This window comes from Mustela erminea, chromosome 21 (genome assembly GCF_009829155.1).
Source record: "Mustela erminea isolate mMusErm1 chromosome 21, mMusErm1.Pri, whole genome shotgun sequence".
Taxonomy (NCBI): Eukaryota; Metazoa; Chordata; class Mammalia; order Carnivora; family Mustelidae; genus Mustela; species Mustela erminea.
Window position 1 is genome coordinate 12326479 of NC_045634.1, and position 144179 is coordinate 12470657.

Below are 144179 nucleotides of genomic sequence, written 5' to 3' on the forward strand. Positions count from 1 at the left end.
TTTTTCCTTTTGTTTCCCTTGCCTGAGGAGTTATATCTAGTAAGAAGCTGCTACAGCCAATATCAAACAGGTTACTGCCTGTGTTCTCCTCAAAGCTTTTAATGGTTTTCTGTCTCACATTTAGGTCTTCAATCCATTTTGAATTTATTTTTGTGTATGATTTAAGAAAGTGGCACAGTTTCATTCTTTTGCATCTTGCTGTCCAGTTTTCCCAACACCATAACAATGAAGAGACCATCTTTTCTCCATTGGATAGTCTCTCCTGCTTTGTCAGAGATTAACTGACCATACAGTTGTGGGTTCATTTCTGGGTTTTCTAGTCTGTTCCACTAATCTGTGTCTGTTTTTATACCAGTACACACTGTCTTGAAGGTGGTATTATTTTTTAAATTATGGTTCCTAATTGACTTTGGCCAGTGTAGAGAAATACAGCTAGTTTTTATATGTTGACATTGCATCCTGCAATTTTTATAAACTTTTTAGTTCAGAACCTTTTTGCAAATTCCTTGAGATTTTATTTTTTATTTTTTTTTAATTTTTTTTTTTTATAAACATATGTTTTTATCCCCAGGGGTACAGGTCTGTGAATCACCAGGTTTACACACTTCACAGCACTCACCAAAGCACATACCCTCCCCAGAGTCCATAATCCCACCCCCTTCTCCCAAACCCCCTCCCCCCAGCAGCCCTCAGTTTGTTTTGTGAGATTAAGAGTCACTTATGGTTTGTCTCCCTCCCAATCCCATCTTGTTTCTTCTCCTACCCACTTAAGCCCCCATGTTGCATCACTCCTTGAGATTTTATAAATAAGCATATTATCTGCAAATAGGGACAAGATTTCTTTCTTCCTTCAATCTGTATAACTTTTACTTCTTTTTATTGCTTTATTATACTGGCTAGGATATCTAGTACCATAAATTATAGGAGTGGTAAGAATGACATTCTTGCTTTGTTATTGATTTTGCACGGCAAGAATTCAGTCTTTCATCATTAAGAGTAATGTTAGCAACAGGGTTTTTATACATGCACTTTTACTAGCTTGCTGAGACTTTTTATCCAGAACAGATGATGAATTTTGTCAAATATTTTTTCTGCATCTAGTGATATAATTATGTGGGGTTTTTTAAAACCATTAATATGGTGAGTTACATAGATTGATTCTTTTTTTAGTATTGACCAGTACTGCACGCTCAGAATAAAATTCAGTTGATTACGCAATATCGTTTATTTAACCGTTGCTAGTTCAATTTGCTAATATTTTTTTGAGGGTAATTATGTCTATATTCATGAGGGATTTAGTATAAGGTTCTTCTTTTCTCATAATATCTTTGATATTAAGGTAATGAAGGACCCATAAAATGAGTCTCAAGGGATTTTTGAAATGGCTGGATTCAAATCTACCATCTTGCAAACAGTTTTATATTTGTCCCATCTGTTCTTTAGTTTCTATCTCCTTTTCAGCTTTATCCTTTATTAATTGAGTTTATTATTCCATTTATCTCCATTAATTTTGAGGGGCTGTCCTAGGTTTTAAAATAAGCATCTTTTTTAAAAGATCTTTTATTTTAGAGAGAGAGAGAGAGAGAGCTCATGGGCAGGGTGGGGGGCAAAGTGTGAGCAGGAGACAGAATCTCAGGCAGACTCTGGCTAAGCAGGAACTCCGAGGCAGGGCTCCATCTCACAACACTGAGATCATGACCTGAGCTGAAACCAAGAGTCTGACACTCAACTGCCCCAGCCACCAATGTGCCCTTAAAATACACATCTTTAATTACCAAGTTTCTGCCCTGAAATTCCTGTATAGTAAAAGGACACTATAATACTATAGTCCCATTTCCTCTCATTTTTTGTGCTAGTATTATTGTACCTTCTACACTTACATATGCTATAATCGCATAGTACGTTGTTACTTTTTTTGCCTTAGACAGTTATCTTTCAGATACATCAGCAACATTACATTTTAGACTGGATAACTGTTGTGTGAGGTTTCATGTGCACTGTAGGATGTATAACAGCACTCCTGACCTCTACCCATTAGACAGAAGTAGCACCAGCCCAGTGTCACAACCAAAATTGTCACCAGATACTGCCAGCGTTCCTGAGGGAAGAGAAAGGAAGGAGATTCTGCCCAGTTGAAAACCACTGCTTTAGAGCAATTTTAAGACTTTTAAATAAACTTAAGTTTACCATCATTGCTTCCATTTTCAGTGTTCATTTCTTTGCATAAGTCCAAGCTGCCATCCGCTCTCATAGTCTCTCTCCATAAAGAATAACTCTTACTATTTCCTAGAGAGTAGGTCTTCTGAAAATGAAGTCCTTCTTAGCTGAAGGAAAATAACAAAACAAAACAAAACAAAACAATCTTCATTTTCCCTTTATTGTTTGAAACACATTTTCAGGCGTACAGAATTAACAGATATTTTTCTTTCATCACTTTAAAGAAGTTCCTCTATTACTTTCTGGCTTGCATAGTTTCTGACAAAGTATGCACTGTAGTTCACTGTAGTTCTTTGTTCTTCATATCCGTGCTCCTCTGTGTGTGATGTTCCTTTTTTGCTCAGACCTTAAAAATTGACTTTTGTCTTTTCATAATGAAACTTCAGTAGTTTCATTATGAAACTTCAATGAAACTACTGAAGTTTCATTATGATATACGTGGGTATGTATATTTGGAAAAAGTGGTGTTATTTTGTCTGTGTGTGTGTGTGTGTGTGTGTGTGCACACATGTGTGTGTTTTCTCTGAGACTCTTGGATTTATGGTTTCATTTCTGTCATTCATTTTGGAAAAGTCTCAGCCATTATTTCTTCAGACATTTTTTTCTGGATTCATCTCTATTCCTAGATTCTAATTCCACATTTGTTAAAATACATGGTATTGTCCAACAGCTCTTAGATGCAATAGGAAATTGTTGATGTGCAGGATAGAATTACACACCCCTCACCCCAACACACACATATTTCCTTAGGAAATTCTTCCACATTATAATCAATATTACTATTTTAGAAATGCAAAGTAAGATTGATTTCTGAGGAAGGAAGGAAGGACTTCTCTCTTTATGTCACTGGATTAGAGCTAGAAAATATTAAAAGGAAAGAGTTTAGGTGGAGCCCAGGATGAGCAATCTTGAAGGCAGTCAATATTTTAATCTTAATCCTTTAGAAAGTAGAAACTAAAAGAAGAATTGAAAGGTTGATTCTTTAGTTGGGAAAATGAAAAAACAGAACAGTGAGAGCAAGAGGAAAAAAAGTAGCACAATGGCCAGGCAGCAGCCATATTTGCCCAACACAGAGGACTTCTCAAGAAAGTCATCCTGTAGCAGGCCTTGGAGGGAAGGAGGCAGAGAAGACTCCTACATCCCTTTCTTTTGGTCCACGTTTACATGCAGGAAGCTGACTAACCTCTTCCACACACACTTCGGGGTTGTGTCATCTAAATACCCTGGAGCCTTTTGAAAAACCAGGTCCTACACTCCAGAAAGGGTCCCTCCATTTACATCTGGAGGTAGACACGCTACATAGCACAGGTGTGACACCAAGCCATAAAGAGAAAGGAGGGTGGGAGGCAATCTGAAAGGTGTACAAGGTTTATACTTAACAGGGTGAACCTGTTTGATATTTGCGTTTGGCTCCATTTTGATGAAGTCCAGCCCCTAGCTTCACTGACCTGTGGGGTTACTACTGTATTCTCCTTACCCATCAATATGAGCAGGCCCTTCCGAATAATATCCCTCCCCCAGCCCCTACCATTCAGTTGCCTTGTGCCAAACTGCAGTTATAAACAACATATCATCGGTTACTTTCTTCTTCAAGTCACTAGTTTTTTCTTCTAGCCAACCAAATTTTCTAGGAGTAAAAGCTCCTGTGTTCAGGCAAGACAAAGAACCCAAGTTCTTATCCCGAATCAGGTTATATACTTAATTTGACAAACATTTATTGAGCATCTACTCTATGCCAGGAGCTACTCTGCATTCTAAAGAATGCAAAAGAAGCAGATTTCTTTTATCTCCCCTTCTTTCTCATTTCTGCTGTTTCCATTTGGTCTGTTTCATTCCATTCACTGTTTCATTCAAAAGGGGAAATGAAAGCAATTTCATTTCAAAACAATAAGGCAGCTTTTAAGATAGTTCTGAAAAAAAAGGTTGCAACTTGTAGTTAAAATGGGTATCTACATTATTGCTGTTTCTTTGACCCTATCTCCCTTCACCAATGGGTAATTGAAAGTAGACTTCTATACACTAAGAGGAAATTATTTGCGTTAATGATCTAAAGAGACTTCATCTTTATTTAGTGTGGAATGACTTCAGATCCAGGACTGAAGAAGAAAGTAATCTCTTGGATTAAAATACAGCTGGTTAGTATTTGTTCATTCACATTACTTGCCCTGATGGAGTAGTCATCAAACTAAGAATGAGTTATATAGTTATTGTCTAGATTCCCTAGTTACGGAAAATATAACCCAATGCTGAAGAGTTGTTTATTTGATTTTGACCAAGTCACATGTACAAAGCATGTCTTGGTTGTTTTAAGCCTGGTTGTCTAAATTCCTTTCCATCAAAGACCCAAATAACAACAGTGATTCACTTGTAAAAGTGCTTTGAAGTATAGGAGCTTGAAAGCAGTGAGACCAGATGTCAAATTAAGACTAGCAGGTGGCTCACAGGTTCCTGACTTTCTCGCTTACAAGTTGCTTAAGAAGGTTTAAAAAAATAAAAGGCACTAAATCACAACAGCACTGGAAACTAAGAATATCAAACAATATTCTGGGAAAGAATTATGTGCAGATTTCTAAGTGAGCAGAGACCAGCAAAACAAATAGTCATCTTGGTGACTGATGTATAAATAGTTGAAAACTAAGAGACTATAAAATCTACTAGGTGAACACATAATGCTTTTACTATGAGCAGGTCAAAATTCCACACAGACTCACGGGGGACAAGGAACTATCAATTGAGATTCTACAATTATAGAACTGAAAAGGATTCTGTTATCAGCTCTCTGGTCAATGGATATAACTGAAAAGCACTGTCTGTGACTCACCTGCCCCATGCTACTAGCAACCAAGGAGGCCAGTTGCATGGCCTACAGGTCACCTCCTCATGGGGTAAGTGGGGGCCAGTCGTATGAAACTAGTTAGGCTTGCATATCAGAGTCTGGACTTTGGATGAACACATTTTTTACTTGATAACATCTGGCATGGGTGGGTTGTCAATATTCTAAATCCTCTCTTCCTCTGTAATCTGTTTCTCAGATGCAGCAAAGAGCATGCCATATTATCCAAAAGTAGCAAGGACTAGACCCTTCTGGAAATAAGAAGGAGGACAGTTCCTGCTCCATCAGAGTAGAACCTTTTCCAGGGTCTGGGGACTTCAGGAACAGTCAAGTTCTGAAAGTGGCAAAAGATATATCACCTCTTCCACGCCCCAGAGGGATGCTCTTTGAGACACACAGAGAGAATAAATCAGTGATAAGAACATGTTGCAAGTTTGCCAGTCTGAAGACATACAGAAGGAGAAGAAAGTCCTGCAGCAAGGAAATGCCAGGTCACAAGCAAATGTGGGGTACCTTACCACCCACAAGAAAGTTAAAATCTGTATCCGTGGAAAGAGCCCACAATTACTTGAAGACTGGAGATCTGAGAACACAGGAGTAAAGAGAATTGGGGCAAAAGTTAGTTGGGGCGGGGCGCCTGGGTGGCTCAGTGGGTTAAAGCCTCTGCCTCTGGCTCAGGTCACGATCCCAGGGTCCTGGGATCGAGCCCCACATCGGGCTCTCTGCTCAGCAGGGAGCCTGCTTTCTCCTCTCTCTCTGCCTACCTCTCTGTCTACTTGTGATCTCTGTCTGTCAAATAAATCCATAAAATCTTTAAAAAAAAAAAAAAGTTAGTTGGGGAGTGGTAATTAAATGAGGTGTTCAATAACAGAAGGAAAACTCCTCAGAAAAGTCCTTGTGCTTGTAGTTCTCTACCATGAATTCCAAGAGAGAAGGCAATTGCCATGGTAGGTGAATAAATGGTTTCCCAAAACACAGATATTTGATATGTTTTAGTGTCACAGTTAAACCTATTGATGGGAGAGTTCTCTCTGTGGAAGTTTAAAGGATGGAGAACCAGACAACCAACATGGGTGGTAGTAAAACCGAATTAATTTTTTCTGCTCTTTTGGTTGACCATCTCTTCTGCCCATCATGGGCTCTGACTGGTAACAGTAGAAAGGTTCCAAATCAGTAGTTCTCAAACTTTGCTATTTTTGCGGCACATTTCTGGAATTCCATAGCTTTGGGTATTCAAAAGAAAACACCAACACTAAACAAGCCAAGAATAATTACAACATAAATACTAGCAGAGAATAACAGCTCGTGCTTTCTGAAGCATCTAGTTACTGCACTGTTCACAGGGTCACACCTCAATACTATGTTAAAAAATAATCCTCTTTACAGCCAGGACCACACTGTCAGAAGGCAAAGTCCTCACATGTTTCCTCTAAATGCCTAACCCTTCTCTGGGACCAGTGTGACAAGGGGCTAACATTCATGCCCCTAATTTCCAGTATGTAGCCCTATTCTACAGCCCATATAGGATCTGCTTGGCTCAGTGATTCACCCAATGAACATCAGCCTCAAGATGTTATCCACAGTTGTGGCCAAAATAACTCAAAGGCTCAAATGCAACAGTTAAGGCAAAACATGACTTGGGAATCTCCGTCCAAATTCATGTATCTTGCTTAAGCAGAAACAAGTAAAGGACCAAACAGGGGAAACAAAAAAATGAGATGTTTGACAGAGATCAAGAGCCCTAGGCATTAGGGAGAAATGTTTGTTCACTTGATGCACCTCTTAAAGGATTCATCTTTCTATGGTGTTATTTGGCCTGGAATCAGGACCATACTCCAGACATGACCATAAGATGGAGCCAAATAGGGCACCAGCTCCATGTGGTCTAGTCTAGGGCCAAGATTCTCCACAGGTATTAGACTCTACAGCTTTAAAGTAATAAGAGGGAGAGTTTCCCATGAGAACTTGCAAGAGCATTGGGGACTGATTGAGGATGATGGGATCCAGGATCCAAGCCAATCCTCTGTATTTCTACCTTGTGGAAACAATTAGTATAATGTGGAAAAATTGCCAATTTAAATCTTCTGTGACAAAATGCATGGTTTACATGCTTAATAACTTCCTATGTCCATATATCCATTTTTAAACAATAATCACAGCATCTAAAAGTCCTCAAAACCAAGGCTTTGTCATGAAGTGGTAGTGAAAAGAAGGATGTACTGAATTCATCTCACGTAGGTAGAACAAAAACACAGTATTTCTTTCTTGATTTGGGAACTAGAAAAATGTTTTTGATGCATTTAAAAATTAGAAGTTAAAAACTGAAAAGATTAAAAGTAAATACGTATCTCCCAAATAATATAATACATAAATGCAGATAAGACATGATGTAGGTCAAAAACATTAAACAGTGAGAAAGCAAAAAATATTTTTTTAAGAGGAGAAAGACAATTTAAAGTAAAAAATTAGGATAAAAAAACTATGGTATGACTCAAAGTTTGTTCTTAAAAATGTTACTTATGGATATATATATATATATATGCATATGTTTACACATACATATGTGTTCAGAAGAAAATAAACCAGTTATTAGTCTCTAGTTGGTGGGATTGTTAAGTTTTATTTCTTTCATTTTTCCTATTTGTCTAATACATGTATGCATCACATTTGTAATTCAAAAAATTATCATGGAATTTTTTTAAATGATAAAGGCTACAGTTAGGAGTGTTCCCAGGATTAGGTGAGGGTATATTCAGCTATGTGGTAGAGGAGAATGAAGACTGACCTGGTGCTGTAGACTGAGTATTGGATCCCCCCCATCGGTACGGTGAAGTCTTCACCCTAGTATGACAGTTTGTCTAGGCAGGGCCTTTGTCAGGTAATTAGGTTTAGATAAAGTCACGAGGGCGGAGCGCCCATGATGGGATTAGGATGCTTCTCCTGGAGGAGGAGACCAGGGCCTTCCCCTTCTCTCTGCCCCATGAGAACCCAGCAAGGAGACTACGAGCCAGGGGACCCTCAAGAGAACCCGACTGCGCTGGCACCCTGATCTCAGACTTCCCAGCCTCCAGAACCGTGAGAAATAAACCTCTTTGCTTGCACCACTCGGTCTGCGGAATTTTGGTAGAACAGCCTGAGCTAAAACACTTGGCACTGGACAATCTGATAGGGAGCTCAAATCGTCGCTAACTAGCTGTGTGACCTTCAGATTTCACTTCCTCTGGAAAATGCAGCGGTGGACCCTGCAGTCTCTAAGCCCAGCCTGTGTGAACAGCTGAACTTTAAATTATCCTGAAGCAAATGTGGTAAATGGTGTCCAGGGCCCCACTGTGAAGTAGATGGAATTGGTCGGCCAGAATGACATCTGCCAGAACTGTGGTTAAGCTACAAGCATCTCACTTGAGGAGTGCTAGTCCTCCCCTCTTTGCCACTCGGCCTGCAGTTAGGTTGAGCTCCTGATAGGAGCACCCAGAGGCGCCCACAGATGTCATCATGGGGAGTGGGATCTTCGTTCTTCTCCGATGAAGACAGGGCACAATTTTAACAAGAGTAAAGCTGTGTCCTTTAAACTTAAAGAAAATTTACTATAAAATGGCAAGTCATAGATGAAACAAAGTGTCCTGCTATATGATTACAATGCAATGAAACAGTTTTTGAGTAATTCAGCCCTTGGACCTGAAGAGAGCTGCCCGTGGTGGGGCCTTCCCCTGGGGCCCTCTGCTTTACAGGCTGCCACAGTGCACAAATTCCAGCACACTGGGTGGCTGTTGTATGCTTTGTTTGGTTTGGTGTGGTCTTCTAACAAAACTTTTTTGGACGTTTGGTCATTGGCTGAGCAAAAGGACTTAGAGGAGCGGGACAAGGTACGAGCTGAAGGAGGTCTGGTGGGCTGACGGAGGGGGGACTGACAGCCGATGCCCATGGGCTGGGGGAAGGGGGCACAAGGGAGCAAAAAAAAAAGGCAGCCCGTACCCCCAGAAAAATAAGAGAATGCGGCGCTCTGAATCACCCTGAGGTGGGTGGCTGGGCAGTTGTGTTTCCAACAGAAGACATCTGCTCCCTTCCATTTGCTCAAAGTATGTTATCTGAAAGCTGCCTAGAACTATCTGGAAGCCCTTAATCAGAAAAGTGACAGGTGGAGGCAGGGAGCTGCACCTGGATCGTTGAGGCGCTTGACTAAGTCCGTCCATCCCAGACTGAGGATCTGGTCACCTCCATGGATTCCAGGCTAGGCCCAGCTCCCCGCTGCTCTGACCCAGCAGGTCTGGGACCACTTAGACTCTAAGGCAGCAGGGAGCAAAGCTGCTCTCACTACAGATCTCCAAGAAGCATCCCATCTGGCCCACGTGGTATACCAGGTTTCAGGCTCTGGGCCAATCTCGTTTTGTGACTTTGGAATATTTAGACATAGGGGGAATGTGACTGCACTTAGAGTCTTGCCCCAGCTCCTACAAATCAGTGGGCCTGATTTCATGTACAGCTTATAGAAACAAGTCTAATGTCTTTATAATTGCATTACAAGGGCTCTGCAGTATGGTGATAAGAGTTTATGCTTTATAAACCTAAAAGCTCCATCTTAAATCACACCCCTGGGAAAGGGTCTGCTTCCAACAATGACAAGACCTGAGTGCTGGGGTGACGCACCTCAGTGCCCACTCTGGGACATCGTACTTCCAAGATATACGTCACTGACGAAGAGCAGCCTGGGGGAACTGCTTTCCCCCATTTTTTTCTCCATCCTGTGACAAAGTATTCCCTATCTGTCAACCTATCTTCATATTTATGTCATGGGTACTTAGTTCCTTTGGAAAAGGAGCCTTTAAAAGTCCCCATAGAAGATCACTTGCTAGAGTTGCTTGGTTATTTCTTTGATGGGGAAATTTACAACAACTCAAACAGTGACAACAGAAACGACTGTTCTGTGTTCCAACGGCTTAAGAAGTGGCTTTACACCAAATTATGCATTATCTGGGCTTCTACATTAGGATCCATATGAGGGTCCCCATGCTGGGAAGCAGATGCCCTAGAGCCAGTATTGGCTATGTGACCTTGTACTGGCTGGGTTGTCTTTACTGCTAGCTGCTCAAACTTACTGGGCCTCAGTTTTCTCTTGAAATAATATTATACTCGCAAACTAAACCAAAAGGAAGAAATGGAAGTTAAATAATGTAATTAAAGTGAGAACGTATTGAAAATTAATACAAAGTACTTAAAGATTTACACAGGTTTATTACCATTACTATATACACCAGTACTGTCCAAAAGGACTTTGTCTATATATGTGCTGTCCAAAAGAAGCCACTAGCCACAAGTTATTGGAACATTTGAAATGTGTCTAGTACAAAGGAGGAGTTGAATTTTTAATTTCCTTTACTTTTAGTTGATTTTAACTTAAATTTAAATAGCCACATATAGCTATAGGGTAGTGCAGACATTGACTGTAGTGGACAGCTATGGTCTGGACCCGCTCAGCTTCTATCTGATATTTCTCTACTGACAGTACCATAGTGGTACTATGTAGCAACCTGACTGGATTAAGGGATGTCCAGATAGCTGATAAAACAGTATTACTGAGTGTATCTGTGAAGGATGTTTCTAGAAGAGATGTGAACTGTTGATCTGAAGAGATGTGAACCAGTTTGAACTGGTGAACTGAGTGAGCAGAGGGCCCATGCTAGTGTAGGTGGGCGCCCTCTAATCCGATGAGGGCCCAAACAGAACAAAAAGGCAAAGGAAGGGTGAATTTGCTCTCTCTGCTTCAGCTGAGACATCCGTCTTCTCCTGCCTCCAGACATCATCGTTCTTGGTTCTGGTGCCTTCAGATAAGACAAGGACCCATAGTATCAACCCCCTAATTCATGTGCTGTCCTTGTTTTAGCTTTCAGATAACAGATTGTGGGACTTCTTGACCTCCCAACCACATGAACCAATTCATAGAGTAAATCTCCTCATCTCTCTTCTCTGCGGGCAACCACACATCGTGTCAGTTCAGTCAGGCTCCGTGGCCTATAACCTAACCAATATGAATGACAGCATCATTTCCAAGTATTGATTTCTAGGCAAAGATCAGGTGAATTCAAAGAGCATGTTTCACAGCTCTCCCAAGAGTATTGGAAGGTGAGAAATCTCTGGATTTATGTCACTGTGTCCAAATAACCACTGAACATGTTTGTCTTTGAATATGAAAAATGGCTCTTAAAGGGAAAATGTTGAGAGAAGCCGGTGGCAGAAATCCATGCCCAGGTATCTCTGGGTCTTCCATCCAGGCAGGAAGTGGGTTTGCTTCAAGCCCAGTGTACAATGTTCGCTCAAGGAGACTGGTGTCAAGGCCAGACAGGAGGTGCTAACAAATGCTATCAGGTCCCCATCGTCAGTTGTTATTTCCCTGTGAGGGCCAATGATTTCTGCCCTTCCCCCCTTTTTTCTTCTTTAATCTCAACACATCTTTGTTCAAAACCTCCCAATGGCATCCCATTTTACTCAGAGTAAAAATGCAAAATTTTTAAAAAGGCATAGGAGGCCCTGTAAGTTTGCCCTGGCTTACCATATCTATTCTGAGATTTCCTCTCTGACTCCAGCCCCTTTTCTTTTGACTCTTGCTCTGCTGCTTCAACCACATGGGCCTCCTTTGCTACCAACCTGCCAGAAGGGTTGCAGCCCCCCCCAACAAAACAAAACATGACATGATATGCTAGCCCATAATATACTGCATTGGTATATTGAGCTGTAGGCACCTGAAAAACAGTGAATGCAGGAAGAGGCTTTCTCTGAACTTGCCTTATGTGCCTAGAGACAGGTCTTTCAAAAGGAGCTCACTTATCAAAAATCCCCTCCTGGGGAGATTCATCACAGGTGTGGAGACTACAGGTCAACACCATACCCAGAGAAGCTTTGTCACACACTCTCATACCTCCCACCTATTTTCTTCCAAGACCCCATTCACCTTTCCTCAAAATCAGTGACTCTGCCCTAAGAAGTCTATGTTCCCCCTTTCCTTCCTTATTAAGATGGTGTTTAAGTCACCTCTATGGGTTAGTCATCTTTCCTGGGTTCTGCTCGTTTTTTTCTTGTTAATCTGCTTTATTATAGATGTTTTAACCAAGAACTTAGAAGGGTAGAGAGAAAATTATTTCTCCTGCCCGTAGGCATGTTCCTGCCTCACAGACTTGTATCTGCTCCTCCTCTGCCTGGAATGTTTCCCCCTTCGTAACTTCAGGGCTCCCTCGCCCACCTCAGTTACCTTCTCAGTGAGCCCACCTTGCCCAGCCTTTTCAAAACTGGAAACTTTCCCCAGCCCCACACCTCCTAGTCCCCCTCTCTGCCATATCGTTCTCCTGAGCATTCACGATCATCACCCACACTGTAAACTTATGCATCCTAGGAACAATCTCCCTGCCATTTGAACAGAAACTTCGTGAGGGCATAGAAGTTAGTGATGTTTCCGCACTATAACTCGGAGTAGAGCCTGGAACATAATAGGCACTCAATAAATATATTCAGAACAAACAAATCTTTTCAACCTATAGAAATGCACTTTCTGTTCTTATTTTCCTCTTTCTCTGAGCCCTTCTCTGTTTTTTCTCTTCAACAACTTCTGCCCAATCAACTGATCACTCAGTTTTAAATTGCAGTAGTCTAGATTATAATAAAATATCTTTATGCTGTTTAACATAATAAATATTTCTAGAGTCCCTGATTATTTAGGGAATAGTACTAGGCCCTTTCCTAGGTGCAAGGCTATAGTGGCTACTTAGGCCTCAGCCCATACCCTTTGACTCAGCTGAGTCCAGCAGCAGGAGTGGGCAGACAATTCGTCACCTGCTGACAGCTTCTGAACTCTCTTTAGCTCGTGGGTCTCCTCAGCCAAAGGGCTTTCTCTGACATCGAAAGAACTTGCCCTGATCCACTCAGTTACAACCAAAAGTGTGGGGTCACGCCTGCCGGAGGCACCCTTCACCCAAGGGGGGGCAGAAATGAGAAGATCAATGTCGCAGCCTCCAATTCATAGGACACACAATTGGAGGGCTCCAGAGGGATTGAGCCTCCCCTGCCTACGGTAGTAATCAACCCGTTACTATGACCTTCACGAACTTTCTGTCTTTTCTATCTCACACTCTCAATTCCTCACTTGTGTTTTTTAGGTTCATCTTTGAACTCAGCTACCTGCACGAAAACATCTGGTCTCCGGTCCTCAGGAGGAGAGAAGGAAGAAGGTAAAACCTGGTCGTTCACTGCTCTTCAGGTAAACTGGAAGATCCGTGGGTCCTAAGAAGCACCCAGGCCCCTTTTGCTGAGCAGGGCACTCATATTTCCTGCGCTGGAAAGCAGCTTGGGACCCAAAAAGCAGCTGAACATCAGTACTAGGGAGGTTTCCTGGCAGCAAATCTGCCAGATACTTAGTGCATTTATCCTTCTAGCAGAATGGGAAATTCTGGGCCAGAGAGAAGGCTCCCAAATGCCTATCTGTAGCTGTCTTTAGCAAATGCTGTGGCTCCAGACATGCCCAGTAGCGCACCATGGCCTTCTCTCCCTCCTGCCCCACACTGTCAGTCTCTCCTTTGCTCATTCTCACACTTTCATTCTTCCCTTAGAAAGGCAGGATCAGAAAGGATGAACAAACTGAAAATATTCCTTAACTTCTCATGGCTGTTGAGGATGATCCCCACAAGGGTCGTGATCATGATTCGTGCTTGAGGTGGACCACACATCTGCTTAGCAAAGGGAAGAACAGCGAAATCATTCAAAGCACATCCAAGTGGACTTTGCCAGAAATGACGTAACACTGGGTGATGTCAAGCCAGCACCCATACGTGCAGTGGCTACCATCTAAAAATGCAGTTAAGACTGATCGAGCATCCTGGGGTGCCTGGGTGGCTCAGTGGGTTAAGCCTCTGCCTTTGGCTCAGGTCACGATCCCAGAGTCCTGGAGCCTGCTTCCCTGCCTCTCTGCCAGCATCTCTGCCTACTTGTGATCTCTTTCTCTGTGTCAAAAAAATAAATAAAATCTTTAAAAAAAAAAAAAAAAGATCATAAACCCAAATTGTAATTAACATGCAAAAGAGAAGAAGCTATTTTACTTGTAATCTCAACAGAAAATCGCTTTTACCTAGGGTTTATTCTTTTATCTTTTTCAGTGCACTGCCATTCTGAATAGACAGAAACACAGGTTTGAGTTGTGCTTTTTGATTTGTTTCAGGTTCCCTGACATTTGCTCTTTTCTCTTTATTGTCTAGCTTCATCCAGCACAAGTTGGATGTTAAAAGGCTCAGGGCATCAGAAATCCAAGCTCTGACTCAAAAAAGTCCTTCTGATGAGTAGTTCTCAAACAGTGATCCAGGAGTCCTGGGGCTCTGACCAGGCAACTCATGGCCACTGGAAACCAGGAAGGAAAGACTCTGGAACCCCTGCCTGCTTCATCAGGCCATTTGTATCTGATGCATCAGAGCTCTGAAAAGTATTCTGTTTGAGAAAAAAAAAAAAATCCCACTGCTAACATTAAATTTGAAATACAGTTATATTTTCATACCACCCTTATATGTTCATTGGTGATCGTGAAGGAAGAACTGCTTCCCCCATTTGCTTTATCAGGGAGTCTAAGCTTGTCACATGTATCCTCGTTTGCTAAGAAAAGTTGACATTTATTGGCAGTTTTTACTGTTTGCTGGTTAGTCGGCCTTATGAAGACATCTCCTCCTTCCTCCCATTTTCAGGCAATTCTCCCACTCCGTGGTGTGCACCACTGGTGGAATAGAGTGCCCTGCTTTCCTCTATGAAAGATAAAGGAAGGAATGCTTTTTTCTCCCCCACCCTTGGTGACCGAATGTGAGGTGGGTTCCCCCAAAGGTACAGAGATGGTTTGGGTTGCTCACAATCAAGAACCAAGCTAAAGCACCCTCGGTATAAAAATAAATACACTCATGTTTGATTTTCCCTATTACAAAAACTTGATTTAGATAACAATATTGTATAGCATTTATAACATATAATCAATGAGTGGCTGTATGTCTTATGCTTGTTAAATTTAAGTAAATTATAAATACTAAACCTGTGAGTCATGCTTCATAGTCAAGAGGCTTTGTTTCTGAAATGCACAAAAGACAAAAATTTTCTTTTGTAGAATTCATAGAAACAAACTTTGGATGGGAAGTTGACAGCTGCTTAATATCTTCAGTACAATAACCTTTCACTTGGAATTCTGAATTTGTGCAACTCTCCTGAGGCTTCTAAAATATACTTATAACATGATTGTAAAATTTCTCCAAACACACTTATCTTGACAAAAGCACAATGAATGAAAATGTTTTTTGACTAGAAACAATGTGGCCATGGCATCTCCAGTGATTAGCTTGTGAGAAAAATCATAGCAGAGATATGAGTGATACGTGTTAGTCAGGATAGGTTCTACCACACTAATGTAACAAACAAAACCCAAAACCTCAGTGGCCAACACAACACACATTTCTTTCTTTCTCATGCTGTTCTGATGTAGGCTGGGTAACTCTCCAAAACGGCTGTCTCTGTCTTTCTGTCTGACCTTCAGGAAACACCCCTCTCATGACTACTTACTTGTCAAGTCCTTGGGGCCAAGTGGCACCACGTGATCCAAAATTCTTACAGGTCTCCTCAGTTATTTTTTTTTTTTTTAATTTTTAAATACGAGGCTGAGCAGCATGAATCCCAGCTGCTGCAGTGCTATTGTTTTCTATTATTTATGACTGCTATTATTATTATGAAAATTTATAGCAATCATTAGCCAACAGCCACTCTGACACTCTCAGCCGGCAATCTGTCACTCTTCTCCTTGGTTGAAGGGAGTGGAAAGGACATGAGTGGTTACAGAATATCCAAAGCTCTGGGTAGTCTTCTGGTAAGGATGATGCAATCCTCTTCCCAGAGAGCTGATGAGACCTTGATAATGGAGAGAGCGCGCGTGTGCGCCAATGCGTGCGAGCATGCAAACAGGGAGAAACAAGAACTAATGAAGGGGATCTGGCACCCTGTCAGAACTCGAGAAGCCAAAACAGCAAAGATGAAAGGGAGCGGGGTACAGCAGAGCCAGGGTCGGCGGGGAGGTTGGCTGCCCCCGCCCGACCAGCCATAAAGGGTGTCTTCATTCACAATAAAAATCAAAAAATAGGTATGCCAGAAAGGTGGTGGGTGTTTTGTTGTTGTTGTTGTTGTTTTTTCCCAAGGCCAGAAGCAACTCCAGCTCCTTGATCCTGATTTAGCATTCACAGTACAGCCCCCATGCTTGCCCTGTGACTCATAAACTAATAAAAGGAAGACCTCATCTGGTCAAGAACATAACTGCATAAAGCTGAAAGCCATCCATGTCAGACACTGTAATTAACTTCGCAGGTTAATTTTAATGACTGTCAATTTATGGGAAACATTCTTTAGGAATACAAATGCTCCAATCTTACCTGAATCACTTACATCTTCCTCTTAGCCCAAATGCCAATGAATAAAAAATTCAGAAGTTAATTGCCATCCCAGGGTTGTGACAACAGTGATATCGATATTAGTACAACCCCTTACATTTGAAAAGTGATTTTTCATCTCCTTCAAAGCGCGTCTAATCCATTATCTCATTTGATCTTTATGAGAACTCTCTACAACAGGACGTTACGTTTCATTTTCAGGACCATGAGCTAGCTCCCTGAGGAGAAGGAAAATGTCTTACATAGGCTACAAACCTCCAGCCTTAGCCCACTGGCGGGCACAGAGTAAACACCCAAAAAATGTTGACAGAAAGACTTAATAAATAAATAAGTGAAAGTTACCTCTATATGAATAATGAGAAAACTGAAGCCCATAGGTAGTGTTATTTGCTTAGGATCATGATGCTATTTGGTGGCAGAACCCAGGTATTGTGCCTCCTGGCTTTGTGTTCTTTTCATTATTGCAAAATCGAACTATAGAAATAGTGCATTTTATATATAACTTCCAATAAGAAAACCTGATCCAAAGTACATACAGCAGAGACGAACTAATCTAATGCAAATCATCATTCTATTTTGTTAGCCCTATTTCCCATCAGCTGATAGGAGATAAGCTAACTACAAGCCAACTCTACTCTTCATGGTCGAAACCAACATTTTAATATCCCCATAGAAAACTGAGGAACAAACTGCTACCACCAGACTCACAGAACTGTTCTTAGCCTTCTGAAGAGTACAGAGGGGTCAGGCTAAAAGAAAGAGGAGAGATGGGATGGGGTGGGAGGTGGATGGATGGATGGATGGGTGGGTGGATGGATGGGTGGGTGGAAGAGAAGAAGGAAGGAAGCCAACAGGTTCTTGTGGGCTTGCACCTCTAGCATGCAGTGGCCACAAACACATGGAACCCCCAGTGGTATTTAAGCCCTGCAAGTTTCAGTGGGACCTCTCCATGAACACCTCTCCCTCATGAACTAGAGGGCCACTTCCCAGTGCACCACTCCCCTGGGCAGGTTTCCAGCAGGTTCCAGAGTACAGAACCTCCCTGGGTATGTCTTCCCCAGGTATACTGGAGGGTGGTTTCTCAGCAAATGGTACCAGTACAGCATCTCCCCACAAAGGACTTTCCCAGTGCCATACAGGGCAGCTTCCCAGGAACATCTGCCACTATGGCATCTGAGAAAGTTTTTCTGCCACTCAGTGGGCCATACTCACACCTTCTCCAATGATCTCAGCCTGGGGGAGGGCATTTGTTTCAAAGGTCTGTCTTTCCTCAGATGCTCTACCTCAGCCCTGGGGGTAGTAACTGTCCCCCACATGCATTATTCCTATATTCCTTATTGTAACTTTTTATCCCTTTGTAGGTAATCTCTTGTTGTAATTAATAATCCCTTATATTTAACTTTCCCTGTGTTTTCTAATGGGACAATGACAGACATAGTCCCAGGAGACAGATTTTTTTTTTAATTATTTGTATTAACATATAATGTATCATTTGCCCCAGGGGTACAGGTCTGTGAATCATCAGGCTTACACATTTCACAGCATTCACCACAGCACATACCCTCCCCCTGTCCATAACCCAACTACCCTCCCCCTACTCTCCACCTCCAGCAACCCTCAGTTTGTTTTGTGAGATTAAGTCTCTTATGGTTTAGGAGACAGACTTTTAAAGTGGGTATCATGTGGTTTCACTTACTTGTGGAACATAAGGAATAACATGGAGGAAGAGAAGGAAGGGAAAAGTGAAGGGGGGAGATCAGAGGAGGAGACAAACCATGAAATACTGTGGACTCTGAGGAAAAAACTAAGAGTTTTAGAGGGGAGGGGGGTGGGGGTAAGCCTGGTGGTGGGTATCAAGGAGGGCACAGACTGCATGGAACACTGGGTGTTATACCAGTAACAACGAATCGTGAAACACTATATCAAAAACTAATGATATATTATATGGTGACTAACATAACACAATAAAAAAATAAATAAAAAATAAAGTTGGGATCTGGGTATTGGTTTGGGCCTGTCCTTGAGCTTATGCAAAGTGCTCAGCAGCCTGCCAAAGGGAAATGAGAAACTAGCGATCCATGGCACATAGTAGCATCACAATTAGTCATGCTATCACCTGTGGTTGGCTGTGATGGAGTGTCCACTGAAACAGGGACACGGAAGCCCAAATGTGGCACTTGACTGTTATTGGCTGCTGCAGTCACATGACTGCCATATCTGTGGTGTGGGATGGACTGTTAACTTCTGAGTGGACCACAGTGATCATATAAATCACCTGGCCAGAAAAATGGCCCGGAAGTCCCTTTAAAACTGTCACTAGTATCTGTTGGCAAAGACACAGCATCATCTGCATCCTTTCCGCTAGTCCCTTCACTTTCTCTTGCAACTCCTCCCCAGTGGCTGTGACTATGCAGTTCCAAAAAGATAACATATTAAAAAAGTTTTTTTTCTTTGCAAATCTTTCACAAATGTACTGTATCTCTCTCTTTTTATCAAAGTTAACTGACAAAGGAATTATTTACTCCTGGATGACTGACACAGACCTTATAAAAAAGGAAATAACTATCACCATGCATTAAATACCTTTAAGTTCAAATACTAAGCTGTCACATAAAATATCTCATAGGGCTGAAGGAAACATAGAGATTGTAAAGTCCAAACTCTTGCTAAGGACTAAAAGGCTGTGCTTTTCTTATAGCAAGAGTTATTCCACAATTTTGAGATGCTTTAGACTCTTGAAGAATGCTTAAACTGAAACTGCTTTATCTTTAAACTTGCCTCTTGCTTTTACCCAGTACAAATCCCATTAGTCTAATACTTTATAATCATACAGATGGGAAGGGTGAATATCCAAGCAGGTCATCTAACTAGTGAGTGTCGTTCTGGATATTTCCTTTGCCCTCCAAATCCATTCTCCCCACTTCTCCACCTTGCTGTGCTGATATCAGGAGCAACTGACCTCCGTGGACCATATAAACAGATTTTCTTTGTCCTCTGGCCTCCAGTTTTATTGAGTCAATGGGAGATATAAAAGTTCAGGAGAAGTAGGTCATTCCCTGGCTTTCTTACTGCCATACCACAGGTCAATGATAGCAGCTATTTTCCTCTACTGAAGTTCAGAAGGAAAGGTCCCAGCTTCCTGTCATGAAGCGCTCTCCTATGGTCACAGCTAGCACCACAGCTTTTTCTGGTTTCTCATAACCATTCCTTTCCCTTGCCTCTTCATATGTAGTTGTGGTAATGACTCTATGCTACTGCTCGCCTCAGGATTCTTTACCTCCTCTAACTAGGATACTCCAGTCATCCCCATAATTGCCACAGCCCTCAGAGATAAAGCGGTAGAACAGGATTTGAATCCAGGAGGTTTAACAGTACTTAGACCAGTGCTCTTTCTACTAAACCACAGTATTTCCACTGTTTCCATGCATGCTGTGTTCTAGCAGAACTGTAAGTAAGTGCCATACGCTCCTGTTACATTGCCTTTATTCATAGTAATTCCCTTTTGAATTCTCTATTCACTGCTCCTACCTAAACAAATTCTATTCAATCTCAAAGACCATACTCAATTTTCATCTTTACCATGAGGTTTTCTTCAACCTTTCATCCTTTATGGGTCTATCTTTACTGATAATCACAGTTTACAATAGTTAGCTTGACATTTAGTTATTATTATCTTGTAGAGTTTCTATTCATTCATATATGTCATTCTCATACCCAGCTATTTTATATGCTACATGAACATGTATTTTAAATGAATTAGCTATTACCCTCAAATTGCCTAGCAAAATCAAAAACATATACGATGTAGTTAAAAAAAAAAAAAGAAAGAAAGTTATTGAGAGATCACTTCTGGAGTGGTGACATAAGGAGTCCATAGGCTGACTTCCCAGTGAAACAAACATATCTGGTACCCCCCAAAATCTTTAAAAACAACAATAAACATTTAAAATCTTTTGAAATTGCTCTAAGGCATACGGCAACATTGATTTTTTTAAAAAAATCTACTTCAAAAATCTACTAAGTGTTGGAAAGAACAAGAAGAATCCCACGTACTTGCTCTGCTCCCTCTGTCCATGGCAGTTCAGCTTGACAGTTTAATGATGGGTAAGTATGGCCAAAAAGACAAATTCCTTCTCCCTCAGTCTCCAATAAACAGACATAGTATCTCATTAGGAGATTACCTTGTCAGTGCAGACAAGAGAGCAAGGGCTCCCTTCTTCCATCCAGCCCTTACCCACACGCACAAACTAGAAAGGTCAAAAATACCGTGTCCCTAGTCACCATTAGCCCAACTCACCCATAGAGCAAAGGCCAGCAAAGAAGACCACCGGCTAACGTCCCAGCCAGCAGCCTGCTCATATGTGGGCCTCACACCACTGCGCCTACCCCCTGTGCTGGAGCAGTGACTTAGCGATTCTTCCCAAGGACAAAGGCAGTCAACAAGAACAGTGAACTCCAAAGCTGTCCCCAAAGTAACTGATATCACCGGAAGCAGAGTGGGGAGTTCAACCCTAAGGGTCTCAAAAACTATGGATATTTTGGTTATAAGCAATTAAAAGAAGGCTTGCAGCTCTATGTGAGCAAAAAACTAAGCTGCAAGTCCAGCTAGTTTACCAGTGAGAACCAGAAAAAGAAACAGCTACGAAGAGCCACCATGGGAAGAGACCAAACCTCAAATCTGGCCTCAAAAAATACCCCAACCCATATTTAATTGGATCACATCATAGAGCAATTTATGTCCCAGAGCACTGACTAAAACAATAAAGAAACCAGCCATAAGTCAATGGAAACTAACAGCTGCTTGTGATACCAACCGAGACAAATACATTAACAGAGAAATCAGAAGAGAAAGTCAAAGAGAGTCCTAATAAAACCACTGTCATCCCAGGATGACTGTGCTCATGCCAAAACTATACCTCTCTGCAGGGCAATATCAAAGGCTTCATACTACATGGGAAATAAATGCCATTAAGAAAGCCTAGCCAAGACACAAAACAAATGAACAAACAACAGTGAAAAGAAGCCCCACAAATGGAAAGGAAATCAGCGTCCAGATGTTACATGCTACTTAAAATGTCCAGTTTTCAACAAAAAATTATGAGACCTGCACAGAAACAGAAAAGTGTGACCCATCGAATAGGAAAGAGACAGACAACAGAAATTGCCTGTCAGGATCCTAGATGTCAGATTTAATAGATTTCAAAGCAATCATTATAAATATGTCCAAAGAACTAACGGATACCATGCTTGAAGTAATGGAAGCTGTGATAACAATATATTATTAAATAAAAACTACTGATAAGTAAAAGTAAATTATTTTAAAGAGAAGAACGAAAAAGAAATTCTAGATTTAAAAAAATACAGTAATTGGGATTTAAAAAAAAAAACAATAGAGTGCAACAATATATTTGAACTGGCACAAGGAAGAATCTGCAAACTTAAAGATAGGTCAATAGAAATAATCAATCCCCCCAAGTAAAGAAAGGAAAAAAGAATAAAGACAAACAGAGATGCAAAGAAATGTAAAGCACCATTAAACATAATAACATACACCTAGTGGGAGTACAAGAAAGGAAAGAGAGAGGAGGAGAAAAAAATAATAAAGAAAAAATGGTTGAAAATATCCTAAATTCTATGAAAAACATTAATCTATATATCCAAGAAGAACAACAAACTCCAAGTAGCATAATCACAAAAACAGTCATTATTAGAAAAATATCAATTTCAATACACATACACACACACACACACACACACACACACATACACACACACATCATCTTCATCCCTTCATCTGTGTATGGATACTTGGGTTGTTTCCATGTCTTGGCTATTATAAACACTGCTGCAGTAAACATACAGGTGTATGTATCTTTTCAAAATAGTATTTTGGCTTTCTTTGGGTAAATACCCAGTACTGGAATTCCTGGATCATATGGTAATTCTATTTTTAATTGTTTGGGGAACCTCCATACAGTTTCCCACAGTGGCAGCACCAATCTGCATTCCTCCAACAGTGCATGAGATGGATAAAGAAGATGTGGTATGTATAGTTATACATACATATATAATGAAATATTACTCAGCCAAAATAGAAAATGAGATCTTGCCATTTGCAATAACATGGATAGATCTGGAGGGTGTAATGCTAAATGAAATCAGTCATCAGAAAAAAACAAATACATATGATTTCAGTAACATGTGTAATTTAAGAAATAGAACAAATAAAAAAAAAAAAAAAAGAGAGAGACAAACAACAACAAAAACAGACTCTGGTTGCCAGAGGTGAGGGGGGTGGGAGGGTGGCTAAAATAAAAGAGGATTAAGAATATACTTATAATGAGCATAGTTATGTACAGAATTACTGAGTCATTACAGTGTACCACTGAAACTAATTTAACACTGTATGTTAATTGTACTTCAACAAAACAAAAAGAAAACTGAAAGACAATGAGAATGTTTTGAAAGCAAGAGGAAAATGACTCATCGCATAATTACATACAAAGGAGTCCTCGAAATATGAACAGCTGACTTAACATCAGGAGAAACAGAGGCCAGAGGAAGTGGAATAACATAATCAAAGTGCTCAAAGAAAAAGAAGAATCTTATATCCAGCAAAAGTATTTTTCAAAAATGAAAGTGACTTTTGAAAGTTTATTGTTGGGGTAATGAAAATGTTCTACAATTGATTGTGGTGAGGTTTATACAACTCTGCATATACTAAAAACCATTAAATATAATACGGGGGGCATACCAGAGGTAAGTGAAATGGTATCTCAATAAAACTGCATAAAAATACTGAATGATCTATTAGCTTAGATACCTGATAGTGTCTATGATGCAATCTTTCAGATAAAGGCCTACTTAAAACACAGTAGAGGAGTCTGGGCTTCATTGTAAAAAACCACTACCACTTAAACCTTCTGATAATTACAACTAAAAATTCTTGACAAAATATGAACAACTACTTAGAGACTTAAAAGGTAACAGAAGTAAAAATAAGAAAATTGTGGAGGGGAGTCAAAAACTTGAGGAAAGGACCTTCAAGTGAGTAAGTTTCCTTATTTTATTTTATTTATTTATTTATTTACTTACTTATTTATTTATTGCTTGTTTGTTCTAATAACTTTGCCTTGAAAAGTACTTTCATGTCACAGAGTGGCACAGTGACAATAGTGGCAGCAGCATGGCTAGCTGATACTCTAAGAGAGAGTATCTTCTTTCTAGCAAGAAGAACCAAAAAAAGGAAGCACCCAAAGGCCAGATACTATGGAGAGGATTCCAGAAAGTAGAGCTAGAATAAAGGATCCCCTAATTCTGTGTATGTACTCACACAAGTCAGGGCCTAACATGTGAAATATACATATGAAACCAAGATACAAATTAAAATGTAATCCTAAAAATGAAAATAATAAAGGGAAAGCATAATAAAAGAAACACAAGAATAAGAACAAAGAAAAAACAATAAAATCAAACAAATGATTATATTAAAAGTTAATGGTCTAAGCAAACCCAAATAAAAGATTGATAAATGGATTAGAAAAATCAATACCTAGCTTATAAGTGTTCCTATAAGACATAATTTTTAAATATTAAGAAATAGATCAATTAAACATAAATTGATTTTTGACAAAAATACTAAGAACACAGCATAAGAAGAGTGGTATGGCTATTTTAATAATGTCTCAGGTATATAAACATTTCATAATGATAGGAAGGTAGACTTTATAAAAAAAGACATAACAATTCTCAATGTGTATTCAACTAATAAAAGTGTCTCAAAATAACATGAAGCAAAATTTGGCAGCATTAGGGGGAAAAAATTTCCAAAATCATAGCATTAAATTTTGACATTCCTTATTCAGCAATTAATACAAGAACTATTCCCCCCCCCCAAAATCATAGGAATAGATCTAAACAATATGATCAGCCACCATGATATAATGGGCAGTTATAAAAATACTATATCTAATAATTACAGAAATGCATATTATCCAAAAGTAGATTTACATTTGTATAATAGACACATCCTGAGCCATAAACTAATTCTTGATAAATTTTAAAAGATCAAAGTAATACAAAGTGTATTTTGTGACTAAAGTGGGTTGAAATTAGAAAAGAATACCAATGATGAATAGGTATCCTATATAGAATATAGCTATATATACCTACAGGTATATAGGTATCCTTCATATCTATAAATTAAGTAACACTTCTAAATAATTAATGAATTAAAGATAAAATCCTAAAGAAATTAGTGAATTTTTAAACTCAGTGAATTAAAACATATCAAAATTAGTGAGGTATAGCTAAAGATCTAATATACAACTTTATATGCTTATATTTTAGAAAGGAAGAAATCTAAAATCAGTGGCCTCAGTATCTACCTTAAGGAGTTAAAAAAAAGGAGAGCAGATAAACTAGAGGTAAAAAGAAGGAAAGAGCTCATTTTTTAAAAGAACAGAAATTAATGAAATCAAAAAGAAAGGGAAAACTAGCCAAACCCAAAGCTATATATTTTTATTTTTTTAAAGATTGTATTTATTTATTTGACAGAGATCACAAGTAGGCAGAAAGGCAGGCAGAGAGAGAGAGAGAGAGGAGGAAGCAGGCTCCCTGCTAAGCAGAGACCCTGATGCGGCGCTCAACCCCAGGACACTGGGATCATGACCCAAGCAGAAGGCAGAGGCTTTAGCTCACTGAGCCACCAGGGTGCACCCAAAGCTGTATCTTTAGAAGGATCAAGGGAGAAAAAAAATCACAAATATCAGAAATATTTTATCATCACAGATCCTACAAATGTTAGAAGGATAAAGAATTTTACAAAATAAATATGCCAAGAAATTTGACAATTTACATGAAATGGACAAATTTCCTGAAAAATACACTCACAAAACTGGTATATAAAGAAACAGAAAAACTGAATATATCCATAACCATTAGAGAGATTGAATTTGCTATCAAAAACATTCTTAAAAAAGAAAACTGCAAGGCCAAATGATTTCACTGGCAAAGGATACCAAATGTTCAAGACATAAATAATAACAATCTTATAGGAACTTTTTCAAATATAAAAGAGGAACCACTGCCCAGCATATTTTATGAAACTAGCATATTCCTAATACCAAAGCCAAACCAAACATTACCAATACCTCTCATGAATATAGACGCAAACATCCTTAACAAAATATTAGTTAACCAAATCCATCACTATATGAAAATAATGCATCATTATCAATCACGTTTTATCCCAGAGTGGAGAGATGGTTTAACCATCAAAAATCAATGCATGGGGGCACCTGGGTGGCTCAGTGGGTCAAGCCTCTGCCTTCGGCTCAGGTTGATCCCAGGGTCCTGGGATCGAGCCCCTCATCGGGCTCTTTGCTCTACGGAGAGCCTGCTTCCTCCTCTCTCTCTGCCTGCCTCTCTGTGATCTGTCAAATAAATAAATAAAATATTTTTTAAAAAATCAATGCATGTAACTAATCAAATGAATGGCATAAAGAAAAAAACACCCTACATAATCATTTTAACAGATGCTACCTACAATTAGACAAACACAAGGTCAAGGGCACAGTCCTCCAAACTAACGAGTCTTCCCAAGACTTATAACACCAATTGTAGTAAGTGCGGCAAACTGCAAAGATTGAGAGAGCAGGCCCTCCAAGGCTCCGCTCACTTCAGCTAGCAGCCATAAGGTCTGGGGTCTCCAGGGCTGCTTTCACTTCAGACTATCCAAATACAATTTTGAGGGTCCCCACAGACTCCCTTGGGTTTCATGATTCACTAGAATGGCTCACAGAATTCAGTAAAGCATTATATTTACTATTACAATTTTATTACACACACACACACACACACACACACATTAGAACCATACAAAGGAAGAGAAGCATAGGACAAAGTCTGGGAAGAATCTAAAAGCAGAACTTCCATCATTCACATACATTAACATTGCCAGCATTGATGTATAGTAATAAGGATGAAAATACTGCCAACCCAGGAAGCTCACCTGAATTTTGGTGCTCAGAGTTTTTATTGGGGTTTCATTATATAGGTATAATTGATTAAATCATTGCCCATGTGGTAGATGGACAATGCTCCCATCCCCTTCCCAGAGGTTGGGCTGATATCACGTGGCTCAAAATCCCAGCCCTCTAATAAGATGGTTGGTCTTTCAGGCCAGCCCCTACCCGGAGTCACCTCATTAGCATAAACTATCAAGTGCAGCCCAAAGGGTTTACCATGAGTAACAAAGACATTCCAATCCCAATTGCTCAGAACACTTCAAGGATTTAGAGGATGTTTTCTAAGAGCTGGGACAAAAGAGATCTCTCTTTAGATAAAGCAAAACACTTTAATAAACAGATATAGAAAAACTGTTTGAAAAAGTTCAACACTCATTCATGATGGTATCTCTCTGTAAACTTAGAATTACAGAAATTTTCAAGTTGCTAAAGGACATATACCAAAATCTATAGCCAATGTCGCACTGAACTGTAAAAGACTGAAATAATTCCCTGAGATTAAGAACAAGGCTAGGATACTTGCTTTCATCCCATCTATACTACTATTGTACTAGAGGTCCTAACTATGGCAATTAAGCAAGAAAAAGTAATAAAAGGCATAAATCTTTGAAAGGAGGACATAAAATTGTAGCTGGTACATTTATCTGTGGAAAAAACACCAGGGAGCCTACAAAACAACTGGGTAAATGATTGGAACAGTCATTTTATAGAAGAAAATATACAAATGGCCAATAACACATGAAAGGTATCCCATGCTAAAGAAATACATGCTAAATATCATTAATAAGCAGGCAAATGCTAATTAAGACTACATTAAAATACTACCACATGCCCCCTAGACTGGCAAAAATTAAGAACAGATCATACCAAGTATTAGTGAGGATGTGGAAAAACTGGAACTCTCAAACACTACTGATTGGTAGTAATTGGAAAGTAAAATTCTACAATACTTTGGAAAACAACTTATCAGTTTATTAATATGTTAAACATACACTTACCAAGATATTTACCCTAGAGAAGCAAAAACCTATGTCCACAAAAGCAACTTTATTTGTAATAGCCAAAAACTAGAAATAGTCCAAATGTCCACCAACAATATATAAACAAACTATGATATATCCATATAGTGGAATATTATTAAGCAACACAAAATGAAGTAACTATTGATACACACACCAGTGTCAATGAATCTTAAAATCATTGATTTCAGTTAAAAAAATCAGGCAAAGAAGTATACAAGTTATATGATCCTATTTAAAAAATGCCAACACAGGGCTGCCTGGGTGGCTTAGTGGGGTGAGCCTCTGCCTTTGGCTTAGGCCATGATCTCAGGGTTCTGGGATCGAGCCCCACATCGGGCTCTCTGCTCAGCGGGAAGCCTGCTTCCCCCACTTCGCCTGCCTCTCTGCCTACTTGTGATCTCTGTGTGTCAAACAAATGAATAAAATTTTAATAAATAAATAAATAATAAAATAAAATAAAAAATGTCAACACAAACTTACCTATAATGACAGAAATCAAATCTGTGTTTGATAATGCAGGTGGAGGGAGCGATTTATCACAGAGGGCCCCAAGAAAACTTTCAGGGGTGATGAAAATGTTTATTATTTTTATTATGTTGATGATTTCTTCAGACTAATGACATATGATTTCTCCAAATGACACAGGATAATTTCATATGTCAAAACGGATCAGATTTAATACTTTAAATATATGCACTTTAATTACATATCAACAAATTTGGGAGAAAATGGCAAAAAATACATAAAGCTTATTTTTGTCAGACCTGTCAATATTTTCTTATATAATATTTTGTTTCCAAACATATGTTTTTCTTTGCCATCCAGAAGTGTGATGTGTATTTGTATTTTCTTTTTTTTTTATGCCTTTTAAAAAACATTTAACGCTTTACTCACGTTAGAATTTAAATGAGAACTTAAATGAAAATAAACTAGTAAAATAGGAAAAGATAGGAACTACTGGGTTGCACTCATTTTGCATCCAGCATTTGGAAATAAAATTCCTAGTACGCTAAAAATGGTCGGAAAGAATGTATGTTTAACTATCTAATTAGAAATGCAGTCAACATGTTTCACCCTAAAAATGAGAGAGAAGAGTCTCAACTGACCAGCAAGTGCCTTGAGTGTGCTGCAATTAACTAATTACTAAGGATGTTGGTTCAGTACTTATTAATCAGGCAGTCATTATAAAAGAGAACGCAAGCCTCAAAAATCCAAATCCAGAATTTCTAAAACTAATTTTAATTTTCATGTTTAAGTAAAGGGAAAAAATAAAGATGCTAACAAAGGTATATATTTCTAGTCACTGATCACATTTGGTTTAGGAAACTTTTGTTTGAATTAGGAACAAAAATCACAGATTTTTCAATTTCTTTATTTCAGATATTGTTCTATTTCATTCATAAACCTTCAAAACATTTCCACATTCTAAATTCTACTCCTCAACTTTCTCTAGCACTAAAAGTGCACAAAAATATAAGCAAAAAAGATACCACTGAATGTAATTCCTACATTAAAAAAATAATGGTGACTGTGTGGCAAAAGATTTCTAAGCTCTGTTAGGAAATCCCTTAACAACACTGTATTATCTGACATTTCCTAGAGTTATGATGTCTCCAATCTTATCATTGGTCATTACTTCCAGAAATAGTATTAGATCTTGAAATATTGAAATAAGAGGTATTCTGGGACCTTTCCATGGTAAATTCAGTCTCCCAATGAATTACACTGTCAGAACAAATAGAACCAAAAAGACCCACAACATACTGTAATGGGAGCATGTTAGGTTTTGGCATTAGACAAAATAATTAAGTTCACAATCAAGTCCTTTGCCTTTCAAAATAAATGTACTTGATCAACTTTCAGAACTACAATTTTCTCATCATGAAATGGACATAGTAATATCTTTTTTACCGTGTAAGCATTCAAACTACCACAGTTGTCCATGAATGAAGGTTTAATATATTGAGTTTCATGGACGGATACCATACTTTTGTATGTCTCACATCATCCAACATTTGGGAATCACTGACTACTTTGCTATTAAAAAAAAAAAAAATTTACTCAAGATCCTATCCTGTGTAAGTATAGAAAGCCCAGACCCATATCAAGTATTTCTGATAATTCCCTGATGGCAAAGGCTTCCCTTTCCTCTGTTGCTGCCTATAGCCCATTCTTTTGAGTGCCCACTCCAAGTTTCCTCTTGACCACTTCCCTCTTTCTCACTTCCTATATTTAATGTCTTTCCCTCCTGCCTTTACCGTTCATCCAAGCATGGAAACACTCCCTTCTCATTCACTGCCACCAAGATACCAATGCTATTGTATATTAATGAGCTTTCATTCAAGTTTTAAGTTTTCAAGTATTAAGTTGTTATATTTATGAATATATTTCTCATTGCAAAACCATCAACATTAATACATAAACATTATCAAAAAATACTCCTGGTTGCTACTGAACTTGAACTAGCATTTTTGCCCAAAGACTCAATTATAATAGATTAATTTTCACCCCATGCCTGCTTTGCAGTGTTACTTTGGTAGCATTACTCCCTTCCCTTTTATAATGAGGAACAGAAAAATCCTAAGACATAAGCCCAAGTCATAAAAATCCACTTTGTAGTAAAAATAAAAACCTAGTCCATGGTTCTCTTCACTACATGGACTTCAGTGCAACTATGCTATTCATTTATGTAATAAATATTTATTGAAGGCCTACAAAGTGCTGGGTACTATGCTAGGTTCTAGGAATAATGGTAAACAAACGTCATGATTCCTCCCCCACAGGGAGAAGTCCAGTGAATATAGCCATAGGAAAATAAAGCTGGAAAGGATCTTGGAAACCATACAATAAAAGCCCTTCATTTTGCCAATAAAGCCCAAAGAAATGAAATTACTTGCTAAGGGCCAGACAAATTGGTGTTTAAACCGAGATTTCATTATGAAGGACTTAACTTCTTCTTTGATGTTGTAAAACTGCATTTATATGACCTCCAAGTTGCACAAAGTGATCTTTCTAGAACTCTTTCATAAATATACATGAGACATGAGCCAAAAAGCCTCTAGTTGTAGTAGTAGTAATAGTAGTAAAAACAATAGACACTGATGTGTACTGAGAGTTTGCTAAATTCTGAGCACTTTTAACACATTAACTTATTCAATCATCACAGCTCTCCAAGGTAGATATTACTATCATCTGCACTTACAGATGAAGAAACTGAATTTCAGAGAGGTAAAGGCAATGTGAAAATGCAACAAAGAGAAAGACTTCAAGACACCACACCACTGAACTTGAAAACAGAGGCAGGGTCCACGATCCAAGGAATGCAGCTTTAGAAGGTAGAAAAGGCAAAGAATCTGATTTCCCTCCTAAAGCCCCTGGAGGGAAGACAGCCCTGCTGACACCTTGTTTTAGCCCCGTGAAACCCATTTCAGATTTCTGACTTCCAGAAGAGTAAGAAAATAAATGTGTGTTCTTTTAGGTTACCAAGTTTGTGGTCTGTTCTTTTGTTTTTTATAGCAGCATAGGAAACTAACACAGAGGATGGGTCCAAGAGTCTTCGCCCAAATCTGTAGTCTCTTAGTCTTCCTGATCATACAGCTAGATGATGTTTCTCAAGATCCCTTCAGTTTCTCTTCTTCTGTTTTGTTATAACTCTCTACACACCTTAATAAAGACGTCATATGCCTTGAAATTCTCTCTTGTGGATTCCTTGATTCTTCACTACTCTGCTTACTCGCTTATCTTTAGAACCACAGGAACTCTGCCTTCTCCAACAAGGTCCTCCTTCCTCCCTTTCCCCATAGTTTCTGCTCCATTCTTTGTATATCTCCTCCTTGACAATCTCATTCCTCTGAGAGTTTCACCTACAACAATGATGCACATAATAACCAGCTCAGTGGACCCAGCCCCAGCCTTTAGTTTGTCCAACTAACCTATCAGAGCTTACACGGACTGGACTGACAGAAATTTCCATTTATATTTATTGAAAAAATTCAACTCTCTCATTTTTCCCTATGTTTGTACCTGGCACCATCATTCTCTCAGTCAGCTGCAATCAAGACTTCGAGTCCCCTTTGTGGAAGGATGAGCCTTTGCATTGATTTTTGATATAATATCGATTACAGTCATTAAATCAATATTTACTGAATGTTTACCATATTCCAAGTCCCCCACTGGGCTACAGATATACTGGTATACTGAATAAAGTTATCCTCCCTTATAAAACTTACATTTTAGTAAAGAGGACACAAAGTCAGTGCGTACGCTTGGTGGTGCTAAGGACCATAGAGAGATATAAGCAAGGGAAGATGATAGCAGAGACTGCTAGCTCTTCTCTTCTATCGATATTCCAGAGTAACATTTCCCAGCCTCCCTGGCATTTAGATTTATCCACGTGACTACATGCTAGTAAATGGAATGTCAACAGAAGTAGAATGTGTCATTTTTAGGCCAAAGTTTTTTAAAAACAGATGCACCCTTATGTTTGCTTCAGGTTTTCTATACATAGATACTCTTGAAGGAATCCAGAATAATCTACTGTACATAAGGATTATTTTAAGCTGATGGCATTTTAGAATCAACAGATACAGGAAGAGGTTTTGTTTTGGTTCTATTTATTTATTTATTTATTTATTTTCTGAGCTCCTCTTAACAGGCTAAAAGCAGAGTCTCCTGAAAGAAGTCAACTGTCATAAACCCCTTCCCCAGGAATTTTGCAACCAGAGAAGTTTAACTCCCATCACCAGTGAAAAGAAAGCAGCACTGCATTAAGAAATTGCCTAAATAGGCAATTATCATAAAACTATCATATCTCCCATCTATTCTCCAAAAGGCCTATTTATCTTTCCTAAAAGTCATTTGTTTTCCCATGCCCTTCCTCTTTTCCTATCAGGATGGGATATAAGCCCCAAATTCCTACTGTCATTTTGAGCTACATTTTCGTTGAGCTTGCATTTAAATGGATACAGGGATAACTTTGTTTTCTCTCTTGCTTAATCTGCCTTTGATCAGTTTAATTTACAGACCCTCAATTACTTAAACTAAGAGAGGAGAAGACAAGTTTTTCCTCCTCAACAGCCTGTATCAAGATTCTTGTTCCTGTTTGCTAATTGAATCTATCACATACCTGTGTTAAATTTTATCTGGTACATTTTCTACATCTATTGAGATAACCACATGTTAATTCATTACATTAATCTATTATTTTAAGAGATTTTTCTATGTAGGTCATTATTTAGTGGATATTTATCCACCTTTGCATTTTTAGAACAAAGCCCAGTTGGTCATTATCCCAGAAGCTGCTAATTGTCCATCAAAATTTATTTCTTTATCTCCCCACCACCCACTGTAACAGAGTTGATACTGAAATGTGGTGACTACAAACAGTAGGGTCTGGTAAATGTTTGACAACTGGCCTTTGCACTGGGGGGAGCCCTAACTGGTAGTGTTTGCCAGTGTCTTTGCTATAATTATGCTATAGCATGTTTCAAGCTACCAGTGTGATATGACTAAGTACAGAACTGGAAGAGATTTCCCCAATACCCCACTGCCTATAGATCACATTTTTCAGACCAGCTCGCTGTTGGATGTAGTTAGATATAACTGGATGACTAGGTTCTCACCGGTAAAATGAGAAGGAAACTGAGATGTGTAACTTCTTTTACCTTAAGAGAGTGATCAGGCATACCCATATTCCTTTTTTACCTTTCCTGGGACCTGCAACTCATCGTGATCTATTTCATAAGACACGTGGATGATAATGATGTTTCAGTAAAATCTGGTCCCAGATCAGTAGCATCATCATCACCTGGGAATTTTATTTAAGAAGCAAATTCTCAGGCCCTCACTCATAATCTATGAAATAAAAAAATCTGAGGGGGGACCCAGCAGGCAGAATTTTTTAAAGCTCTCTAGGTGATTCCAATTTGCACTAAAATTTGAAACTCACTGTCCTAAGAGATAATGAAGCAATGCCACGGAGGAACCATGGCTGAAACACGTGACATGGAGCTAACCAGGAGCACCACACCTCTCCCCCAACTCCCCACCGCCACAGTGCTCACATACACAGGAACAAGTCAGTGCTCTCCAAATCACTGAGGCCCTCTTTGTCTAATAGTTTAAATTCACTTTAATTAATACAGCTCTGAATTTTTTTATTAGCACTGAATCTGATTTAATAATAGCTTATTTAGGATCTAGCTTAGTAAAATTTCACTTCGGATTCTTGCATTTACATCCAAGATTGAGGCTGACATACTTTTCCTTTTTACTTGCCCTAGTCCAGTTTTCATCTAAATGGTTATACTGGTCTTGGTAGAGTCTTTTTTTCCTTCCTTTCTCACTCTCTAAGCATTCCATTCCCTGTGCAGGGCACCTCTGGTGACTGTCTCCACCTCCAAGTCTTACCACGGTGGGGTGGGGTCTTTGCTCTGTGACAATTTATGAATTGGACAGACCTCTTCACCTGCCTGCATCCATCCTGGCACAGTGGCTGGTGATGGGCCCAGGCCACCACTGTGGCTTTCCACCTCCCTGGTCTCCTGCTTGCCCTAAGCCCAGCACTTTTCTTGTAAGAAACATTTTAATAACTTTCAAGCAAATGATCATAATTCCCTACAGCAACCATGATTTAGAAATGTCAGTAGTTAACTGTACATGTATGCGTATACACACAGACACTTGATTCTCCCTATGATCAAACTTACTTTTTTTTCTTTTGAGAGAGGGAGAGAGAATTTCCTTCAATCTCTTAGAGGGACGGAATGAGATGAAAAGACCGAATTTTAAGCAGACTCCATGCCCAGCACAGAGCCTAATATGTGGCTCAATCTCCCAACCCTTAGATCATGACCTGAGCTAAAATCAAAAGTCGGATGTTTAACCAACTGAGCCACCCAGGACCCCAAACTTAAAGACTTTTGCACTAAGGCAACAGAATACACTTAATCTTGAGATGTTTGCCCTATCTGGTTGCTCCTTTATAGTGCCGCCATACTTCTTTTCACATTTTATAACTTATCTTAATAGAGAGAGGTTATGACCAGTTCAGCACTTTGGATTTCACAAAATTCTGACAAAATAAAATGCGTTAGTACCTTTCCATACGAATGGACAGACTGAGAAATCAAGGTTCACCAATTTTTCATCCTACATCTTGAACCTATCCTCTGTCTCCCATATTCAGGCATTGCCTGAGCCGGTCTCTTCCACAGTCTGTCCATCCTTGGCCTTCCCACCACCAAGACTACTGCAATGATCTGCAAAACAGGTCTTCTTTCTCCATTTTATTCTCTGCAACTGATGTTCCATTCTGCTCCCCTGGCCCCAACCATAGGCCAAATATACATAATATTACAGTGGCTAATATTGGAAAGTCCCCACACTAACATACTCCTGAAGAACACATTCTCAGTGCCAAATCCAGGGTCCTCAACTGTCTAGTGTATGTTTTAAATCTAAATACATGACAGCCCGAGAGGACGCCTTTTAGCCTGCCTTGCTGCTCACCTACAATGTCCTTGCCCACCACTGCTGATATGTATCAAAGTCCTCCCCGGCCTTTGAAACCCACGTCAAATGCTCTGCCTGACATGAATCTTTTGTAAATGCTCCAGCTGGCAGTTGGTTCCATTCCTGAAACCCTGTAACATTTTTTCTCTCTCTTTTGGCCGTTCTTCATGTTTTACTTTGTATTTTGACTCTGTGTCACCTCTGCTTTTGTACACCCAATTTTGGTCTCATTATGATTACACCAGGCTTACGGGAAGTGCTCGATAACTGAGTAACTCATGGGTGTTTTTGGTGAAGTGAGGGAAAAAATCACCACCATCACCACCCCTAGCCACCACTATGGTCTGCTTATTCACATGGGGCACTCTCCCTACAAATTTGATCTAGGATGTATTTTTATGACATTCAAATTTCATAGCTTCTGGCAGTTCTTTATGCCACTAAAGGTATCTCAAGGTTAATAATCAATTTAGTTAAATTTAGCATAGCACATCAGTCAGGTTTTAGATATGCAAATGATGGCTATTATTGAAAGAATTTTTACCTAAGGCTGATTTTTAATGGATCTCCATTACTCAAAACATTTCTACCTTACTTTTACTGTTTCAGGGTCCAGCAGAGTGAAATTTTCGAGCTTTCTAAGGTGTTTGATTTCTGGGCTTTCTCTATTCTCTTCAATGTCTCTTTCCAAACCAGACATCTTTCCTAGGCTCATTTCTTTCTTGCAATGCTTTTGCTAGTGGCAACCAATTACAACCAATACACACTCTTGTACCCTGAAGCTAGAGTGTGGGTAGTCACAAGATCTGATGGCAAGTTTTCTCAGGCTAATGATTTTATCAAAAAATCTGTCATTGCATAAGACAGAACTCCAGTGTTTCTGTTTCTGATATGGAACTGCTGAGCCATGTCACACATTTTAAGTCTCTGCTACAATAGCACACCACTTAACTAATACAGGGATTAGTACTGTGAAATCAGTGCTAGCTATTCTAGCCTACAAATTCCAAAATCTCAAAATACACGCTTATTTCTCACTCACATAAAATCCAGTTGTTGCCAGGAGAGAACTTCCGTATAGTCACGCAAGGACCCAGACAGACAGAGGCTCCGCCATCTTCCAAAGGGTACAGTTTATAAGGTGAACCTGGATGTTGCCATCCCCTGGAATATGGGGGAAGAAAATATAGAGAACCATACAGAAGATTTTATGGCCTGGAAATTATATATATACATAAATGTAATACATACACACACACATACACACCCTCTCTCTGTACAGTCTATCAACCAGAACTCTTATTATCCAGCCATAAGCCCTTGGCAGACTTAGAAATGCATTCTTGCCATGGCCCAAAAAGAAGAGAAGCCAGATTCACTGAATCCCTTACTCGTTCCAGTGGTAATTTGTGGACTTGTAAGAAAATGTACAACTTAGTGACTTGTAAGAAAATGTACAACTTGGAGACTTGAGAAGCAATGTCTTAAAGTGGAAAAAGCTTGGTCTTGAACATCAGACAGATCTAGGCTTAGCTCTAGGCTCAGCCACTTTTACATATGTGACCTTAATCAATTTTATTAACCTCTCTGTGACTGATTTCCTTACCTGTAAAATAGAACTAACGTACCTACTTCATATAGGTCTGTGATGAAAAGCAAGTGAAGTAATATATTTAAGAACTTAAAAGCATCTGCCAAAAATGTTAGTATTTATATCAAAATTACTGAAAAAATTTTGCTGAGAAATAAGAAATATAACCTGGTATTAGTTTTACTTTCTTTATTAAAAAAAATCAACTTTGAGCTGATACTTGTGAAACTTCTAATTGTCAAATAATTCTTTTCCACTACAAAGAAATAATTAAACTTCTAAAAGTCAGTTAAAAGGAATCTGAAAGAGCTTATATAAAGATAAATGTTGCTTCACAGATGTTCCAAGTAGAACAAAACAAACCACTAAGAAACATCTGCATGGGGTCAAACTTTGTAACTCTGCAGTGGTGTACCCCAAAGGGAGCAAGCCAGTTTCTTCTTGGGTAGAACTGGCAGGGTTTGGTATCTTGCTTATGTCAAGACAAGATTGCTTTCAGAATCTAAAAGTAAAACATTTTTCACCTCCCATTTTCAAATAGAAAATTTCTCCCTATGAGCAAGAACAAACCACCAAATAATGCATTCAGTGTGGCTAAAGTTTTCTTGAATCACACACATTAAAAAGGTTCATGGCACAAAACCTGCCTGTGACTTCATCCTGCCCAGGAATGTCACTGTCTCTTCACACCAAAGCAATAGGCCATCAGTATTTTTCCTCATTTTGACACATCTCACCCAAACATCCTCATTTTGTCAAACATATCCCTGAACAATCCAAACTCCATAAAACTGGGGGAAATGCTAGAAAGTTTTAAGCAATCAAATAGAATGTGGTATGTATGCTGGGAGGGAGGAGAGACATGAAAAAAACTTAAGTGAACTTCTTGGAAAATAAATCCAAATTGTTGATTTTAAAGTATACTCATTTGTGGGGCACCTGAGTAGCACAGCCAGTTAAGCGTCTGACTCTTATTTTCAGCTCAGGTTGGAATCTTAGGGTCACAAGATCAAGCCTCACATCGGGCTCTGTGCTCAGGAGATATCTGCTTGAGTTGCTCTCTCCTTCTCCCTCTGCCCCTCCCCACTCAAATAAATAAATCTTTAAAAAAGAATATAAGTATATTCATTTGGAAAGTGGAATTACATGCATTCCAGATGTAGTTGCCATGCATTGATTTTATTATTCATATTGAGATTTCAGGAAGATCATTTTCCAGAGTCCACTGTATCTCTTTTCTGTCTATAGTATGAGCCCATATTTAAGTCTTGATTTTTCTTTAGAACTATCTCATGCCCAGATGCTGGCTCTATTCCATTCACAGAAGTAGAGAGATAAAGAAAGGTATTTAGGCATAAGGGAGACAGAAGATGTGGTAGTATTTGCTTTCTTTCTCTATTTTGGTGGTGATGTTGACATGAGGTTACTAAATTTATGCAACTACTATTTTTGACTCATGAAAATCATAGTTTTTTTGGCCTGCCTCCTGCTTCCTTCTCATTCTTTTAAGAATCAAAGTTTAAGGGATAATTGAGATTCTCTACTGACAATAACTAACTGTCCTTAAATAATTTTTAAATATCAAATGTCTACATACAAAGTTGAGGACTGATATCTAAGCAGTGTCCTGGCCAGAGTAGGAAATGGGCCCCAACTGGAAGTGAACACAGATCATGACAGAACTGAGAAGTAACATGTCATCTGTCCTCATTATGGGCATTTGGTTTTTTGCAGAGCCTTTAGGAATCCCAGACATTCACTTCGGTTGATTTCAACAAATATGTAAGAAAAAATAGTCTTTCATCCTAACACCCAAACCAGTCAGGCAGTAGTACACAGATAAGTATACACTGAAGAGAGAAAATCTTAGGAAGTATATTGTTTATAAGCAAGTTGTTATTTTTCAGAAATGACCATAATAATATCTCCATTGCACATGCCCTTCCTACCAGGCGTTATGGACTGAATATTTGTGTGCCCCCAAAATTTACATGCTGAAACCCTAACCCTTAATGTGATGGTATTAGAAAATGGGAACTTTGGGAGCTAATTAGGTTTGGATGAGGTAATGAGGGTAGAGCCCCATGATGAGATTAGTGCCCTTATAAAAGGAGGAGGAGACACCAGCACTTCCTCTCTCTGTCATCTGAGGACCCAACAGGATGGTGGCCACCTGCAAGAAGAGTACCCTTCCTGAGAACCTGCTGATATCTTGACCTTGGACTTCCCAACCTCTACAACTGTGAGGAATAAATTTCTACTGTTTAAGCCACCCAGTCAATGTTATAGCAACTGAGATGGTTAAGACACCAGGTATCCTGGACAGTTCTCCCATCAAGTGGTAGTCTGTAGGTTACCATTTCCTTGAATATGGGTGAAACTTTGGCTTCTACCAATACATATGGCAAAAGTGAAGTTATACGAGTTCTGATGCTAGATCATAAAAATGCCATACACATCTGCCTTTCTCTCTTGGGATGTTCACAAAACCCAGCCTCTGTTCTATCACAGAAAGAGAATCAATAAAGAGGCCACATATATGTATTCTGGTCAGACCACCTGAGGCTCCAGACAATGGTAAGCATCACTACAGATCTGTGAGTGGGACCAGACAACAGTACGCATCACTATAGATCTGTGAGTGGGACACCTTTAGATAATCCTAGCCTCCAGCTATTGAATCACTCCCAGCTTTACGTTTTGCCAGCTAAGACCCCAGAAAGTGTGGAGCAGAGACAAGCTCTGTCCAAAATTACTGAACCACAAAATCCATTAATATAATGTTTTACACCAGTAAGCTTTGGGGTGGTTGTTACAGCAAGTATAGCAGGAACACTGAACACCGTCTGTAACATGTTACTGGAAAATGGCTCCCCAACCTTCCTATCCCTGGCACCCACATACGTGGGTAGGTGAGGTGGGTTAGACACTGATTACTAGAGACCAAACGAGCATCTATCAGACCTCACACAGGAGAAGATTGTGCCCCTGCTTGATGACATTAGCATTATCTTGTTGCTGCCCTAAGTCAAACTTCCCATAATTTTAACCAATTCCTCCCATTGATCAATGACCAAGAAAACCTTTGCTCTTCCTCAGAGCCACCATCTAGCAGCAGTCTTCTTAAGAAAATAACTATAGGAACAGCATTTCTTCACACCTCAGGGGCAGCTTTACTTGCTCATTATTTGCCAAACAGCTAATGAATCTTGAGAATATGAGGGAAAAATAGTGCTGGGGACTATTGTGAATCTTTTTCCTACAAAATGAGATAATGCATGTAAAGCATTAAAACATGTGTTAGATTGGGCTCTCTGGATACAGAATCTGAGTTGGAATCCTGCATGCAGGTTTACTGGGAAGTAAATCCTCCTCGTCCCCTATCCACCCAATACTTTTTCCTTTCAGGGCCATGACCAACTAGCCAGATGATGTTTCTGCCCATGAATCAATGTATAGTCTTACCTTAAACTGTCTCCTTCAACACAAAGTGAATGACCACCTCCACAACCCAGGGTTTTGCCCATTGGGAAGATTTTCCAAACTGACATCTATTAAAGTCACTCCTCATTGGGCTGCAGAGTAGCATCAATCCATTTTCAGCTCATACTGACACATAAAACAGACCCAACAGTAAGCCAAGCTCAGTCTTCATCATCATCTGTGATTGCTTCCAAAGGTATACACCGAACAGCTATGGATCTGAGCTGAAGGAGAGGCAGCAATACAATGGAAGCGGATGGCATTCAGTAGTCTAGGTCATCTACCCGTGCAAAAAATCAGGTCCACTCACTGCCCTTCTCATGACCAATCTGGGATGGACCACTTCCACCATCTTATAATAGAGTACTACTGAGCCCACCCAAATTTATGACTCAACAGGTGAGAGAATCCAGCTAATGAAGATTGGTTCTGGCCACACATGTCTTACCTCCCAGGATCATATACTCCCTCCTCTCTACCATATCTAACAGCAAGCAGGAACTGCTTTCTTAATGGTATAAATCCGTGCTACGGCTGAAATGGATTTGCTCTAGAGCTGCATTGTTCAATAGGATAGCTACTGACCACATGAAGCTACTTATGCTTAAATTTTAATTAATTAAGTAAAATGAGCCCACCCACACCCTCCATGCCGGTCTCACACGCTCACCACAGGTCCCAGCAGACCACGTGTGCGTGGCGGAGAAGATGGCGGACGCAGTTGCCGCAGAGACAAATGCGGAAGCAACGACGCATGTCCCATATCCGGGTCATCGTGAAGAGCTTTCCCCGCCCCCACCCAGGTGTTCACCATCAATCAGGAGGCACAGGTGCTGGTGACCAAGGTTGCGGAACTCCTTGTTCAGTATCTAGCCACCTATTCCTGGAGACATGGCAGTGGAAAAGAAAAGGAAGCGTTCAATGGTTTGTGAAATACTAAAGAGGAATCGGAAGTTTTTTAGTTTCTTGCAGGTTTATTACCTGAGATGATTTTAGCTAGTAAGTATCTGAAAAAGGTTAAGGAGGGGAGAAGACAAGGAAGAGAGTGACAGCAACGATGAAAGTGATGGGGATGAAGTAGAATCCTAAACCAAAGAGGAGATACTTTAAAAATCAGCCTGCTGAGGACCCTCCTGGATTGCACCTTTGCTTTGAAGTAAACACAGTGCGGTGTGACTTTAGACTCCTCCATTTTCAGAGACTTGAAATACATTGTATTCCTTCCTGGCTGAGAGCAAGGACCTGATATGCCCACATCATAAATGGCCAAGAGGAAAGTAACCCAGACAGCAGCCTCTCTGAGGAGCCCATGCTGCAGTTGGCAGTACCAAGAAATTCGCCTTTATAGCCAGGCACTACCGGCTGACTGGCAGCAGCTGCAAGCTGAAAAGGCAAAGACAGTGTTGCTTAACTTTTTAATTTACAGATAGATTTTTGACGAGCCGCTAAATACCAGTGTGTAAATTCATAGATGTATATTTGGAAATTAGTTCTTATGAAACAACTAGATCTAGTTTGAGCTAAATATGTAGCTTATGCGTAATACATTACATTTTAATTTTCCTTTCAAGAAAACTTGACTGTTTTGTCCAAATACTTACTGCATGTTTTTAACTGTAAAGAAATAAATTTTTCTTTTTTTTAATTACAAGCGGTATTTTTACAGTAAATGCTTTATAGAACTAGTTTTTGAGCCCTCTTTTGTTCTAATACCTTGCTTCTTACCTGAAACTTCTGTGGAATTTAAAAATAACCACTTTCAACATTTTTATTCCCAGAAAAGAAGTGCACATTAATTAAATCAAATACCAGAAGAAGTATTACCTCTGCATATTTTTCTTAAAAACATTTTTAAAATTTTGTATATGGAAGATCTCTCATTTTATTGTTCCTTTATGCCCAAAGTCATTGTTTTTATCCATGAGAGAAAAACATAAGCCCTATTTTTTTTCCTCACAGAGTAAGTTTTTAGCTGTCTTATCAGTCTCTTTTTTAAAAAGATGGAGTTATCATTTACATCCAGTAAAATCATCCTTTAATGTCTGACCTGTTGGTTGTATAAGCAATCAATATACAGGACAGTTCCATCACCCTAAATACTCCCCCCATACCCTCTGGAGCCCCTTTCCATAGCCCCAGGCAATCACTAGTGTTTTCTGTTCCTCTTGTTTTAAAATTTTATTTTAAAATATTTTAAAATCCCAAACAATTAAATTAAGTAAAACATTAGCCAGATAGGTAGATAGATGATAGATAAATAAATAAATAAATAAATAGGCAGGCAGGCAGATAGATGAAATAACACTAGCCACACTTCAAGTGCTTGGCAGTTTATGCGGCCAGCAGCTACCATATTGCATAGAACATTTCAACAGTGCAGTAAGTTCTGTTACATAGTGCTGTTCTAGAACCCTAGAGTTCCACATAGCAACTCTTCTTTGGAGCTTGCTATAAACTCTACACAGTGTCCTTTCCCACTATAGATACCTTTAGCACTACAGGATTTGCCAGGTTGCAAGGTCTAGGTGTAGGACTGTTTACTTCATAGCGTAGACTTGCTGCAGACTCTCCTATATTTAAAAACTGTCAGTTCATGTTCTTTATTAAAGGCAAAGAAGCAGTATTCTCAAATATGGAATGTAATGCCTCCAGAAGTCCAGAAGACATTTACCAAGCATTGTGCTTGGTATCTGTAGTAGTGGGAGATGTGAGAATGTGTGTCATTTTGAATTAGATATAGTATGCCCCCAAACTCCAGGTTGCTACCAATTTCACTGAGAGCCCCTGGATTTTCATAGGGTTAGCACCTACGCTCTGGAACGCATGCGTCTTAGGTACTTGTGACTTCTTGCTTATCTGATTCAGTTACCATGTTACCAATACAGTGGAAGAATGTGATGTACAGATGAATGATGTGGGTCCCTTCAGACTATATCATGACTAAAGGTGGAGAAGTGAATATTGATACAGAGAAAGGTCCTAACTAAATGTATACTCTTTGCTGTCTCCTGGGAATGCAAACTGCTCATTGGCCTCCTTTCTAAGGGCGATGGAAAAGAATGCATCTGCTAGATAAATGGCTGCGTGCCACATGCCAGAGGCTGTGTCATTCTGCAGAAAGAATGGACGGAGGGAGGGAGGAAAAGAAGGGAGGAGGGGAGGAAGAAACAGACAAACGACATCCAGCCCAACAGCTGCCACCAAGGCTCTGACTTGGTTGTTTACGCATTCGACTCTCACTCAGTGTGAAACCTCTAGTGTCTGTAGAGGTCAGACTAGTAACTAAATGGGGATTTGGGGGACCACCATCCCTGCAGGAAAGAACGGCATTAACCTTCCGCACAGGATATGGTATTTCTTTTGATTTACTATCTGGGCCAGGGATAGAGAGTTTGAAGGAAGGGCAAAATTTAGAGACTTAGAATTGAACTTCCTTTATTTTTTTTTTAAGATTTATTTATTTCAGAGAGAGAGAGCATGAGTGGAGAGGAGGCAGAGAGAGCGCGAGAGAGAATCTCAAGTAGACTCTGCACTGAGCATCGAGCCTGACACGGGGCTTGATCTGAAACCAAGAGCTGGACGCTTAACCAACCTCACCACCCAGGTGCTCCCAACCTTCCCTTTCTATGACATCTCTTACCTCACAGGTCCAGGAACCAATCTGAGTGTTCTGCCAACTGCCAAGACTGTCACTTCCAATTGTATATTGGAGGAACAAGGAAGTAACATCTTTGTAGGCCCATGGACCAGGTGGATTCACAATAAGCCAGTCCTGAGGTAAGACTCCTTTTACCACCCACTGGGAATCATGGTGGCACTTTGGGTCCTAAGACACCAATGAAAATCAGTCTCTGGCTGAACAATCGCCAGAAACCTGTGTGTTCTCCTTTCCCCCAACGCAAGATACCCTAGTAAATGGGTACATCTATTTGGGGAGAGATGTAGAGAAATACTACTGATTAAATGTAGCATGGTGGGGACGCCTGGGTGGCTCAGTCGGTTAAGTCTGCTCCCTTCAGCCCAGGTCATGATCCCGAGGGTCCTTGCTCGGCAGGGAGCCTGCTTCTCTCTCTGCCTCTGCCTGCCACTCTGCCTGCTTGTGCTTTCTCTCTCTCTGACAAATAATTAAACAAACAAACAAACAAATAAATAAAATCTTAAAAAAAAAAAAAAGTTAGCAAGGTGTTGCAGGATCACTCCTCATAGGGTCCTGGCATCCAAGAATTGGCATAGGTCCAAAAACTAAGTAGCAGATCATGTGTTTTGTTGGGGCTATTGTTAGCTTCCCGATCACCTGTCCCTGGTTTATATGGATTATGTAAATCAAGTAGTATCCTTATCATTTGCCTGCCCGTCTGTCTTGCCTCTAGGAATACTGTATGCCATTCCGCATCTCCATAGCTCTCTGCAGAGAGAGACCCCTGGTTGCCACTCTGATTTTGTCACTTATTGTGGCAATCGTCTGTATCTTTCTCCTGGTGGTTGAACTGTTTGCCAGCTATATTCTAATATTTCAGATTTTCTTCACCCTCTTTGCTATCAGGGGCCCAGTTGTATAGCATCATCTTCTATTAACCTCTTCTACAGAGCTTTAGAGCTTCTCAGTGATTCTGGTGCCCCTCCCACCAGCACATTCATCATCACCTGGGAAAACGGTCTTCCATACTCTCGTGCAAAATACGATCAGCTGTTGGGGTTCCCAGCCCACTCTCACATTCCCAGTTCTCCAAACCTTTGGACCCCTTCCTCACCCTCTGCCAGTAAGTCTCAACTTTTATTATCATTAAGCAATTCAGCATGTCTTCTACCTAATCCTAATTTCCATTAGGAATTAGACATGTAAATCAGATTTTAAAATTCAGTCATTGTTAACTTTTCCTGAAAAGTAAGCTAGTGAAAGATGGATTGAGAGAAACTTCGGGTGAAAAAAGGCTGCAATCTCCATGACCAAATTTGAAAAATTGTAGGCACTTACATCCATTTTTTTAGCACAAATTTCATGGAAAAATAGGCCATTTGCTGATCTGAACTTCCTTCTCTAGGGAAATGAACTATGTATCTAGATTAAAGTACTTTTCTTGCCAAAAATGTAGAATCATCTCTCTTGGTGTAGTCTCATCTAGGCTTCCGTTTAGGGGGAAAAAAAAAAAAAAGTTGACAAAAATGTGAGTTCTGTTTTGCTGTCTGGGCTGTTTTGATGATCAGTTATCAAAACCAGAATCCAGGTAACTAATGTAAATGGAAAGACACCCTTATCTATCCTCACAGATGAATTCTTGAATCATTTGGCTTAATTTTGACAGGGACTGGTAGAACCAGAGTCAGGAAAAGCACTGATAATTTCCTGGGAGGTTCTCAATATAGTAAGAGATAGAGGGAACCCTTTGGAAAAACATAGGATAAACATATTTTTTTTTTTTTAACTACCACACTATTGGACTCAGTGGAAATATGAACCTTGGGAAGGCAAAGGAGAACCTTTCAAAAGATTTTGTGTTCCCCAAATTACTTTTCTCTCCCTTCAAGAAAATGCCATTCTGATTCCTGGCAAGTTCAAGTGCATTCTATTTGGGGTTAGTTGGCAAGACTCAAATTGCTTCAGGGCCTGCTCTGATTGGGATTCTGTTTCCTCAGCAGCATTGCAATAAAATACCTATCCCCTTAAAGTAGTTATTATCAGAGAACCAGGACCTTGCCATCTAGCCAGCATGAGGCGGGGTGTTATTAAGTATCTTAGCCCTCTCCTACCACTCTCATTAACACAAGGTAATCTGGGGTCTTTTGATGGCTATGGGGGGAAAAAAAGACATCTTTGGGTAGTCTGTTTATCTCCTATGCCAAGACATCCAAGTGGGTCTTTGGAGAGGACTTAATTAGGAACTGTGGCCCTCAGCTCCATATGTATCCTGATGACATTCAGATTTATCTTTTCCCTCCCTAAAGACATTAGTGGGGAAGATGAAAAATGACTAGACCTTGCCAAATGCACCGTGCTTAGACTTCTCAAAAAATAAATGCTATATTTCCAAAATAAGAACTCCTTCCGATGAAAGGAGACAAACTTGTTCCTTTCCCCCGTTTCCTGCATTCTGACCCTACACACCCTGTCTTTTTTGTGCTTGGGCAGTTGCATTTGGCATTCGCATCTCATTCTCTTGAATGAGAAACATTAAAAGGATTGACTTGCCATCACCAAAGGGCAGTAAACTACATCCCAAGAAGAGGTTGATTCCCAGGCCTGGCACAACTGACTGATCTAAAATTAAAAAAGAAAATAACCCATTATGCATGCTGGGACTGATTTTAGCCGCAGGTAACAGAAAACCAACTAAAAGGCACTAAAACAAATAGTTATAATTTGCTCTCAGGTTAGCTGACTGCTGATACAGGATCAACGGGGCCAACACTGTTAGAGCTTGCTTAGTCTCTGACATATTCTTGGCCCTTCACTCAGTTTCAAGGTGACTCTTGCAACCCCAAAATAGGACGAAGAGAGAAAGTCAATAGCAATAGATTTTGATCTTTCCCAGAAAGTTCTCATTGGCCAAAACTTTGTAGCATGGCCAATCCTAGCTGCAAGAAGGCTACAAAAGTGAGTATTTCATTTTCCTGACGTCTCTAATGGAAGATGATAAAAGAGATCATGGTTGAGAATGGCCATTTTGCAAACCATCAATATTCCGCCACATCCACTATGATGTTTTACCCAACAGTTCAGCCATAAGAAGAATGCCAAATACTTGACCTTTCAGGATACTTCTGAGAATAAAAGAGGAGACTATCAACAATTAGGCCAAGGAAACAGCAGCTAACTAGGACTGACCTGAGAAAACTGGAATATATGATTCACTCTAGTTACAGACAAAGTATTCTGAGACATCAGCCCCACTTCCTTTAACAGTTTGACCAGGGAACTGAAAGTCTGCTTCTCAGGTAAATAGAATCTCTCAAGTTGGACGTGGGTTCTTTTCCATTTGTGCCACACCTGCCACACTTTGGAGTAGACCAGACCCCTTTTCTACAGGAGGCTTTGTTAAGATCATTGGTGTAAGGGCCTATTTAGTCAGAGTGGCTCCACGTCAGTTGAACAGCCATTTTGTTTATGCAATAAAACTTAAACTGACCTGCCCCCCTCCCAGGGGACTTACTTAAAAGCAAGTCCACAAAACCAGTAAAATATGGTCGACCAGTCCCTGAGAGAAGAGCCCAAATACAAGGTTGGGTCAGGTCAGGTGGAGATAACAGCCCGAATGCAGGGATGAGTCAGACCAGGTGGAGACATCCAATCAGTGAGGCGCACATACTGTCTCCCTAGCTACCAAGGAGTGTGGGCCCCCGACTTTAGGGCGCCAATTCTAACCAAGGTGATAGACTAGTTCAAATAGTTACTATGGGGTGAACTGTAATTCAAATGGCCACCCATGTGTGACCTAGCATGACTGTGCAGCTTTCTCTGTGTGTTACAATCTCATTGGCCACCTGTGTGTGGCCAGGCCCAATCACATGGCCTTTGCTTTATAAAAGTTAGTCTGTAACTCTCTGAAAGAGGCGGCCCGAACGCTTGGTTTGATTCTCGATGCTTGTTGCAAAATAAAGCTTTGCTTGACTTTTGCTTTATATCAGTCTCATTCCTTTGACCATGGACCCAACAACTGGCAAATAATACTCAGAGGCCCTTTCTTCTCTTGCTTCTGTACAGCCAGTCTTTTTAGAGCACATATTATTCATGCCTTTCTCCCACCTACCAACCTGCCTGTCAAATGTAGATGACATTGTTCCAGAAGTCAAAGAGATCCTCAGTAATCAGACAGTACTGACTATTTGCAGAAGGTCAGGATAGTACCCTCTCACCATCAAGACAAAAAGGAAGTTTACCAGTAGTATAAATTGAAACCTCTCCAAGCACGTGACTTTTCTATCCTGACTTTATACCTTTACTCATTCATAAGGATAACAAAATAATCTGGGAGCAAAATTTGGGCCTGGCACCATGATTATAAGGTGGTACAAGGTTATTTCTAGTCTTATAGCTAGAAATGTTTTTTGATGCCAGAGTCTGTCACTGGAATACTAATAAATGTTGAGTTCTGGTTATTTTTATGTTGTATCTTCCCAACTTAAGATTTCTGTTTTCTTCTCTGTAACTTTCAGTTTCCCAAAATTTCTACTATAAGCAAATCACAATATATTACTTTTATTTTCTATTTATTTATTTTGAATCAGTATGTGCCCTTTCCTTGGTTTTTGAGGGAATGCATACTTGTTAAAAAAAAAATCAGATATCACAGAAATAAGAGTAAAAAGCACATCTTCAATCATAAACCTCCACCACCTTTGCCAACTCTCAGAGAAAACCACTATTAACATTTTGAATGTGTGTATATTTATATTTTTTATTCTATGAATTAACATGTACATAAAATCAGTGAGCATACATATAATTCATTCTTTTCATGTAAGAGTCCATTGGTATATTTCACTATATCTTTCTTTTCAGGCCATAGTCTATGCCATAATATCTAGTATTGTGAGCAACACCTAAGAGATATGGAAGCCATTGTGAATTGTCGGAGGTCTTTTCAATAGAAAAAAATAGAGCAAATTATACATAGGTATACTGGAAAAAGCACTAGAAAACTATAGTATGGTACAAAGTGTAAAACATACTGCAGTATTCTCACAGAAAATATTATGAAGTAAGATTTTTCTAAAGAGGGTAAGGGTAGAGATAACTTTGTATGAATGTCACACTCCATGGTTTGGGAAGTTCTAAAAATAAATTTAATTGACTGTTTTAATAGGGTAGATGTCATTTCAAGGATCTTTTCTTTAAAAAAAAAAAACAAAAAAAAAGATCATTTTGAAGTCTAGACTCAATACAAACATTAAAATAAGTCATTCTTTTCAACAGAACTTCAACATTCTCCAGATATTTGACATTTTTCCTAATGAATACACTGCCGTATTGGCATATTCTCATAATGTGTTATTTAAAAACCTTCTTTTTTGCCAACATTGTGAATTTAAGCAGCATGCACTAATTAATGAGCTTGAGTTAATCTTCCTTTCCCTCTAAATCTTAACTACACATCCAGATTTTTCTCGTTCATTCTTAAGATTTAAGACCTCATAGAATTTAGAACACTTTTTTTCTTTCACTGCACTATTATTTACCTACTTACTGTTTTTAGTTTTTATTTAAATTCCAGTTAACTAATATACAGTATATTATTAGTATCAAGATTACATTATAGTAATTCAACACTTATATACAATACCTAGTGCTCATCACAGAAAGTGCATTCCTTAATCTCCATCACCTAGTTAACCCATCCCCCATCTACCTCCCTTCTGGTAACCATCAGTTTGTTCTCTATAGTTAAGAGTCTATTTCTTGGTTTACCTCTCTCTTTTTTCCGTTTGCTCATTTGTATTGTTTCTTATATTCTACATATAGGGGTTCCTGGGTGGCTCAGTCAGTTAAGTGTCTGCCTTTATCTCAGGTCATGATCTTAGGGTCCTGGGATCAACCCCTCCCCCCCACATCAGGCTCCCTGCTCACTGGGGATTATGCTTCTCCCTCTCCTTCTACACCTCTCCCCCTCCCCTGCTTGCGCTTGTTCACTCACCCTCTCTAGGATAAATAAAATCTTTTTAAAAATTCTACATATGAGTGAAACCATATGGTATCTGTCTTTCTTTCTCTGACTTAGCACAACACTAACTCTATCCATATCATTGCAAATGGCAAGATTTCGTTTCTTTTTGATGGCTGAGTAATATTCCATTGTATGTGTACATATTCTTTATCCATTTCTCAATGGATGGACAATTGGGCTGTTTCCATAATTTAGTTATTATATATAATGCTTCTGTATGCATCAGGGTGAACATATTCCTTTGAATTAGTGCTTTTGTATTCTTTGGGTAAATACCTAGTAGTGCCATTATAGAATCATAGGGTAGTTCTATTTTTAACTTTTTGAGAAACCTTCATACTGTCTTCCAGAATGGCTGCACCAGTTGGCATTCCCCCCTTTTTCCACATCCTCACATTCCCCCCTTTTCCACATCCCCACATCCCCTTTGTTATTTCTTTTTATTTTTAGCCATTCTGACAGTGTGAGGAGATATCTCATTGAAGTTTTGATTTGTATTTCCCTGCTGATGAGTGATGTTGAGCATCTTTTCATGTATGTGTTTGCCATCTGCATGTCTTCTGTGGAAAAATGTCTATTCATGTCTTGTACCCATTTTTTGACTGGATCATTTGCTTTCTGGGTGTTGAACTTTATAAGATCCTTGTGTATTTTGGATACTTACCCTTTATGGGTATGTCATTTGCTAATACCTTCTTCCATTCCATAGGTTGCCTTTTAGTTTTGTTGACTGTTTCCTTCAATGTGCAGAAGTTTTTTACTGTGACATAGTCCCAATACATTATTTTTGCTTTTATTTCCCTTGCCTCAGAAGACCTATCTAGAAATAAGTTGCTATGGCTGATGTCCAAGAGGTTACTGCCTGTATTCTCTTCTAGGATCTTTATGGCTTCAGGTCCCAGGTTTAGGTCCTTAATCAGTTTTGAGTTTATTTTTTTTGTATAGTGTTAAGAAAGTGGTCGTGTTAGGAAAGTGGTCCAGTTTCATTCTTTTTGCATGTGGCTATCTAGCTTTCCGAACACCATTTGTTGAAGAGATATTCTTTTACCAATTGCATATCCCTACCCACTTTGTCAAAGGTTAATTGACCATACAACTGTGGATTCATTTCTGGGTTTTTGATTCTGTTCCATTGATCTTCATGTCTATTTTTGTGCCAATGCCATACTGTGTTGATTACTACAGCTTTGTAATGTACCATGAAGTCCAGAATTGCAAAGCCTCCACCTTTGCTTTTCTTTCTCAAGACTGATTTGGCTATTCAGGGTCTTTTGTGGTTCCATACCAATATTAGGATTTCTTGTTCTAGCTCTGTGAAAAATGCTGGTGGTATTTAACAGAGATTGCATTAAATGTGTACATTGCTTTGTGTAGTACAGATATTTTAACAATATTTTTTCTTGCAATCCATGAGCATGGAATGCCTTTTCCATTTCTTTGCATCATCTTCAATTTCTTTCATCAGTGTTTTATAGTTTTCAGAGTACAGGTGTTTTACCACTTTATTTAAACTTATTCTTGGGTATTTTATTGGTTTTGGTGCAATTATAAATGGGACTGATTCCTTGATTTCTCTTTCTGCTGCTTCATTATTGGTATATAGAAATACAACAGATTCCTGGGGCACCTGGGTGGCTCAGTGGGTTAAAGCCTCTGCCTTTGGCTCAGGTCATGATCACAGGAATCATGGGATCAAGCCCCACACTGGGCTCCCTGTTCGGTGGACAGCCTGCTTCTCTCTCTCTCTCTCTTTCTCTACCCTACCCTTGCCCCAGCTTGTGCTCTCTCTTGCCCTCTCTCTCTCTCACCCCCATTCTGTCTCAAATAAATAAATCTTTTTTTAAAAAAGTGATGATAGGATTCTTATTCTTTATTTTATGAATGTGGAGTATCAGGTAGATTGATTTGTGATTATTGAACCACACTGGACACCCAGAAATAAATCCCACTTGATGATGATGAATGATTCTTTTTAACATATGTTGCATTCAATTTGCTAATATTAGTATTTTATTGAGGATTTTGGTGTCTATGTTCATGAGAGATATGGGCCTGTAGTTTTCTTTTTTTTGTGTTGTCTTTATCTGGTTTGGTATCAGGGTAATGCTGGCCTCATAGAATGAATTTGAAAATTTTCCTTCCTTTTCTATTTCCTTCCTTTTCTATTTTGGAACAGTATGAGAAGAACGGGTATTAACTCTTCCTTAAATGTTTGGTAGAATTCCCCTGTGAAGCCATCTGGCCAGGATTTTTGTTTGTGGAAAGTTTTTTGATTACTGATTCAATTTCTTTTCTGGTTATAAGTCTGTTCAAGTATTCTACTTCCTCCTGTTACAGTTTTGGTGATTTATGTTTCTAGGAATTTATCCATTTCTTCCAGATTGTCCAATTTTTTGGCATATAATTTTTCATAATATTCTCTTATAAATGTTGTATTTCTGTGGTGTTGGTTGTTAGTTCTCTCTCATTTTTTATTTTATTTATTTGGGTCCTTTCTCTTTTTGATAAATCAGGCTAGAAGTGTAACAATTTTACTGTTTTTTGTTGTTTTTTTTTTTTTTTTTTTTTTTCAGAGAACCAGGTCCTGGTTTCACTGATTTTTTCCATTGTTTTTTTAGTTTCCATATCATTTATTTCTGCTCTAATGCTTATGATTTCCTTCCTTTTACTGGCTTTAGGCTTTGTTCGCTTTTCTAACTCCTTTATGTGTAAGGTTAGGTTGTTGATTTGAGCTTTTTCTTGCTTCTTGAGATAGGCCTATATTCCTATATACTTCCCTCTTAAGGCCACTTTTGCTGCATCCCAAAGGTTTTGGACCAGGTATTTCCATTTTCATTTGTTTCCATATAATTTTTTGTTTCTTCTTTTACTTTCTGGTTGACCCTTTCATTCTTTAGTTAAAATGTTCTTTAACCTCCATGTATTTGTGATCTTTCCAGGCTTTTTCTTGTGTTGACCTCTAGTTTCATAGGTACATGAAAAGATGCATGGTATGACTTCATTCTTCTTGTATTTGTTGAGTCCCGTTTTTGTGGCCCAATATGTGACCTATTCTGGAGAATGTTCCATGTGCCCTTGAAAAGAATGTGTATTCTGCTGTTTTAGGATGGAATGTTCTGAATATATCTGTTAAGCCTATCTGGTCCACTGTGACATTCAAAGCCACCATTTCCTTGTTTATTTTCTGTTTAGATGCTATATCCCATTGAAGTGAGTGAGGTCTTAAAGTCCTCTACTATTATTAAATTAGTATTGATTAGTTCCTTTTTGTTACTATTTGATACATTTTGGTGTTCCCATACTGGGTGCATAAATATTTACAATTCTTCTATCTTGTTGGATTGTCCCATTTACCATGGGACAAAGAAGGGATAAAGAAGGGACACTATATCACATATATAGTGTCCCTTCTTTATCTATTACAGTCTTTGTTTTAAAGTCTAGTTTGTCCAACAAAGTGGGAGATACTCTAAACTCTAGGAAAAAAACTGAGGGTTGCTGGAGGGGAGGTGAATGGGGGGATGAGGTAACTGGGTGATGGGGTAATTGGGTGATGGGCATTAAGGAAGGCACATGATGTGATAAGCACTGGGTATGATATGCCACTGATAAATTACTGAACTCTACATCTGAAACTAATAATGTACTATATGTTAGCTAGTTGAATTTAAATAAAGAAAAAGATTGATTCTCATAGAAAATAAAAAGAAATAAAGTCTGGTTTGTCCAAAATAAGTATTGCTACTCTGGCCTTCTTTTGATATTGATTTGCATGGTAAGTATTTCTCTGTCCCCTCACTTTCATTCTGCAAATGTCTTTAGTCCTAAATTGAGTATCTTATAAGCAGCATATAGATGGGTCTTATTTTTTCACCCATTCTGATACCCTATATCTTTTGATTGGAATATTCAGTCCATTTACATTCAAAGTACTTCTTGATAGATATGTATTTATTGCCATTTTATTACTTGTTTTGTGGTTGTTTCTGGAGATTTTCTGTGATCCTTTCTGTCTTTCATATTTTGTTGGTGATATATGTAGATTTCTTTTTCTCTATTCTTTGCATATTTATTAGTGATTTTTGAAATATGGTTACCACTAGGTTTGTATATGACCTCTTCTATATATAGCAGTCTATATTAAGTTGATGATCACTTCATTTTGAACCAATTTTTTTTTTCTCCTCCCATTTTAGGTATATGTTGTTTATATCTTACATCCTTTTCTTGTGAGTTCCTTGACTGATCTTTTTTTACAGAAATATTCATTTTTACTGATTTTGTGTTTCCTGTCTTTATACTTTCACTTTTGGTCTGTCCTTTCCACTCAGAGTCCCCTTGGTATTTCTTGCAGGACTGGTTTAGTGGTCATGGACTCCTTTAGTTTCTGTTTGTCTGGGAAACTCTTTATCTCTCCTTCTATTTGGAATGATAACCTTGTTGGATATTCTTGGCTGCAGATTTTTCCCATTCGGCACTCCAAATATATCCTGCCAGTCCCTCTGGCTTGCAAAGTTCCTGCTGAAAAATCTCCTGCTACCCACCCCTATAGGTCCTCCCTTGTAAGTTAAGGACTACTTTTGCCTTGCTGCTGTTAACACTTTTTTCTTTATCCCTATATTTTGCTAATTTAATTACAATAGGTCTTGGTGTGGGGCTGCTTTTGTTGACTTTGATGGAAGGCCTGTGTGTTTCTTTGATCTGGATGTCTCTTTCCTTCTCCAGATTAGGGAAATTTTCTGCTATTATTTCTTTAAATAGATTTTCTGTTCCCTTTTCTCTTTCTCTTCTTCTGGGACTCCTAAAATACAAATATTATTACATTTGATAAAATCACTGACTTCAAGTCTGTTCTCATTTTGCAAATTCTTTCTCTCTTTTGTTCAGATTTATTACTTTCCATTACATTGTCTTCTAGGTCATTAATTCATTCCTCTGCTTCTCCCAGCCTACTGTTCATAGTATCAAGCATGTTTTTAATCTCATTTATTGCACTCTTAATCTCTGATTCTTTTTAAGCTCTTTTATCTCTGTCTCTGATGTTTTCTATCCTTTTCTAAAGGCCAGTGAGTATCCTTATGATTGTTGCTTTAAATTCTCCATCAGGTATGTTACTTATATCTGTTTCACTTAGATCTCTGGCCATGGCCTAATCTTGTTCTTTCATATGGGATAAATTCCTCTATCCTGCCCTTCTCCATGACCATGACTCCCTCCCCTTCACAGTAGCCAAGATCTCTTTCTCCCCTAAACCATGTCTTCATACTTTCTACCTTCTTTGATGTGGCCTTTTCTCTCTCTTTAGTTGTGGAGTTTGTTCTATGTCTTCAGGTCTATTTCTGGGGTATTTTGAATGATTTGATGAGCCATCGTACTGCTAAGGACAAGTTATCTAGTTGTACTGGTGGGATCCCACCATCTTCCTCCCTCCTAGACTTCCTATTTACCTATTTATTCTAATTATTTACTTTTTCTAGTAATATTTCTGGAGCACAAAGTCACATTTTCTATAATTCTTCAGTTATTTAACCCCCCAAAGAATAAACTGTATGGATCTGAAATATATTTATTTGTTTGAAGCAAATTCTGTTTATGTCATTGAGACATAATCTTTCTTCTAAGCTCATAATGCCATATTCCTTAACCATGGAACACTTGACATGATATTGACTTAAAATTACACAATAAGAGTCTAGGGTAAAGATCAAAACAAAATCCTCAAGGATGTCTATTTAGCCTCTTAGCATCTCATTTAAATTTTCAGTAAAATGCTTTTAAAAAAAAAGTGTTCTCTTTTTAATCTCTTTACTTCTACTATCCAATCTCTAGTAACTGAAAGTGTGATAAAACACAAAAGCTTAAGGATAAGTGTACTAAAATCTATACTTAGCCTGTAGGGTAGCAGTTCTCTATGGATTTTGGATACTAGCCCTTTATCAGATGTCATTTGCAAATGTCTTCTCCCATTCTGTCAGTTGTCTTTTGGTTTTGTTGACTGTTTACTTTGCTGTGGAAAAAAACTTTCAATCTTGGTGAAGTCCCAACAGTTCCTTTTTGCTCTTGCTTCCCTTACCTTTGCTGATGTTTCTAGGAAGAAGTTGCTGTGGCTGACCTCGAAGAGGTTGCTGCCTGTGTTCTCCTCAAGGATTTTGATGGATTCCTTTCTCACATTGAGGTCTTTCATCCATTTGGAGTCTCTTTTTGTGTGTGGTGTAAGGAGATTGTCCTCTTTCATTCTTCTGCAAGTGGCTGTCCAATTTTCCCAACACCATTTGTTGAAGAGACTGTCTTTTTTCCATTGGACATTCTTTCCTGCTTTGTCGAAGATTAGTTGACCGTAGAGTTGAGGATCCATTTCTGGGCTCTCTGTTATGTTCCATGAATCTATGTGTCTGTTTTTGTGCCAGTACCATACTGCTTCATGAATACAGCTTTGTAATAAAGCTTGAAGTATGGAATTGTGATGCCACCAACTTTGGTTTTCTTTTTCAACATTCCTCTGGCTATTCGGGGTCTTTTCTGGTTCCATATAAATTTTAGGATTATTTGTTCCATTTCTTAGAAAAAAATGGATGGTATTTTGATGGGATTGTGTTAAATATGTAGGCTGTTCTAGGTAGCATAGATATTTTTGCAACATTTGTTCTTCTAATCCATGAGCATGGAACAAACTAACTGTAATTTTTAAAACGACTTAGAAGAAAAAAGGTATTCTGTGAAACTTTTTTTTTCAAACACAAAGTAAGCCTATCACTTTGAGGAAAACAGACTGTATTTATTGCTAATGATAAAATTTTAGCTTTCCAGCAAAAATGGAATTATGGAAAATATGACCAACATAATAACCTTGACAACTTTCCAATATTCAAAGATTTTTCTGTTGATATTAATAAACATGACTTTTCATATTTTAGAATGAAACATGTCAACATTTTGAAGATCTGAATAACTCAATACCAATACTTTCCAAATGACCAAGACATAAGGTTACAAAATTATGTACAGAGAAAAGGTTTATTCAAAGTGTAATATAGACTAATGGATTTTAATATAACGGTACAAAAAAAAGTCCACTGATATGGTTTTACAGTCTATTCTGCAACTAATTTTTAAGAAACTACCACTTGTCAAACTTTGGTATAATATCAGAGGAGAATATCTACAGGAGAATATCTACAACTATCCGAAAAAAAAAAAACTGTTAAAATTCTTTTTTTCCACCTTTGAGCTATGCAAAGCTGGATTTTCTTCACATACTTCAATCAAAGAACATATGGTAACAGATTGAATATATATATGTGAGAATCTAGTTGTCTCCTATTATCAGACATTCAAAAGATTTGCAAAAATAAAATGATGGTGCTCTACTCACTACTTTTCTGTTCTAGAAAGTACGGGTTTTTGCATAAAGAAATTTTTTTATATTAACATAATGGGTTTATTGTTTTTAAATACATTAGTAAGAAAACATATATTATCAGTTTTAATTTCACAGTAAATATTGGTAGATATAACTTATGTAAACAAAAGTTCTTTGGGGCCCTCAATAACTTTGAACAGTATAAAAAAGTTCTGAGATCAAAAATATTAAGAAATGCTGTTCTAGGGAATACTCCATAAAAGGAAAAAAAAAAAAAAAGTGAGCAAGCAATTTCATAAACCAATGCAAGAACCAAAGGATATTAAATCAAATCAATTTTTACTATATCTTTACATTACTAAGTCTAGATTAGGTTCTTTTGGTTTCAAAAAACCATCTCGGGGCACCTGGGTGGCTCAGTGGGTTAAAGCCTCTGCCTTCGGCTCCGGTCATGATCTTAGGGTCCTGGGATTAAGCCCCACATCGGGCTCTCCACTCAGCGGGGAGCCTGCTTCCCTTCCTCTCTCTCTCTCTCTCTCTCTCTACCTGCCTCTCTGCCTACTTGTGATCTCTGTCAAATAAATAAAATCTTAAAAAAAAAAAAATTCTCAAGGAAAGACCACAGCAGCATGATCATCAGCCATTTCAGCTCCAGCAACCATCATCAACTAACAACTTCCCTGTGGATTAATTGGTGCAGATTTTTAAGAGATCAAGTATATTTGTCTCAGCTAATGACTATCATCCTATTATCTCTGAGAAGACACCTCCAACTGAAAGCCTGCCACAGGTTACTGGTCAGCGTATGGATACCCCTAAGTGGTTCAATCAGAGCCACTCCAGTAGAGTAGTAAACCTCCTAACACCGCTTTGGAAAGCAGAGAATTTTGAGGAAGGACAGTTTAAAGCCAGAAGGAAAAATCAAGTGCTCATGGGAAAATGGAGTAGCATGTCTGAAAACTCTATTTCACAGCCTGATGCACCAGAGACATGACAAGTTACTGTGACTCAGACCAGGCCCACAGAATTAATCCTAAGACTGAGAACAGAATCCAACTCTCAACTTGCTTTCCAGAACCTTTGCAATTAATTAATGTTTTTACTTTTTTTTTTTTTAGTCTTTAATGCATGAGGGGTCAACCCCCTACTGCCACCATAGCATCTACCAGCCCTGCCATATGTTGACCCTAAACCAATCACCTTAATCTCCTTTGAATTATACTCCTCTTTATCTTTATAGATATTTTATAGAAGCAAGCCAATGCTTTGCAGTCCTGTCTCCAACGTAACTGGGAGAGGGCAATTAAAGGAATACAGTTGAATCTCAACTCACCAAACCTAGAAGATGCTGAGGTTGTGCAGAATAAAGCCAGGGACCTCATTGCACTGCCTTTCTTTTACAGGCCCTTTGATCTGCACTCTTCTGCTCTCTACTTCTATCTTCTTATAAATAACCTTTTCTCTCCCTCAAGAGTACTGAAGAGTAAACACATGGATCCCTTGACAAATTAATATTGGCAAAGAGAAATGTATTAGTTAGCAAGATTGCTATTTCCCTTTTCCAGGGAGAAAAAAATCTTACTATATCCAAATTGTTTCCAAAGAGCTTTAATGTCTCCATTAACTGGCAGCACAGAAAAAGCTACGTCAGAGCAGAACTGTTCAAATGTTCAATGATCAACAGTCCATGCCATGGTGGTTGGGGAGTGGAGATTGGACTTGCTGAACTTTTAGAGTCTCTTTTCCCTTCATTCAATCCTTTCCTGAAACATTAAATTGCTTCAAATTGATGCTAAGTCTTACCAAGGCAAGAACAGCAAAAAATAAAATAAAGGTCTTCTGAGGACTTAAAAATAACACCCCAGCTTTCCAACTGCACTTCAGAGTAGTGCATTAGCTCTGTTGTGATGAGCTCCTTTCCAGATTTTCTCACACTTTATTCTCTTTCTGCAACAGAAATTAATTCTGTCAAGGATAAATCCATTCTCAGATTTGCAGTGCTGTCTAGCTGAAGGGCATCTCTTCCCCTGACCCACACCTAGCCCAGTGCCTGGCATGTAGTAGATATATATGTGAACTATGTGAGAATTCACTGTATCACTCATTCCAATTTACCCAAGATCCTACTCTTACAAAAGAAATATTAAAGTTACAAGACATAATTATAAAGAAGAGGAGGTGAAGGAGTAGCGAAGTTTTTTTGTATATATTTGTGGAAAGTCCCCAAAATCACAGAAATCAATTTTTAATTAAAAATAATGACTGTATGGGGGCCTGGATAGTTAGTTGGTTAAGCATCTGTCTCTTAAATTTGGGCTCAGGTCATAATCTCAGGGCTTTGAGATCAAGATCCATGTTGGGCTCCCCAGTGACCATGGAGACTGCTTAAGATTCTCTCTCTCTGTCGCTCTTCTATTTCTCTCCCCGCATTCCCTCTGTAAATAAATAGATAAATAAAATAGGGCACCTGGGTGGCTCAGTCAGTTAAGCATCTGGCTCATGATCTCAGGGTCATGAGATTGAGCCCTGTGTGGGGCTCCATGCTGAGCATAGAGTCTGCTTCAGATTCTCTCTCTCCTTCTCCCTCTGCCCCTCCCCCATGCTCTTTCCCTCAAATAAATAAATAAGTAAAATCTTACTGAAAAATAAAATAAAAATAAATTACTATAATCTGCTGGAGTTCAGCATTGTTCCTTAGGCAGGCCACCTATATTTTTGTGCATACCAACTTCTCTAAGGCAAAAACTATTTCTGTGCACATAAAAACCATGTCCCAGATTTTCTAGGGCTTTCCAAATTTCTTCTAATTGTATTCTATTCCACCAAGTCGATATATTTATTACAGAAATGTTAATTTTTATCTCTACTGGGACTTTAACTGAAAAATCCCTAAAAAGTATCCTGTACATACATCATTTTATCTCCTTTTTTCTCTTCCAAAATAGCTAGCAGAGACCTGCATGAAACAAAAAATCACCATGTTTATTGATAACTAAATTAATCAATTAGTTTAATTTGTTATGAAGTGACTTCCTTAAAAACTCATTCCTGATGTGGGAAGCACAGAAATTCAAATTTTCTTTCATTTTTAAAAATATCCTTAAGGAAGATAAGACCATAAAATGACTAAGAAGCTAAGCTCTAACCTAAGAATTTGAAAGTGTTGCTTCTGTATGCGCCACTTTACCTAGTTGCCATTAAAAACTCAACACTCACTTTTCCTATATGTAATAAAATTTGGTTCCCAAAGGGGCCAAAGTAGAAGGAAGTAGAAGAAAAAGTGATTTTTACATTTTGGCTTAAGGACTGTTACCATTGTTTACAAATGGATACCAACTAGGCAGGAAGGAAGGAAAAAAAGGAAGACGAATATAATAGACTTATGCTCTAAAATGGCATTTAACATTTTACCATGCAGTGATTCCCAAATTTCTACCAAAATGTCTAGGAAGACATAGAAAGTGATAGAACTTCCTGGTATCAAATAACAAGGCTTATGGTCCATCTACTGCCAACTCTGGGAGGAAATTGCACTGCTTAGGAAACTTAGGGTGTTCGAGTTGACCCCACAGCCTCCATGGCTCCTTTCCTAGTCAGAGGAAACCTCTCTGGAGCTGCGTTGTTCAATACTGGAGGCACTGTTTGCATGTGGCTATTAACATCAAATAAAATTTAAAATCAAGGTACTCAGTACTCGAAGGCCACAGTGAGTAGTTGCTACCATATTAAATAGTGCAGATACAAGACATTTCCATCATCATGTAAGGTTCTACTGGACACACATACTTTTAATCCGTGACTGGGGTTTCTAGTATGATATTTCCTGCCTTTCTAGTATGATATTTCCCTCTTATCTATGTTTTATGCAAAACTTTTTCTTTAGATCTCATTCTTGGCCTCCACCAATTCCCTTGAACTGGACCTTGGATCTTCCCCTATTCCTGATCTGCCCCCATCTGGGAAACAACAACAATTTCCTGCATCTATGCCTTCCCCATTCCTACACAGAGCCCAGATTGTCTCTGTCCCTACAGCCTATCTGCTACCTCCTGGGTAAAGGAAGGTTAGACAACAACTCATAAAGGATGCAGGGTCTGAGACTTCCGCTGGACCCTGCCTTGGTTTCCTTCCCTGTCCAGGTACCACCCTACCATCCCCCATCCCTACCCCATCCCACCCCATCCCATTCTCTTCAGAAGCATTTGCTTGAAAGCTTTGAGGTGATGTTTTCTGTACAAACAGGTAGCTGCAACTAGGTATTACAATCCTAGAGCAGGAGGTCCCAGAAACTTGTTCTTAAAAGTGAGAATTAGAGGGATACTTGGTGACTCAGTTGCTTAAGCCTCCAACTCTTGATTTTGGCTCAGGTCATAAACTCAGAGTTGTGGGATGGACCCCTCTGTCAGGCTCTGGGCTCAGCAGCGAGTTTGCTGGAGATTCTCTCTTTCCTTCTCCCTGTGGCCTTCCCTCACTAGCTCTCTCTCTCTTTTTCTCCCTAAAATAAATAAATCTTTTTTTTTTAAGTGAGAATAAGAGATACTGGAAGGTCTCTACACATCCCATAAGCCAACAGGGAATGTAAAAAGTTCTGAAAGAAAACATTGGCAGAAAAAGCCCACCACGTACTAAGAAAAATTAACAAGTAAATAAACTATATTCGGATATTTCATGATTATTGGTTGATATGGGAAAATATTTCAAGCACCTAGATTTTCAGAAAAAAGCAATCTGAAAAGAAATAAAAATCAAACTGGCCTAACTTCCCTGAAATAAATACTAGATTTCAACAGAACAATGTCAACATGATTTTGGCAGGAAAACATTTTAATCTATGGAATTTTTCCCTAGCCAAGTTGTTATTCATGGGTAAAGAAAAGACAGAAAATAAACTCTCCATGTTTCTGTATTAAATAAGTTTAGATAACTAATGGTTATAAACCTTTTTCTGGAAATAAACATTGCCAATAATGTATACATTTATATGTATATATAGCATGTGCATGTAAATATATACATTTTGTATTTGTAAGCATCTATATATTATTGTATATTTTCTATATCATATCTAAAATACAAGAAAAATAGTGAAAAAAATAAAATTGACAAAATCCTATGTTTCAGAAATGAATCCCACATTTGTCTTAAGAAAACAAAAGTAGTTTAATCTTGTTTTGAGGGAAGAGGTCTCAAAAGGTAATATTTTATGGTTTATCAACAAAAAATATAGAGCAAAACATGCTTTTGAAAGTTAAAACTAATCACTAAATTTAAACTATATAACATCAAAAAAAACTGGAGAAAATACAAGCAAGGAAATAGAGTCCATACACATACAGACACACACACACACACACACACACACACACACACACACACACACACACACACATATCCCCCTAAATAAAAGAGAGCAGCACTAAGAAAAATATGTAAGTAAAACAATAAATAGCAAGACTGTGTAAAATATTTACTGACAAACCTTTCTTCACTGATCTGAAGTGTCAAATTACCTTAGACTACATTTCTATACATAGTAAGATTTATGTGTTTGTTCTTAATGAGGCCACACTGCATCTGTTGTTTCTTTAATATCTGCTTGAAAAGTTCTTTCTCAGCAACGACAAAAAAAACCACTTTTTAAAAAAATTTGGAATTAAATAAAGACAAATATTTAAGTGATCATGATACACAGAAAAAATTTATACATATAAGCCTGAGAAAATACCACAAAGGAAAAAATGTCTAGACCATGTGAAAGTAAAAAACACCTGTATATTGAAAAAAAATTAAAAGACCACTATGAACTAGAAAATAAATAATTGCAATATATCCATTGGTCAATGGGTTATTACTATAAATATAATTGATGAATCAAAAATAAAACCAGTATTAATATTTAAAGAGCCAAAGAAAAATGAGAAAAATTGTTTATCCTCATTATGAACCAAGGATATGTACATTTTTAGATGCTACTTTTCATTTACCAAATCACCAATTTAAAAATATTAACTATACTTGTGGGGGCACTGAAGTGGTTCAGTCAGTTGAGTGACTGACTCTTGACTTTGGCTCAGGCCATGATCTCAGGGTCAAGGATCTAGCCCATGCTCAGTACGGAGTCTGCTTGTCCCTCTCCCTCTGCTCCTCCCTCTACTCCTCCCCTGGCTCGCTCCCTTGCTCGCTCTCTCTCTCTCTCCCTCACACACACATACACACACATACACATCCCCTCTCCCTAATAAATAAATAAATGAAGTCTTAAAAAGTAAGTAAATAAAAATTAAACTACTAATTATACTTTTGTTTGATGGTATGTGAGATGGGCCTATTCATGAATTGTGCCTGATAGAAATGCACTACTACAACTTTTCTGGAAAGGAATTTGGAAATTCATATTAAGAACCTTAGAATGTTCACACAGTTTGACTTGATCATTCAATTCCACCTCTAGGACTCTGTTCTAAGGAAATGATCTTAAATACTACCAAAGATTGAATTTCAGAGATACTAACTGCAAATAAAAGAGAAAAAAAAACCTAATACACAAGAGAATAATTAAAACAATGTAGTACAGGAGAGTTCCCCTTTCTCCGCATCCTCGCCAGCATCTGTCATTTCCTGACTGGTTAATTTTAGCCATTCTGACTGGTGTGAGGTGATATCTCATTGTGGTTTTGATTTATGTTTATAAAAAATAAAAAATTAAAAAAAAAACAATGTAGTACATACAGAAATGAAATACTGTATCTCATATCTATTAAAAACATAGTTCCAAGAATTTTTTTAAACCAGAAATTTCTCACCACAGAATGTAAGTCAAACACAAGCGCAATATAAAAAACCAGGATACATACAGAGTATGTATTAAGTGCTTTTTAAAATATTAATAAGGCTATCTCTATAGATGAGTCTCACAGTTTATTTGATTTTTAAACCTTTCTATATTGCTCATATTTTTCTACAGTGTGTCTATATTGTTTTTAAAATCAGGGACAAAAATGTAAATACTTTCCATGTGATGTAAAACTAAAATTACGGATTCAGCCTCTAAAAGGCCGCATCCTGTGACTGAATCCATGTGAAATTCATTACCCCAATGTGACAGCTAATTTTTCATCAAGCCCACTTGTGAATAAGCCTCCATGACTTCCTCCATTGTGTTCCACACAATTTAGCGCTTGATTATACGCTGTTTTGTGTGCTCTTTGGGGTTCCTCACTCTTAATGCATATGCGTTAGAACTACTCAAACCTGGTAAACATTTATGAAGCCTCAGTCCTGTTCCAGGCTCTGGGTTGTGCTCTGTTAGTTTGCTTTTTATTTAATTACCACAATTCGAAAACATTCTTAGTATTTGCCAATTTTTAAAGATGTTAAAAGGTTAAGTGACTTACTCACACTCAGAGGGGCAGAACTGAAATTTAATCAGAGATCTCCTCTTTCCAGTATTTCACGGTTGTTCCACTAAATAGCTTTTGCACTCCAAGAGTGCAAAACTCTTTTCACTTCAGGTGACCAGAAAACTTCATGAATACTCTGTAAGGTTATTTAATTCCCTAATGGAGGTTACCATATGGAAAGGAATGCCATAATCTACTTTTCTTTTTTTTTTTTTTTAAGATTTTATTTATTTGTCAGAGGGACAGAGTGAGAGAGCACAAGCATGGGAGTGGCAGGCAGAGGGAGAAGCAGACTCCTGACTGAACAAAGAGCCCAATGTGGGACTCAATCCCAGGACCCTGAGATCATGACCTGAGCCGCCACCCAAGCACCCCGACTTTCCAATCTCTGTATGATATAACAAATTCTGGATGTGTGCTGGTTTTTTAGGCACCAATTCAGAGGTTTATCTTGAACATTTGCCCATGTGTTGAATGCATGGCAGACACAGATGGAGGAAAGCAAACCGTACAACTATTCCACAGGGTATACATGAAATGACTCTTGGAGAAACTGACAAGCAGGAGATGTGTAAGATGAGGCATGCAGTCCTCTGAGTTGTCAAAATCCCATGGAGAGGTATGTGGAGGCCAGAACACATCATGGGATGTGCTCCAGGAGGGGCTGGCTGCCACCCTTGAATTCTGCCCTCTTATACAGGGCAAGCAAGACCGTAGCCCTTCAAACGGAGCCCTGACCTGAGCTTGCATGCCAGCCACTCATGCGGCTGTGCTCATATCACCTGGAGTCCTGACAGGAGGTGAGACTATGTACTGCGCCTCCCACTGGTGGGTGGTAGGAAGGACTGGTACCTATGGGGTCACCGGTACCTAGGATCACCTAGAGGATAATGTTTTGCCACCAAAAACATGACTTGATGTTTTAGGTGACACAAAAGAATTTCCTTCATCTTTTCTCCCTCCCATTCTACCATGAGGAAGTTCTACTAGCTGAAAGCCCTCCCAGCCTAGACAAGTTGGGAGCCCCCCAATGTGCTGAGAGACCTGCTCCATGAGTATCTGTGTATCTGTTTGACTCCTCTTTCAAGAATGCAAATCTTCAACTTCTGTAATTTTTCATCACCGTATCCCCAACACCCAACACAGTAAATAATAGAGAATCAATACATATTTATTGATTAAAAACAAACATGTAAATAAATGAATCCCTTCCAGCTCTTATATTCATACTTCAGTTGAATACTCTGGGGAAACAAACTTTCTGTTGGCTGGAGGCTGCCTATAAGGCAATTTAATAAAGTAGAATTTGGGCAAGGAGCTATGTCCCTAATCCTATTACCAGACTGAACCTTCCCTGTTTCTCCAAGTTCTCCCCAGCTGAAGGTTGCTCCAGTCCCGGGGTCCAGACAACCTGTGTTTGAACATGGTAGTGTATGTTATTAGCTGGAGCACAGACCACCCACTTGAGGGCCTCTGATGACACCCAGTGACAGGAGCCCCATGTCCTTGGGCTCCCAGGTGGTCTCTTGGATGATCCCATTTCTGCTCCCATATACCCATTCCAGGATCAAACTTCTGTGAGGTATAGGATTTCTTCTTACTCTTGCCGGTCTTTGAACTCTGCCCGATACACTAAGGCCAGCTGGCTGGCTGTTGAAGAGCTGTCCACTTGGCCCATCATCCTTCTCCCAGTCTCTGTGTCCTCTGCCCTGGGCTTCCTCTAAACCAACCTGTGGGAATACAGCCACCACCCTCTTGGAAATTTCAAAGCTGGTTGTCACCTGAATCATCACTAGCTTGGGATATACCTTTAAGACACTGACAGGCCTGGAGGCACGTGGGTGGCTCAGTTCTTAAGCATCTGCTTTTGGCTCAGGTCATGATCCCAGTGTTCTGGGATCAAGCCCCAAGAACAACCAGCTCCCTGCACAGTGGGGAGCTTGCTTCTCCCTCTCCAGCTCCCCCTACTTACGTTCCCTCTCTTGCTATCCTCTCTGTCAAATAAATCTTTAAACAAACAAACAAACAAAAGATGGGCCTGGTATGCTGGTTCCTGCTCACTGCCTCTCGGGCCCTCCCAGACATCACACTGGCCCATCTCAGGGTGCCTGCTTCATGCTAACAAGAGCTATCATACCTAGACCCAGGATAAGCTACCTGGGCTTCCTTCAATAGCCCCAAATCAAGCATGGCTTCATTTCTATCCTTCTTTCTTAACCCAACTTCAAACATTATTGTAACAAACTGAATGGATATTGCTTTTACACATTTGTAGGTACAAGTTTGAGACTTATTTCAGGACTCAGATTAAAAGTTATTTTCCAGTAAGATATTCTCCTAAATGACTCCAGTTGCTCAAAACATTGAAGACGACTAGCTTTCTGGACCAAAAACTTCTTACAAGGAGAGGGAAGTTTTCACAAGTGTGGCAGCCACTTAACTTTCAACAGATTGGTTTCTGGCCAGTTTCTAATTCTGTGGTGACATCAGCTCCTTTTCAACAAATTAGTTGCTAGGTATAATAGAAACAAACTTTCTACCATTATTTCTATAGAGAAGAAAAATATTTTGTAGTTCTGCACTTTCACGTGTGGTTTCTTTCTGAGTCATCTATTTTTCCTTCCCCTAAAACTCTTTGGTCACAAAAGTTTTGCCATGAAGTTCATTTATCACAGGTACAGTATGCAACCATCAGTGTTTGGCCAAGATCAAGGGGTTTCCTAGGATACAGGACTTTGGATTCTAAAATCATTTCATTCCCAGGTGAACCAGGATGGTTGGTCACTCTAAATCCACAGGACATGGGAGGGTAGGTATGACAAAGTCAACGACAGTCTGCTATGACATGCAGGACATAGGATGACCCCTACATAGGAGCTAGTAGGAACAACAGAAATCCCCTCAGTAGGAAAAGAGTTGTCAGGGTGGATGTGAGAATTGGGACTATGCCAGGGTCCCTCAAAGATCTAATAACCCCAACCCCAGAGCCTTTGATCTAAGACCTCAATCAAGGGGGCATTTAAGAATACAGAATATTGGGGCACCTGGGTGGCTCAGTGGGTTAAACCTCTGCCTTCGGCTCAGGTCGTGATCTCAGGGTCCTGGCATCGAGCCCCACATCGGGCTCTCTGCTCAGAGGGCAGCCTGCTTCCCCCTCTCTCTGCCTGCTGCTCTGCCTACTTGTGATCTCTCTCCCTCTGTCAAAGAAATAAATAAAATCTTTAAAAAAAAAAAAAAAGAGAGAAAGAGAGAGAAAGAATACAGAATATCCAAAGTGCTTAGGGGAGGTAAAGTAGAAAAGCTTGTGCCCTACTTCACACTGGGTTTCTCAGGAGGAGACCACATTTCAGGGTGTCTCTAGGCTGACATGCAGCAGCTACATCAGAACAGAAATAGCAGCGGCACCCCCTGTGACAGCAGCGAGGGGAGGGCCTACACTTCAGGAGCTAAAGATAGGACTTGGGGAGGACTCAGAGGCTTTATATTCATAAGAACCAAGATGGGCTTGTAAGGACAGTTGGATGGGGCAGAGTAACCTCACTGAGAGTCTGGATCTCAAGCAACAACAGCCCCCGTCACTTTGGTAGGGGATGAAATAAAGACAGATGCCAAAACTGAGAGGCCAGAGGTCAACCGTGCATCAGCAGAATTCAACAGGGAAAGTCAGCACTTGCATGGGCCGGGAGGTTTCTCTGCATCTGATGTCAAATGGAGAAAGCAGAGGAGGGGAGACTTTCCTTGAAGAGAAACAAAGAGAAATTGACTTGAAACTAAAGACCTCAGTAAACATAAGAGTTCTGGTGGCCTTGTCCCACCATCCCCAACTGTAGACATACAAAGGAAAGTACTTTTGGGCACATCTGAGTTGCAATGTAAAAAAAAAAAAAAAAAAAAAAAAAAAAAAAAAATCCTGTCATATTTCCATGGCATTCAATTCCCTCTACCTCCTTTACTATTTATTGTTCTCTATGTTCATTCCAAATATATCCCTCACTTCAAATCAGGATATAAATTTCTATTTCACAGCTATGAATTACTGAGTTTGGAAAGATGATGCCATGAAAATCAGAACACTGAAGACTTGCATATCAGATTCATTACGAAATTAAACTTGTCCCTCATACAAAAAGAATCTTAGCATCTTTCATAGCCATATCATGATTCCCATTCTCTCTGCTAAAACTAAAAAAAAAAAAAAAAAAAAAAAAAAAAAAAGCCTAAAGCACCTTTCTTTACTTTTTATTTGACCACCTTTGTTTTGCACACTTGTGATACAGGGCTCTAAAGACTATGTCTAATTTTGGGAAGTTCAAGCACTTAAGTAAATTTTGGAGGAATAAGTCCTTCATTAGGTGAGACAACGTTGCTCAAACCTTGTAACACAGGACCTTACTGATCTGGCTTCCGCTTGGGCCAAAACACACGATTATCTTGGCAGGAAACTAGAATTTCCTTTTGACGAGGAATGGATTAAAGTTTCCTTTCTAGAAAGTACACTCACAATGGCACTCTGTTCAGAGTCAGGCCCATGCAGGTGTGACTTGGCAGGATTTGGGAGGCATAATAATAGAAGATATTATAATTGGAGTCATTTCATTCAGGTTGTACAAGATGAGTTTCTAATCTACTCAAGCAATAAAGATTGAATAAACTGCATAAAATACCATTCTCAAGAGGCACTGATCCTATGAAAAGTATCATACTTCTGAAGCTCCTAAGTTATCCCACTGTTAATTTTCTTCATCCTGCTGTCTCGGTTTAGTCGTACCTTGGGGCTTGCATTCCTTCCCAACTAGACCTAATTTTATGCTCTGACAGTTCCCCCAGAAATCTGCTTCCAATGTAGTCAAGGTTGTACACTTGCATTTCAAGTTGTGCTGCCTAAAGACTTCCTTTGAGAAATATATCAGGGTTTACCATAACACAGCTTTCTTCCTCTGCAGGATTTACCCTTGAGAAAGTGTGTTGTCAGACAATCTCAGTGAAAGCACGATAGATTATACTGTGGGTAACACGTTCACACAAGAATGAGAGTGTCTGGAGAAACAGAACAGTGTTAGCCCAGAGCTAGCAACTCTGATTCAGGTAGCTTTTGGTTAACAGTCTACAGAAGAGTCTTCAGCAGCTACCGCTTCTAGGCTAAACCTGGCCCTCTGCCTGTTTTTCTAAATAAAGTTTTATTGGCACACAGCCACTCTCAATTGTTTTCATTTTCATATTGTCTATGATGGCTTTCACACTATGTGGCAGTGTTAAGTGACTGTACACCTGCAAAGTCTAAAATATTTACTCTCTAGCCTTTTATAGGAAAAGTTTGCCAACCTCTGATCTAGAACCTGAATAGTGGACATACCACACTGCTATTACCCTTCCCTCCTGCCTCACTATTCAACGAAAGCCTTTCTTCCCATTGAAACTGACCTCAGAAACCTTCCCGGTACAGGCAAACACCAATATTCACTCCAAGTTGCCACCTGAAGTTTGGATAAATAACTTTCAGGGTCATGGAGGGCAGCAAATAGGGAATCCCGTTCCTCATAGACTATATAACCTAAAGATTAAACCCAGGTTGTTCTTTAATTATCCTTTTTTCTAGACCTGAATAAAGTTAGTTATACTATCTTTCTATGTCTGTTTTTCTAAACTAGACCACTAGGCTGGTAGAAACCACAAGGATCATGTGGCTCTCCCTTTGTGTCTTTGAGATTCCCTAGAACTTGGTAACTATACCATCAATAACTGAACTGAACCATTTCTAAGAATTGCTAAGAATTTTTTTAATCTTTAGGAAAGGATAAAGTCACCTTCCATAGCAGCCACAGACTGTCTAACAAATCTATTTTTTTCTTTTTCTTCTCTTTAACTTCAAATCAATTTCATCTTTCTCTGTCATTGAACAAAGGTCATCATCCTCTGTACTTTCCTTCTTAATCAATTACCTTGCCACACAGGTCTTTTGTTTTTAAGAATCGGGCTTACCAGAAAGCACTCACACGGGTGCTTCCTAGCCAAGGAAAGAGAATATAATTATATTTTTCATTATCCATCTCCCTTTCCCTAAGCATATGCCCAGAAAAGCTACAGGGGAGCAATAACTCATAGCCAGGCCTTAAAATGAGGAGTCTTCAGCAGCTACTTTACTCTTCTCTAACTAAATGAGAAAGCACTTAACAAAAGCACTTAAAAGTACCATGGAATACCCCTGATATGGAAGGAATTATTTATCCTCCACTTAAGCACCACATAATGAGATATTATTAATAAATGAAAATTGATCTTCTTTGGAAACCATACAGCTCAAATCTCTTTCCCACCAATGGTGACGTCTCTTTCTCCATGCAGCCCACAAAGGAAAAGCAATTTCACTCCAGATAGCCCCAAGATGTAAATCAAAGGTTTTATGGCTTTGCTGCTGGTTTCTCTGGTGATACACTTCACTGGTATCAAATTATAAGCATCTGAATCAGTAAGCATTGAAGGTTATTAAGGGTCCTAAGAGTTTCCAGCATATGTGAACAGTGAAATAATCACCAAGGAATCGATGTTGCTTCATTTAGCTTATTTTCACAAACATAATGTTAACAGTAGTTATCATGACAAGCTACTCTCATTTCTTTATATTCTTTATGTCTTTGTTCTTTAATTGGAACTTCTAAGCTTCAGGCTTCAGAACACAAGGTAGACTCCTAATAGGTAGAAAACCGCATCAGGAAATGGCTAAGCCTCTGAGGCTTTGAAATATTTAAACTGAACACAGTATGGAAATTAGGATTCATTCTTTAAAAGCTCCAAAATACCTATTTCTAGGCATTTCCTGTACATGTGGTCACTGAATGGCCACTCTTTTGTAGTCAAAATCTCAACCTGAAGCCATTTTTCTTTTGCTTTAAGAAGAGGAGAAGAGAAAAGGCAGGAAATCCCCACACCCATGCCAAAATAGTCTCAAAATAGCTGTGAGGCTTTTTACCTTTTACCAAATGACCCAAACACTAGACATCATACACCCAAAGGCCTGCCATGATTCCAAGACAATGGTGTCCTAAGGAGGGCAAAGAGCAAGAACCATTAACGTGGGAAATCAAACAGAAATGTGAAACCAGAGATAACTCAAATCTAAGAGTGAATTTGATGGATTGTTCAGCATGAAGGTTAAATAACTTGTTGAAGGTCACAAGAGAGGCTATAAAGAAGGGGCTGTACTAGAATATTTTAGGCACTTGTCTCCACTCTCTGGCATTTCCTATAGAGCATCAGTTCCATCTCCAGCTTCTGGTAACTGAGGACCGCAGACACCACTGGCATTGAAGGTGACTTCTCCACCACAGCAAATTACTGTTCTACATTTGACCAGAGAAGGCAGATTCTTCCGGGCCCTTCCAAACCTCCCTCGAAAATCGGAGGGTACAACCTTGTCATTTTCATGCTTTCTTTCTAGAATTTTATAGTAAACTCCAAACTCTCAATCCTTAAAAAGTATGCATTCAGGTTTAATCAAAATGTGAGTTAGAATCTGAAGAGCTTCACCTATTACCTGCTGTCGGTTTTTCAGAGTCTTCTTTATACAATTTAAATCATTTTTGCTCTATTATGAACAGAGGTGCTGATGGGTGACATTCCAAAGTCTGTGCCGGCCAGATAGGCCAAGCAACAAATGCATTTTATGGAGAAATGAGCTGAGGAAATAAGAGAGTGAAATTCATGGTAGATAAAGAAACTGAAGGAAGGCACGGAACACTCTTGCTTCTCCAACCTCAAATTTTCCCTCTCTGTTGGATTATTCTCTTTGCTTACTCTTATTTCTCTCTTCTTAATAATGAACAAAAACAGCCCCCAAATTTTCCCCTGCCAGCTACAGACATACTTCTTTGCAGAACTCTTCAGAGGAATTGTCGATACTTCTAGCTATTTCCCTGTCCCCAATTCCTCTCCCATTTCTCGGCAACCCACTTCCCTCAGGTTTTCAGTGCCCATTGCACCAATGAGACTGCCCTCTCTACTGAACTGAAGCCCCACTCTTAGTCCTCTACTTACCTGACTTCGCAGCAGCTTTTTTTTTTTTATTAATTTCTTTTCAGCATAACAGAATTCATTGTTTATGTACCACACCCAGTGCTCCTTGCCATACATGCCCTCCATAATACCCACCACCTGGCTCCCCCAACCTCCCACCCCCTGCCCCTTCAAAACCCTCAGATTGTTTTTCAGAGTCCATAGTCTCTCATGGTTCACCTCCCCTTCCAATTTCCCCCAACTCCCTTCTCCTCTCTAACTCCCCTTGTCCTCCATGCTATTTGTTATGCTCCACAAATAAGTGAAACCATATGATAATTGACTCTCTCTGCTTGACTTATTTCAGTCTGCATAATCTCTTCCAGTCCCGTCCATGTTGATAGAAAAGTTGGGTATTCATCCTTTCTGATGGAGGCATAATACTCCAAAGTGTATATGGACCACATCTTCCTTATCCATTCGTCCGTTGAAGAGCATCCTTGTTCTTTCCACAGTCTGGCGACTGTGGCCATTGCTGCTATGAACATTGGGGTACAGATGGCCCTTCTTTTCACTACATCTGTATATTTGGGGTAAATACCCAGTAGTGCAATTGCAGGGTCATAGGGAAGCTCTATTTTTAATTTCTTAAGGAATCTCCACACTGTTTTCCAAAGTGGCTGCACCAACTTGAATTCCCACCAACAGTGTAAGAGGGTTCCCCTTTCTCCACATCTTCTCCAACACACGTTGTTTCCTGTCTTGCTAATTTTGGCCATTCTAACTGTTATAAGGTGGTATCTCAATGTGGTTTTAATTTGAATCTCCCTGATGGCTAGTGATGATGAACATTTTTTCATGTGTCTGACAGCCATTTGTATGTCTTCATTGGAGAAGTGTCTCAGCAGCTTTTAAAACAATGGCGATCCCCCTCCACCATGATATTTCCTTCACTGGGCTACCAGATCCCCACATTCTCTTGAACTCTGTCCTATCAGCTTGGCCCCTTAGTCTCCATCTCCTCTGCTGGTTGCCCTCCATCACCGTGACCTCCTAAGCATGGAGCACCCCAGGCACTCTATCACCTCGTTTCCCTCCTCACCCACTCCCTTGGCCATCTCAATCAGACTCTCGGCTTTAAATGCAAGCAGCACGTGTTCTGGTCTTCCATATGTGCCTCCAACCTATGCCTCTCCCTTCAACTGCATCTCTATCTCTAATAGTACAAGATTTAAAGATCTAAAACCAAACTCTTGGTCTTCTCCCATCCCCCAGCACCTGCCCTGCATGCAGTCGTCACTCTTTCTGTCCATGACAATGTTCTTGCGCTGCTCAGACTCAACACCTGGCTGTCATGCTGGACTTCTGTCTTTCTTTTAAATCCTACGTCCAGTCTGTCAGGAAATGCTGCCCACCTCCATCTTTCTACTCTCTGCCCCCAACCTCAGTCAGAAACAGCTCTACTTGGCAATACAACAGTGTCCCAACTGGGCTCTCTCCTTGTTCACTTGCTCCCTAGCAGTCTGTGCTCAACCATTTAGGGCACCCGGAGATATCCCTTCTACCTACCTACAAAGTTATCCCGTTGTAGGCCATCTCTTAATGGCCTACAAAGCTTTAAGAGCCTGCCTTCCTCCAACACTTGACCCTCCCTCCACTCCCTGCCACTCACTCTCAGAATTCAGGTCCTATCTCTTTCCCCTGTGCTCACTCCACTCCAGTCACTCTAGCCTCTTTCCTGTTCCTCTGTGCACCAAGCATGCCCTTGCCCTGAGCCTTTGCAATGACTATTATTCTCTCTGTCTAAAACACTCCTTCCAAATATCAGCCTGACATACTCCCTTGCTTCCTGCAATTTCCGCTCAGATGTCCCCTTCCTGTGAAAGCCTAGCCTGAAAACCCTATTCAAGACTTCAACCACCTCCTGTCAACAATCTTGTGCCCTTGATCCGGTCTATTCCTTTCCTCTATGGTACACAGCAATTTCCAACACTCCATTTAATTCACTTATTCATTATGTGGACTGTTTACTGCCAACCTTCCACCATTGGAATTCAAGCCCCATGAAGACAAGGATTTTTGTTAGTTTTGTTCACTCATGTTCCACAAACACCCAGGGGGGACTTGGCACGTAATTGGTGCTCAAAAATGTGTTGAAAACTGAATGAATGGTGAATCAGGACAAGAGCCAGAATACAGAACTTGTGAAAGGCAGAAGTCACAGGATATAAAACACAAAGAAAAACTAACCTATGTCCAACTTTGACTATAAATCATGCATTACAAGTGTTTTTCTCCTTTTGCCAACTTCTCCATGACCTCATTGCACTTTCCCCTTGAAAATAAATATTAGCAGTAATCCTTTTGAGCATGTAGGTGACAACATACACCTATACTCTCTGAAACTAATAACTCTGTCTGGGATGCAGGGTATTTCCTCTATTCCAGGGTCCTCAAGCAAAAAAGATGAGGTACTCCAGTGAACTTGAACTCCCCGAGTAAGCAAATATAGAAATATTTCTCCTCATAGCTAAGTCAGAATTGTTGCCCTTAGCAATAAAGTTTACATGGCTGTGATGGTGTCGGGCTTATGTCAAAACTTTAAGTATTGGGGGGAAAGTGAACAGATTATTCACATATATAAAATGACAAATAGTAGCACAGAAATAGTTTCTGGGAGTAATAATATAACTTGAGCATATTAAAAGCCAGAGGCATGAATTAATAGACTAAGACAAATAATTCTCTTAACCTAAGTCTCTCTATTGTTAAAAATCAGGTAGCTCAAAATGTACCATTCTAAACTTGATGATTTTTAAACAAAGGGATCAATTTCTTCTTTTCTCCCCATTGAACTAAAAAATATGACTCATTCAATTGAGATAAAGGCAAAACCCGGAAACTCACCCAAATAGTGTCTGAAGCAGCACTATACCCCAAGAAAGGAAGCAAACCCACTGGAAATTTTCAAAATTACATTTTACTTACCAGCCTGTCCTACTATGCAGTAGATCAGAAAGATGAAAATGGTTAAAGAAGAAGAATGAAAGGAGAATTGAGAGTGATGGTGTACAGGCCTGAAAAAATAAACTCATTTATAAAAACAAAGTTAAAATCTCATATTTCTGCTTTCTCCTGGGTTCTAACTACTGGTATAAACATGAGATTAAATTTTTCTCATGTTGTCTATACTTACTCTTCTACGAAATGCCTCAATAGGTCTTTTGCCCATTTTTCTAACAGACCATCTTTTCTTATTGTATCATAGATAACATCTATAAACTGTGGATATTAACAAAATAGTTATGTGTGCAGCAAATATCTTCTTTTGATTTATTATTTATTATTTGAATCTCCATGAGGCATCTTTTGATGGACAGGAGTTAATTGGTTAATTTTATATAATTTAACCTTAATATTTAGCACTTTTATTTATTACTTTTAAAAAATGAAACAAGATGGGATCAGGAGGGAGACAAACCGTAAGAGACTCAATCTCTCAAAACACAGGGTTGCTGGGGGTGGGGGAGGTAGGGATAGGGTGGCTGAGTTATGGACATTGGTGAGGATATGTGCTATGGTGAGTGCTGTGAAATGTTTAAGCCTGATGATTCACAGACCTGTACTCCTGGGGCAAATAATACATTATATATAAACAAATAAACAAACAAAACAAAAACAGAGCCTTTCCTACTCTGAGATCATAGAAATACTCTCCTCTATATTCTTCTAAACATCTTAAAGATTTGTTTTTACCGATTGTGTATTTGATCTAATGGGATTGATCTCTGTGTATACATGGGAGAATATATAAATCCATATCATGGATAGGGATCTCATATATCATGGTCTTCCCTCACAGGTAACTCTCCAAGCACCAGTTATTGCAAAGTTCATCTTTGCTAAATATTATGCAGTACCAACTCTTCCATAAATCATGTTTGCAGACCTTCTATTTCACTCCATCCGTCTGCTGTATGTCCTGTGCCAATACCACACTATTTTAATCAGTGAAGCTTTGTCAATCCTTACTCTCTGCCAGACCAGTTTCCCCCCCAACCACCTGATTCATCTTCTTATGGAGGGTTTTTGCTCTTTCATACAAACATGAGGACCACTGTGCTGAATTCCACAAAAATTCCTGTTGGGATTTTGAGTTACTTGTTCTAAATTTCTAGATCAATTTGGAGAGAACTGACATCTTTATGATGCTTAATCTTCCTATCCGTGAATATATCTTTCCATTTATTCTGGTCTTCTGTAAGTATTCCCATAAATTGCTTATCTTTTGTAGGAATTGTTCCTAATACTACATATTCTTGTCTCTATTATGTTAAACTTTTCTGACTCTTTAGTGTTTTGCATGAAAGTGCAACTTACTTTTTAGAATACTGATCTTAGAGGAATCTGGGTGGCTCAGTCAGTTAAGCATTTGACTCCTGGTTCTGGCTCAGGTCATAATCTCAGGGTCATGAGATCAAGCCCCCAGTCAGGCTCTGTGTTCAGCAGGGAGTCTGCCTGAGGATTCTCTCCTTCTGCTCACCCCACTGCTCTCTCTCCCTAAATAAATATTTTTTAAAAAAAATAAATAAAATATTGATCTTATATTCAAATGAACTTATTTGCTCAGTCTTTCTCGCAGTTAGGTATGTTCAAGTTCTGGCAAATGGAACAAGGATGGAAGCAAAATAAGCCACTTTTAGGCTATCTTATAAATTTCCCATGTGATCTTCCATGCTTTCTTTCTGGTTAAAGTTTGATACTTGACGTGATCTTGGAGATGATGAGTTGAGACCATCTGTTGTCCTGGGTGCCTAAATGACCACACTTGCACAGGGCCCCCACATGCCACAGATACCTTCCTCCCAACTAGGAACACCTAGTTAGACTATTTATTAGAAATAAATTTATATTGTTTTAAGCTACTGAAATATTAAGTTTATAACAATTAATGTTGTTCAAATTGTCTGCTCAACATTTGTTAAAAGAGATGTTAAAAAATCTCTCACTATGATGTGGGCTTGTCAATCTCTGTTTATAGTGTGTACATTTGTTTTACATATTTCAAAACTATTAGAAGTACTTAAGCTAATAATGTTGTATCTTCCTGATAATTTGAAACTTTTATTAATGGTGATCCTCTTTGTCTCTAAAAATATTTTACACATTAAAAATTTACTTCTTCAGACATTAAAACAGTAACGTCAGAGGGAAGGTGTGTGTGCAATACTTGAGTGGCACTGTCTTTTCCTAACTCTGACTTTCACCTGAGGCTTTATGTTTTTGCTATGTTTTCATAAGTAGCCTATACTTCAGTTTTCAGTGTTTTTACCAAGTCCAAGATCTTTTTTCCTAAGTGTAGATTTTCCATTTATATTGATGGTGATTACAGATAACACATCTTATTTTGTACTTTCTATTTTTTCTTCCTCCCCCTTCTTGCCTTTCTTTTTTGGATAGAATAGGAGGGTTTTTTTTTTCCATATTTCTTTCTTTTTATATTTTTTAATTTTTTTTTAATTTTTTTTCAGCATAACAGTATTATTATTTTTTCACCACACCCAGTGTTCCATGCAATCCGCGCCCTCTATAATACCCACCACCTGGTACCCCAACCTCCCACCCCCCTGCCACTTCAAACCCCTCAGATTGTTTTTCAGAGTCCATAGTCTCTCATGATTCACCTCCCCTTCCAATTTACCCCAACCCCCTTCTCTCTAACTCCCCATGTCCTCCATGCTTTTTGTTATGCTCCACAAATAAGTGAAACCATATGATAATTGACTCTCTCTGCTTGACTTATTTCACTCAGCATAATCTCTTCCAGTCCTGTCCATGTTGCTACAAAAGTTGGGTATTCGTCCTTTCTGATGGAGACATAATACTCCATAGTGTATATGGACCACATCTTCCTTATCCATTCATCCATTGAAGGGCATCTTGGTTCTTTCCACAGTTTGGTGACCGTGGCCATTGCTGCTATAAACATTGGGGTACAGATGCCCCTTCTTTTCACTACATCTGCATCTTTGGGGTAAATACCCAGGAGTGCAATGGCAAGGTCATAGGGAAGTTTTATTTTTAATTTCTTGAGGAATCTCCACACTGTTCTCCAAAGAGGCTGCACCAACTTGCATTCCCACCAACAGTGTAAGAGGGTTCCCCTTTCTCCACATCCTCTCCAACACATGTTGTTTCCTGTCTTGCTAATTTTGGCCATTCTAACTGGTGTAAGGTGATATCTCAATGTAGTTTTAATTTGAATCTCCCTGATGGCTAGTGATGATGCAAATTTTTTCAAAGATAAACTCAAAATGTTTAAAAGACCTCAATGTGAGACAGGAATCCATTAGAATCCTAGAGGAGAACATAGGCAGTAAACTCTTTGATATCAGCCACAGCAACTTCTTTCAAGATATGTCTCCAAAGGTAAAGGAAACAAAGGCGAAGATGAACTTTTGGGACTTCATCAAAATCAAAAGCTTCTGCACAGCAAAGGAAACAGTCAAGAAAACAAAAAGGCAACCCACAGAATGGGAGAAGATATTTGCAAATGACAGTACAGACAAAAGGTTGATATCCAGGATCTATAATGAACTCCAAAAACTCAACACACACAAAACAGACAATCATATAAAAAAAATGGGCAGAAGATATGGACAGACACTTCTCCAATAAAGACATACAAATGGCTATCAGACACATGAAAAAATGTTCATCATCTTTTTATTTTTTTAAGTTTTTATTTAAAGTACAGTTCGTTAACATAGTGAATTATTAATTTCAGGTGTAAAATTAAGTGATTCAACACATACAACACTCAGGGCTCATCATAAGTGCTCTTCTTAATTCCCATGACCCATTTGACCTATCCCCACCCCCACCCCCCACCTACCTCCTCTCTGGTAACCATCAGCTTGTTCTCTATAATTAAGAGTCAGTTTCTTGGTTTGCCTCTTTCTTTTCCTCTCCTATGGGCATCTATTTTGTTTCTTAAATTCCACATGAGTGAAATCATATGGTATTTGTCTTTTTTCACTTAGCATAATAGTTTCTAGCTCCATCCACATCATTGCAAATGGCAAGACTTCATTCTTTCGTGTGGCTGAGTAATATTGCACTGTGTAAATATACACCACATCTTTTTATCCATTCATCAGTCAGTGGACATTTGGGCTCTTTCCATAATTTGGATATTGTAGATAATGCTGCTAAAAACATAGGGGTGCATGTATCCCTTTGAATTAGTATTTTCGTATTCTTTGGGTAAATACCTAGTAGTACAACTGCTGGATCATAGGGTAGCTCTATCTTCAACTTTCTGAGGAACTGTCATATTGTTTTCCACAGTGGTTCCACCACTTTGCATTCCCACCAACAGTGCAAGAAGGTTCCCCTTTCTCTAAACCCTGGTCAACAACTGCTATCTCCTCTGTTGTTGATTCAAGCCATTCTCACCAGTGTGAGATGAATCTCATTGTAGTTTTGACTTGCATTTCCCTGATGATGAGTGATGTTGAGCATCTTTTCATGTATCTGTTAGCCATCTGGATGTCTTCTTTGGAAAAATGTCTATTCATGTCTTCTGCCCATTTTTAAACTGGATTACTTATTTTTTAGAGGTCGAATTTGGTAAGTTCTTTACATATTTTGGATACTAACCCTTTGTCAGCTGGGTCATTTGCCAAGTATCTTCTCCCATTCCATAGGCTGCCTTTTAATTTTGTTGATTGTTTCCTTCACTGTACAGCAGCTTTTTATTTTGATGAAGTCCTGGTGATTTATTTTTGCTTTTGATTCCCTTGCCTCAGGAGACATATCTAGTAAGAAGGTGCTACAGCCAATGTCAAAGGGGTTACTGCCTGTGCTCTCTTTTAGGATTTTTATGGTTTCAGGTCTCACATTTAGGTCTGTTATCCATTTTGAGTTTATTTTTGTGTATGGTGTAAGAAATTAGTCCAGCTTTCCCAACACCATTTGTTGTAGAGACTATCTTTTTCCCATTAGATATTCTTTCCTGCTCTGTCAAATATTGACCATACAATTTTGGGTTCATTTCTGGGTTTTCTATTCTGTTCCACTGATCTCTGTGTCTATTTTTGTGCTAGTGCCATACTGTCTTGATCACTACAGCTTTACAATATAACATGAAGTCCAGAATTGTGAAGCCCTCAGCTTTGCTTTTCTTTCTCAAGATTGCTTTAGCTATTTGGGGTCTTTTGTGGTTCCATACAAATTTTAAGATTTTTACTTCCAGCTCTGTGAAAAATCCTATTCATATTTTGATAGGGATTGCATTAAATGTATAGACTGCTTTGTGTAACAAAGACATTTAACAATATTTGTCTTGAAATCCATGAGAATGGAATGTCTTTCCATTTCGTCATTTTCAATTTCTTTCAAGTGTGTTTTATAGTTTTCAAAGTACCAGTCTTTTACCTTTTTCGTTATGTTTGTTCCTAGGTATTTTATTAGTTTTGGTGCAATTGTAAATGAGATTGATTCTTGACTTCTCTTTCTGCTGATTCAATATTGGTATATAGAAATACAACAGATTTCTGTACATTGATTTTGTATCCTGTGACTTTACTGAATCCATTACCTGATCTAGCAGTTTCAGCATGGAGTCTTTTGGGTTTTCTATATAGAGTACCTTGTCATTTACAAAAAAAAAAAAAAGCTTGACCTCTTTCCTTGTTGATTTTTATGCCTTTTATTTCTTTATGTTGTCTGATTGCTATGGATAGGACTTCTAGGACTTCTAGGATTATGTTATATAACATAGTGACAGTGGACATTGTTGCCTTATTTCTGACTATAGAGGAAAAGCTCTGTTTTTTTCTCATTGAGGATGATATTAGCTGTGTATTTTAGACTGGGGTACTAATATTACTTGTTTCCCCTTATTTTTTTTTCTCTACTCCTTTAGAAATCACTCCATCATATGTTTTTATTATTTACTCTGGAAATTTTAATATTCCTGATTAAATTTACAAAGTCCAAAGTTAACCAAAATTAAACAAGACCAGAATCTTATAACTTTTTCTTACCCCAGCAAGAATTTTGGTTGCTGTCTAGGATTTTAGTACTCTTTCCATTTTTAACCCCATAAGCTCTAATTTTTCTAATTATTTTTTCTAATTTGTTTAAATAATTTTCATTTTACTTTGTGCAATTGTTTTTGAATTTTTATTTAAGTAAGCCCTACATGCAATATGAACCTCAAAATCATGACCCCAAGATTAAGAGTCACATGCTCTATCAACTGAGCCATCCATGTACCCCTTATTTTGTGCAGTCTTTGCATAGATTTACCATCTACAGGGCTGTAAAAAGTAATCATCTCTTGGAGAAGTACATGGAAGAAAAGTAGAAGAGAAAATGTATATACTTGCCTGCCTTATACCTCCTGCCTTATACCTTATACCTACTAATTAAAGTAATTAAAATTTGCCATATAGGAAATTAACTCTTCCTACAATTCCAAGATTCTCATTTGGCCCCCAAGTGGCCCCCTAGGATGGAGATCCTACACCCTGCCATGTGGACTTGCATCCAAGTCTGAAAGTGGAAAAATATCCAGAGATACAAGGTATATAGTTGCTTAGCCCAGTGGCCCAACAGCAGACAGGGAAGCTTAATCATTAGCTATCCTCAAGTAGTAGAACTTCACAAGTCAAAGACAAATCCATGGGATGCAGTAGTGTAAAGCAGAGCAAGTGACTGAGGGTCTGGGAAGGAGGTGGAGCCAAGGGAATATGAAGAGATAATTAAGACTGGGTGAAACACATCCCATTCCTTACAGCCAAAGTCTGTTCTGAGCTTTCTTCCAGAATTATCTTTCTTCTTTCTGACATGTATTCTTCAGAAGTTCTTCTACTAAAAGTCTGTTATTAGTCTTTATTTCTCCCACTTTTTTGAAAGATATTTTTGATAGGTATCAAATTCTAGGTTGACAGTTTGTTCTCTCAATACTTTCAAGTTATAATTCTGTCTCAATCTACTTGTTCCTTTGTAAATAACGTCTATTTCTTTCTAGTTGCTTTCTTTTTTGTCTTATCTTTAGTGTTATACTTAAGATTTATCATGATGTATCTAGATGTGAATTTCATTATATTTATCCTGCTTAAATTTTTAGGGCTCCCTGACTACATGGATTTAAGGCCTTCTTCAATTCTAGAAAATATTAGATCAGTATACCTTTTTATATTACCAGTCCCTTATCCTCTCTATTCTCTTCTTTTATAACTCATTATATTCCATGTTGGACCCTCCCCTTTTATACTTAAGTTCTCTTTTTTTCCTTTTTTAAGATTTTATTTATTTATTTGACACTGAGAGATCACAAGTAGGCAGAGAGGCAGGTGGGGGTGGGGGAGGGAAGCAAGCTCCCTGCTGAGCAGAGAGCCCAATGTGGGGCTCAATCCCAGGACCCTGAGATCATGACCTAACCCAAAGGCAGAGGTTTAACCCACTAAACCAACCAGGTGCCCCATACTTAAGTTCTCTTAATATATCATTTTACATCTGTCTCATATAACTGAATTCATTTAATTTTTTCATTCTTTAACTTTGTATAATATACTTTAACTTTGTATAATATACTCTATTATCTAACCAATGAGTTTCTAATTTTAGTTATTACATTTTCCATATTTCTTAAGTTTTGTCTTTTTTCCAATTTACTTGGGAAAACTGGATGGTATTGTTCCCCATACTATATGTCCATACAATCCATTTCTATAAACATTAAAAATACTATTTTAAAATTGTAAGATCCAGACATTGCAGGCTTGTTTCAGTGGTTTTCTCCTTCTAGTGACAAGGGGTCTTATTTCCTATTTTATTTGGTAATTTTTTTGCATGAGCATATATTTCATGGAATCCCCTCTACAGAAATCCTTTGAGGTCTCATCTGGTGTTCTATTGCTTTAAGTAGATTTGTATTTACTTCTAGCTAGTACATAGAATACTAACAACACAGGATCAACTTTAAACTAGATTTCCAGTTCAAGTTTTTGAGACCATACAGATAGTATGAATTCTAGCCCTGAGCTCCCATGAGATTTTTCACTTTTATCACTTGCTTAGAGCCAAAACTAAGACAGGTATATATACCCATTCTCTCCCTTTGTGGGTTGAGTTTTGTTTCTCCGCTTTAGTGACTAAAGCTGTCAACTCTAGAAACTCAGCTCTATTGTGTGTGTGTTATAGCACATATAGAAAAAGGATCTCCAATCAGACCTCACACATTAGTCCTAAATTCTATCTTTTGTTTTTCACAAATATGATCATTAAAAGAGCATGCTAGACCATCAAGAATAAATAAAAAACCTAGAGCAAATACAGGCTTCAATACTGGCTCAGCCCTTTGACTCTTTCTCCTAATTTTCTGCCTCAGATTAATTCCTATACTTTCCTGACAGCACAGACATGCAGTATTTTTTTTTTGCTTTTACCTAACAAATTTATATCAGAAAAGGGTACTATAAACATCCAGTTTGCTGCCAAAAATAGTATTTTAGCAGATATACCAGCCAAGATTCAAATTCCCAGAAGACACTGCAATTAATCTAGTTTATGTGGCATACCCACACCTCAGTGGAATACAAGGCCCTTAATTAACAAATCTACCATTTCTAATCACAGTATTAAGCAGAAATGTGTTCTCTGTGATCAAAATGAGAGCTTACTCCAATGAGCTCCCAACAACCAGCTACTCCCTAAATGTGAGTCATGCTATACCTCTATTATAGAAAGAGAAATCATTAGTTTGTTAACATTAATTTTAATACAGTTTTGTGGGTCACCATTCACATGGCATGGCTGTTATTACTTGCCAGTTCATTTAGTTCTAAGTATTCAAAAATTCAAAACAGTTCAGAGCATATTCCACGGGCTAGAAACTCTTAAACATCTAAGAAAAGTCTGCCCTCAAAAACACTGACCATCTAACTAAGTAACCAAGTATTTTTTTCCCAATGGATAATATAAATCAGGACATAAAAAATCCCTAAGCAGCATACTTTAAGATTAGAGAGAATTCAGTAATTTGTACACTTATTTTTTAACTAATTTTTTATCATTTCCACCATAGTCATTCCGTAATCTGTCTCCGATGGGCTAACATATTTCAGGAGTTTGAATATATACAACCAAATAGCCTGGGAGTTTCAAGACTTATGAGTCAAACACATGGAGAGAGATTATAATTTGTAGGCAGATAATAAATACATGACTATGTTAAGCAATTAATATATTTATCTAGTAGAATATATTACAAAAGAAAATTCAACTTTTTATTCAACTTAGTTACAGCTAGCTGTCATATATAAAATTATAGCTCTTTGATATTTGATTACCTTCTCCTTCATACACTTTCCCTATGGCCTCCTAATAAAATGGTATCAATTCTAGAAAAATTAAATGTACTCTGATATTCTGACTTTTTCTCAACCTAAGTAAGGTAACAAGAGCCTACTGTATGGATCAGGATAGGCTACATTATGCTGTTGTTACAAAATCCCCAAAATCATATGACTCAAAATGACAGAGGTATATTTCTACACACACTCACCATCCTCACTAAGGGATGCAAACTGATGCAGCCTCCATCATCTTGAGTATCACCAGTCAGTGAAACATGGATAAAGGCAGCTGAAAAATCCTACCCTGGTTCTAAAAGTCTTCTGCCTGGAAAAGATTCTCCTCGCTTCTACACTTTTTCCATTGGCTGAGTCAGATCTTGTATCTGTGTCTAAGTTAAGTGCCTGGAGTGTGCTTGGAGAGTAGGAAGGATTATTGCTCAACAACTGTCATTTTCCAGTTAAAATTACCTTCCACATAGAGTAATGTACACATCTCTAATACTGTGTCTTTTTCACTTTCAAATATCTACATGTTTCAGAATCTTAAGAATCTTGAGATGCTTCTCTCTAACACAGAAAGGATTTGCTTTCTAAACTGCTAACCTCAGGGTGCCTGGGTGGCTCAGTGGGTTAAAGCCTCTGCCTTCAGCTCAGGTCATGATCCCAGGGTCCTGGGATCTAGGCCCATATCAGGCTCTCTGCTCAGCAGGAAGACTGTTCCCCCCCCCCATGACCCCCCACCTGCCTCTCTGCCTACTTGTGATCTCTGTCTGTCAAATAAATAAATAAAATCTTTAAACTGCTAACCTCTAGAATGCCTCTGTGCCTATATGAACACCATAATTTATATATACAGTATAATGTCCCATGCATAAGTATGAACTTGCTGTTCAAATAAAATAAAATTCAAACTACGTTGCCATTTGGTCATAAAACTCCTATTATATTTAAGGAAAGCATTCATTGACAGTTTGACAGATTATCATATTTTACTCCCTAATAGTATCAGCTAAAACTTCAGAGGACTTAGAGAGCAAGGGCACAGCCCTGTTGGAAATCAGACTTCAAACTGAGCCAAAATGGACTTCCTGATATCCCAGGGTGAGTCGACACACAGTCTCCCCATCACTAAGCATTAAGATGATTTTTACATTTTCTCTTCTAAAGAGAAGGTCAAAACATTATCCTCAGGATGAAAATTATATTCCACCTCAGAAAAGTTAGTTTTTAAAATGATGTATCTTAGAGATGATAATAGCATAACTAGACTCAAACTATGGAATCTAGTGTCATACAAAATAAGTGATCATCCCTACATAATTTTATGGACATTTTAGAGAATATTATATGGAATGGAGTGCTCAAGGAGTTTGAACTCTATTCTGGATTCTACCTTCCTAGTGATGCGCTCTTCTGTTTTCATTTCTTACTGATTCCTTTTATTTTACTATTAATGATAGTTTGTGAGAGCTCCATTCAGGTATACACCAGCATAGCAAATCATGCTAAGAAAAACTCAAAATGTAAATGAAAGTCAATGGATAACAGAGGAGGAGTACTACATCCTGGTCACAAATCAGTATTCCTAGAGCACAACACTTAGAAATACTGACAAAATACTTGTTGTTTTACTTCTAATAGTTTTCTTTTCTTTTCTTTTCTTTTTTTTCTTTTTAATTTGGGGGAGAGAGGTTGTACTCTCTTGGAAATTTAAATGACACTCACTGTGGGGCACCTGGGTGGCTCAGTGGGTTAAAGCTTCTGCCTTCAGCTTGGGTCATGATCCCAGTGTCCTGGGACTGAGCCCCACATCGGGCTCTCTGCTTCCCCCTCTCTCTCTGCCTGCCTCTCTGCCTACTTGTGATCTCTCTCTGTGTGTGAAATAAATTTTAAAAATCTTTAAAAAAAAAAAATGACACTCACTGAAACATTTAGAATTTTCAGCACTTCCCACAGAATAATTCATACTCTAAATCTGAAAGTAAGTGGGGTAAGGGGATTAGAAAAGCCTACCAGGAAAGTTGAGGGTTGGGGTGGAGAAGAATGTTCCAGAAAGAGCAAATAGCTCATGCAAAGTAGCAGAGATTAAAGGATGAATGAGCATTACATGGGAAAGTTTCTGAAAGAAGTTCAAAAAGGCCAAATTCTAGAGAGGTAGGAAAGATGGCATGTGTTGAGATCAGATCTTGTATAGTTTTTGAAGCTGTATTCAGGAATTTCAGCTTAATACAAAGGACAAAGAAAACCACTGAAGGATGTTAAGAAGACATGGCATGATCAAGTTCACTGTTAGGATGGTGTTTAATATAAAAACAACATAAATTTCATATGATCATACCTTACTATATCCATTTTAGTTAGGGGAAACTATTTGGAGTTCCATTTGAAATCCTATGTCAGATAAAGAGGTATTTTTCCCCCATCTACTGGGAGCTCAAGTACACACTATCTTATCAAAAGAGGAGAGCCATGATGCAGTTAACCTTGCAATTACACAACTCACCATGTTTTTTTCAATGCTCCTTTTTTTTTGGAGTATTTGTGTTTAGGTAGTTTCAGCAGTAGTTAGTGATAATTTCATTTATTGTTCCGTCCATGCCGTCAATTTGTTTAGTGAATGCAATATTGTTTCCAGTGTTTTTATTTCCTTGGCTGTTTTGTTGGAGTTTTTACATTAAACCTATTAGTAAAGGGTCACCTGGGTGGCTCAATTGGTTAGGCATCTGCCTTAGGCTCAGGTCACAATCCTGGGGTCCTGGGATTGAGCCCCACATAGGGCTTCCTGTTGAGCAAGAAGTCTGCTTCTCCGTCTTCCTTTGCCACACTCCCACCACCCCCCGACTCATGCCCTTTCTTTCAAAAAAATCTTTTTAAGAAACTGATTACTAAACACTAATATCATATATACAAATTCTGGTAGTAAGCATATTCTTAAATGTAAAAAACATCATAGTTATAAAATAAGTTAACAAGAGCAAGTACACAGCCACACTATAGAGAAATTAGTGCAGAGAAATATTCTTTCAAATGTAAGTTAAGAAAACCAACATTTTCCAACATTAACTATTGGAACAATCATTCATTACTGGCATATTGCATTTATTTAATAAGATTTGTCATTCGGGTTGTCCATCTGGGGTTTCAGGGATGGATAGAGAGGTCTCATGTTAAAATAACAATAACTGTATATGTTTATTTTTGAGATTACGCAGACACTTTGGAGAAATGTGACCAGGGAAAAAGCAGGTGGTTAAGCATGGACATCCCTTTATCATGCTTTCTCAAGAGCAGCACTTCTGACAATTTGAACCAGGTAATTCTTTGTTTGGTGGGGGCTGTCTTGTGCATTGTAAAATGCTTACCAGCATCCCAGGTCTCTACCTACCAAATGCCAGTAGCACCCGTCCCCAGTTGGGACAATCACAACTGGCCTCAGACATAGCCAAATACCCCCTGGTTTTTGAGAACACTGCCTTGAACCAGTCAGGAGTGCGACGCAGTAGCTGCAGTAGGTGGCCTGGACTGCAGGAGTGACAGCAGGGATGGAGAAGACTAGAGCAGACTGAGGAGAAGTATTTCAAGGGAAAAGCACCGGAAAAGCACAGGCAGATAGGACAGGGTTGCTACTAGAGGGAAAGGAAGTTTGACCACCGGGTTTAAACCATGAGCAACGGCATGGCGCCATCTATTGAGTTAATTAGTAAGATGAGAACGAGGATTTGGCGTATTGAAAAAATAGGGCATTTAATTAATCTTTTCATGTTGATTTTGAATTTGAGATGTCTGCGATGCATCAAAATAAAGAAGTTTGTTAAAAACAAAAAGTTGGGGGTTCTGATGTTACTTTGTCTTACTTATTTTTATATTCTATTCATTACTCTTGGTATTTTGAGGGAAAGAGAAACAATGAAGTGTAAAAAGAGAAAGGGGAATAAATTTTATTAAATACTTAGATTTTACTCAATTTTTCTGAGCTATAATTGACATACAGCATTATGTTGGTGTCGGGTATGCAACAGAATGATTCAGTATTTTTACACATGGCAAAATGGTCACCACAGTCATTTTAGTTAACATCCAGGACTATAATGTTAATGTCAGATTTTACTGGGATGAGTCCTAGGATATTTGTTCTTACTCAGATCCTGTCTCAAGGTCTTCTCTATCAACCTGTAACTGTGGACATCACTCAGAATTTTATTTCCAGCCCTTTTCTCTTTATACTATCGCCCAGCCTTAGGCTTCAGATACCATTTATGGTGTAACAGTATCATCCCCGCAGTTTTTTATGAACTCCCTCGGGTAATTAATTTTATAGGTGGTGCGTGGGTGCCCACACACACACAACTTTCTCAGCACACCAGGAAACACATGAAAAAAGCATTTAGTTAACATAAAAGTTTAGTTAACATAAAATATTAATATCACATATTACATGAGTAGACTCCATTTAGACACCTGATCTGCAAAGCCTAATTACTGAATTTAGAACAATTCTTTACTCCTTTGCCACAACAAAAGGCCCTTGTGGGAGCGTGCTACCAGGTTAAACTTGCAAGCATTTTCTTGGACACCACTGTGGGCATTTAATCCCATAACTGGCCTGAAACTCCTTTTCACCTCTACTTCAAACTGGAATCTCTGTCAGCACTGGCTCCATCTGCCTTCTTGCTGTGTTTCCTGACTCAATCCTTCAGAAAAGCCACTGACCAGGCAGCACCATGATTTCTCTAGCTGGATTCCTGTTGTAGGCATAGGAACTCCTGCTGGGTGGGAAACAAAAACTGTCTTTTTTTCTTGTTTTCTGCCTTTGCTTTTATTTGTGTCCAATCTTCCCCATGGGGAATCCCCATTGGCCCAGTGGCCAATCTTCCCATCCTTTTTTAGAAAATAATCCCAAGTGATTCTGTTCACATGGGAGATGACTCTCAAATCCATCTTAGACTTGACATTCCAGCCTGCATTCCAGCCCTAAATGGTCAAGTCCCTGCCACATACCCGAGACTCTACCACCAAATTTTTCCCCATCCACCATTAGTCCCCATCCTCTCAACAAATGACACCACTTTTCCTCACTTGCCTGGTTTCAGACATCTCACTCACCCCAGCACTACCTCACCTGCTCCCGTGACCAAGTCCCAGTGGCTCTGCTTTTAAATCACACCTAGATGGTGACACTTCATACAACCCCATCATTGTCTCCCTGGCCCACGCCACCACCCATCACTTCCAAGAGCTTCTTTACTTGTCTTACCACTTCCATTGAGTCCATTCTCAGCAATCAAAGCCATCTTTTTTAAATGTAGGTAACAGAATCTCTTTTCTTTGGGGACTACTCTTCCTGTATGCTCAGAATGAAAACACATTATGTCACCAGAGCCACACCACTGGCATCCCTGCTGCCCCATATGACTCATCATCTACCTCTCTGTGCCGAACTGTTACAGACTTGCTCATCCTTGAGCATGCATTGCTTGTTCTTGCCTTGAAGCCTTTCCACCTGCTATTTCCTCTGCCTGGAATTCTACCTCTAGGTCCTTCTGTGACAGACTTCTTCCAACTCAGGTGTCTGTTTCAAAGTCCTCTCATCAGAGAGACCTTTCCTGACCACTGAACAGCTCCCCCTGTCTGGTTAATCCCTTTCCATTATCTTCTTTTACTGGCTATTTGGGGCTTATTAGAACCTGAATTTTTTTGTACCTGGTTTTTATCAATATGTCCCTATTGGAAAGCATGTTCCATGAGAGTGAGGGCCTTATCTGTGTTTTTTCTTTTTTTTTTTTTTTTAAGCTCTGTATTCCAAGAACCTAGAATAAAGAATGTCATTATCATTAAATAACTTAATATGCCACAAATAAATCAGACTCAATGGTGTTAAATTCATCTTGTTTTCTTCCTTTACCAAAAATTTTCCTCGACCTAAATTCTGTTTTCGTCAAATGGCATAACCGTCTACCTTGTGGTTAAAAATATGAAGGTCATCTTCAACTTCTCCTTTCTTGAAATTCATATTCAATTATTTCTCAGGCTTTTCCATTTTACCACTAAATGTCAAGTTCATATCTTCCCTTCCCTTCTCAAAGTCCTAAACATTTAACTTGGCCTTCTAATGGGTCATTCTCTACTTGCTGTTACTGATTCTCTAGGCTACCAACAAAGTTACCTTTCATAAAATATAAATCTTATGTTTTTTCTTCAGAAATGTTCCACGGGTGCCTGGGTGGCTCAGTCAAGCATCCAACTCTTGATTTTAGCTCAGGCCATGATCTCAGGGTGGTGAGATAAAGCCCCACATTGATCTCTGAGCTCAACAGCAACACTGCTTGAGATTCTCTCTCTCCCTCTGCCCTTCCCCACCAACTCTCTCTAAAATAAATGCATCATTAATTAATTAATTGATTGATTGATTAATTCCAATTAGCCACAGGAATTAATTTTAAGCTCCTTAATATGGCTTTTAAAATTATTCTCAATCTGGTCCTCCTGCTCCTTTTTAAGTTGTTTTGCTACATTTTTAAGCTTCATTTCCATGTGCTGATGTACCTTGAAGTATTTACTGTAGGTTCAATTCCAGGCCATGGCAATAAAGCACACATTGCAATAAGTCGAGTCGAATGAATTTTTTTGCTTTTCCAGTGGATATAAAAGTTATGTCTATGCTATCCTGTAGTCTACTGAGTGTGCAATGGCATTATGTATACAAATGTACATACTTCAATTAAAATATACTTGATTGTTAAAAAAATGCTAATCATCATCTGAGCTTTCAGAGAGTTGTGATCTTTTTGCTAGTAAAAAATCTTGCCTTCATGTTGATGGCTGCTGACTGATCAGAATGGTGGTTGCTAAAGGCTGGGGTGTCTGTGGCACTTACACCAACAGTGACGTTTGCCTCATCCATTGACTCTTCCTTTCAAGAATGATTTCTCTGTAGCATGTGATGCTGTTTGACAGCATCTTACTCAAAGTAGAACTTCCAAAATTAGAGGCAAGCCTCTCATATCTTGCCACTGCCTTGTCACCTGTTTACGTAGTATTCTAAATCCTTGACTGTCATTTCAATAATCTTCACTGCATCTTCACTTCTTTGCTTTTCCATAAGAAGCAACCCCTCATCTGTTGAAATTTTATCCTAAGATTACAATAATTCAATCATGACATCAGGCACCACTTCTAATTCTAGTCCTCTTGCTATTTCCATCACATCTGCAGTTACTTCCTCCATTGCATTCTGAAACCCCTCAAAGTCACCCACGAGGGCTGGAACCAACTTCTTCCAAATTCTTGTTAGCATTGCTATTATGACCTTTACCCATGAATTACGAACATTCTTAATGACATCTAGAATGGTGAATCCTTTCCAGAAATTTTTCAGTTTACTTTGCCCAGATCCATCAGAGTACTCACAATCTGTGCCAGCCTTACCTAATTAAATGCATTTCTTAAATAATACGACTTGAAAGTCAGAATGACCCTGTGATCCACAGGCTGCAGAATGGATGTTGTGTAAGCAGGTATGAAGAAAGCATTAATCTCACTGTGCATCTCCATCAGAGCTCTTGGGTGATCAGGTGCACACTGCCAAGTGAGGAGGAATATTTTTTTTTTTTTTTTTTTTTTTTTTTTTTTAATTTTTTTTTTTTTTTTAAAGACTTTATTTACTCATTTGACAGAGAGAAATCACAAGTAGATGGAGAGGCAGGCAGAGAGAGAGAGAGAGAGGGAAGCAGGCTCCCTGCCAAGCAGAGAGCCCGATGCGGGACTCGATCCCAGGACTCTGAGATCATGACCTGAGCCGAAGGCAGCGGCTTAACCCACTGAGCCACCCAGGCGCCCGAGGAGGAATATTTTGAAAGGAATTTTTTCCTTCAAGTGGTAGGTCTCAAAGTGGGCCGAAAATACCCAGTAAACCATGTTGTAAACAGATGTGATGTCATCCAAGCTTTGTTGTTTCATTGATGGAGCACAGGCAGAGTAGATTTCACACAATTCTTAAGGCTCCTAGGATTTTTGGGATGGCAAATAAGCACTGCCTTATTTCTTAAAATCACCAGCTGCATTAGCCCCTAACAAGGGAATCAGCCTGTCTTTTGAGGTTTTGAAGCCAGGCATTAACTTCTCCTCTCTAGCTACAAAAGTCCTAAATGGCATCTCCTTCCAAGATTAGGCTGTTTAACCTACACTGAATTATCTTAGTGTAGTCACCTTCATGAATGATCTGAGCTCCATCTTCTGGAGAACATGTTGCACCTTCTACATCAGCATTTGCGGCTTTGTGCTGCACTTCTGTTATGGAGATGGTTTCTCTCCTTAAGCTTCATGAACCAACCTCTACCAGCTTCTAATTTTTCTTCGGCAGCCTCCTCACCTCTCTCAGCCATCACAGAATTGAAGCAGAAGAGGGACTTGCTCTGGATTAGGGTTTGGCATAAGGAAATGTTGTGGCTGATTTGATCTTCTATCCAAATGACTCCAACCTTCTCCATATCAGCAATAAGGCATTTTTGCTTTCTTATCATTCATGTATTCACTGGCATAACCCTTTCAATTTCCCTTAAGAACTTTTCTTTGCAATCATAGCTTGGTTAACAGGTGTAAGACACCTCGCTTCCAACCTATCTAGGCTTTTCTCTTGTCTTCCTCACTAAGCTTAAAAATGTCTAGCTTTCGATTTAAAGTGAGAGACGTGGAACACCTGGCTGGCTCAGTCAGCAGAGAATGCAACTCTTGATCTCAGGGTTGTGAGTTTGAGCCCCATGGTGGGTAGGTACAGAGATGACTAATAGGTAAAATTTAAAAAAAAAAAATTTTTTTAAATAGGGGTGCCTGGGTGGCTCAGTTCATTGGGTGTCCAACTCCTAGCTTCAGGGGGGTGTAGTTGCAGGGTCGTGGGGTTGGGCCCCACCTGGGGCTCTGTGCTCAGTTTGGAGTCTGCTTGAGATCTTTTCCCTCTGCCCAACCCTCTGCTCATATGTGTGCATGTACACTCTCTCTTGCTCTCTCTGAAATAAATAAATAAGGGGGGCCTGGGTGGCCCAGTTGGTTAAGCATCCAAATCTTGATTTCAGCTCAGGTCATGATTTTAAGGTCCTGAGATCAAGCTCCACGTCAGGTACTCCGCTAGTGCAGAGTCTGCATGTCCCTCTCCCTCTGCTCTCCCACCCTGTCTTGTGCTCTCTTTCTCAAACAAATAAATAAAATCTTTAAAAAATAATAAATAGAAATTTAAAAAAGAAAATAAATCTTTTTTAAAAGTAAAGTGAAAGGGGCATCTGGGTGGCTCAGTGGGTTAAGACTCCACTTTCGGCACAGGTCATGATCTCAGGGTCCTGGGATCGAGCCCTGCATTGAGCCCCGCCTTAAGCCCCACATTGGGCTCTCTGCTCAGCAGGGAGCCTGCTTCCTCCTCTCTCTGCCTGCCTACTTATAGTCTGTCAAATAAATAAAATCTTTTTAAAAAATAAAGTGAAAGACATGAAACTCTTCCTTTCATTTGAATATGCAGAGACCCTTGTCAGGGTTAATTGGCCTCATTTCAATATTGTTGTGTCTTGGGGTACAGGAAGGCCCAAAGAGAGGGAGTGAGATGGAACAAGCTGGCCAGTGAAGCAATCAGAACATACAGCATACTTATCAATTAAGTTCGCCATCTTAAAATGGGCATGGTTCATGGTGCCCCAAAACAATTACAACAGAGACATCAAAAATCACTGAACACAGATCACCATAACAAATGTAGTCATAATGAAAAAGTTTGAAATATTGTGAGAATTGCCAAGATGTGACCCAGACACACAAAGTGAGCAAATGCTGTTGGAAGAATGGCACCAAGAGACTTGCTCAACATAGGGTCATACAAACCTTCAGTTTATAAACAACACACAACCTGTGAAGCATGATAAAATGAGGCATGTCCCCCCTGACATGCATTACGTGCTTCCTGAGAGTCAAACTCCTGCCATTCCTTGAATACATCATACACTTTAAAATACGTCTGAATCTTGTTCAAGCTATTTCTACAGACTAGAACTCTCTTTCTTCTCCTTTCTACCCAGTGAAACCCGTTTACCTTCTTCAAATCCAATTCGAATATCATATCCTCTGAGGAATTCCTTATCCTGTCAGAAATTAGTAATTCCTTCTGCTGAGCTCCCATAGCCCTCACAAAGCCACGTGTATGACAGAACTTGACACATCCAACTAGATTAAAGCAACTTTGTGTGCTTCATCTCAGTAAATTATGGACATTGTAAGGGATAGAAACTGACTAGTTCACCTTCCAGCTTCCACCTGCCATTCAATCTTCATGCCCCACTGTGACTTCCCATCCTCTTCCCCCCAAAAACCTCCTTACAATATTTTGATGTTCTAATTATATATGTTCCTCTTCCATTTAAGGTGCCTCAAATCCATTTTTTCAAAGCACATTTTGGCAGTGGAGGTTCGTATCACCTGAAATCTCTGGTTAACACGGCTCATGCCTCACTTTGAGTGGAGAGCAAGTGGGAAAGAACTGAAGTCCGAAGTGTTAGCCAGCTATTTGTGGACTCAGACTGAATTTTTAAAGATTCAGACAGGAACAGCCAGACGTTGTGTGCCTACTGATACAACGCAGTCGGAAACACATAGAACAACTTTTGTTGTATTCTTGCCCAAAAAGCTGAACTTCAATCTAATCAGTCCTCTAAACTAACTCCTATTAGGAAATACAAGGGACAACAGATCAAGCTAAGTGACATCATGAAGAGAACAAACAAACCAACAACAACAAAAAAAAAAAAATGGGGTAAATTCTATAAGACAACTGATGTACTTTTTGTATCAAGTCAATGGGAAAATGTGAAAAAAATGTTTTTTAATATAGCATAAGAAGGGAGACTAAGTCATTTGGAAAAAGACAAATAACAAATAAAGGACAAATACCATATGATCTCACTCAATGTGGAATTTAAGAAAACTGATAACATAGGGGAAAGAAAAAAAAATAAGAAAGGGAAGAAAACATGAGAGACTCTTAATGATAGAGAATGTTAGGGTCCGTAATCAAAGGAGCGAGACTGATACAAAGCGAAGGTCAAGCAAAGCTTTATTTCGTGCCAAGCATCGAGAATCAAACTGACCAGTCAGGGCCTCTTTCTTACAAAGAGGCGACCCCTCTCAGCCTCACAGACTAACTTTTATAGAGTAAAGGCCATGTGGTTGAGCCTGGCTACACACAGGTGGCCAATGAGATCGTAACACACAGAGAAAACTGCACAGTCATGCTAAGTAACACACGGGTGGCCAATTGAATTACAATTCACCCTAGTAGATATTTGAACTAGCCAATCACTTTGGTCAGAACTGGCATAAGGCGGGGCCCAATCTCCTTGGTAGCTAGGGAGACAGTCTGCGCACCCCACTGATTGGATGTCTCTACCTGGCCTGACCCACCCTTGTATCTGGGCTTTGCAAATAAGTTCCTCTGGGAGGGGCAGGGTCAATCTAAGTTTATTGCATAGGGTCAATCTAAGTTTACTGCATAAACAACAAAATGGCTCCCTCTGGCTAAGTAGGCCCTTACAAAGAACAAACTGAGGGTTGATGGGGGTGGGTTGGGGATGGGTGAGATGGGTGACAGCACGCACTTGTGAGGAGCCCTGGGTGTTGTAAGTGATGAATCACTAAATTCTACTCCTGAAACCAATATTACTCTATATGTTAACTAACTAGAATTTAAATAACAATTTTTTTAAAAAATTAAAATTAAAACAAACAACAGCAAGAAGATAGAAAGCAGTGTCAAAAAAAAAAAAAAAAGGAAAAAAATAGAGACTCTGGAAGGAGCTGCCTGTAGTGAAAAGGGTCTAAGAAGCTACAGAAGAAGAAGAACATTTCTAGAACTCCTTGACTCAGAGACCCTGCTTTCCCGAGTTGTGGCTTCTGTAAGAGCAAAGTAATATATAATCATTAAGTTTTTCCAGACTCTGCCACTTATCTCCAATGGTCCTACCGAACTATCTGCACTGCGGTTTGATTTTCTGCAAAACTGAGAGTGCAACCATAGCTAGCCGAATAAGGGGAGAGCAAGCTTCTCAGTGTATCCAACTGGTCCTCAACACGAGTGACAACTCTAGCGTCATTCTTAGAGTAAATGAGGTAGTGGCCAAAGTCACTGCTAGGAAGCCAAGAACAGCTCTCCTGACTTGCCTGTGTGACTGGGAAGTTCAAAAAACACACATAAATGGTGGCTGCAGAGGACTCCAAAAAAAGGTTCCCATTAAATGACCATCCTATTAAAAAATGCAATATCTGCCTTATTGGCAGCTTCCTGGACTTTATAGATATTAACAGTCTGCCACTTCCTTCCTTAACGTTCCCATGTTCTACCTGGACGCCAATGCATTCTTTTAAAATGGGGGAGGTGGGGGCAGGGAGTGGGCACTGCTCTCCACTTCCCCAGGCTTTCAGTGCTCCATCCTCCGATGATACTAAGGGAGGAAGTTCAAGTATCTTCCCTGTGGTTTCAAGTGGAAAGCAAGCACAGAAAAAGTCACTGAGTGACATGAGACTATTTAAAGCTGTTACTGTTTGTAGGTGTGGCTGCCAGGCATCTAAGCACAGTGGCTCACAAGTTGTAATGAGGTAAAAAGAGCAGTCACCTCGGGCTTCTCCCACGAGCTGGATGTGGGGTGAGCAACTTCTCTGAATCACAGCTGAAACGGAAATTGTACAGCCTGTCTCTTGAAAACGAGGCAATGTGAGTGATGGCACTTTGTGTACTCTAAAGCACTACCTAAATGCTAAGAATCACTTCTACCAGGTTTGTTGCCTCTTGCATATTAAATAGCAATCACAGGGCACCTAGGCGGCTCGTCGGTTAAGCATCTGCCTTTGGCTCAGGTCATGATCCCAGGGTCCTGGGATGGAGCCCCATGTCTCCCTGCTCAGTGGGGAATCTGCTTCTTCCTCTCCCTCTGAACCTCCCTCCTGTTAATACTCTCTCTCTCTCTCTCTCTCTCAAATAAATAAAATCATTTTTTAAAATAAATTAATAAATAAATAGCAATTGTAAAGTTGTGTTAGGAAAACAAACTATTTTATATTGACCACGTACTAGACAGAACGTCAAATCCCTACAGGTCTAGCTGCCAAAATTCTCAAACATGTTACACATTCCTGGTGTATGGATTCAGTAATTTTGTCAACTATGGTTACACTGAACAAACAATGTGTTGTGTTTTTTTCCTTTTGATTAAGTAGGCTTCATGCCCAACTCACAACCCTGAGATCAAAAGTCATATGCTCTACTAACTGAGCCAGCCAGAAATCCCACACTTAACAAATAAAATAACCTATCAGAGTGAAGAGCAGAATATACTTGCTATCTTTTGGGGTCCCCATGGGTTGTTAATTCTTTGAAAGATAAATGGTACATGCTCATTTCCTCAATAATATAAAAAATATCAAACTCAGTAAGTATACCAGCACTTACACTCAGTAATTAGGACCTTACATTTTTTTTTATGCTAATAGCAACTTTTGCTAAGTGTTATCAAAGACCAAGTCAAAATTTACCCACTAAATTTTAGAAAACCTTCTTTTTCTTATTCTACTATTTAACTGCATTTTCCTTTAGTATAATAACAGTACCACCAGGATATATAAAGGACCTATTACATGCCAGACATTGTTCTAATTTCCCACACATATTAACCCATTTGTATTGTGTGTGTGTGTGTGTGTGTGTGTGTGTGTATATATTTATTTATTTATTTATTTGACAGAGAGAGATCACAAGTAGGCAAGAGGCAGGCAGAGAGAGGGGAGGAAGCAGGCTCCCTGCTGAGCAGAGAACCCAATGTGGGGCTCCATCTCAGGACCCCAGGATCATGACCTGAGCGGATGGCAGAGGCTTTAACCCACTGAGCCACCAGGCGCCCCTGTATTGTATATATTAACTGTAAACAGCTTTCACATCTATTTTAATTAACTCAAAAAAATTTCTCTTTATCACCTATATTTTGTTTTACATACGTTGTTGCCAGTTCTGAAGATGAATGAGAGAAGTTCTCATCTACTCCCGAAATGGAATTCCAACCCAGTACAATGAGATGACATATTTAGATCAACTCTAAAGGACTACAAGTTTATCTCAGATTTTCTATAAAAACTAAAATAATAATTTATCCCTACTATAGTATGTAAATTAGTTAATAATGCATAATTTTTAATCCAAATTTCCTAAGTAGAAAAGTTTAAAAAACGATTATCTTTCTTTATATAAATAGACAAAAATACATTCAGTTTCTAATGGTTCATATTACAGTTTCTCTCCCAGAAAGTTAATAATCTATGAGGAATTCTCTATAGCTTAAATTCCAAAAAGATAAATCATTTCCATCAGATTTAATTTGCTAATACATATCTCTACTGAGATTAGTCAGAGATTCAGAGTAATTAAAAAAAAGATGGGCAAATGTAGATGATTTAAAATACCCACCAAAGCCAAGAAGTGAATGCTAAACTTTACAAAAAGCAAAAAAAAGCATCTTATTTCAAGGTGCGAACTTGAGAAGTTTTGATCAGTGCATTTAAGGACAATCCCCTACTCACTGCTCACCAGGTTTCTGACTGTCACAATCAATAGAATGGGCAGAGATACGCTGCAGCCCCCTGCCGCTCCGTGCATGAAGGCTGCTATAAACAGGGAGCTGTAAATCTTTCTCCAAAAGCTAAGGAGCCATTAAGAAAGCCACAAAGCACTTAGTAGACAGTGTGCTTAGCAGATTCCACATAATTACATCAATTGTTTCAGTACCATCTACAAAACAGGCACAGGTACTCTGTATTTCACAATGAGGCTTAGATGGGTCAAGTACTTTACTGAAGGTCACACAGTAAGGGGCAAGAACAAAATCAAATGAAAGTCTGAGAAGGGGCACGTGCACCCGAACGTTTATAGCAGCAATGTCCACAATAGCCAAACTATGGAAAGAACCTAGATGTCCATCCACAGATGAATGGATCAAGAAGATGTGGTATATATACACAATGGAATACTATGCAGCCATCAAAAGAAATGAAATCTTGCCATTTGCGACAACATGGATGGAACTAGAGCATATCATGCTTAGCGAAATAAGTCAAGCGGAGAAAGATAACTATCATATGATCTCCCTGATATGAGGAAGTGGTGATGCAACATGGGGGCTTAAGTGGGTAGGAGAAGAATAAATGAAACAAGATGGGATTGGGAGGGAGACAAACCATAAGCGACTCTTAATCTCACAAAACAAAATGAGGGTTGCTGGGGGGAGGGGGTTTTGGAGAAAGGGGGTGGGGTTATGGACATTGGGGAGGGTATATGCTTTGGTGAGTGCTGTGAAGTGTGTAAACCTGGCGATTCACAGACCTATACCCCTGGGGATAAAAATATATTATATGTTTATAAAAAAATTTTTTTAATTAATAAATTAATTTTTTTTAAAAAATGGAAGTCTGATTCCAGAGCCCACTTTCTTAACCATTTAATGCTATATTAACACTTAACACTGTATTGCCTGAATGTGACAAGCTCCAACATAGAACATTATCATCTGGGTATCAACTGCCTAATTTGGGTTACTTATGCATCTTATTTTATAGTCTAGTGTATGTCACATTATAGAGCATTACTCATCTTTTGAGATAATTACCCCAAAAATAAATCTCTGAAAATCTGGTGGTTTTGAGATCTATCAAGGAATAATGTTTATCCCAAGCTTTGATTACTCTTATAAGCAGTAGCAACATAACTTACATATTAGATTATTCAGTTATTTAAATTCATGAATATCCAGCTCTAATAATTCTAAACAGCTCTATAAGTGTCTTGCTAAATATTTGTGCTGTTTTCCCCATGCTATTTTTAAAAAGATTATCTTAATTTAGTGATTTGAGTATCACATTAGAAGTTAGGAAACTGGGTAGCTCTCTTCAGCTCAATCACTAAATTCCTCCTAAAACATGAAGTAGTTTCTGTTTAAATACCCTGGACACTGGGAGATGTAACTGGCAAAATAAGGTGTGTGTGTGTGTGTGTGTTTTATGTATTTATTTATCTGAGAGAGAGCGAGAGAGAGAGAGAGCGGGGCAAGGGCAGAGGGACAAGCACACTCCCCATGGCTCAAAGAGCCTGACTCTCCCTCCCAGGACGGGGAGATCACAACCTGACCCAAAAGCAGACACTTATCCAACTGAACCACCAGGTGCCCTGGGTCTGTGTGTATTTAAAGTGAATTTTAAATCATATCACTTTCATTGTTAATTGGAGAACCAATGTGACAAAATTTCTAAGATAAAAATAAATCTAAGTAATTGTTTGCTTTTTAAAAAGCACTTATCCGCATAGCGGATTCATTAGATGCTTTAAGTTTCCCTCAAGTTCTAAAATCCCTGGTCCATCCCTTATACCAGCATGATACAAATTCCAGGGTAGTCCATCTTAACCATCAAATACAAAAAGGAAACCTCTGTTCTGATGATAGTTGCAATCCTGAATCCATCTTGAATTCTCATTGCCAGTGCCCTCCTGAAAACAATGACATTGGTCAACCATGGCCTACCTATTACCATAACTCCAGCTGTTCACCTCAGTGATGAGTTTCTCTATAAAACCTTTAGTTTAGGATTCCAGAACTGGAAAATATCATAGGGATCATCTCTGTATACCAACCTGCTCATTTTATAAAAAAACAAAAACAAAAACTAAGAGGGATAGAATTTCCCTATGTGCACTCCATTTATAAATTTATTTTGATGCTAAGATTGGTGGAATAGTAGAAGAACTAAACTGAAGCAAAAACAATCAGTTCTAAGCCAACTCAAATTTGGGAAGTTTTATATTATTAAGAGGATCAGTGGGTAGATTTTAATTCTGGTTCCATCAGTCTCTAACCTTGGGCAATTCACTTAAATTTATAAATCTCAGGGCACCTGGGTGGCTCAGTGGGTTAGGTGTCCACCTTCAGCTCAGGTCCTGATCCCAGAATCCTGGGATCAAGTCCCACATCAGGCTTCATGCTCCTTGGGGATCCTGCTTCTCCCTCTGCCTCTGCCTCTGCCTCCCTCTCTCTCTCATGAATAGGTAAATAAAATCTTTTTTAAAAAATTCATGAGGGGCGCCCGGGTGGCTCAGTGGGTTAAAGCCTCTGCCTTTGGCTCCAGTCATGATCTCAGGGTCCTGGGATCGAGCCCCACATTGGGCTCTCTGCCCAGCAGGGACCCTGCTTCCCTCTCTCTCCGCCTGCCTCTCTGCCTACTTGTGATCTCTCTCCGTCAAATAAATAAGATCTTTAAAAAAAAAAAAAAAATTCATGAATCTGTTTTATATTCTGTAAGGTAAGCAATCAATTACTCTTGAAATCTCCTTAAATAAATGAGGAAAGTAAAAATACTTACTCCTGATCATTAAATACATAAAAAAAAACTTAAAAGTAAACACTTGATTGGAGATATGAATTAGAATAGCTAAAATTTATTGATCATTTACCATGTTTCAAATAGTTACCTAAATGTTCTGTATGCATTTATTTTATGTAATCCTCACAACCTGGAACTGATTCTACTACCATACTGATATTGCATGGAAAGAATTGAGATGTAAAGAATTTAAGGAACTCAGCCAAGGTTTCACCTTTTAGGTGGAGCAGTAAGGATTTCAACTCAGGTTGTCTAACACTAAAGCAATGCTTCAAAACTGCACTGCCCTTTAGATAACTCTTTTGCTGTTGTATTTCTTAACTAGTCACTTTTCTGGATTTTTTTTTTTTTTTTTTTTTTTTTTACCAAGAACCAACGTGCTTCTTCATGACTCCTGATAAAATCCAATTCCTAGCTCTGTGGGCAGCCATTCACTCTATTTCCGTTCCCACTGGCATCTGTAAATTAGCCTCTGGTAATTATCTGTGAAGGGAGCAGCAGGCAGGATACAGAACAATGTAACTGCTGGTCAGACTACAACATGGGAATTCAGCATTCTTGAGTCATCAATCAACCGACCATAGCCCAACTTGAGGACTTATTTGCTCAAGCTATAAAAATAGGCTTAGCTGCATCGCTGTAGGCAAACACACCTTCGGAGACCTGAAGCAGTAAATCCTCCATCTGCAAGAAAGAACAGGTGTTCACACCTTGCCCTCAAAGACAATTGGCTCCCACTGTGTTTGACCAGATGGTGAGTACAATTTGGGGGCATCTGTCTTCCCTTGGGTACGTACTGTCTTCAGTTCCAGAAGTCATATACAGGGACTAGAAATGTAGCCCTAGACATCACTTTCATTCAAAAGTTAAGATGGAGACTCAGTAGCAGATGACTAACTTCCGATGAGGCCTAAAATGTCACAGTGTTGCATGTCATTACGTCCCTATGCTGTGGAACACTCACTCTATTTCCTTTCACACTACTTCTCTTTAGGGCAACTAGAGCAATCTGGGAGAAATAAAACTAGAACCACCCAAGAGAATAGGTAATCTTGGGCTTAAAGGAGGGGTTGGCAAATCACAGTCTGTTGGCCAATATCCCTGCCATCTGTTTTTGTAAATAAAGTTTTACTGGAAGTCAGCTACATCCATCTGTTTACACGCCGTGTCTGCAGCTTTCAGGCTACCGCTGCTGAGCGGTTTCAGCAGAGGCCACAGGACATGTACTAAAAGCTGTATTATCTAGCTCTTCATAGAAAAAGTTTGCTGACCTCTGGCTTAAAACATGGTGAGTCGGAAATATTAATGTACTTACATTTTTGGAATTTTCTTAGAATATATAAATGAAAAAGCAGAAATGCTCTGATCCTACTACCCATTTTATCTCACTTATGAAACCATGACCTAGTAATCCAGAATCAACCCCTTTTACATCAGTTCCGTTAGCAGATGATAACTGTGCTCTCCCCATAACAAAATACTTGACCGTCAAAATGACTCAGTACTCTGAACAGAGGTATGTCCTGATAAACTGTACTTACTGAAAAAAATGGGAAGAGAAAGAAACACTGCCAGGCACAAGGAACATAATTGTGGACATGGATGACATACTTCAATTATTTCACAGCTATGCCTACGTCTGGCTATATTATCCTCTTACAAAGTATGTCACAATAGGAGGTCATGTAAACCCAGTCTCCTCTGGAGCCTAAGATCAAGCCCTAAAAGTGAAGAAAAGCAAACATGACTGATCCTTTGGTCTAAGTAGAAATGGGAGACAGCTTCAAGGAAATAGCACTTAACAAATGTGAACCAAAGAAATAGCACGTAACATAAGTAAAGTGGATCCTAAGAGAAATAATAGTTCTCATTTTCTACTGGGGCTCTAGTCTTCCTTTGGACTCCTATATTTCAAAGTACCTGTCTCTTTTGTTCGTGAATGATCTTGGGATTCCACTAAATACCAACATAAATTAGAGTGATAGATCACTAAGGGAAAACCTAATTAATATTTCAACTTCAAAACAGCAGACTCTTGAAATGCTGAAACTTACAAGTTTACTGAAGCACAAATTTGTATCACATGCTTTGTAAAACTGGTGAACTGAAATGAGTCATTTAAGTAATGAGTGAGCACAGCTGATGCCCCAGCTCCCACATCTCAAAATAGCTTTACAGTTCTCTGTTCACCTTCTCCATGAAGCAGCATTCATAAAGTGATTAGAAAAATGGTGCCCCAAGGAAAACTACCTGCTGGGGCTCAAGATGGAGGAAAAAGTAAAGGCGGCTAAAAAAGGAGAGTTCTAAAGCCACAAAACAGAAGGCTTATGAGTACACGCTATACAGTGATGATAATCACGAAAGTAGAGTTCTACTAGCTACACTTCATGCTTGTGTCAAGGGAAAAAGCAGGAAAGGATGGATATAAAGACAAGAACTTTAATGGTGGTACTGTGTACTCTAGGACTTGTAGCATATCATGTATACATTGGTTCAAAGTATCAAAAACCTGAGCAGTGGGTTTTGGATGCCTTCATGGTAAAGGAGAACATATGCCTGATTATCTGTTAGATCCTTTAGGGGAAATTAACCATAAATTTAGTGCACTGACTGGGGGCAAGTGCAATCTCTACATACTGTATGCTGATATACAGTGAAATCTGAAAGGATTTGGCCTGACAGTCAACAACAACAAGAAATAACATGAAGACTAGATGGGGCTATACAGCAAGGCAGTAAAACAAATTGTCTTTCTGAAAGATCAAATGAACAGCAAATATTGAGAAGTTAGTCACTGCAGAATCTGGCAGGAAACTTTCAGCAACTATTTAGCATTCTCAATAAAATACTTTTAATTTCCACTCTAAGAGTATTGCTATATGGAGGGAGCAGGTCAGAATAAGAAATTTAAAATGTGATAAAATGTAACAGGTTGAGATGAGGAGACGGACCAATGCAGAGTTAGGTTTCCACTTCTGAGAATTCACTGGGATGTTTTCTGCTCATCAGTTTTCATTATTTTTATTACTAATATTTTCCTGTTTTTTAATGAAAACATGTGTGCCTTTTGGGGGCACATGCCAACTACTGGGCCATAAAGTACGTGTGTATTTAAATATTAGTATCTACAGTCAAACAATCTCCTAAGTGGTCATACCAATTTACAATCCCATCAGAAAATACATGACAATTCAAATTGCCTCACATCCTTGACAACACTTGGCCTTTAGTCTTTTCCAATTTAGTCATTCTGATACGTATGTGTATAGGTGTATATCACACTATGATTTTAATTTGCATGTCCCTGATGCCTAGTGAATCTGACCAACATTCCTTATAATTTAGATGTGCTCTTTTGGGTTCACATCTTTTACCCATTTTCTTTGGTCATCTTGCCTTTTTCTTTTCTTATTTTTTTTAAGATTTTTATTTATTTATTTGACAGAAAGAGATCACAAGTAGGCAGAGAGGCAGACAGAGAAAGGGGGGTTAGCTAAGCAGGGAGCCTGATGTGAGACTTGATCCAGGACCCTGAGATCACTACCTGAGCCAAAGGCAGACACTTAACCAACTGAGCCACCCAGGTGGCCCACCTTTTTCTTATTAATTTGTAGATGTTCTTTTATGGACACAAGTCCTATTTGAGGCTTTCCCTTTCACTTTCTCAATCCTTCTTTTGAATGCTTTCTTAATTTTAATATGGTCCAGTTATCATTTTTTCCTTTATGATTGGCCCTTTCTGTACACTATCTTGTGTACCATTAAGAAATCTGTCCTAGGAAGACCTGGGTGGCTCAGTTGGTTAAGCGTCTGCCTTCAGCTCAAGTCATGATCCTGAGGTCCTAGGACTGAGCCTCCTGTTGAGCTCCCTGCTCAGCAGGGAGTCTGCTTCTCCCTCTCCCTCTGACCATCCCCTCTTCTAGTGCTCTCACTCTCTCTCAAATGAATAAATTTCTTTAAAAATTTTTATGAAATCTTTCCTAGATCTCCTCTGTTCAAATTATAAAAATTCTATTTTTTTTCTAAGAGCATTGTTGTTTTATCTTTCATTTCAAGATCTATGGATGCATCTAGAACTTACTTTTGTGCATATTAGGTAAGGGTCAAGATCCATTCTTCCATATTGATATCCAATTGAATCAAGAGTATTTATTGGCACTGCAAGGGAGGATCTTTGACCATAAACATGGTCACCTATGTGTGTGTCATAATTAACTGCTTTATGATGTTGAGTCTTTCTATCCACTTGTTCTGACCTAAGGCTAGTCCTTGTGTACCCAGGACATACTTAGTACAATATTTAGATCATGGTGGGAAATTATGGAAGCCATGTGGCAAATAGAGTTATGACTTAAATCCCCACATAGTCAGTCCAATTGGATTCTGGATCTATTCCAGAGATACTTTTCTAGTTTCTATGTATATGGTTGGAATAGATCTACTCAAGCAACTGACAGAACACCCACACTGGCTTCCTAACCCATTCAGTAAGATTTACTGTACTAAAAAAGGACAAGTGGAAGTTCCTGGATCCTCCAATCCCTACCAAAATAATAAACTAAAAGTAATACTATACATACAAACATGGGATGATGGCCTGAGGTATGAAACTTTCCCAATTCATGGGTAATGGCTGATGGTTTGGCCAGACAGTAAGGGACTTGTAAACAACTAGATGGGAAAAACTAATGTGAAAGGAGGTTTGGAGAGAAGTCTATGGATACAGAGTATGGATTATTTGTATCCCATGAAAATGCTAATCAAGAGACCCTTTTTGTAAAGTTGTCTCTCAAGGCAGAAGCCTAATAAAAATAGTTCCTATAAAAAGCTTAGTAAGGAAAACAAAGTATAGAAAGGATAAAAGTAAAGAAAATTAAATATAAATGTTTTTTTTTTAATTTTGAGAACATGGTAACAGTACAGGAAAGACAAAAGTCAAGCAGAGAGAGTCAATTATCATATGGTTTCACTTATTTGTGGAGCATAACAAATAGCATGGAGGACATGGGGAGTTAGAGAGGAGAAGGGAGTTGGGGGAAATTGGAAGGGGAGGTGAACCATGAGAGACTCTGAAAAACAATGAGGGTTTTGAAGGGGCAGGGAGTGGGAGGTCGGGGTACCAGGTGGTGGGTATTATAGAAGGCACAGATTGCATGGAGCACTGGGTGTGGTGCAAAAATAATGAATACTGTTATGCTGAAAATAAATTTTAAAAAAAGACAAAAGTAATTACTGTGTATGTTGTATATATTGTATGCTTAATATATAAAAAATATATAAGATAATAGTAACTATATATACACTATATATTATATATAACTGTAACTATATATATCTATATATACACATATTATATATTTAGTTACTTGCTATCCATTAAACAAGACTCTCTCCATTTTAAATTCTCTGGAATATAAATCTGGCTTTTCTGGTGAGGCAGGAGATGGGGGACTGGGGAGGCAGTCAGACTATATGACATAAAAAAAAATCAGGTAATGCTCCCATGCTGTTCTTAGCCCCATGACTTAACCTCATCCTCCATGGTACCTGTAGCTGCTAAATCCTGAACAGGTCTAAATTTCCAGCAGCAGCTGGTTTCCATCTTCTTCTGTTTTCGATCTTTCAAAAATATGTTGGCATCTCCCATCCATTGTTGCCTCTTCTCCCATTCTCTAACATTCTCTAAAATAATCTTATGGTTCTACTTAGTTTATAGTTTAGCGGGAATTGGGAAAAGCAGAAAGACAAATTTATGTCTTCAAGCTATCAATTTATGTTTTCAAGCTATCATTTGATAGCACTCTGTTCTTACCTTTTTGATCACCTCCTTTTACCAAAGGTACTTTTTTCCTCTATGCAGTTCTTTCTCAGCAACCATGGTCCTGTTTGTTCCCCTTCTAGCCCATGGAGCCAAACCTCCACCTCTGTTCTTCCCTCATCCCATCAATCTTGGTCTCCTATTAACATTTTTCTGTGAGAAACATCCCGGACATCAGATTCAGAAAAAGAACAGACCAGACAAAAGGAAAGTTGAGTGTATTTTGAATTTGGTGGTGGTTCCTGAAAAGATATCAGATTCCTTTCCTTTACAGGAGACCTCATCTGCTTTCGTTGCCATCCCGTCTTTTCTATAGGGCTCCAGGTCACAATTGGGTCCACTCAGCTTACCATTCCTGGAATGTTGAAGTCTCCATGGTAACCACGTCCAAAGGTTCTTACTCCTTTTTCTAGTTTAGCCATTTAATAAGAGTATTGAGGCCAGAAACTTTTCTGTAATTCTTTCTGAAATTTCTTGTTTCTTTTGAACATTATGCTAATCTCGTCACATTTCAGTTGAGATACCATCTCATACCTATTAGAATGTCTAAAATCAAGAAGATGAGAAACAAGTGGTGGGAAGGATGTGAAGGAAAAGGTGTAAATTGGCATAACCACTGTGGAAAAAAGTATGGAGTTTCCTCAAAAAATTAAAATTAGTAATACCATATGATCCAGTAAATACCATATGATCCAGTAATTCCCCTATTGGGTATTTACCCAGGGAAAACTAAAATACTAACTCCAAAAGATATATGCACCCCTCTGTTTAGTGTGTGTGTGTGTGTGTGTGTGTGTGTGTGTGTGTATGTGTGTATCACTATTGTCATTTACAATAATTAAGACATGGAAGTAACCTAAATGTTTATCAACAGGCAAATGGATAAAGAAATTAAATGAATGAAGTATTATACAGTTATTAAAAAGGATGAAATTATGCCATTTGAGATGACACTGATGGACCTGGACAGCATTAGCCTAAGTGAAATAAGTTGGACTGAGAAAAACAAATATCATATGATTCTACTTGTAAGTGGAATTGAAAAAAATGAATTAAGCAAACAGCAGAATCAGGGGCACCTGGTGGCTCAGTCTGTTAAGCATCTGACTTCTACTCAAGTCTTGACTTAGGGTCCTGGGATCAAGCCCAAATCAAGCTCCCCACTCAACAGGGACTCTGTTTCTCTCACTCTTCTTCTGCATCCCCCCCCCAAGCTCTTGCTAACTTTCTTTCTCTTGTGCGGGCATATATGTGTGCGCTTGCACAAATAAATAAATAAACTCTTAAGACAAAAAAAAAAGCATAGTCAGAACTATAAATACAGAGGACATCCATTTTGAGTTTATATTTGCATATCTTTGCATTCTTCATATAGAAGAATGAAACATCCTCTTACACCTAAGAGGATGGTCCAGTCATCCTTCTATATGAAGCTGTCCAATTATCCCAGCACCATTTACTGAAGAGACTGTCTTTTTTCCACTGGATATTTTCTTTCTGATTTGTCAAAGATCAGTGACCATAGAGGGTCCATTTCTGGTGTCTCTATTCTGTTCCATTGATCTACAGACGAAAGACCTCAATGTGAGACAGGAATCCATCAAAATCCTAGGGGAGAACACAGGCAGTAACCTCTTCAACATTGGCCACAGCAACTTCTTTCAAGATACATCGCCAAAGGCAAGGGAAGCAAAAGCAAAAATGAATTTTTGTGACTTCATCAAGCTAAAAAGCTTATGCACGACAAAGGAAACAGTCAACAAAACTAAGAGGCAACCCACAGAATGGAAGAAGATATTTGCAAATGACATTACAGATAAAGGGCTGATATCCAGAATCTATAAAGAACTTCTCTAACTGAATACTCAAAAAACAAATAACCTAGTCAAAAAATGGGCAGAAGACATGAACAGACACTTCTGTAAAGAAGACATCCAAATGGCCAACAGACACATGAAAAAGTGCTCAACATCACTACTCATCAGGGAAACACAAATCAAAACTATGAAGAGATACCACATTACACCAGTTAGAATAGCAAAAATTACAAAACAGGACACAAGAAATGTTGGCAAGGATGTAGAGAAAGGGGAACTGTCTTAAACTGTTGGTGAGAATGCAAGCTGGTACAGGCACTCTGGAAAACAGTATGGAGGTTCAAGCTGTTAAAAATAGAGCTACCCTACAACCCAGCAATAACACTACTAGGTCTTTACCCAAAAGATACAGCTGTAGTGAAAAGAAGAGGCACATGCACCCAATATTCATGGCAGTAATGTCCACAATAGCCAAACTGTGTAAGGAGCCAAGATGCCCTTCAACAGATGAATGGATAAAGAATATATGGTACATATATACAATGGAATATTATTCAGACATCAGAAATGATGAATACCCACTATTTGTACCAACGTGGATAGAATTGGAGGGGATAATGCTAAGTAAAGTAAGTCAAGCAGAGAAAGACAATCATCATATGGTTTCAATCATATGTGGAGAATAAGCAAAAGCACAGAGGACACAGGGGAAGGGAGAGAAATGCAAAAGGGGAGAAATCAGAGAAGGAGATGAACCATGAGAGACTATAGACTCTGGGAAACAAACTGAGGATTCCAGAGGGGAGAGGGGTAAGGGGATGGGGTAACGGAGTGATGGGTACTAAGGTATTTTGATGAGCACTGGGTGTCATATGCAACTAATGAATCAATGAACACTACATCAAAAATTAATGAGGTATTATACAGTGGCTAACAACATAAACACACACACACACACACACACACAAAGTGGAGCAAAATGGCAGAAGAGTAGGAGACTGAAATATCATCAGGTCCCAGGAGTTCAATTAGGTCGTTCTCAAACCATTCGAACACCTACAAACTCAACAGGAGATAGAAGAGAAAAAGAGCAGCAATTCCAGGAACAGAAAAGCGACAATTTTCCAGAAGGTAGGATGTGCAGAGAAGTGAATCTGAAGCCATGGGAAGACAGACCATGGGAGGAGGGGCCAGCTCCCTGCAAGTGAGAGAGCAGTAGAGCACAAAATTGGAACTTTTATAAGTTGCTCCACTGAGGGATGTCACTGCAGAGGCTAAACATGGGTACAGCCCTCTTGGGGACAGTGTGTTCTCAGGACCCATGGGGTCACAGAAAGACCAGGGGTGTCTGAATGCAGCAGAGCTCCCAGGTACTAGAGTGGGGAAGCCAGCTACAGAGACAAAGGCAAGGAGTGGGCTTTCAGCTCGGGGTTACCTTAAACTGTGATCCAAGGCACAATCAGGCCACTTCTCTTCAAGCTGGGACTCCAGAAGTGGCAGATCCAGAGAGATGCCTTCCTTCCTCCTCTGGGAGGAGCAGCATGGGACACACAGCAGGAATCTGCTGGGTTTGGAGACTCCAAATGGGGCTGTGCACCAGAGACAGAAATGCTTGGTCATAGGCTGGGTCAGCTCGGACTGTGGCCGGAGACCACGAAGATGGGAGAGATTGACTACTTTTCTCTTGAGGGTGCACTGAGGAGCAGGGCCCTGAGCTTTCAACTCCTACAGGGCCAAGACTGGAAGGCCGCCATTTTCATTCCCATCCTCCAAAACTATACAGAAAGCATTCAGGGAACAAAAGCTACTGAGAGTGAACCAAGCAGATTACTGAGCCTGGCCCCTGGTAAGGGCAGTGCAATTCCACCTCAGGCCTCAGTGATTCTACCTCAGAATCACTGCAACAGGCCCCTGCCCCAGAAGATCAGCAATAATATCCAGCCAAGAGCACGTTCGCCAATCAATGAGAACTGTGGAACTCCAATGCTAGGGGAAAGCAACACACAGTATTCCTGGCTTTTTTTCCCATGTTTCTTTAGTCTTTCAATGTTAAATTTTTTTAAAAAATTTTTCGTATTCTACTTTTTAAATTTTTCCTCTTTTCTATGTTAACTTTTTTGACTATTTTATCTTATCAATATCTCTTTAAAAATATTTTCAAATTTTCATTGTTATAGTCATATTTTATCCCTTTATTATATTTAACCCTATCATTTGTATACATACAGGTGTTTTTTCTTTAAAATTTTGGGATACAATTTCTTCTAATAGATTAAAAAATAATAGCCTAAACCTAGAACATGGCTTTGTTCTACTCTCCAGCTTGATCACATTCTTTCCTCTTTTTTCTTCTTTTTTCAACTAACTTCTTTTCAATCAACCTCCTCCTTTCTTAGAATCTTCTTTAATTTTCATCTTTACAGTCATATCCCATCCCTTCATCATGTTTACCCTTATTTTTGTGTATATATATAAGCTTTTCTTTCTTTAAAATATTGGGAGGTAGTTTCTTCTAACAGACCAAAATACACCCAAAATCAAATGTGTGGCTCTGTTGTATTCACTAGTCCAATACATATATTTTTTTCTTTTTTCCTCGCCTTACTTTTCCCCCTGGTTTCAGCTGTCTTCCGATTTTGTTAGTGTATGTCTTCTCCAGTTGTTGCTACCCCTTTAGTGTTTTGTTCTCTCATTCATCTATTCTTATCTGGATAAAATGACAAGTCAGAAAAACTCACTGCAAAAAAAAAAAAAAAAAAAAAACAAGAGGCAGTTCCAATGGCTAGGGACCTAAGCAATACGGACATTAGTAATATGTCAGAACTAAAGTTCAGAATGACGATTATCAAGGTGCCATCTGGGCTCAAAAAAAGCATGGAAGGTATCAGAGAACTTTAGAATTTTAGAAAGAACTAAAATTTAACCAAGTTGAAATCAAAAAAAGCTATTAATGAGGTGCAATAACAAAATCAAAGAAACACATCAACAATAATATAATAATAATAGGGGACTTTAACACACCCCCTTACTGAAATGGACAGATCATCTAAGGAAAAGATAAACAAGGAAATAAAGACCTTAAATGACACACTGGACCAGATAGACATCACAGATATATTTAGAACATTCCTTCCCAAAGCAACAGAATACACATTCTTCTCTAGTGCACATGAAACATTCTCCAGAACAGATCACATCTTGGGTTACAAATCAGGTCTCAACCAGTACCAAAAGATTGGGATCATTCCCTGCATATTTTCAGACCACAATGCTCTGAAGCTAGAACTCAATCACAAGAGGAAAGTTGGAAAGAACTCAAATACATTGAGGCTAAAGAGCATCCCACTAAAGAATGAATAAGTCAACCAGGAAATTAAAGAAGATTTTTAAAAAGTCATGGAAACAAACGAAAATGAAAACAAAACTGAAAATCTGTAGGACTCAGCAAAGGTGGTCCCAGGAAGAAAGTATATAGCAATACAAGCCTTTCTCAAGAAATATGAAAGGTCTCAAGTATACAACCTAACCCTACACATAAAGGAGCTGGACAAAGAACAACAAAGAAAGCCTAAACCCAGCAGGAGAAGCGAAATCAAAGATCAGAACAGAAGTCAAATAAATAGAAACTGAAACAATGGTAGAGCAAATCAATGAAACTAGGAGCTGGTTCTTTAAAGGAATTAGTAAGATTGGTAAACCCCTGGCCAGACTTATCAAAAAGAAAAGAGAAAGGACCCAAATAAATAAAATCATGAATGAAAGAGGACAGATCACAACCAACACTAAAGAAATACAAACAATTATAAGAACATATTATAAGCAACTTTATGCCAGCAAATTTGACAATTTGGAAGAAATGAATACATTCCTAAAAACTTATAAACTACCAAAACGCAACCAGGAAGAAATAGAAAATCTGAATAGACCCATAATCAGTAAGGAGATTGAAGTAGTCATCAAAATTCTCCCAACAAGTAAGAGCCCAGAGCCAGACGTCTTCCCAGGGGAATTCTATCAAACATTTAAAGAAGAATTAATACCTATTCTCCTGAAACTATTCCAAAAAACAGAAATGGCAGGAAAACACCCAAACCCTTTTTATGAGGATAAAATTATCTTGATCCCAAAACCAGACAAAGACCCCATCAAAAAGAAGTACAGATCAATATCCTTGATGAAATGAATGCAAAAATTATCAGCAAAATACTAGCCAATAGGATCCAACAGTACATTAAAAGGAATATTCCCCACAACCAAGTTGGGATTTATTCCTGGGATGCAAGGGTGGTTCAACACCCGTGAATCAATCAATGTGATACAATACATTAATTTAAAAAAAGAACAAGAACCATATGAAACTTTCAATAGATGCTGAAAAAGCATTTGACATAGTACAGCATCGTTTCTTGATCAAAACTCTTCAAAGTGTAGGGATAGAGGATACATACCTCAATATCATCAAAGGCATCTATGAAAAACCCTCAGCAATTATCATTCTCAAATGGGGAAAAACTGAGACTTTTTCTGCTAAGGTCAGGAACATGGCAGAAATGTTCACTATCACCACTGCTATTCAACATAGAACTAGAAGTCCTAGCCTCAGCAATCAGACAACAACAACAACAACAAAAATTAAAGGCATCCCAATGGGCAAAGAAGAAGTCAAACTATCACTCTTTTCGGATGACATGATACATTATTTGGAAAACCGAAAAGACTCCAGTCCAAACCTGCTAGAACTCATACAGGAATTCGGTAAAGTGTCAGGATATAAAATCAATGCATAGAAATCAGTTGCATTTCTATACACCAACAGCAAGACAGAAGAAATGAGAAATTAAGGAGTCAATCCCATTTACCATTGCACCCAAAACCATAAGATACCTAGGTATAAACCTAACCAAGGAGGCAAAGAATATGTACTCAAAAAACTATTAAGTACTCATGAAAGAAACTGAGGAGGACATAAAGAAATGGAAAACCGTTCCATGCTCATGGATTAGAAGAACAAATATTGTGAAAACATCTATGCTACCTAAAGCAATCTACACATTTAATGCAAACCCTATCAAAATACCGTCATTTTTTTTCAAAGAAATGGAACAAATAATCCTAAAATTTATATGGAACCAGAAAAGACCCCCAAATAGTCAGAGGAATGTTGAAGAAGAAAACCAAAGTTGGTAGCATCACAATTCCAGACTTCAAGTTCTATTACAAAGCTGCAACCATCAAGACAGTTTGGTACTAGCACAAAAACAGATACATAGATCATGGGAATAGAATAGAGAGCCTGGAAATGGACCCTCAACTCTAGAGTCAACTAATCTTCATCAAAGCAGAAAAGAATGTCTAATGGAAAAAAGACAGTCTCTTCAACCAATGGTGTTGGGAAAATTGGACAGCCACGTGCAGAAGAATGAAAATAGACCATTTCCTTACACCACACACAAAAAGAGACTCCAAATGGATGAAAGACCTCAATGTGAGAAAGGAATCCATCAAAATCCTTGAGGAGAACACAGGCAGCAACCTCTTCGACGTCAGCCACAGCAACATCTTCCCAGAAACATCACCAAAGGCAAGGGAAGCAAGGGCATAAAGGAACTATTGAGACTTCATCAAGATCAAAAGGTTTTGCGCAGCAAAGGAAACAGTCAACAAAATCAAAAGACAACTGACAGAATGGGAGAAGACAGTTGCAAATGACATAACAGATAAAGGGCTAATATCCAAAATCTATAAAGAACCTCTCAAACTCAACACCCAAAGAACAAATAATCCAATCAAGAAATGGACAGAGGACATGAACAGACATCTCTGCAAAGACAACATCCAAATGGCCAAGAAACACATGAAAAACTGCTCTACATCACTCAGCATCAGGGAAATACAAATCAAAACCACAGTGACATACCACCTCACAACAGTCAGAATGGCTAAAATTGACAAGTCAGGAAAAAACAGATGTTGATGAAGATGCAGAGAAAGGTGAACCTTCCTACACTGTTGGTGGGAATGCAAGCTGGAGCAACCACTCAGGAAAACAGTACGGAGGTTCCTCAAAAAAGTTGAAAATAGAGCTAGCCTATGACCAGCAATCGCACTACTGGGTATTTATCTAAAGATACAAATGTAGTGATCCAAAGAGGCACGTGCACCCAAATGTTTATAGCAGCAATGTCCACAATAGCCAAACTATGGAAAGAACCTAGATGTCCATCAATATGATAAAGATGTCCTATGAATATCCCATGAACCTAGATGTCCATGACTGGATAAAGAAGATGCGGTACAGATATACAATGGAATACTATGCAGCCATCTAAAGAAATGAAATCTTGCCATCTACAACGTGGATGGAACTAAAGGGTATTATGCTAAGCGAAATAAGTCAGTAAGACAAAGACAATTATCACATGATCTCTCTGATGTGAAGAATTTCAGTGGCAGGGCAGAGGGTCATGGGGGCAGGGAGGGGAAAAAAAAAGGAAACAAGATGGGATCGGGAGGGAACCAAACCAGAACAAACTCTTAATCTCATGAAACAAACTGAGGGTTGCTGGGGGAGTGGGTAGGAGTAGGGTGGCTGGGTTATGGACACTGGGGAAGGTATGTGCTATGGGGAGTGCTGCAAAATGTGTCAGCCCAATGATTCACAGACCTGTGCCCTGGGGCAAATAATACATTATATGTTAATTTTTTAAAAATTTTTAAAGCACACACACACACACACACACACACACACACACAAAATACAGAGAATAAACTGATGGTTGCCAAAGGATCAAAGATGGGAAATTGCGCAAAATGGATGAAGGGGAAAGGGAGATTTGAGCTTCCCAGTTATGAGATGAGTAAATCATGGGCATAAAAATCAGAGCATCAGGAGTACTGTCAACAATATTGTAAAGGTAACATAATAGGGCAGAGGGTAGCTATATTTCTGGTGAACATCGCATAACATAAAAACTTGTCAAATGACTAAGCTGTATACCCAAAACTAATGTAACATTGCATGTCAGCTACACTCAAATTAAAAAAATAATAATTAAATGAAATGACACCTGGTACAGAGAAGTCATTCAATAAATACTTATTGAAAAATACATAAACACATGCCAGTATCTGCATAATTTTTTTTCCTGAAGGGACACAGAAAAGGCTAAGCAGTAACCTTTAAAGAGAGAGAAAGACGCAGGGTGAAATGGGAAGCGATATTTTGTTCCTATTTCATGCCTTAATATATTATTTGAATTATCTCATTCTGTACATATATTCAATCTATGGCTTTTAAGTCATCAGGAGTTCTCTGATGTTTTGTTTTTTATAACTGTGGACTAAAAACAATAAATGATTTCTTTAAGTAATGAAATGGGTATCTACAATGAGAACTTTCCCCAGACTTAAGTGATCCATCTCCTCCATAGATCAATGAAGTTAAGTACTCACCTACCGCCCCACTGCTCACCAGTCTTCTCCCTGGAGGAATATACTCTACCTAATCATGGCCCATTCTAAAGACCATGCAAGGATTTGCAGTGACTATAACAACAGAAAAGTAGAGGAATGTCATTACCAGAAAGCATCATATCCACTCACTAGGGAATGGTCCTAGCCTAAAAATATATCTGAGTCTACCTTCTGTTCACCAAGCATAAAATTTGTCCCAAGAGGTACGGTACCTTCCTTACTGTATGGCTCTCACGTGTATCAACTTCCCTTTTCGGTCAGCCTCCTTCCCCCAGGATCCTTCATCGCCACTGTGCTCAGAGGCAGCACAGGCGTACCCCACTCTTCCTTCTATCCCATCCACTTCTCCCTAGGTCAGGCCATCCCTTCTTTCCTCATACCCCATTCTTAAAGTCCTCTCCATTTCCAACCATGCCTTCAGAAACCTGTTTTTATTAGTAGTAGTTTGTGGTTTAAAGAAAAAAAAAAGCCCCTTAAATCTACCATAGAGTCATAAAAGGCCAGACCTCCAAAACAAAAAGCGCTAGATATTTCCGTGAAATAGATAGCTGGTGAGTTTATAGCTAAAACAAACAAACAAACAAACAACTCGATTCTTTCTCAAACAAATGCCCATGTTATATACTGATAAAAGAATATTTTAAACTCATTCTTAATCCAACCATGAAAAGCTTGCTGAACTAAAGCTAGGGCACATTTCCATGATTATACCATTGAAACCATATATTTAAATGTGTATATTAATTTTTTTTACTTTCCATTGTAACATAAGCAATAAAACTTCTCTATAAGCATAATTTTAAATGGCTGCTCATCATCTCATTATATGGACGCAACACAATTTACCTTAATCATTTCCCATTCATTGGACACTTAAATTGTTTTGCTGGATATGTAGAATTGTCCAATTAGAAATGATGCTAAAATTATTTTATGAAAATCTGTATCTTGTATCATTTTCTTAGGAAAGATCCTGAGAATGGGAGATGCCAAGTCAAATAATATTAATAGTTGGGGGTTTTCAATATATGTTATCTAAATATAATATAGGCATGTAATTACCATTACAATTATATTCAGAGCAAGTATAATTACAATTTACTCAGAGCAAGTATGCAAGTATGCTCAAGCATTAGACATTTGCTCTTTGATAACTACAGCTGACCCTTAAACAATGCCAGGGTTAGGGGCACCAAACCCCCATACAGTAAAAAAATCCATGTATAGGGGGGAGGAGTCAAGATGGCGGAGAAGTAGCAGGCTGAGACTGCTTCAGCTAGCCGGAGATCAGCTAGATAGCTTATCTAAAGATTGCAAACACCTGAAAATCCATCGGCAGATCGAAGAGAAGAAGAACAGCAATTCTGGAAACAGAAAAACAACCACTTTCTGAAAGGTAGGACCGGCGGAGAAGTGAATCCAAAGCGACGGGAAGATAGACCCCGGGGGGAGGGGCCGGCTCCCGGCAAGCGGCGGAACAACCGCGCACAAAATCAGGACTTTTAAAAGTCTGTTCCGCTGAGGGACATCGCTCCAGAGGCTAAACCGGGGCGAAGCCCACGCGGGTTCAGCGTGGCCTCAGGTCCCGCAGGGTCACAGAAGGATCGGGGGTGTCTGAGTGTCACAGACCTTGCGGGTATTGGAACGGGAAAGCCGGCTACAGAGACAGAGCCGACAGTAAGCTCACAGCTCGGTGTTACCTTGAACCGGTCGCAGGCTCGGAGAGCTCGGAGCGCGGCCGGAGGTCAGGCAGACGGGAGTAACTGGCGCTGTTCTCTGAGGGCGCACTGAGGAGTGCGGCCCGGGGCTCTCGGCTCCTCCGGGCCGGAGACCAGGAGGCCGCCATTTGTATTCCCGTCCTCCGGAACTCTACGGAAAGCGCTCAGGGAACAAAAGCTCCTGAAAGCAAACCCAAGCGGATTACTCACCCCGGCCCCGGTAAGGGCAGTGTCATTCCGCCTGGGGCAAAGACACTTGAGAATCACTACAACAGGCCCCTCCCCCAGAAGATCAACAAGAAATCCAGCCGAGACCAAGTTCACCTACCAAGGAGTACGGTTTAAATACCAAGGAGAGCAGCAGAATTCCAGAGGAGGAGAAAGCCAAGCACGGAACTCATGGCTTTTTCCCTGTGATTTTTTTTTTGGTCTTGCAGTTAATTTAATTTTTTTTCTTTTTCATTTTTTGTTTTTTTTTTTTCTTCTCGCCTTCGGGTAAAATTTTTTTTTTTTTAACTGTTACCTTTTTCTTTTTTTAACGATTTTTTACTAGTTTATCTAATATGTATATTTTTTCTTTTTTGCATTTTTCTTAGGTGTTTTCTTTTTTTTAATTCTTTTCTTATCTTTTTTTTTTCTTTTTTCTTTTTTTTTCTTTCTTCCTTTTTGAACCTCTTTTTATCCCCTTTCTCCCCCCTCAAGATTTTGGATCTCTTCTAATTTGGATAAAGCATTTTTTCCTGGGGTTGTTGCCACCCTTTTAGTATTTTACTAGCCCCTTCATATACTCTTATCTGGACAAAATGACAAGACGGAAAAATTCAACACAAAAAAAAGAACAAGAGGCAGTACCGAAGACTAGGGACCTAATCAATACAGACATTGGTAATATGTCAGATCTAGAGTTCAGAATGACAATTCTCAAGGTTCTAGCCGGGCTCGAAAAAGGCATGGAAGATATTAGAGAAACCCTCTCGAGAGATATAAAAGCCCTTTCTGGAGAAATAAAAGAACTAAAATCTAACCAAGTTGAAATAAAAAAAGCTATTAATGAGGTGCAATCAAAAATGAAGGCTCTCACTGCTAGGATAAATGAGGCAGAAGAAAGAATTAGTGATATAGAAGACCAAATGACAGAGAATAAAGAAGCTGAGAAAAAGAGGGACAAACAGCTACTGGACCACGAGGGGAGAATTTGAGAGATAAGTGACACCATAAGACGAAACAACATTAGAATAATTGGGATTCCAGAAGAAGAAGAAAGAGAGAGGGGAGCAGAAGGTATACTGGAGAGAATTATTGGGGAGAATTTCCCCAATATGGCAAAGGGAACGAGCATCAAAATTCAGGAGGTTCAGAGAACGCCCCTCAAAATCAATAAGAATAGGCCCACACGCTGTCACCTAATAGTAAAATTTACAAGTCTCAGTGACAAAGAGAAAATCCTGAAAGCAGCCCGGGAAAAGAAGTCTGTAACATACAATGGTAAAAATATTAGATTGGCAGCTGACTTATCCACAGAGACCTGGCAGGCCAGAAAGAGCTGGCATGATATTTTCAGAGCACTAAACGAGAAAAACATGCAGCCAAGAATACTATATCCAGCTAGGCTATCATTGAAAATAGAAGGAGAGATTAAAAGCTTCCAGGACAAACAAAAACTGAAAGAATTTGCAAATACCAAACCAGCTCTACAGGAAATATTGAAAGGGGTCCTCTAAGCAAAGAGAGAGCCTACAAGTGGTAGATCAGAAAGGAACAGAGACCATATACAGTAACAGTCACCTTACAGGCAATACAATGGCACTAAATTCATATCTCTCAATAGTTACCCTGAATGTGAATGGGCTAAATGCCCCTGTCAAAAGACACAGGCTATCAGAATGGATAAAAAAACAAAACCCATCTATATGTTGCCTCCAAGAAACTCATTTTAAGCCCGAAGACACCTCCAGATTTAAAGTGAGGGGGTGGAAAAGAATTTACCATGCTAATGGACATCAGAAGAAAGCAGGAGTGGCAATCCTTATATCAGATCAATTAGATTTTAAGCCAAAGACTATAATAAGAGATGAGGAAGGACACTATATCATATTCAAAGGGTCTGTCCAACAAGAAGATTTAACAATTTTAAATATCTATGCCCCCAATGTGGGAGTAGCCAACTACATAAACCAATTAATAACAAAATCAAAGAAACACATCAACAATAATACAATAATAGTAGGGGACTTTAACACTCCCCTCACTGAAGTGGACAGATATCCAAGCAAAAGATCAGCAAGGAAATAAAGGCCTTAAACGACACACTGGACCAGATGGACATCACAGATATATTCAGAATATTTCATCCCAAAGCAACAGAATACACATTCTTCTCTAGTGCACATGGAACATTCTCCAGAATAGATCACATCCCCGGTCCTAAATCAGGACTCAACTGGTATCAAAAGATTGGGATCATTCCCTGCATATTTTCAGACCACAATGCTCTAAAGCTAGAACTCAACCACAAAAGGAAGTTTGGAAAGAACCCAAATACATGGAGACTAAACAGCATCCTTCTAAAGAATGAATGGGTCAACTGGGAAATTAAAGAAGAATTGAAAAAAATCATGGAAACAAATGATAATGAAAACACAACGGTTCAAAATCTGTGGGACACAACAAAGGCAGTCCTGAGAGGAAAATATATAGCGGTACAAGCCTTTCCCAAGAAACAAGAAAGGTCTCAGGTACACAACCTAACCCTACACCTAAAGGAGCTGGAGAAAGAACAAGAAAGAAACCCTAAGCCCAGCAGGAGAAGAGAAATCATAAAGATCAGAGCAGAAATCAATGAAATAGAAACCAAAAAAACAATAGAACAAATCAACGAAACTAGGAGCTTGTTCTTTGAAAGAATTAATAAAATTGATAAACCCCTGGCCCGACTTATCAAAAAGAAAAGAGAAAGGACCCAAATAAATAAAATCATGAATGAAAGAGGAGAGATCACAACTAACACCAAAGAAATACAAACTATTATAAGAACATACTATGAGCAACTCTACGCCAATAAATTTGACAATCGGGAAGAAATGGATGCATTCCTAGAAACATATAAACTACCACAACTGAACCAGGGAGAAATAGAAAGCCTGAACAGACCCATAACCAGTAAGGAGATTGAAACAGTCATTAAAAATCTCCAAACAAACAAAAGCCCAGGGCCAGACGGCTTCCCGGGGGAATTCTACCAAACATTTAAAGAAGAACTAATTCCTATTCTCCTGAAACTGTTCCAAAAAATAGAAATGGAAGGAAAACTTCCAAACTCATTTTATGAGGCCAGCATCACCTTGATCCCAAACCCAGACAAGGATCCCACCAAAAAAGAGAGCTATAGACCGATATCCTTGATGAACACAGATGCAAAAATACTCAACAAAATACTAGCCAATAGGATTCAACAGTACATTAAAAAGATTATTCACCACGACCAAGTGGGATTTATTCCAGGGCTGCAAGGTTGGTTCAACATCCGCAAATCAGTCAATGTGATACAACACATCAATAAAAGAAAGAACAAGAACCATATGATACTCTCAATAGATGCTGAAAAAGCATTTGACAAAGTACAGCATCCCTTCCTGATCAAAACTCTTCAAAGTGTAGGGATAGAGGGCACATACCTCAATATCATCAAAGCCATCTATGAAAAACCCACCGCAAATATCATTCTCAATGGAGAAAAACTGAAAGCTTTTCCGCTAAGGTCAGGAACACGGCAGGGATGTCCATTATCACCACTGCTATTCAACATAGTACTAGAGGTCCTAGCCTCAGCAATCAGACAACAAAAGGAAATTAAAGGCATCCAAATCGGCAAAGAAGAAGTCAAATTATCACTCTTCGCAGATGGTATGATACTATATGTGGAAAACCCAAAAGACTCCACTCCAAAACTGCTAGAACTTATACAGGAATTCAGTAAAGTGTCAGGATATAAAATCAATGCACAGAAATCAGTTGCATTTCTCTACACCAATAGCAAGACAGAAGAAAGAGAAATTAAGGAGTCAATCCCATTTACAATTGCACCCAAAACCATAAGATACCTAGGAATAAACCTAACCAAAGAGACACAGAATCTATACTCAGAAAACTATAAAGTACTCATGAAAGAAATTGAGGAAGACACAAAGAAATGGAAAAATGTTCCATGCTCCTGGATTGGAAGAATAAATATTGTGAAAATGTCTATGCTACCTAAAGCAATCTACACATTTAATGCAATTCCTATCAAAGTACCATCCATCTTTTTCAAAGAAATGGAACAAATAATTCTAAAATTTATATGGAACCAGAAAAGACCTCGAATAGCCAAAGGGATATTGAAAAAGAAAGCCAACGTTGGTGGCATCACAATTCCGGACTTCAAGCTCTATTACAAAGCTGTCGTCATCAAGACAGCACGGTACTGGCACAAAAACAGACACATAGATCAATGGAACAGAATAGAGAGCCCAGAAATAGACCCTCAACTCTATGGTCAACTAATCTTCGACAAAGCAGGAAAGAATGTCCAATGGCAAAAAGACAGCCTCTTCAATAAATGGTGCTGGGAAAATTGGACAGCCACATGCAGAAAAATGAAATTGGACCATTTCCTTACACCACACACAAAAATAGACTCAAAATGGATGAAGGACCTCAATGTGCGAAAGGAATCCATCAAAATCCTTGAGGAGAACACAGGCAGCAACCTCTTTGACCTCAGCTGCAGCAACATCTTCCTAGGAACAACGCCAAAGGCAAGGGAAGCAAGGGCAAAAATGAACTATTGGGATTTCATCAAGATCAAAAGCTTTTGCACAGCAAAGGGAACAGGTAACAAAATCAAAAGACAACTGACAGAATGGGAGAAGATATTTGCAAACGACATATCAGATAAAGGACTAGTGTCCAGAATCTATAAAGAACTTAGCAAACTCAACACCCAAAGAACAAATAATCCAATCACGAAATGGGCAGAGGACATGAACAGACATTTCTGCAAAGAAGACATCCAGATGGCCAACAGACACATGAAAAAGTGCTCCATATCACTCGGCATCAGGGAAATACAAATCAAAACCACAATGAGATATCACCTCACACCAGTCAGAATGGCTAAAATCATCAAGTCAGGAAATGACAGATGCTGGCGAGGATGCGGAGAAAGGGGAACCCTCCTACACTGTTGGTGGGAATGCAAGCTGGTGCAGCCACTCTGGAAAACAGCATGGAGGTTCCTCAAAATGTTGAAAATAGAACTGCCCTATGACCCAGCAATTGCACTATTGGGTATTTACCCTAAGGATACAAACGTAGTGATCCAAAGGGGCACATGCACCCGAATGTTTATAGCAGCAATGTCCACAATAGCCAAACTATGGAAAGAACCTAGATGTCCATCAACAGATGAATGGATCAAGAAGAAGTGGTATATATACACAATGGAATACTATGCAGCCATCAAAAGAAATGAAATCTTGCCATTTGCGACAACATGGATGGAACTAGAGCGTATCATGCTTAGCGAAATAAGTCAAGCAGAGAAAGACAACTATCATATGATCTCCCTGATATGAGGAAGTGGTGATGCAACATGGGGGCTTAAGTGGGTAGGAGAAGAATAAATGAAACAAGATGGGATTGGGAGGGAGACAAACCATAAGTGACTCTTAATCTCACAAAACAAACTGAGGGTTGCTGGGGGGAGGGGGTTTGGGAGAAGGGGGTGGGATTATGGACATTGGGGAGGGTATATGCTTTGGTGAGTGCTGTGAAGTGTGTAAACCTGGTGATTCACAGACCTGTACCCCTGGGGATAAAAATATATGTTTATAAAAAATAAAAAATTAATTAAAAAAAAAAGAAAAAAAAAAAGAAATAAAAAATCCATGTATAACTTTGGACTCTGCAAAAATTTAACTACTAACAGCCTACTGTTGACCAGAAGACTTACTAATAACATAAACAACTGACTGCCACACATTCTGTATGCCATATAAATTATATACTATATTTTTATAATAAAATACTAGAGAAAATACATTTACAACACTGTACTGTATTTATTTTATATTATATATATTTTATATATATATTTATATTTTATATTATATAATATATATATTTTATTAAGATTTTTTTTTTTTTAGAGAAAGAGAATGAGCAGGGAGAGGGGCAGAGGGAGAAGCAGACTCCCTGATGAGCAGCTCCAGGATCACGTCCTGAACTGAAGGCAGACTCTTAATAGACTAAGCCACCCAGGCACCTCTGTACTGCATTTATTTATTTGTTAAAATCTGCATATAAACGGGCCCTCATAGTTCAAACTCCTGTTGTTCAAGGGTCAACTGTATAAACATAAACGAGTACCTCATTCTTTTTATATTAATTTGATTTTTTTGAAAGTAAAGGGATTGGGACGCCTGGGTGGCTCAGTGGGTTAAGCTGCTGCCTTCGGCTCAGGTCATGATCTCAGGGTCCTGGGATCGAGTCCCGCATCGGGCTCTCTGCTCAGCAGGGAGCCTGCTTCCTCCTCTCTCTCTGCCTGCCTCTCTGCCTACTTGTGATCTCTCTCTGTCAAAGAAAGAAAGAAAGAAAGAAAGAAAGAAAGAAAGAAAGAAAGAAAGAAAGAAAGAAAGAAAGAAAGAAAGGAAGGAAGGAAGAAAGAAAGAAAGAAAGGAATACTTTCCCAACGTGTTACATGCATTTTACTTTGTATTGTTTTGTTTTGTTTTTGTTTGCTTTTTAACTTTGTATTTAACAATGTATCTTCAGGGTCTTTCCATGTCAGGGACGCTTGGGTGGCTCAGTTGGTTAAGCAACTACCTTTAGCTAAATATAGTACATAATTCATATGCCAAATGTGTGCCAGTCAGTTTTTTATGTTATCAGTAAGTCTTCTGGTCAACAGTAGGCTGTTAGTAGTTAAAGGAAGGGTCCTGGGTTCAAGTCTTACATCAGGCTCCTTGCTCAGCTGGGAGCTTGCTTCTCCCTCTGCTTGCCACTCCCCTTGCTTGTGCTCTCTCTCTCTCTCTCACAAATAAATAAATAAAATCTTAAAAAAAAATAAAGCATTTTTCCATGTCAGTTCTGGTAAATACAGTATTTCAGAGTATTGTTTTTGTATTTTTTAAATAGAAAAAGGGTTTTTTAAAATTATCTTTACGTGAGAAGTCAAGTCTATCAGTCTTCTCTTTCATTGCCTGCAAGCTAAAAAAAAAAAAAAAAATTCTTTCCTATTCTTAGATCGGATAACATTCAACCATGTTTCTATCATTTTCATGTTTTGTTGACATTTAGTGTTTTAATCCATCAGAAAATAGATGATCATTTAGTAAGAGAAAATTCTAAACACTTTTCTAGTAATTTTAGAAGTAATGATTAAATAATCCTACCCTTTATTACTGATTTGCTTTGCCTCCTTTTCAGGCATTAAGTCTTATTCATATCAAGTTATTTTTCTAAATTATCTATTCACTTACTATTAGTACCATACAGATATAATTGCTATAGTTTTATAAGTGATAACAAATATTTTAAATACACTCCAGTAAGGTTGATTCTATAATATTTTATTTCTTTCTCAGCATTTTTAGTGCTGTTCTCACCTGTTTGCTCTTCCAAGTGATAGTAAAAGGAAAAAAAAAACCTCAATTTTCAAGGGAAAAATATCCTGTTGGACTTTTTATTACATTAATACTATAAGTTAATTTGGAAAAAAACCCTGACATTTTCACAAAAATCCTCATCCCTTTCAAGAACATTTTATGTCTACATTATTCCAATTCTTTTATATCTCTCAGTTGAGTTTTGCAACGTTCTCCACAGAGGTTCACACATTTCATTTTCGTGTTATTCATAGACATTTTTCTCCCTCTTATTATTATTGTGAACAAATCTTTTTTTCATTGTTACTGCTAACTGGTTATTGCCATAGAGATTAGCCACAATAATATTAACCCAGAAAACTTTCAAAGCAAGTATTACCAAGTGCTCATTTCTACAAAAGAGAAATAAATCTCTGTAAAGTACTCAAAATGCATCTACCTTTAAGAATTCTGTCATTCTGATGAACCCTCTAAAATAAACTGTGCATAAATAAGTTGATTTGCTCAATCTTAAGCCATATATTTTTTAGATATAGGATAATGCTTACTAAAATATTATTGGTTAGAATGACTACTCTGAAATAATTTTTGCTAATAATTAGATAACAGAGCCAGTTGTCTACTAATATTTCTCCTACTCTATAAAACACACACACGCATGCACAGGAGATCTGTACAAAGGAGACTGCTTAATTTTCTCTCCTCAGTAATGGAGTGAAATAGAGGGAACAGCAAACGGGTCCAGCTCATTTGAAAATGCATTTGAAGTCTCTAAACTGCATTTGCCCTAAAGAAAAAAGGTCAAAATGTATCCTTATTTTAATGTGATGAAAATGAACTTTTGCAGACAACACTTCAACTCAATCCATCCCTAGACCAAAACTGACTCCTTGACTCACATAATTAGAAAGTCCAAGAGTAGAAAGGTATATTCAAGGTTTCCTCTACAACCCCCCCTCTTCCTCTACCTTATCTTCTTTTGGTTCTGCTTTTCTAGGCTTCTCTTTGCATACTGACTTCATTCCCAGTGGTGATAAATAGGATTTATCTCCACCCCCGGAACTGTTAGGCTTTCCCATATATGTACTACCTATTTCTCATTCTCCCTAATAAACATCTCATCAACATGATGAACCAAAGTGAAGTTCTGCATAGTGTCCAGATGATCTAAGTCCCTTCAGACTGTATTACAACAGGTGGAAGGACAGTTAGCATAGACCGGTGGCAAGATCATAAATGTGCACTGTTGTCCAGTCCACACAGATGAAAACTGATTCTAACCCTTCTTCTTGCTAAGGCTGAAAAGAAGGCATTCACCGTATTGATGATTGCATACCTATCATTTCTCTGAGGCTGCGTTTAATCTGCTCTGGGTTTATCTGTTGATATGCCTGGCATAGTCACCACAACGGGCTACTACTTGACTGCATTTATGGTAGTTTATTGTCATCTGCCAGAAACCATTTCATTTTTGTAGGGTCAAGACTGGTAAAACAAACAGGGATTTAAAGGACCACTTCTGCCTTTTCTAAGTTTAGAGGGGGGCATCCATATCTGAAACAACCCTAGACTGCAATATTTTGGAGTCTCTTGGCCAGGGTGAAGGACAGCTTCTAAGGCTTCCCATATGACCATTCTTCACCATAGACCAAGAAACAATGTGAGAGCGCTACCGACTTCCAATAAGACAACAGAACACCTTTCTTCTTTTTCAAATATAAGTTCCCTCTACACGTGACATGAGCTGCATCTTAAATTTCAAATGTATTATATTCTCATTTTCATTCAATTTGAAATATTTCCTAAGTTCCCTTATGGATTTGTTTCTGACCCAAGGACTGATTAGAAGAGTGTCCATTCGAATTACATATTTGGGATTGGGGAAATGCCCACTAGAGTGCATTCAGACCCTTTGTGAGGTGGACCCAGCCAGGACTCCATTTATTACCTGGACCCCATCTACTTACTGTCTTTCTCCATGAAAGGCATAAATCTTTTAGGTCCCCTGATATCAGTATCAATTTGGACCCTACATTGAATAGTCTTCAAAATCTTCTTTCCGCAGCATAGGATTACCCTAGTATAGGGTTATGGCCATGATCCCTTTGCAAGAAAACCGAGAAGTTCCTTAATGCTTATACTTTTCATAATCCTTCAGCATTTTTCCTCATGGGAACCGCCTTCTCCTTCAGTCAATGGCTTCTGTGTGTGAGAATTGACTCAGTCCAAAAACTGGGCAAGGACAGTGAGATTTTATTGAGCTAATTGATATAAGCCTCCTGACCATCCATCCCTAATTTCTCCTGATAGTATAAATTATGCAATACTCTTGTTAATTGCCATCTATCTGGATCCTAATAACACTTGATGCTAGTAACAGTTTCCATAGTTCTCTTAAGTTCAGGCCCCCCTCACCACCCGTCCAACCCTGCTGTTCATTACTGTAATGGCACTCACCTTGTTTCAGATGGTTAAGCAGTGCCACCTAGCCCCTATTAGGGACAATTCTGTAACAGCATCTCCTAGCACCAGGTCGGACATACAAAACTTCTCAAGGGGGGCCTTGCCAATCCTGTGACGAGCTCTTGACCTGGGGTGGATCTTCAGAGTTGCTCCATATTGACACACATTGTCCAGGCCTTTGCACCCCAGTCACTGAATGCAGACTGCTCCCCTGCCCCCTACATGCAGGAGAAAGTTTAACTTTTGGTGAATGAGCAGCTCCCTTTAGCCCAAAACTCCCAAAGAGAGATGCCACTAGAAGTTGTGACAAGCCAGCACTCCTGGCAGCTAGGGGACTGAGGGCTTCCGTCCAGAACAGGGATCTGGAAGATACATCACAGCATCTCTCAACATAAAATACATGCAAGGAATGATTAATAAGATGGGGGAGTAGAGGAGTGAATTTTTTAAATTGACTTAATGACACTCTAGGTCAAATCAGTTGAAGCCATTTCCACAGAGCTAATAAAAATAAACTCAGATGATTAGACACAAAGTTTCAAAGTCGTCATTGAATAGCTCCCAAGGCAGGACATCTTCTCCAGATACTTCCTTTAGCTTTATGAAGAACTAGGGTATTTGGATTGCACACTGGTGGCCTAAAAGTCCAAAGGCTATTCACAGAGGTATTTTGCTTGGCACTCAGTGCTTTCTAAAAGTCAAACGAGGCATGGGATGCCTGGTGGCTCAGTTGTTAAGTATCTGCCTTCGGTTCAGGTCCTGATCCCAGGATCCTGGGATCGAGCTTCACATCGAGCCCCGCATCGGGCTCCCTGCTCAGTGGGAAGCCTGCTTCTCCATCTCCCACTCCCCATGCTTGTGTTCCCTCTCTCACTGTGTCTCTCTCTGTCAAATAAATAAATACAATCTTTAAAAGTCAAATGATGTGCTAATAGGTAAAATCAGTCAATCTCGCAATAAAATCACATTTTCATCATCTCTTGAAAAAAAAAAAAAAAGATCCAGAAACACTGGTCTAACAGGAGTATATTCTCAAGAATAGACTGCACTCTCCCCCTTGTCACACTGAATGGCTGGGACCCCAGCTAACCGGGCCCATCTTCTAGTAAAAGCACTTTCTATCGCCTGTGGCATAACGATACTAAGTTGGCAAAGATTCAGGTGCAGCAAGTTTGCACCACTGAGCAGCCGAGAGCCTGGAATATATATTTTTTTATTTCCTACAGTTTCAGAGAATCACTAATAGAATTTGCACTTCAATCCACCTAGCTCTTCAAGACCCTTAATCTCCAAAGGTCAACCATGTGAAAAGACAGAGTTTGGGACAACTATGACAACAGTGAAAAAGAGAGCCCTATAACTTCTTTTTTTTTCTTTTAATTTTTTTAAAGATTTTATTTATTTATTTGACAGACAGAGATCACAAGTAGGCAGAGAGGCAGGCAGAGAGGGGAGGAAGCAGGCTCCCTGCTGAGCAGAGAGCCCGACAAGGGGCTCAATCCCAGGACCCTGGGATCATGACCTGAGCCGAGGGCAGAGGCCCAACCCACTGAGCCACCCAGTGCCCCAAGGGCCCTGTAACTTCTTAACCAGCCCCAAATATCCACTTCTAAATGTACTTATAAACAGAAATGAACTATGCTGTGCCCCGTAATGCTGGCTTCCAGATTAATTACTTTTAAGTTTCCCCCAAATTACCTCCCACCCTCCCATTCAGTATTAAAAGCTATTTTGTAAGGACTTTTCCACTTTAAAGTGTACATCTTTATGAAAAGAATAGCCCATGATAGAATAATCCTCCTGCTCACTGGTTCCTAAAATGTTATGACATTCAGATCCCCAAACACCATAAATTTCTTGCATAATATGTCGAAGGGACCAAAGAACTTTGTGTGACCATCTTCCCTAAAGATAGCAAACAGCCTGACACAGGGAAATATAAATGTTAAGAGCAAGCACACCTCGATGACTGAGGAACCAAAGAAGGAAATGACAGCAGAAGACTCCTGTCACTCAGAAAGGACTGAGAATGAACCTCCATAATGCTGACAGGGAGGAAATGGTAGTAACTTTCATTTCTAACAAAGTATTGTATGGTCTTTCCCCTCAACATCCGAGAAAGGGATCCAGTCTAAAACCTTGATTATGGTTTGAAACACAAATCTCTTGACATTAACAGCACCCAAAAGGCAAGCCATCTCTGTGCAACCCCCAAACGGAAGATCCTCAATCAAGGCAGGGGGAGTATGGGGGTCATGAAAGGGATTCCTAATAATCATCCTTCTTCAGTAGTAATGGGTTTGGCTACAGCAAGCAGAACAAAGGGAAGGAGGTAATGGTGACAGCCTGGGGAAAACAAGCAGAATGCTGAGGTAAGAATATGAGGTTCCTAGCATTGGACACTTTCCAATGATAAGATAAATCCATCTCACAAGAGTCTTGTGGGAATGAGGTAATCAAAATTATGCTATGGCTTATTATGCATAGAATGATGAACAGATGTTTTCTCTCTCCTCTGAGGAGCCAACAAGTAGGAAAGGGCACACACTGCAGCACAAAGGATGTCACTGTGTTTCTACAACTCAGTGTGCATCTGCGTCACCTACTGAATCCAAATCTCTCAGGGAACAGGGTCAAGATTTTGCATTTCTGGCAAGTACCAGAGGTGATTCAGAGAGGGTCTACAGACTTCACTTACATATATTCTGCACATGAAGTGAAACAGAATGAAGACTGTTCTAGAAGTTGGGAGTTAAACCTCTGGAGTGAGGTGGTAATAAGGAATGATGAAGAGAACAGAAATTTCTAGAATGGAAATCCTTCTTTCCTAATCACTAAGAAGAGGGGAAAATTATATTTTTCCTGTGCATAGTTCCAGAAAGCAGATGAAAGGGGAATCTGAGGCAAAAATGTTCTTTTTAGAACAGAACCTCATTGGCCACATCAGCAGGAAGTCAAGAAGTAAACACTAGAGTGGAAGGGGTCTAGACTGTGCTTACTGGGGAGTCCTTGCCCCCAACAACTCTAACTGGCAGAGTAAACTTCCACAACTGCTTTACTCTGTGCTTCTTTGGATACGATTTTCTTCATGAATAAAATGAGATTAGCCTAGAATTTCTAGGTGACCCTCTTTAGTTTTCTATTGCGTTATAACAAATGACCACGAACTCAGTGGCTTTAAACAACACAGGTTTACTATCTCACAGTTCTGGAAGCTAAAAGCCCAGAGCTAGATTCTCTGCTCAGCGTCTCACCAGGCTGAAATCAAGAGGCCTCACCAGAAACGAACCCTGCCAACACTGTGAGAACATAAATTTCTGTTGTCTGAACCACCCCATCTCTGGCATCTTGTCCTGGCAGCCCTGGCAAACTAATACATCTTTCAAGCCCAGTGGCTGTAGCAGAATTCTGTTTCTTGTGGTTGTAAAACTGAAGTCCTTGTTTCCTTGTTGGCTGTCAGCCAGGGAATGTTCTACAGGCCACCTGCCTTTCTTGTCATGCGGTCCCTTGCATCTTCAAGTCAGCAGTGGAGAAATTCTTACACACTGAATCTCCCTCATGCTTCAAACCTTTGACTACCTCTGTCTCTAACCTATAGACTCAGATTATAAAAGCTTGCTAACTGATTATGTGATTATATCATCTCCACATAGATAAACTGTCCATTTTAAGGTCACTTGATTTGGGACCTTAATTACATCTGGAAAAATTTCTTCAAGTGCTACCAACATTAGTGCTTGATTCAACAATTGTGATAAGTTGTATGTATACCTGGGTCCAGGAATCTTGGGGGCATCAGAATTCTATCTACCACATGCCCTCCAAGCCAGCTAAGGACTAATGTTTTATAATTTTATTATGTGAAGATAATTTATTTACTCGTTATATTTTATGAGCATATATATCATATATATATGATAAGTATATATAAATATATATCTTCTCTATATAAATTTCATGATATATATTTCTCATATATATTTTCATTATACATAAATTTCATTACATAAAATATATAAATTTCATTATATGTACTTCTTATAGGAAATTTCATTATATATATGTGTATATATTTCTTTCACTATATAAATAAATTTCATTACATATTTTATTATATATAATATATAAATTCATTAACAGTGTCAAGGTTTGCCAGGAACATGACAAAGTTTCTGCATTTATGATTTTCCCCTAAAAAATGTAATTTGTGATTACTGTCATTTTTGTTTAAATAGAGTTGTGATTAAAGTTTGTTTTTAAAACTTAAAAATACACAAAAAAATATGTTTAGACTACTATGTTTCATCTATAAAATAATAAAACTAAAGACTTTAAAATTGTTTAGTCCACTGGTTTTTCAGTATTCCTTTTTTTTTTAAATGTTATTGGTCACCATACAGTACATCTTTAGTTTCTGATGTAGCATTCCATGATCCATTGTTTGCATAAAATACCCAGGGCTCCATGCAATCCATGACCTCCTTAATACCACCACCAGGCTCAACCATTCCCCCATCCCCCTCCCTTCTAAAACCCTAATTGAGAAGCTCTTAAATCAAGTGAAATCTTACACAGAACCTCAAATAACACTGAGGCTACCCTGCTGAAGTGAAATGAGGTCCCATTGTGCCCCCAATACAAATAAAAGCACATCTGTAAGAAACATAATCCCACTTCCTTATTTTTCTGAAACTTTCAAGTTTAAAGACAGAATATGCCTCCTCCAAGTCTATATATTAGCATCAGTAGTAAAGTCAAGCCTAGAACTCAGATTTCCCAAATCTTGATTTAATGTTCTTTGTAGCCAGCATGCATAACAGACTGTAGATCTCTCCCTGAATCCTTTCCACCTACCAGGCGACAGTTGGAGAAGTGGTTTCAGCCCACTTCCAGGGATGGGACCTGATTGTCTTAACCTAATCAGCATGGTCCCCTTACCTTTGCCACAGTTAATTGATTAAGGTCAACCAGACCTAAATCACTTTGTGAATAGTATTCTTTAAGTCAAAAGTGAATGATTCAGAAATGAGAATATTCAGGCTATTTAGTCTTGAATGGAACTTTACTTCAAATGAAGACCCCTCATTCTTCTGGGTCAGAAGAAGCCTGTCCTCACAAAGATTGATGCTTAGCTTAAAAACATCTCAGTATCTGACTGAATTTAGGTAATCAGTCCCTGGCCTAATTGCCTTTGAAGCAAAAGAAAATCATCACTGGAGAAAGAGAACATTGTCCACAGCCTCAACTTCTTTTTATAATTTTTCATATACTATGTACAACATTCAATCAAAAATTATCAGACATCAAAAAGGTAAGAATTGCCTGAAAATTAAAGGAAAAAAACCAGACAAAAGAACAGACCCATAGGAAATCCAGATATTAAACTTGTCAGACACAAAATTTAAAACAGCTTTGACTCATACTGTCAATATAAAAATCAAGATGGAAAATTTCACATCTAATAATGATTTTTAAAAATTTAATAGAAATTCAGAAACTGGAAAACACAGTATTAATCAACTTACTATAGAAGTAATGACAAAAAGAAAATTCAAAATAAAATACCCAGTAGATAGGAAGACTCAGTATCATCAGTTCTTCCCAGCTTTGTCCACAGATTCAACACAATCCCAAACAAAATCTCAACAAGTTATTTTGTGGATTAGACAAACTGATTTTAAGGTTTATATGGAGAGAAAAAAGGCCCAGAAGAGTCAATACTGGAGAAGAACAAAACTGAAGAACTTATGTTACCCAATGTCAAAATTTACTATAAAGCTACAGTAATCACGAAAGTGTGGTATTAACAAAAGAATTTTTTAAATTGATCAATGGAATAGAATAGAGAGCCCAGAAGTCGACCCACAAAAATATAATCAACTGATCTTTTTAGAACATAGCAAAGGCAATACAATGGGGAAAAGAAAGTGCTGGAATGGGTGCTGGAACAACTAGTCATCCACATACAAATAAATGAATCTATACATAGACTTTATACCCTTCATAAAAATTTACTTAAAATGGATTGTGTACCTAAATGTTAAATTCAAAACTACAAACTCCTAGAAGATAACATAGGAGAAAACCTAGATAACCTTGGATATGGGGTTAAGGACTTCGATATAACACCAAAGGTATGATCCATGAAAGAAGTAATTAATGAGCTGAACATCATTAAAATTTTAAAAAGAACAAAACAAAACAAAAAACTTGTGCTCCATGAAAGACACTGGCAAGAAAATGAGAAGCCACAGACTGGGAGAAAACATTTACAAAAGATACATCTGATAAAGGACTCCTATCCAAAATACAGAAAGAATTTTTAAAACTTAACAGTAAGAAAACAACAACTCAATTTAAAAATGGGCCAAAGAGCTTAACAGCACCTCACAAATTTTATTTATTCATCTGTTTGTTTGTTTATATTCACACATACACAGATAGCAAATAAGCATATGAAAAAATAATCCACATATACCACCAGGGAAATGCAAATTAAAACAATGAGGTATGACTACACACTTTAACAAAATGGCTAAAATCTGAATCACTGACAACATCAAATGCTGGCAAGGATGTGGAACAACAGATGGGAACGCAAAATGGTACAGCCACTTTGGAAGACCATTTGGTGGTTTCTTAAAAACCAAACATACTCTTACCATACAATCCAGCAATTGTGCTCCTGGGTATTTGTTTGAAGGAATTAAAAACTTATGTACACATAAAAACCTGCTCATGTATGTTTACAGCAGTTCATTCATAATTGCCAAAACTTGGAAGCAACAAAATGTTCTCCAGTAGGAGAACAGATAAAATTTGGCACAGACAGACAATGGAATATTCAGTGGTACAAAGAAGTTAGCTATCGAGCCATGTAAAAACATGCAGGTAACTTAAATGCATATTACCTAGTGAAAGATGACAATCTAAAAAGGCTGCATATATATACACTATACAAACTATAGGACATTCTGGAAGAGGCAAAACTGTGGAGACAGGAAAATGATTAGTGGCTGCTAGAGAATGGGATGAGAGTAAAGAATAATGGGTGGAACACGGGATTTTTAGGGCAATGAAAATACTTTCCATGATACTATAAGGATGAACATACATCATTATACATTTGTCCAAACCCACACGTCAAGAGTGAACCCCAAGGTGAACTACAGATTTCAGGTGATAATGATGGGTCATTGGAAGTTCATCAACTGCAACGAATGTACCACTCTAAGGGAGATGCTGGTCATGGGGGTGGCCAATGCATTCCCAGGTGCAAAGGGATATATGGGAAATCTCTGTGCCTCAATTTTTCTGTGAACCTAAAACTGCCCTTAAAAATAGGCTTTTGTGGGGCACCTGGGTGGCTCAGTGGGTTAAAGCTTCTGCCTTTGGCTCAGGTCATGATTTTGGGGTCCTGGGATCAAGCCCCGCATTTGGCTCTCTGTTCAGCAGGGAGCCTGCTTCGCTTCCTTTCTCTCTGCCTGCCTCTCTGCCTGCTTGTGATCTCTGTCTGTCAAATAAATAAATAAAATCTTTAAAAAAAATACATTTTTGTAAAAAGGGAATATCCAGAATGAATCACAGAGAGGGGAAAAAAGGAAAATCTAAAATGTTTAAGAAGCCAAAGGAGTACAATAAAAAAAATATGTTGCACATGTAATTGGGCTTCTAGGAAAAAAAAAAAAAAAAAGAAGGAAAAAGAGAATGGGAATAAAGGAATCATTGGAGTAATACTGCTATAAATTTTCCAAAAATAATGGAAGATATCAATCCCCAGATCAAAAAGGTACTACAAACTCCAAGTTAGATAAATACCAAGAAAATCATATCTGGATGTGCTGGGGTGGCTCAGTCCGTTGAACATATAACTCAACTTCAGCTAAGGTCGTGATCTCAGGGTTCTAAGACTGAGCCCTATGTCAGTCTCCATGCTCAGTGGGGAGACTGTTGGAGATGCTCCCTCTCCCTCTTCCTTAGCCCTTCCCCCTACTTGCTCTCTCTAAATAAATAAGTGAATGAATAAATAAATGAAATATTTTTAAAAAATCATATCTGAGTACATCAGAGTATGATGCATCTGGTTTACTTACTGAACTAAACTGCTAAAAGTCAAAAGGTATAAAAAAAATTTGCAAAGCATCCAATAGAAAAAAATTAAAGATTACTTTCAAAATACAAACAATAAGACTTGCAAAAACTTCTCAAAGGAAATAATCAAAGCCAAAAGATGATGGACTAATACCCTCAAAATACTTTAAAATTCTATACACAGTAAAAATACCTTTAAAGGTAAAAATTCTATAAACCCATTTCCAAACAAACAAAAACCAAGAAAACTTAGTACTAGCAGGTCTACAAAAGAGGAAGAGAGACTGAAAGAGAGAAAAGAACTTAGAATGGATTGGAAAAATGTAGAACAATCCTATAATAGATTTAAAGAAAAATATTTAAGTAATTACAGTAAGTTTAGCCTGACTATACAGTCCAATTAAGAGACAGACATTAGTAGATCTGAAAAACAAAACTTAAACTTAATTCTGTATTCTTTATAAAAGGCACACCTTAAATATAAAGGACCTAGAAATAAAAACTGAGAAAAGATGTTCTATGCAATCACTAACCCAAAGAGGTTGTGTGCATACACTAGTATCACACAAAGTAAACTTTTTGGCAAGAAGCATTATCCTAGAAGAGGAATGATATTTCATAATGATAAAAGTTCCATTTTAGCAGGAATTTATAACAATTTTAAATCTGTGCACACATGATAATATAACCTAGAAATAAAGGAAACATTGGCAGAACTAAAAGAAGAAACAGGCAAACTCACAAAGATACTGAGAGGTTAACATACCTTTCTCAATAGTTGATAGAACAAGCAGAACAACAACAACAACAAATCAGTTAAAGATCAAAAAAACTTGAAAAACACAAATTGATCTACCTATATAAAACACTGACCCTAGTGGCTGCAATGACATGCTTTCCAAGTGTATAGAGAATATTTACCAAATTAAACCACATGTTGGTCACAGAGCAAGTATCAATAAATTCCAAAGGACCAAAATCACTTTAAAAAAATAAATAAACAAATGATCCACTTAGAATATGTTCTCCTACCACAGCAAAATTCAACTAGCACTCAACTTAGAGCTACAACAAGAAATTATCGATATTTTTTAAATTAAATATTTCAAAATTATGTGGGTCAAAGAAGAAATGGCAAATCAGTCAATGAAAATGAAGATGCAAACATACTGAAAAATATGCAGTACAGCCAAATCTGTACTTAGAAGGGAATTTAGTCTTTAGCGAATATATATCTGGAAAGAAAGAGGTCTAAAAATCAACTATGATATCATTGTAAGGATACAGTCATTGAACTTAGGGCCCACCCTGATCAAGTCTGGCCTCACTTTAAGTTGATGACATCCGCAAAGTCTCATTTCCAAATGAGGTCATATTCATAGGTATTGGGGTTAGGACTTCAACATAACTTTTAGGGGCATACAATTCAACCCACAAGACTAAATATTGAAAACATGATCTTTCTTCCACATTTGTGTATGAATTTAATACTATCTCAGTCAAAATTTAGGCAGATTTGTTGTAGAAATTGACAAGGTGCTTTTATAATTAAGATAGATATGAAAGAAGAGTCGAGGCAATTTGGAAAAAAAAAAAGTCAAAGGACTTACACACTCCAGAATGTTTAAAATAAAAAGACAGTATCATGTGTTAGCAAGAATGGAACCAACAGGAATTCTCCTACACTGCTGCCGGAAGCGTAACTGGAGCAGTCATGTAGAATACTGTTTGGTAGTGAGATAGCACAAAGAATCAGACAGTCAAATCAGACTCAGAAGCTTCCGAGAGCTTCCCTTGTGTCAACAAACGATTACAAGGATACTGGTAACTGTGAACCACAGGCGAAGCAAGGAGAGATTGCTGATCACCCACACCACCGTCCACATTCTTTCCCTGTCATGTTAGGAAGCTGTGAGCAATGCACTTGGCCATCACATAAACAAATGGGACCTAATGTCAGTTGTGAAAACCTACTTTTATATTCTGATGGTTCCGCGGCTTCAATACTATTTTCTTGAGTCCTAACACTTAAGGACCCATACACCAGGTTTATTTACAAAAAAAACAACCTAAACTATTCCAGTACATCCAGCTAAAAAGCATTCCATAGATAAGGACTCACACTAGTAAATATATCCGTGTATTTGCCAGCAAGTCTTTCAATAGCACATTTACAAGAGTGTTCAGCTGGGTCATTTTTTCTTTCCCAGGTATCCTCATAAAGGAAGAAAAAGGATTGCAGGATTGCTGCTAGATCTTTCCTTCCCAGGTAGTATTTGTGAAAGTTGAACATATGTATAACCCAATATAGAGTAATTCCACTCCTATATTTCTATAAAACACAACTGCATTGTAGTGGACACCAAAAAATATGCAGTATGGGGGTGCCTGGGTGGCTTAGTCAGTTAAGCGTCTGCCTTTGGCTCAGGTCATGATCTCAGGTCCTAGAATTGAGCCCCACATCAGGTTCCCTACTTAGTGGTAAGTCTGCTTCTCCCTCTGCCCCTCCCCCTGCTTGTGTTCTCTCTCAAATAAATAAACAAAACTTTAAAAGATATATGTACCATGTCTTTACATAAAAGCCCTATTTGTGACAGCCAAGACAGTCTCAATGTCTATCAACATTAGAAAAGACAAACTGTGATATATTCTTAAATGGAATACTATACAGCAAGGCAAAGTAATGAATTACTTCTATACCGAACAACATGGATGAACCTTGCAAATATGAGTACAAGAAACTGGTATAAAACAATATATAACATATAATTCCAGTCAGACACAGTATTTTTAAAAAAGATAAAATTTGGGGTGCCTGGGTGGCTCAGTGGGTTAAAGCCTCTGCCTTTAGCTCAGGTCATGATCCCTGCATCCTGGGATCAAGCCCTGCATCAGGCTCTCTGCTCAGCGGGGAGCCTGCTTTCTACTCTCTCTCTCTACCTGCCTCTCTGCCTACTTGTGATCTCTGTCTGTCAAAGAAATAAATAAAATCTTTAAAAAAAAAAAAAGACAAAATTAATGTACAGTGTTAGATGGCAGAGTGGTGATTCCTTTAGGAAGCGTTTATTGTTCTGGGGGGTGGAGCATGGGAAGGGCTTCCAGGGCACTGTAACACTCTAGGTCTTTAAATGGGTGGTGGTTACATGGTGGATTTCACCCTGTAATAAGTTACTGGTCAGTAGAATTATGACTTTTGTACTTTTCTGTATATATGTTATAATTAAATTTTAAAGATCCACAAACCACACACTTACCATCTCATTAGGAATGGATGACCTTGCTTCCTATTTCACAGAGAAAGTCAAGGTCATCTCTAAATCTGCTTCTTCTTCCTGCCCTACCCCATCAATCACTCCCCCTTCCTTCCAAAATCATCTGCAAACCTAAACCTAACACAGCTTTCCTTCCAAAGACAGTGGAAAAGCCAGCCCACTCCTGCCCAGGGAAAATTTCTCCCTCTTTGTTCAGGATTCTCTCTTTGGGAACATCATGCCAGGAAGTGCCTTCCTCTCTCCTCTTTCTCACTCTGTTTTGTCCTTCCCAGTAGCATCTACATTCCTCCGCATGTCCCATTATGCAAACCATACTGTGGTCCCAGGGCCCCCTCTCCTACTGCCCTCTGACTCTCCTTTCTCAGAACAGCTGCTTCGGATGCTTACCTAGTGCTTGCTTTATCTACCTATCATCTCGTCTTCACTGTCCACAACACTGCAACCTGATTTTGTCCATGCCATTCCACGGAATACACCCTGCCACCTGCTTGCCAGGTAATAAAATGTCTATTTCTCAGCCATTGTCTTAACTTACCTCTCCGAAGCAGTGGGCTCCTCCCTTCTGAAAATGTTGCATGTTCCTCTCACCAGATTCTCCTTCACCTTGCCGCTGTCTCTGCACTGCTCAAGCAGCTCCCAGCAGGTTCGTTTGCTCCTTCAAAGCCAGCAGGGCAATGCCTGCCACTGCTTGTCATTTTTAAAGGCCACCTGATCAGGCCAGGCCCACCCAGAATAATCTCCCTTTTGATTAACTCAAAAATCGACTCACTAGGGACCTAAATTACATCTGCAAAATCCCTTTACCTTTGCTGTACAATGTAACGTGATCACAGGAGCAGTATCTCATCAGCTTCATGGGTCTGCTCAGCACTGGGAACCACACACCAGAGCATGGGCCACTGAGGGTCACCTTGGAATTCTGCCAACCACAAGAGCTATGGTTAGGAAAGGGATCCCAAAGAAGGGGTGTTTGAAAGGGAACTCACAGGATTAAGAGGAAAACTCACCAGAAAATAAGAAGAGGGATGGATTGCTCCCCACCTAGCTAAGAGGATAATTTTCTTGCCACCCCTACTGGCCACCAGAGGCCACAAGGGCACTAGTCCAGCACTGGGAAGTTCTGCCTTGGGCAATGGTAAAGCTCCAGATGGGAGATTTTCCCCTGTAAGCCATGACCAGATGGGAGGAGGGGGATGGACAGAGGGGCAAGAAATCAAAATCTGAAAAGGAGTAGGAAGGTTGCTTTTTTTTTTTTTTTCCACATTTATCAAAAGGAGTCCCAGGATTTGATAAATCGTTGCGCTAGCTATTGACACATAAATACATGAATGCATGATCAGATCTAAGTCAGAGGAGGACAGCGTGAGAAGCAAGGGCGGAGGCGTGCGCAGGAGAGAGCTCCTGCAGCTTCCGTCCACGTTTTCCCCCAAGTGCCAAGTAAAGTGTCCAAGTCTAATGGGAGCCAGTACTAGTAGCTGCTCACTGAGCTCCTACTAAGTCACCTTTACTAAACAGAACCTGATGTATGTGGTCTTATCTGCACCCTAGGAAGCAAATATATCTTCAGCTCTCAGATGAAGAAACTTGTATCCAATTCCCACAGCCTAGCTTGCCAGTGGCCAAGCTGGACTCAGGCCAGGCTGTCTGCCTCCAAAGGCTATACCCTTGCTACGATGGTAAAGCCCCACCCAATAACCCCAAGCATCTACCCTGAGCCACACGAGCTAGAGGCTTCACAGGCATCCTCGCAGCCAGGCCTCCACATAGCTCCATGGGCACACATTAGCTCTGCTTCACAGATTAGGGGAAAAGGATCAGAAAGCACTTTGTCCAAAAGCCGAAGTGTCAAAACTGGACCTCAAATTCCGATCGAAGGTTAGAACAGGGATCGTTTCCATGTTGAAGTGCATCCCTTTTGTAAGTGAGCAAAAAACAACAGAATCTCGAGTCTTCTGAGCAGATCTGAACCTCATTAGTTACAATGGGAAAACTGTCTCTTATTTCCCCTCTCCTGTCTCTACATATTTTCGGCACCTTTCCCCTCTTCTTTATTTCCACCACCCCCACTCGACCTCCCTGAAACATCTGCTGGTAAAAGGAGCCATCTTTGACACCTTAGGATGGATTTAAGACAATACTTTCACTTTCTAGAAACAGGGACTTTTAAGTCTCATTCCAAATTGCAGATTTGCTGGTGTCCCCCCCAGGTAAGCAACTTTAGCAAAGAGGAAGAAATTGGCAAAGACAACTCTAGAAGTTTTGTCATAGACTGTCAACTATTCTCTGGCTCTGTGCAACTGGATATAATTTCCTAAATGAAAATTTATACACTAGCATTTATATAATATATAGAAAATGTCAGTTCTAGGGTCAGGGGGTGGTTTTGAGACCACTGGGAATAATGAGAAAGATGTTCTATTCTTCTGTCTTAGACCTTCTTCAAATCCCCAGTACTCCTGATCATTAAAATAATTCTGAATAGTTAAATTCTCTTAAGACCAACAGTCATTTTGGATTAGGGCCCCCACCCTTAAGACCTTAATTACCTCCTAAAAGCTCCAAATACAGTTACAGTGATGAGAGGCCCGGGCAAAGAGGACACAATTCTGCCCATAGCAAGGACTAAGGGGTACATTAGGTATTTATGGCCTTTGAATGAAAAGCATCTTATCTAGTTAAGGAATAGAATTTGATCACTGTGTCATGGTAGCACCTGATTGTCTAAATTAATCTTTATTGATTGCTTTCTCAAATCAAGTGTGGAGGAATAGAGAATAAAAAAAGCAATAAGCTTTTGTAAGGCACACATAAAGCAGTAAATGCCCAAATTGATTATTCAATAAAATACTTTTTTTGAAAGTTTCTATCCTCTCATTTCTACACTTGGCGGCAGTAAGTCTTCCTTTTGTTAACAATGTTAGAAAAAGAAACCTCTCCTGCGCAGATTTGGGTTTCTGTGAACTCAGCTCGCCACCCAGTGGCTAATTACAGAAATTGCAGAGAAACGCACCCCATAGGGCAGTTGGGCAATTAGAAGATAGGACCACTTGGTTTCCATTGAACAGTCTGACATAGTGACTGCTAATTACAACTTCCATCTCCAAGACGAGACACTGCCTGTGAAAAACAGTCACTTGAAACCTAAAGTGGGTTTTCCTCGGACTTTCTACTTGGGAGAGGGATAGAAAACAGATGGAGAGGGGGTTTGTGGGCAGAATCCAAATCTACTACTTAAATGATTAATATCTACTCAAATTATTATTAAGTAATAATCAAGTATCACAAGAGCTGCTTATCACAAGACTTCTGCTGGTAAGGATTCTTCCTTTTTCTTCAAATACCTGAACTCCCACCCATCTTATGAAGAACCAGTGAGGCTGGTCCACCATCAAGCCCAAGGGTAAGAACTGCCCCCTCATACCCAACAGTAAAGCTACCTGACTCCCTTTTACATCAAGCTGATGAGAGTAATGAGAGGAAATAGTAAGTTTTCTCATTTGGGTCACTTAAAGCTGAGCTTCCTCTTTTTTCCTCAA

At 38.9% G+C, this 144179-nt stretch overlaps 2 long non-coding RNA genes across 3 annotated transcripts; both read right to left on the reverse strand.

The window, feature by feature from the left end:
• Positions 1–29499: 29499 nt before the first annotated feature.
• Positions 29500–108486, reverse strand: LOC116581977. Of its 2 annotated transcripts, none has more exons than XR_004282331.1 (3): positions 108158–108486; positions 36096–36217; positions 29500–29578 (listed from the first exon to the last, which is right to left on the reverse strand). It is a non-coding gene; the product is annotated as an uncharacterized LOC116581977 (long non-coding RNA). The 2 variants fall into 2 exon arrangements; XR_004282330.1 differs by lacking the exon at positions 108158–108486 and adding an exon at positions 40798–40832.
• Positions 102663–106481, reverse strand: LOC116581978. The gene is made up of 2 exons (XR_004282332.1): positions 106427–106481; positions 102663–103029 (listed from the first exon to the last, which is right to left on the reverse strand). It is a non-coding gene; the product is annotated as an uncharacterized LOC116581978 (long non-coding RNA).
• Positions 108487–144179: the final 35693 nt, after the last annotated feature.